This window comes from Peromyscus californicus, unplaced genomic scaffold (genome assembly GCF_007827085.1).
Source record: "Peromyscus californicus insignis strain IS unplaced genomic scaffold, ASM782708v3 Scaffold_8__1_contigs__length_139910024, whole genome shotgun sequence".
Classification (NCBI taxonomy): domain Eukaryota; kingdom Metazoa; phylum Chordata; class Mammalia; order Rodentia; family Cricetidae; genus Peromyscus; species Peromyscus californicus.
Genome location: NW_026294606.1, coordinates 27266835 through 27411013, shown reverse-complemented (window position 1 = coordinate 27411013; position 144179 = coordinate 27266835). Strand labels below are relative to the sequence as shown.

Genomic DNA, 144179 nt, shown 5'->3' with positions numbered 1-144179 from the left:
ACAGTGTGCAAGCTTCCAGGCCTGGTGGTAAAAGGAGAACATAGAAGAACGAGACACAAGGCCTTCTAGACTCCCTCCTAGATGATATAAATGAAATTAGTAAATGCACTTGCACTGGGAGAATAGTTTCTGGCTCTGTAGGAATGAATTACTAATGGTGATTAAAGAAAGCTCGGGGCAGCCGGGCGGTGGTGGCGCACGCCTTTAATCCCAGCACTCGGGAGGCAGAGGCAGGCGGATCTCTGTGAGTTCGAGGCCAGCCTGGACTACCAAGTGAGTTCCAGGAAAGGCGCAAAGCTACACAGCGAAACCCTGCCTCGAAAAAACCAAAAAAAAAAAAAAAAAAAAAAAAAGAAAGCTCGGGAAGCAATACGAATTTAAGACTAACTCAATAATAAACTCCAGGAAAAACAAAAAGTTACACAGTAAAGCAAACATAATCACAGAACACTGTTTGGCTTTGCTATGAAAACTGTTTCTATGGTTATAATGATATAAATGTTGAATATTAAGAAAAATTGTGAGAAATTGTATTACATTGGTGGAGCAGTTAAGAGAATTGACATAAGAAAGATTGGTGGGTTTGCGGTCTAACTCTTCATTTTCCACAATAGAAACTGAATACATAAGCTCAAATCCTAATGAAGAAGGAATTAAGAAATGAGAAATAGGGGCTGGAGAGATGGCTCAATGGTTAAGAGCACTGATTGCTCTTGCAGAGGACCCAGATTCAATTCCCAGCACCGACATGGCAGCTCACAACTGTCTGTTACTCCAAGATCGGACACCTTTACACAGACATACATGCAGGCAAAACACCAATGCATATAAAATAAAAATAAATTATTTTAAAAAGAGAGATGGGAAATAGCAATGTGAGTAGTTACTTGTATGATTGAAGAAGAAAGAAACAGCTGAATAATTGAAATAGAAAGAATCTGGAAATAGAGCAGAGAATACTATAATTTGGAATTATAAGCCACAGGGAGTTGCACAACTTGTCTTGATGATGTATACATTCTTATCCATCATCTTACATATAAAATTCAACATTGTCAATCACATATACAAATTTTATGTTGTTACACATAAAACTCAATAAGAAACTTTACCATCACAAGTAGGGAAAGAGCTCACCCACAGCCCTCTTTCTCATAGAACATTCATCATGTGCACAAACTTATGGTAATGATGAAATGACAGTGTCTTTGCTGTCAGAATAAAGCAATGGATGACAGTACTGAGCGGCATGATTTATTCATGGAGAAAAAGTTGATTGAGCAACAATTAATTACTATTTTATTTCTCCAGCATTTTTTTTGAGACAGGTTCTTGCTATATAGTCCTATCTGGCCTCAAACTCATGATCCTCCTGCCTTCATCTCCAGAATCCTGGGATTACAGTTATGTATGACCACATCTAGAATTAGGCATCATTCTCTACCACAAATTCATATAAGTGCAGTTATTGAGGGGGCTGGGCAATTCAGAGCACAGACACTTTCTGAAAGGCTGTCTGAGCATATTGCTTGGGAACATCAACCTTGCTGAGACTGTTGGATAACCTTGAAATCCCCATCAAACGACTAGAGCAAAGCTAGCTCTGGACACAGATACCACCAGCTAAACATCCACCCTCTTAGAGTTCAGCAAGGCTATGGGACTTGCCCAAAACAACAGACTATGAATGGAAGTGATGAATGTCCCTTCTGAGCCAAGCACTTAGGAGCTGTGCCCTTTCCTCCCAACTACGAGGATAGCTGAAAAGAGAGTGTTTCATGGCAGCAGTATCTTGGGTTGCTGAGTTATCACTGGCAGAACATTCATTACTCTACCATATCATTCAGTAGACATGGAGGGGTTGCCTTAGACCTTTGAGATATTGGCATGTGTGTGTTACTGAAGCACAATGGATCCTATCTTGGCACAGCATTCTTTTGTCTTTTTTGCTCATTATATTTTAATATGTGCTATTAATGGAAGTCATTTTACTAATCTACCACCATAAATTCATAGCCAGGTGTATCTAAACTGATAATGGGTTTATGCTGAGTTCCACACATTCTATTGCACAGGCCATTAAGACATCTTCCTTTCAGAAGGCTGATATGAGAGTACTCAGCTACTTTCAGCTCAATAACAAAGTACCACAAACTGAGTTCCTACCGTATTTGAATCTGAAATGTCCCTACAGTGTCATGTGTTTAATTCTGTTGTCCCCAAGAAGTGGTTCGGTTTGGGAGACTGTGAAACCTTTGGGACATGGGAGCGAGCTGCAAAGGAGCATTGTGTGGGGGCTTGATGGTTCTGCCTGCCACTGCCTCCTGGTCTGAACCATGTGAAGAAGTGTGGAGGACCAGCCCTCACATTTATTTGCCCCAGGTACTCTTGAGGACTGAGGGATAAGAGACTTAGTTAGAAATAGAGAGGAAGAGAAAACACAGGATAGACTCAGGTGGGCCTGGATCCTTATCCACTGGTCCAGAACTTTATTCCAGAGGTCTATTTATAACAATGCCAAGGGGTGGAGCAAAAGACCTCCCCCTTGCTAGTTACAGTCACCTGGTACCCAGGCCCGTGGTCCAATCAACCTCTTATGCAGTCCTGCTGGGTACAGCCACTAGGAAACCTAGTAGGCTAAAACAAAGAAGACCACGCCTCACAGACTGAGCCAACAACACTGCTGTGCCTTCTCACTGGGATGCTGTGCTCACCAGTCACAAACCACACTAAAGCCTTCTTCCCTTAAGTTGCTTCTGTCAGGTCTTTTGGTACAGCAAAGCCAAAAGTAACCAATAGAGTGCCTTAAACAGCAGAAATGTGCATGTGGAAGCATGGCTGGGCTCCAATGAGGATACTTTTCTGGGATGCAGACTACTCTGCTGGGTCTGTTCAGTAAGAACCCTAGCAATATCCACAGAGGACTCCATTCTCTGTATCATTTCCTAAAGGGCCTTCCTTTAGGAAGGGAAACTCTTTAGGGAGAGTGAAGATTCTAGCACATAAATTTACAAAGATACATTTAATCCACAATGGAAGAGATGAAGTCAGTGGCCACATGAGGAATCTTTTCTCTATGTGAAGTTAATTGACCTTTTAGAGAACTGAACCCACAAACAAACACCACTGAGATAACTCACAAAGAAGAGGAATGAAATGTGGGTGGAGAGGGCTAGATAAGTGGTTCTCAACCTGCAGGTCACGACCCACTTGGGGGTCAATCCACCCTTTCACAGGGGTCACCTAAATTACCAGAAAGCACAGGTATTTACATTATGTTTCATAGCAGTAGCAAAATTATACTTATGAAGTAGCACCAAAAATAATTTTATGGTTTTCAGGTCACCACAACATGAGGAACTGTATTAAAGGGTTACAGCATTCGGATGGTTGAGAACCACTGGGCGAGACAGTAGAAAGAGTCAAATATTGCAAGCATTCATCCACAACATTCATTTGAAGACTGAATGTCCAGTGTGTTGAGCCAAGTACAACATGAGACTGAAAGTAAAGGGAAAATGCTTCTAATTTCCCCAACATGGCAAAGGACAGCCATTGGGGAAGCAAAGTCAACAGACCTGCACAATCATGTATCAACAAATGCATATTCTCCAAATGCTGCACAGCTGTGAAGCCAAGCTGAAAAAGAACCTGGAGATGTCTCTCACTGGGAGAATTCTCTGACCTGGTCTTTCCAGATTGGCTGGACTGAAGAGAATACTGAATAAAGAATGTGCCCGGTGAAGAGCCTGGCATATGGAAAAGAGCAAGCAACACATAGACAGAATGGGGTGACAAGCAAAGACAGTGTGAGGAAATGAGCTTGGCATATGCAAGACCTGGATTCAATCTCCAGCCCCAAATAAAAAGAATAAAATAAAAACAAATAAACAAACTTGAGAGCAAAATGAATTAGTCAAATAAACAGAGAAAGCTGGAGTTGGGAGAAATTAGTGAAGGGTTTTAAAGATCAGTGTTGAAAATCATTTAAGGAAAATTGCTTCAGGCATTTTATAGAAAATAAATCTTTTAAAAAGAAAGAGATCATAGGGACAGGGAAAGAAGACTAACAAGGATTTAATGCAATAGTGGATATATGAAATTTGGATTGGAGTAATGGTTTGGGGTTTGGGACATAAGAAAGTCCAAAGACAAATTCAAAAGTATTTGTAGATAGGGTAGATGTGAGATGAAAGACATCAAGGCAGATATGACTGGCACAAAGCTTTCAAAGTTGGCAAAAATCAATGGACCTGTTAGGAGCATCCAGATCCAACAGTAGTTTGCTCTAGAATTCTGGAAGGGATAACAAATTAGACTGAAAGGTGTGGTAGACAAGGCAGAGAGGTAGAGCCTCCATCTAGCTTTCTGAGCCCAATAGTGGTGTTTACTTACTTAGTAACCCCTGGGCTCTAACACAAGAACTAGTAGCCATCAAAGAAGACTCATGGTGTGAGATAATAGGTTAATTTACACTATTTGTCTTTCCTGTATACCAGAGATGCCCACATGCTGGAAAACCTTTCACTACACAATGCAAGGGTTGGAGTCCATATTCCAGAATCACTAAAATATCTGAGGGAAACTAAAGACTATCATGAGAAAGAAGACACATTAACCAAAACTGAGGCCATGGTAAATTCCTTAGCTATTAAATAGGAGTGATGACTAGAGATAGATAGTCCAAGTGTTCTTCAAGCAGTTCATGGGACAGTCCATCTGGATGTAAGACATAAGTAACTAATTGCCACCATAATCAAAAGAAGTGGAGAGTATGATACACATGCCACTCTGATGGCTCAAGGATGAGACTGGTCATATACAGGTAGAAGCCACTGTCCCCAGCAGAACAGGGTTGGTAACAATGTGCTGGCCACGTGGGAGCACAACATGAAAGTTACAGCCCGTCACAGCAGCTCAGAGACCCAGGAAATACGTTTATTCATGGGTTCATTACAGGTCTCCATCCCCATCGAAGGTCCTGAAGAGATCTAAGTATCGTTAAACCTTGGCTGCATCTGGCTCCAGGAGATACAAAAGAGCCTTTGTCCACAGTTCCTGCAACTGTGAAGGGCAGTGACTAGAGCTGGTGTAAACCACACATCCTCCAGGCAACATTCCAGACAAAAGTGGAAAGGTGTGGTGGTGGACATTCATAGCTTCTGATCAATTCATTGTATCCAGTATCTCTTTTTGCCATTAAAAAAAAGAAAAAGAATAAATCTGAAAAGAACTGATGAATAATTCTGGAAAGAATTCAGCCAATAATGGCTGGCAAGATGGTCCAGAAGGCAGTGCCTGGTGATAAGCTGATGACCAAGTTCAACTTCTGGGACCCACATGGTGGAAGGAAAGAACTGGCTCTTGTGCTTCTCTGACATACACATGTACACTGTGGTACACACACACACACACACACACACACACACACACACACACACACACACACACACTTGCAAACACACAAAAAATAAATTATATTAAAATTTAACAAACTAACAAAGAATTAACAACTGCACTCTGAAACCATAGCAGACTTCAGTCCCATCAAATTTCAGCCTCCCAATATGCTTTGCATGTCCCTGCTTGTCCCATGTCCCTCCAGTCTCCTTGTCTTTGGCAGTAGAGCCTCTGTTTTGCCCTTGATGACACTGGATGTCTGGTTAGTACAAGAAGGGTCACTATGCACATTTCTGGGAGAATGTCTCTGGACAGGACTTCTACACAAACTCCCTGAAGGGACAGACTCCAGAGCTGCATGCCTTTGTCCTCTGCTCCATTGCTTCCATTCTAAGCTGGAATGACTGGCAATAGCTAAAAGCTTTAGGACCAAAGCCATGAACTCAAAAGGGCTAAGCAAAAAGACAGGCTATTGGGACTCTGATGACATATCTTAAGATGTCAAGCTGCAACAGAAAAATAATAGCACATTCAGTTTAAGCCATCATGCTAGCTCCTGTCATATGCAGCCAACAAAATTCCTGGCTGCTCCCTTGCCTTTGAAAATAAGCTCAAAGTGTTACCCATCTGGACATCTCAATTTGATTCTTTCTTCTCAAACTCATCATTCTCTTCTTCCATGCCACAGAGTATGTCTCCCTCCATGGCTTTCTGGATGAGGATACAGGAGGACCCCTTGTGTCTACTGCAGTGTCTACTGGCTGCAACACATGAGGAGGTTTTCTACCTCCCATTTCTTTAGTTAGCCCTGCTTTTGTGGGTGATGCATCTTCTCAAGTATGTGTAAAATTCTGATGACAGGGACCATGGCTAACACATTTTGAAAAGCCTTGCACAGAATTCTTGCACTTGGTAGAACATGGTTCCTATTGACCGCTTCCCTTTCAGAACGTAGGGAAAAAGTTCATGAACTACTTCCAGCATACAGTACACTAATTATGATTCATGCAGCATAATGACACCAAACTCTAGCCCACACTCACATCACCAGACGCAGCCAGCTACTCCAAGAACTGTTAAGGAAACACCAATTCCAGGGCTTCCTTTACTGAGTCTCTCCTAACGCTTCCTGGGGAAAGTCTGAGTGACTCAGAATCCCTTTTAACACCACCACCCCTCTGCCCTTCACCAGGCCCATCTGGTTTCCTAGGGCCAAAATAGCATCCTAGGATGGTTGACATTGAATGTACCAAAAAATTATTGAGAATGCTGATGGCTTTCCAGAACAGAAAAATACTCTTCTGTTAGAATCCTTTCTTTGACCTTTGGACTAAATCAGGCTCCACTCCATCCATCTGCTGGCTGTTAGGTCTTTCCCAATGCAAGATTGCCAGCAACTGTGAACTCCACCTTGTCTCCATTGTTCAAGAACGTCATTGTGTTCATCAGGGGCCTCTCTCCAAAGTCAAATGGATGGCTGAGTGCAGCTGACGGGAGGGTTCCTGACATCTGTGCTGCGGCACACTCCATGGACTCTTATGTGCCATTTTGTTCCTTCACAGTAGAAGTTACGTTGGGATGTCAGGGTCTCTCTGTGCCCAATCAATTGATGTCACAGCTCACACAAAACTCGGGTGCTAAAGACACTCTCAGTCAATGAAACCCTACCCATCACTAACCTTGTTTGCCCCAACATTTCCCATCTAAATCTGGACTGAAGCACAGTCTGTGTCAAAGGGGTTTCTAAGTTATTCCTTACCTGATTCTCCTTAAACTCGAGCCTTTTTTCCCTCATTTTTATTACTTCATAGAGAATTTCATGCAATCTAATTTGATCATATTCACTCTCATCCCCCAACTCCTTCTTGATCCCCCCTTTCCCTACCCACCCAACTTTGTATTCTTTTTTTAAAAAAAAAAAAAAAACCCTATCAAGTACAATTTGTACTGCCCATATACTTTTGGGTCTGTGGCCTCTACTGGACCCTGGTTGACCTACCTATACCCTTAAAGAATACTGACCTCCCTTGTGGGGATCTCAGAGCATCCTGATTGTCACTAGGAGGCTCCCTACTAACACTGCCATCGCTGATGTTTTCTAGCATATTCTACAGTTTACTAGAGTGCCTGCTTTGTCCTTTGACGAAAATTTAGAGATTAAATGACAATGTAGGCACGTGAGGTGGAATTTTTTTCTTTCCATTACCTTAGGAAAGAACAGAAGATAATATTGGCCAGCAGGAGTATGCAGCCTGGCAACCTCGTAGCCCTCCTGGGAAAGCCATCCCAAGAAAGCTGCTAAAAAGACTCTTGGGTGTGACAAATGGAAGAGGCAGGGCATGCTGTCCTTGCAGAAACGGGAGTCTTGTCGATGCCCCCAAACATAGCATTTCTCGGGAGTAGATGCTTTGTTTTCAGAATGAAAATGCTGCTGAGAGAATTGTAGATTCAGATGCACAGATAAGCAATGATTAATAGAGGTTAGTGTTACTAACCAGTAATTACTTTATCAATAATTACTTACTAACCAGGAATTTTTAAGAATAATTATATAAGAAATATATAATATTTATATATTTATACATATTTATTATATATGTATTTCTATTTATTATATATTTATTTTATTATATACTTATATGTAAGATATATAACAAAAGTAAGAATAGTTAAATTTTAATTTTAATAATATTTCACCTAATTCCCCCAAGGCTAGATTTTTCAAAACTAGAGTATAATGTGATAGCCAGTATACAGTCTCTTTATCTTATTTAGGTTTCTTCAGTTTTTAGTTACTGTTCTCTGGGTGTGAGTATGATATGTAGGGGGTGGCATTTCTGTATATTTTATCAACCCATATATGCCTGTCTCCACCTCGCAGTTAAAATACTGAATATCCCACACACAATATAGGCTCTCTCCTGTTTCCCTTGCTAAGTACACCCTTCTCTTCTCATCCCCCCGACAACCCAAGCCAAGAGTGGCAGCCACCCTACTCCACTCCTGAAATTTTACCACTACATCAATGAATGTGCAAATGTTCTACAAATGTTATAGAAGCATCATACAAATGTTCTGTTACTTCTCATGATTGGTTCTGCTATTGTTTGCATTGAGAATATTTCTTTAGCGAGTCATACAACTTCCTACAAGGCTCTGCAAGCATCAGTAGTGCACACTCTAGGGTTTCCTACTGGTGTTTCAGTTTCTGTGTACCACCTCAGAATGTTTCACTATCAGCCTGCTGAAGTACATCTGGGATGATTTTAGGACTATTAGTCTGCCATGAACATTTGAGTCGCTAATACTTTTAGAGCCAATGGCTGGGACATTCTGCCTACGCTGCCTTGCTAGCTCTAGGTTCCACACGGTAGACTTGTTCTTCAGGTCCTGTACCCAGTTTCTAATAATTTTTGAATACTGGGTTTTGAGAATTCTATATAGCATTTAGATACTAACTCATCTTTAGATATGTGGCCTGCAAGTGTTTCTCTGGGCATGTAGCTGATGTTCTTATCTTCTCCACCTAGACTCTCACAAGCTAAAGTCTTGATTTTGATGATGGGCAGTGTGCCAATTTTTCTTTGATGAATTGTGCTTCTGATAACAAATCTAACAATTGCTTGTCTAACCCTAGACTCCAATAATTACATAAAACTTTTGATAGAAGTTTAACATTTTTAATAATTTTAGGTTAAATTTTACTGTTTTGTTGATTGGTGTCCAGATTTCCTAATACTATGATAAAGTTTCCTTTTATTGAATTGTTTGTTGAAAGACTCAGATTTGTGTGACTCTGTTTCATTCAGTTCCATTCATCTGCAGGTGTGCCCGTCTACCAATATCTCCTGGGTTTGATTACCTCCTACATGGTAAGATTGGCCACCAGACAAGAGAGCCTCTTTATTCTCATTTGTCAAAGTTGTTTTACCTATCTTAGGGACTGCTCTATTTAAATTTTATAATAATCTATTTCTGTTAAAACATTGCCTTGCTGATTTTGACCAAGATGCCATTAAAACTGTAGGCCCCATTGGGTAGGATGAGCATGTCTGGTAGCTTTTGAGAGTTTTCTCTTTGTCTTTAGTTTTCAAAGTTTCTAGAGAGGGTAATAGAGGGAGTGAATCGATCAAAATACATTATGTACATGTATGAAAGTGTCATAATGAAGCCCATTATAGTATATTATCAAGATATGCTAATAAATATTAAAGTTCCAAACAGTGTGGTGTAGGTTTCTCTTACTGTTTGAGGCTTTCTCCTTATCTGGGATCCATGATTTAGTATATTTGGGGAGTTTTTTGGCCATTATTTCCTCAAATCTTCTTTTTGACCACACTATTTCTCTTCTTGTACTCAGTGATGCCACTGTTGACTCTTTTCTTCTTGTTCAACAGATCCCGCCCCCTATACACACACACACACACAGAGTAACTCTTTCCCGTCCCTTCTTGTCTTCTCCCTGTGATCCAAACTGGGTGACACTTCATGGGAACCCATTCCATCCCCTGTTGACAAAGCGCTCCCCCTGGTGGCCTATTGTTGTTAGGACGCCTCTCCTCCTTGCTCACCTTTGTGATATATCTGATAAAGTCAGGGCATTTCTGGTTCAGCTTCAGAGAGAAACAGGCATCCCTCGGCTACTCCCCTTACCGTGCTGGGGTTTGGGAAATGCCAGGAAACCAGTTGGAAAGCAACCTGAAATTCCTTTGACCATGTTGCCCTGCCCCCAGTCCTTCTAAATCCCACTGCTCTCTTTCAGTGTGCCCGTTGCTGTTTCCAGAGTTTGTAGCTCTGTTTCAGTGGTGAAGAAGAAAGAAAAGGTGGTTCTAGATCATCTCATCTGGATAAAATGCCCTCCATGTTCTTTAGGAGCATATAAATCTTCAGCATGATGAAGGAGATGCCTCTAGGTGCTGGGAGTCACCCATCTGTCACATTCTTCCCCTCAGCCTACAAAAGTCCTGTGGGTCTGAAGAGTCACATATTTGTGACATGATCAGTTACAGCCATACTTTAATCAAAGATGACTGGACAGAGAAAACAATTAAAAGTGATCTAGTCTCCAAAAATCCATTGATCAATGGGTTACAGTAATAGATTTAGAAGAAAACAGTGGGTAAATTTTAGCAGAATAGGACAGGGAAAATGCTATGTTTATTGAATTATGAACTCTAACAACTCTATCTGTACTATTTGCCATTTCCAAAGGAAAGGAAGAAAAGGGAGTCACTGAGACCAGTCACAGCCTCTAAGATGCAGAGCTTGGCTTTGAAACCCATTCTTCACGACTCTAGAAGTCCACTTCTTCATTGAGATCTCCTCGGCTCTGGTGAACAGATCCATACTGCCTTTGAGATCCATTGGAGGTGGGCACACTTACTAAGAGCACAGCTAAGTTGGCCTGGGAACTCACTTCAGCATCTTCTCCTTTGCTCAACTTTGGGGAGCAGAGAAGAGGATGACCCAGGAGCAAAGTGGGGGATGGTCCTTTCCTGTTCTGGAAGGGAGGAGTGAGGACACGAGCTGTCTCCTCCCTGTCTGCCCACTGCACCCACAGCTCTGGAGTTGCACCAGCATCATGAGCTTCTCCTCCCTGGCCCTGCTGGCTCCCCACTCCCAGAGAGGACGCCCCCACCTTTGCTGTAAGCAGAGGAAAATGAGTGAGCTTGGGTTGAGGGTCTCAGGAGTTGATGAAGAGTCATAGGCAGGGTCGGGGAAACAGTGAAGGGAAGGCTAAGTGTGTTCCTTGTTGCTGAACACTAGGAAAAGCCTGACACACAGAGACAAATTCTCGTCTTCACTAAGCCCATATCGAGACATTTATTAAAATTGAATTTAATTTTTTTTTAAGTTTTCGCCTTGGAGGGAAAAAGTCACATACTGCTGGTATGCCTATGCTGATGGCGCTGACTAATACTGGAAGCTCCGAGCAGGTTGAATGCAGTAAAAGGCTCGACCGCCCTCATCTCTGCGGTCTCAGCTTTGCAATAAAGAATGCAGGTCTGAGAAGTGACGACGATACAGCTCAAGTCCAAGGCCACCTCCGGTCACTTCCTCTCTTGTGTCTTTGCCTGAAATGTTCCGTGGGTGTCAACTTTTGGAAGAAATGTGGCATTTTAAAACTCAGTTCTTCCAAGCTTGACTATAAATCTTTTATGGAAATTAACAATGAAAAATACATTTCTTTTTCATTGGTCTCATTTGTCTAATAAATGCCTTAGGGACTCACAGCTCAATCAGTGCTTCCAATCTCCTGAAATTAAATTATCCTTCTTCCATGAGCTGGATAAAAATGACTTAAGTAGGTGGAATAATTTGGCTCTTATCTTGGTGTTACTGAGTGAATAGCATTATCTTCAGTGTTTTTCCTGCCTTGATGTTTATCTCAAGCACACTGGGGTGTTTGTGCACAGGAAGACACCAGGACAGAAAGACAGAGATTAGTTCAGTAAATATGTTTCCAAAATAGTTGCTTCAGTAAATAGAATGTCTCCCATTTGCCCTTCAGAGAAGGCCACAGATCCACATCAAATGAATCAGAGATTCATGGGACACTTACAGTATTTTTACATGAGATAAGATGAACATACAAATTAGAATTACAAAAGAAATAGCATATAGATTTCTATATCCCTTGATAAGAATAGTTTATCTTAAGCTGGGTACAGTGGTTCATATATGTAATCTGAGCATGTGCGAACTGGAGGATCAGGAGGTCAGGGTAAGCTTTAGCTACATAGAAAATTCAAGGGCAGCCTGGGCTACATGAGATCATATGTCAAAAAAAAAAGTCATAGGAATGTCTTGTCTTTGGGCATTTCACTTATATGATTGTTGTATTCTTGTTTGCCTGACAACTAACATGTCGTGGACTCACATTCTGGCTCTGTGGTTACAAGTACAAATAACAAGGGAGCCCAGAATTCACACCGTTCATGAATGAAGAGATACACACATACATATATAGTGCTGACACAGCACAAGAATCTCTGGTTGAGTGAATAATGGTGATACAAGAAAGATGAGGGTCCACCAAGGTACACGGACTCGACAGCATCATTCTCCAGTGATGGAAATGGTCAGACTTGCACTGCACAGGGTGAAGGCCACATGGTCATAGAGCACTAGACATTGCCCATAGTATTTCCTTTGCATCTGCTTTAGTGGCAGGACTGCTGTACTTCGGGCTACACAGTTCTAAAGACCTTCTCGGGTCTGACTCACAGCTGGAGGACAAAGCCTAAGATTTGGCATCCTCATAAGGTCCAGGTGACACTGATGGTACTGGTCCACAGATCTCCCTTAGAGAAGCATTGCTCTTGGTCAGCGTGAGGCTGACATGAGCCTTTTGCCATGGAGAGACTTCCTATGCAGTCCCTTCAGATCCCCAAGCCAGAGCCCCTGCTAAGACCTGCATGTGATGTGACAACGCCAGGGAGACTTTAGGGAGTTGAACTGAGAATCAGTTCTCGTGCCTAAGTGGGGTGTGCTTTGGTTTGACATAGTTCTGACACAGGAGCTGGTCCCGAGCATGCTCATACCCACCCACTGTTGACCTTTTGACACTGACTAGAAAGTTTAGATCTAGGATTGTCTCACAGATCTCCACCTCACCAGACTTCAGCAGCATGTGTGCATAGGACTAAAGTGAGGCTTGAATTGGAGCTGTGGGAAGTATTTCCAGAGGACAGATGTTTATCACTATAAGTGGAAGGTAGCCCTTACAGGCACCTAGTCAAACTGGAAGTCTATCGGAAATAGACCTGACGATTCAGGGAACACAGTTATAAGCAAACCTTCATTTTGTTCCTTTCATATAAAGACAATGGAGTTTTGATTTTCATCATAAACCTTGAAAAATGTCAGTTTACCTGCAATTTGAAAAGAAAATTTGGATTTTATCAATAAAGCAAGTGAAAAATTAACAAGTCTCAATTTGAGTACAAAGTATCTATTGCAGCCACCATTAAATTGATTTTTTAAAAAAGTTAAGGGGAAAATAGAGTTGAAAATTAACACAATATAATCAGAAGCCGTTAAGTGTGCCGTTAAATAAGTAGAAAACATTTGGGTATTGAGAGGCAAGTTATAGCAAAAAAAAAAAAAAAATCTTTTAAAAGGTTTTTTTAACCCAAAGGTAGCTAAGCAGAACAAGACATTTGGAGGGAAGTGAAGACCAGGCTTTGGGGGTCACACAACACTTCAGTTAATGAAGGATGCATCCCATAAACAGAATGGGGGAAAGGATGACTGTGGAGGATCTGGCACCAAGCAGTGACAGCAGTGGTGATAACCTAGATAATGCCCGAGAAGCCACTTAATGAGGGTCTTGGTGACAGAGCAGCTACTCAGTGTCACCAACTCAAAGGCATTTCAGACGTTAACAAGCACATAAGAAAGTTTACAGATCCTTCCAGCCCTTATGAAAATAACAGACATAGGCTCAAGTTTCCCCAGAATCCAAAAACATAATAACCAATTGGGAAACGAAAAGATCCTTTTTATAAGCCAGCAATAATAATAATAATTCAATTCGGTCAATAATACTACCAGAAAGACTGAATTGTCTTCCTAATCCTCACCTGGTCTATGCTACCAGACTGATAACTGAAGAATAGGAAGCCAAAAGGAGACCCGGTTGAGACAAATATCAGCAAAACCAGATTGCTGACTGAATGAAATATGATTCTTATGGATTTTGTATTATGTATATTACTAGGACTTGCCAGTGCTTTAAATATAATTATTTTAAGGTTAATGATATATTTCTATCAGTTTAAATATTTATTGTATTCATACTTTCATATTTTATTTTACCCAAGGAAGCTCCTAAGTTGTAACATTCGAGGCTCCACAGAACATGGGCTTGCCTTGCCCATCCTCAAGTGATTATGGAGCCAATTGAAATAAAGCTTCTACAAACGAAATGAACTTAGGAGAGTCTTCATTCACTATGGCGCCTCAGTGCCCAACACACACAGGGGTTCAATAAAAACTCATTACAGCATAAATGGCCAGCCAAGCCCATATTCAAATAGTATCAAGCAATTATCTAAGCTGAGCTACAGGCATCAGGGGAGAGACGAGGGGTGGATCTGGGCGAGCACTCTCCTTCCATACCCCATTTTATCTCTCCTAATTAACCCAAATGTGTTGGTCCTGGGAGCATTCTGATGGTTCGGAAGTCTCAAGCCGAAAGTGACAGTCCCTCCATGAGTTCTAACCCAGGGACAGAGAAGGACTCTTATGACACAGAGCACAAGTTTTATTAAGCACTGAGCAAGGAGGCTGGAACCACAGAAGAGAGGGAGCACCATGCATGGTGCCCTTGGGGAGGGTTCGTGGAAACTGCAGCAGAGAAGAGAAAAAGAGGAAGAAGAACAGCCAGGAGGAGGCACAGAAGCTCACAAGCCCTGCTGTGAAAGGGGAAGAGAATGCTAACCACAGGCTGTGGCCAGGGTGATCTGGATGTGCACTACTTGGGGGCAATCAACTCTAAGCTGTGAGTGCCAGCACAAGGAGTATGAGCAGCCCCTTGAGTAGAGGAAAACATTCAACGGGAACGGGGAGACAGTGGGGCTCAGAGACAGTATGTAGTGGGGTGCAGAGCACCTTGTCCTTGTGGCTCAGAAGATGACTTTGGAGAGAGGCATTAGACCAGTGGTTCTCAACCTGTGGGTCGCAACCTCTTTGGAGTCAAATGACCCTTTCACAGGGGCTTCCTAAGACCATCAGAAACCACAGATGCCTACATTATAATTCATAACAGTAGCAAAATTACAGTTACGAAGTAGCAACGAAAATGATTTTATGGTTGGGGAATCACCACAATGTGAGGAACTGTATTAAAAGGTCAAGGCATTGAGAAGATTGAGAACCACTGAGCTAGGTAGAGAGAGACCATACTGAAAGCAATTTGCTAGCTCAGATGCAAGGTCACACAGCCCAGGACTGAAAAGAAGGCTTGGAGAACACAAAAGGGATGGAGCCAAAAGACGGGGTGGGGGGTGGGGGTAGGGGGTGTGTGATGATGATGGTGGTGATGGTGGTGGTGTGGTGTGTGTGTGTGTGTGTGTTCTAACATGGCTGAATTCTGATTCTGAGTCTGAAAGTACAGGCTTTCTCAAGGACTACTTCAGGTCCCTTTCAGACAACACTGGGAAAACAAAGGGGGTCATCTTCACAACATGCATACACACTAAGGCTTGGAGAAGGGAAGATGTCCCACCTCTGGGTACTAGGCTTTCTTCAGGAGTTTTCTACAAGCCTTATCTTCCCAGGCCCTTTCCCCCTCCACACAGCACACTGACTCCATGATCAGAGTCAAGGAAACAACAGCGAGAGGTCACCAGAGCTGCTGTGGAAGAATTCAAAACCAAACTGCTCTGCTCCTATAGCTCTCTTCCAACACTCAGCACAGCACTTCCCATGGCGGATGGGTGGGGCTCCCTCCAGGTGCCAATCAAGCAAGTCTCCAGTGAACACCAGGCTGTCTCTCCAAGGACAGTCCACAGGTGGAGGCCTGAGCCTCAAAGATCATCTCCTTCTCCCAATGCCCCCCCCAAAGGCCTCATTGTGTACTGTCCTTCTGACACACTGGCTCTAAATCAGAGAGCTCACAATCTCCTCCTTGAGCTCGATTACTGTGCAGCTCAAGGAACTCAGGGAGACATAGTTACCCATTTGTTCTGGAAGATGTTGTAAAGTCTACAGATGAGCAATCAGATACAGGAGATGCCTAGGCAATGGTATGGATCAGGAGCATGGGGTTGCCATGTCTGTCCCCTTTGTGTGCCACCCTCAGGAACTTCCACAAGATCAGCGATCCAGAGGATACCACCTTCAAACTTGGCCTTGGCCTTTGATGATACCGTTGGCCATTGGTGATCCGCCTTCCTTCAGTTCCTTTTCTTTCTCCAGAGTGAAAAGTTGGGAATAAAGGAACCCATCTTAGTTCGGTGTTGGTCTTGCTGGTAAAATGAAGCTAAACCATTCATCGGCCATCCTGAAAATACCCAGAGGCATTCAGCCTTCCATTATCTACTTTCATAGAAAGCACATTCACTGTCCTTGAGGTTCCTAGGGTTTTAAGAGTTCTGTGTAAGGAAACAGGGACAAGGACCGGCTATCCATTTTATGTCACAGGTAGAAAGATGAATGACCCCCTTTCAAGGGAATCTTTTGGAGGCAACAATTCCTCCTTCAACAGCTGGAGTCAGGTTCTTTCTCCTTCTTCTCCCAGGCTGACAAGTAATTTGAGGCCTGGGACTTTGAAAGAATCACTCCCCGGCTGTCTGTGACATTTTGAAATCTGTTCCCAGTTTGAACAAAGTGATGTCTTCAGCTCTTACATGTGAAGGCTATTCCGTAAAGGTTATAGGAAACTGTTTGTTTCAGCTTTTCATCCCTTGTTGTCACTGATTTTCTAGGCAAAAATACTCCATAGAAACAGGCTTTCACTGTCTCTGGGGAGGGCAAGTCCAGGAGAGATAATACAGAGCCATCAAAAAGGTGACAGGCTCATGTCTGAACTTTCACAAAGAATTGGCTTCTGCCTTTCTCGCCAAAAGACTGTCATGGCCACCTCCAGTGCTAAACTACTAATATACAAGTAATTCCTCTTGGATGTGTCGTCCACTTCCTCCAAATGTCTGGACCGTCATCTTTGGAGAAGGCTCGAACACTGGATAGGCACAGGACAGAGGCACTTTTATTCTAAGGGGTAAATACATTTTAATTTCCACATCTTGCATTTTAGCTTACATGTTAGCTTATTTCAATGTTTTCTGATGTGGTGGTTTTAGCTTCTTACATCTGTTAAAGACAACTTGCCACAGCTGGGAAGCATCAGCATCCCTGCTACAAAATCAAAGAAAACTGGCCACTGTATTTTCCTCTCTCCATGGAAAGTGTTAAAGACAAATCAGAAAGGATGATATTCAAACAGGAAGTTGACTTTTGAAGCTCCTGGGCATGTTATTTAAGGTTTGAGGAAGTAACATTTAAAATGAAAGTGGCAAGCTCTACTTGGCACCAAGTTGAGTTCTATTTTGGGGTTTTCTTTTCCAATCGCACAAACACTAACTGGATTACAGTGAAAGATGCAGATACTCAGTGCCCCATGGTGGTTACTCTGCACCGTGGGCTGGACTGGATGTGGAGTCATCAGGGAGATGTACCCCAGGGCATGTCAGGCAGGGTATTTCTAGAAATGCTTAACTGAGAAGGGGAGACCCCTCATGAGCACAGACGGCACTGTCCCACGGGCTGGTGTCCTAGGCTAAACAAAAGAAAAAAGTAAACTAAGCATCTCTGCTTCCTGCTTGAAGACAATACAACCAACCTGCCCATGCACCTGCTGTTAAGCCTTCCCCACCAGGATGCTCCGGGTCTCTTCAAACTGTGAAGCAAAAAGGAACCTTTCCTTCCTCAAACTGCTTTGTTAGGTCTTGGGTCACAGCAAAGAAAAAGTAACTATACACATGCTTTTTTCACTGCATGCCACAGAACGTCAGATTGCGAAGAACACAGACAGACAAACAGACAGATAAAAAGATGACAGATAGATAGATAGATAGATAGATAGATAGATAGATAGATAGATAGATAGATGATAGGTAGATAGATAATTGGTAGATAAATAGATGACAGATAGATAGATAGATAGATAGATAGATAGATAGATAGATGATTGATCGACAAAAGGTAGATAGATACATTGATACATAGTTGAATAGATAAATAGGCTTCAGCATAAAATATATGTATTATGCATATAGTCCATGGATAATGTAAAAAAATTCAACCATGCTGTCTGGTGTCACTTTTGGCTCTGTGGCCCCATGAACTGGCCCTAATGTCATCGCTCCAGTCAACACCTTCTGGAGATGATTAGCAGTGGGTCTGAAAATTCTGCCTATAGACATAAAGATGTGCAGGAAACACAATTATCAGACCCAAACAAGGAAGAAAAACAAAAAACAGTGCAAGTCCCAGGGTGAGTTTGCCAGCTGTGCTGAGTATCCTGAGCAGACATCTTTCTTCCCTTGGAACTTTTAAGCTCTCTTTTCTGCCATCTCAAGTGCAGTCACAGCCAAGGGGTGGTAGTGAATGCCTTTAATCTGAGCACTCACTTGGGAGGCAGAGGCAGGCAGGTCTCTGTGAGCTCAAGGCCAGTCTGGTCTACAGAGTGAGTTCCAGGACAGCCATGGCTACACAGAGAAATCCTATCTCGAAAAACAAAAATAAGAACAATTAGTCATAGCAGTTTGAGCTTTCTTTTCCAATGTCATTTTTTTGAAAACCAAATTTGACCTCCTTTTTTTCCCAACAATTTTAGGTATATAATTTGGTAACAATAATTAAGACCTATCCAGACATATTTTTCTTACCCCAAATAGAAGCTTAATATTAATGTGCCCATTAAACAATTCCCCATTCCTCCTCTTTTAAGCCTCTAGTAGCCATGGCTTTAATTTCTGTCTCCATAAATTTTCCTATTCTAGGTACTTGTGCTGGCTAGTTTTATGTCATCTTCACAAAGGTGGAGTCATTTTAGAAGAGAGACCCTCAGTAGAGAAAATGCCCCCGCCAGAGGATTGGCCCCCACCAGATTGGCCCCCACCAGATTGGCCCCCACCAGATTGGCCCCCACCAGATTGGCCCCCACCAGATTGGCTTGTAATGAATTTTCTTGATTGATGAGTGGTGTGGGAGGACTTAGCTCACTGTGGGCAGTGCCACCCCTGGGCTGGTGGTCCTGGGTGCTCTAATATGTACAGTTGAATAAAGAATCAACGCATAAGTGGAAATGCATTCTTTCAAGTTTCTTGTGGATGCATGCTATAATTCCTAAGGAAGCAGTACCCAGTAAAAATGTGAAGTTAACCATGAATGCAAGATAGTATATAGGACTTCACATTTTCTGGCAGGCATATTAAAAGCATAAAAGAAATAGCTGAAAATAATTTAAGCATAATAGTTTACTTAGCCCAGTATGTCCAAGACATTGTCATTTCAACATGCAATCCATGTGGGAAAAAACACTAGTGAAATGTTTTGTATTCTGTTTAGATGAATTCTTTAAAAGTTGTGGTGTGGTTAAGCCGTCAGTCACCCCATATCAGTTCCCTTTGGTCACATTTCAATTTCTAACGCAATTTATGGCTATCCCATTGGTCAGCACAACAACAGCTGAACATGTCAATCAGAAAGTATAGCTAAGAAGACAATAATGGGGTGTGGTGGTTAGTATTAATTGTCAACTTCACAACATCTGGAATCACCTGGAAGATGGGCCTCTGAGCTTGCCTTTGGAGATTATCCTGATTGTGTCCGTTGAAGTAGGGAGACTTACCCACTGGGACTGGCATTGTTCCCTGAAGGGGATTCTAGACATTCCAAATGGAGATAAGGAACTGAGCGCTGGCCTACATTCATCCACTGCTCTCTGTTCCTAATCATGGGTGCAATTTGACAAGCTGTTTCTGGCTCCTGCTGCCCTGACTTCCCTGACAGGATACAGGTAATAGTCCTGAACTGTGAGCTGAAAGGAACCCCATTTCCTCTCCAGTTGCTTTTATCCAGATATTTTATCACAGCAAGAAGAAAAGAAACTAGGACAGGGGTCAATCAAATGTAAACATAGAAGGCAGGAAAGAAAAAGAAGCAAAGAACAGACAGGAGAAGCAGAATGTATAGGTGTGGCCCACAATCTTTCATCATCTCCAGCTGAAACAGACATAGATAAAAGCTGGCACGAGGCCTGGGGTAGCCAGTTCTGGGAGGAAGAAACTCAATCTACTGTTTGTGCCCTGCCTTTACTGCTTTCCATGTAGTTCATCTATTTGTTTAGTCATTCGCTTGGAAAAAGAGAGATCTGTGGTAGAGGGCTGGCCTTGGAAGCGAAGTGGGAAGACTCACAACAGCACTTGGGAGGCTGAGTGGATGGACTGGTGCAAACTGAAACCAATCTAGGTGCTTGGTGAGTTCCAATTCAGCCTGTGCTACAGAGTGAGACCCTTTTTCAGGGGGAAAAAATGGCTTAGATATTATCCCTAGGTTTGAATCTTAGTTCTGCTGTTAGGAGACCTTGGTCAAATGACTTCATTCTCCAAGCTTCCATTTCCCAGTAGCAAAGGTATTACACAATACCCACTTCAAAGTCATGTGAAAATGACTATTCGTGGTGTGCTACTGTTGTTCGGTTAACTACCTCTAAGGACCATGAACTACAGTTCAGGCACCATCGAGAAGGAGCCCTTTGCCTCTGCTGAGAAGCCACATACATGATATCTAGTTGTCTAACTAAATGGCTATTTTCACGATCCTGCAAGAGCAAAGACTGTAGGGGCATCAGGGGAAAATAAAAATCTCAATACAGAAGCTTTTATATTGCAATGTGAAATCTTTCCTCCTTGGAAAAACAGAGCAAGAATCTTGAATAAAAACCACAAACATGGATCTGGCCCAGGCATTGTATCAAAAATTTGTATATTTTATTCTGCCAATGAATGGGGGATATATTATCTTCATCTAATTTGGGAAAAGTTTTCTACTGGTTTATCAAGAAGCCCAAATGTTTTGAACCTTGTCCAGCCCCAGCGAAGGGCAGAATTGTTGATATTTTTCTTCACTGCTTTTCTTTTTAATGTGTTTATTCACACATTACCCCTTCCCCTAATTTATTCTCGCTAATGACTGCATTTTTTATCCCAGCCACAGGAAACAAAACCAAGATAGGGCCTTGAGTTAGTTTTCTCAGTGCTGCGACCCACAGCTGACAGAAGCAGCTTAAACAGGTAAGGACTGGTTTTGGCTTTCAGTTTAAGAAGGAATACAGCCATCATAGGAGGCATACCAGGGTGGCAAGAATGAGGCAGCTAGTCACATTACGTCCGTGGTCAAGAAACAGCTGACCGGAAGTGGGAGGGGCTATAAAACCTCAAGGCCCGCCCCCAGTGACCCACTCCCACCAGTGAGGTTAACACCTTCTAAAGGTTCCACACCCTCCCAAAACAAAACCAGCAGGTAGAAAGCAATTGTTCAAACACATGAGCCTTACAGTGCTATTTCACTTTCAAACTGCAACAAAGGACTACCAGGGTTTTAGTGCCAACTAGCCAACAAATATTCCCCATACACACTTTACTCAAACCTAAAAGCTGTACAACAAAGTTTCACACTGCAGACGAGAATCCGCGCCTTACCCAGGTCACACCGCAGTCAGCGGTGGGACCCGAAGCCACACAGCTCTCACTCCAGCACTTTGGCAACCTCTTCCTTATAAGCATCCCTCTTCTTGAGGCTTTTTGGCGGTGGGGGGTCGGGGTGGGGGAGAGAAAAGCAATTGTTGAGCAATAGTGTTACAATTTGTTCAAGAATAACAAGTTGGTCACGTGGCTCTTAACAAACATCCAGAGGTTGCAGACAGACCAAGCGCCATATGCTTCGAAGTGTTTTCTCGTCATCGAAATTGTGCTCACTGACGAGAGCAGCAGCTGGCCCAAGTGTGGCTGAAGAAGTCAACTTTTCCCATACAACTTCTCAGTTAATCATGTTCAATTAGAGGGGGTGATCCAAGAAAACACAACACCTTATCTCCAGAATTCTTAAAATTTTTTTTATGTATTATAGGCACTGTGTGTTTTACTAAGAGTTGGCATTGTCCTCCAAGTAAATTTGAGTCTCCAGGAACTCTCAGCAGATTTTCTGTGTTCACACCAGACCATAGCAGTTTATGGAGGGATGAGGAGCACTGTGCAGGAAGGAGGGGGTGATGATGCTTATTGATGGGATTATCATGATAGGCTAAATTCCTAGTTTTCATTTCGTTCATTTGAATTTAACATAAGGGGAAAAAGTAGTCAATGGCTGTGTATAAGAATTTACAAAGGCAGAAATACAAATAAATGACCAGCATAACATGATGAAAAGATGTTCACTTGTATTATTGCTGAAGGAAATGTAAATAGACATAAGGAGACACTAATGTTTGTCTGCTAAAATGGCCAAAAAATCAATAATAATGTGCAGCTGCTGAGGGGACTGTTAAATTGCCCAGTGTTGTTGGGTAAAAATATGATTGCATGTGTCAAAAGCCTTAAAATATCTGGTAATTCTTTTCACCAAGAATTTCTCTTTGAGTGATTTACTCTAAAGAAGTAATCCTGGCTAAATTCAAACATAACAAAGAAATTCCCCTCAGCATTAGCGTCTGTTATTTTTGCTATTGATAGCTAGCTCAGTGTCCAAAGTATAAACTTAAGATTCAGTCCGCACAGCAGCAGAACACATAGTCATTGGGATTCTCCAATGGAAGGAGGCATGTAGTCAATGCAAGTTGTGTAGTACAATTATGTGTGTGCATATATTCAAATGAACTTCACCAAGTCTCAACAATGGAGATTGTTGGATGTTGAGCTTATTGGTGTTTCCTTTCCCTGCTTCTTCAGCCTCCCTGCCTGAAAAGTTCTTCAGTTAAAATGCATGAGAAACACGAAGAGAAAAAAGAAACTGACCTACTTTTAGAAAAAGATGATGCTGCACTTTGTTAATTTCTTGGGGGTATTACAGACTGTTTGAAGAGGAGAAGTCCCTTGTCTTGCCTTTTTTTTGTGATTGCCAGTGGAGTCTGGAAGTCCAGCAGACTTGGACAAAAGACAAGCTTGTTGAGCCACACTACCTTGGAATTTCATCCATTCTTTCTAAATGTTGTATACTTACTGTGTACTAAGCAGTGAGCATACAATAATGAGAAGGAGAAATGGGAAATAGCAGAAAGCATGAACAAGTAAAGATTCTGTGCTGGCTAGTTTTTTTTTGTCAATTTGACATGAACTAGGATCATCTGGGAAAAGGGAACCTGAATTGAGAAAATGTTGCCATCACATTGGCCTCTGTGTAGTTTCTATTGATTAATAATTGATGTGGGAAATCCCAGTCCACTGTGAGCAGTATTATGTCTAGGCAGGTGGCCATGGGAGATAAGAAAGGTAGCTGACCATGAGTCTGTAGAGCAAGCCAGTAAGCAGCATTCCTCCATGGCCTCTGCTTCAGTTCCTGCCTCTAAATTCCTGCCTTGGGCTCCTGCCCTGACTTCTCTTGGTGGCAGACTTCCCTCTTGTTCATCAGGTTTTAAGTCCAATTAGAGAGTTGTTGGTAACTACCGAGGTATTTGTGCCACTACTACAGCTTAGATTTATAGTACCATGTTATCCATTGTTGTGGTTCATTGCTGCTTCTCTCCTTTTGATGCTTTCATGGAACCTTCTGGTACCATAAAAACTAGTCAAGGAGGCATTCAGGTTAGTTTCAGCTCAGAAGTCTCTGGGCCCTGTGTCCAAAGTGTATGATGTTTTCAACAATAGAGACTTACCTTTTACTTTTATGGGGAAGCCAAGGGCAATACTAATAGCTTATAATGTTTGGGAAGACTCTTGGACAACCCTGACCAACAACTCAAAAGAGAGTGTTTCATGTCTGATGTTGGTTTAGAAAGTTATTTTATTCCAGCTACCATCTTCCAGCCCAGCATCATGTGCAGTGCAGAGAGTTGACTTAAATGTGGAAGCACACATCCTATACTGACATCTAGAAGTTCTGAAAGCACCCAGAGTTGGAGGCATATAAGGAAGCCAAAGCCCCATGTTCCAGATGCAATACCTGCCATGTAAGAACCATCTCCTCATTACCTGCCATGTATCAGCCATCTCCCCATTCTTTATGATGCTTTTAGTTTCCTCCAGGGTCCCTCCTTGAACTTACTGAAATTCTTCCATCTTGATGGATGAAACCTTGAAAGCATTCTCAATTTGTGGGGCAGAGTTTTAGCTACAAGTTGCTAATTTATCCCACGCAACAGAGTACAGTAATTATCAGTCTTTTCAAATGAGATCTCCACACCCTGAACCTCTGAGTAATTTCCCCTGCTTTAATCAGATGCTGCAATGTGTTGCCCTTTAAATCATTGGGAAATTGATCTAGCTGATGTATAGTGCTTACCTCTTCCCTTGAATAGCAAATGTATTCCTCAAACAAAATTCATTTCTGTTTAGAGTTTGTTATAGAAATTTATAGATTCATTTAGAAACAAAACACTTTACATATTATGTTCCTGGAGTAATTAGACATTAATAACGATAACAAATGTAGCAACAATAACAAAATGAGGAGACACTGACATTTCATAGAAGCCTGCTACGGTTAATCCATTAGAGAAAATGGTTAATGGAAAAAACTTAATGAGCTACTGGGCTGGCAAAATTTTATAGTTCATCATATCTGTGCAGCAGCATATATACATAAACTATTTCAGAAAGTTCAGTTTGCTGTATTCTTGGTGCTTAGAGCTGTACCTGCCATTGTGAAAGTGTGTAGCAAACATTTGATAAATAAATTATCAGGTGAATAGGAAGCAAGTTGACAAATTGGGGATTTTCTCCCCCGTTGTTTCTGAACTTTCTGTCAAATGTACACATCTGTGACATCAGGAGTCCAAGGGAGGCATTTTGTACCTTCTTTGGAGACAAACTAGGATGATATCAATTTTTCAAATAAGAGAAGGTGTGTGGATAAGTGTAAAACACCCACCATAACCAGCATGATGGGAAATAGTGGTACATAGGAAACAAGATGGCTCCTTGACCTTCATGTAAGAGCAGTTTACACTTTTCATTCAATCTAGAAACTTAAAAAGCCTGTCTCCTCCCATCAAAGTGTGACAGAAACCAAGACACAACACACAGGGAAAAGGTGTCAGGGTCAAAGAAAGAGAAACATTCTGCTTGATATCCAGTCATGGACACTTAACAACAGGGCATGCTCTGAGAAACATGTCATAGGGAACATTGGGCCACTATGTGAACATCACAGAGAATGCTCCACGGATCTGGATGGCACTGAGGATTCACTCCACCAAGTAAATGATCTACCATTTCCAAAACTCCTTCCAGAACACCTTGACGTCGGCCCTCCAGGCTCTGCTCACTGGTCAAAGATCTTCTGATCTTTGAAGCCACTCAGATGTGAGAGTAAATTCAGATCTGCACTTGAGTCCAGGCTTTTACAGCAACACTGAAAACAAACTTCTTGTTTTGACCATGACTATCATAACGATGGGATAAACACCTGTCTGGTCTTCCACCCCAATCCCTGGATGTTTCTCCATATCTAACATATTTCTGTGAATATCACTGCTTTGGTCAAACAGGTCTTTCTTTGGCCTCTGATTTTATTCTCTAAGCTCACACCCTTGACGCAATGGCACCTGATGAAGTGGCCAGCAATGGCTGCTGATTTTCTACCTTTGAAGTCCTTCATCACTTTGAATTTGCTTTCTAGGTCAGCTGCTTCATGTGGTCTCTTCCTGGCAACATTAACAGTGGATTCTGTCAGGGCCACAGTGAGCGAGGCAATTTAAGATTAAATTAGCACAGAAAAAATGATGCAACTAGCGATGTGATAAACGCAAGATGTGCAAGGCTGCTACCACTGGCCTCCTTTGTAAGTCTGGCCAATTGTTGACCAATACATGGTTGTGCAGTCCTGGACTGTAATAAACATCCTAGGCCAGCTAGCAGTGGATGGGCACCAATGAATACAAATAAGAATGAAAGCACTGTTGATGTTGAAACCAGCCTTAGTGTTCAGAGAAGCATGTAAGAGGGAGATAAAACTGATCCAAACCACCTTCCTTGTCCTAAGGAAATACAATACCCACATTGAAACTGAATCACTTTCCCAAGGGGCTGGATTCCCATGGCATTAACCTCTAATTTCTAAGTAAATTGATGCAAAAGTGAACCTCTTCCCTTTAAACACACACACACACACACACACACACACACACACACACACACACACACACACGGGGCGGGGGGCAAGGGGGTATGAATTTCTGGATATGTAAGTTGATCTGGAGGGGACTCCCACACTGCACAGCAAACAAATTAGAACATGTTGTGTTATTGTTTGGTTGTGGGGGGCAGTTATTGTTTTGAGAAAGGATCTCATGTTGTAGCTCAGGCTGGCCTCAAAGTCATAATCCTCCTGTTTCAGCCTCTGAAGGGCTTAGACTCTGTTCTTAGATATCTTTGGCTCATCCCGCCCATAGACAGGATGCTTCAGCCCACTCAGCAGCCACCCTTTCCAGCTCACCTTGCCTCCCTTTCTCCTTCCACCGTTTGCTGTTTGCTCTCCATCTTTAGGCAGTCTCATTTCCACCCTGCAGGAAAGGGGGGGCACCACACCCAATGTGACCACTCTGAAAGGAGCACAGTGGGAGACAGAGGGAAAGGACTGTCAAGGAGCAGAGGAGGAATACAGACAAGAACAGAGACACCGTCTTTTTAGCCACCACTTGCTAAAGGGGGAGATGATACCAGAGCCTGGCAGCAGGTTCCGTTACCATTTACATACACATAACCATATTTTAAATAGCTATCATAAGATGATTCGAATCTCATTCTATAGTAAGGAACAGGACATTCTCAAAGAATTTTTTGTTGTCTTTATAAAGTTTCTAGTTAAAAACTTGTCTTAGTCACTGTTCTATTGCTGTGAAGAGATACCATGACCAAGGCAACTCATAAAAGAAAGCATTTAACTGGGGGTTTGCTTATAGTTTCTGAGGTTTAATCCATTATCATCATGGCAGGGACAACAACGGTCAACAGGTGTGGTGCTGGAGAAGTAGCTGAGAACTACATCCTGATCCACAGGCAAAGAGAGAGAGAGACACTAGGCCTGGCATGAGCTTTTGAACCTCAAAGCCCACCCCCAGTGACACACTTCCTCCAACAAGGCCACACTTCCTAATCCTTCTAATCTTTTCAAACAGTTCCATTCCCCGGTGACTAAGCATTCAAATCTATGAGCCTATGTGGGCCATTCTTATTCAAACCACCACACTTGTGTTAGTCAGCTTTCCATCACTATGACAGCTTGCCTAAGACAAACGAAGGGAGGAAAAGTGTGTGTTGCTTCATGGCTTCAGGGGTTTCAAAGCGTGAGCACTTGGCTCCATTGTTTTGTGGAGCATGTTATGGTGGGGCTGCACATGGAGGAAACCTGATCATCTAGTGGCAACTTGGAAATAAAACAGAAAGAGGAAGAAGAAGGGTTGAAGTCCCAATATCCGCCTTGAGGGCTGACCCTTGACGGTCTAACTTAAAGGCTCTACTGCCTCTCAACAGGGCCACAGGCCGGAGACCAAGCACTTAGCATGTGGCACTCTCAGAGACAGTTAACATCCAAACCATAACAGAACTCAAGATGACATCATTAGGGATTGATTTCTGAAACACATGGGTCATAACCAGTGGTCAGAGTCAAGTCCTGGTCCTCAGTGGGCAAAACAAGCAAGCATAACTCCTTGAAAGTTTACTCCTTTTTCCTATAAGGAAAAGTGCCATCTGCCATGCAAGAATATAACATTTCATTGAGAAATCTTCTAAAAATATATTGTACATTCTCAACAGAATATAATTCATCTCTTCCTGCCATGGGAAACAGTGTTTCCTGGTGCTTCGGAGCACTGCTGGCCTTGGCCATGAATCTGGTAAACTATGTAGAGTGGGGGTGGGGCTGAGAGTAATAACAGGAGCCCACGGAAGAAAGGATCTTGGCTGTGAGACATGACATCGATGACCTTACCGGAGACCAACAGTAGAACTAGCTTTAAGGTAGGTCGTGGACCAATGAAATGACTCAGTGGGTAAAAGCACTTAGCTCATAAACCTGGTGAGTTGGGTTCCATCCCCAGAACCCACAGTGAAAGGAGAGAATTGAGTCCAGGAAGTTGTCTTCAGACGTCCACATGTGCGCACACACACATACGCACGAAGAGACAACACAGGCTCATCTTTCCTGAGTTTAGGGCTCCACTTGGGGAGGGGGACCCTAAGGGAGGCTGTTCTGAGGAGTCATGCTGCACATCTTCCTGTGAAAGCAGGAAGTCAGCTTTCAACCTAGCCCACACCTGCACACCACACACACACACACACACACACACACACACACACACACCCCTACTATTTTAAGTGAGTAAAGACCCCCCCTGGAACAGTATTCAAATGCCCCTCCCTACTCTCTGCCTTTGGCCTCTCACATTGGATTCCCCAGAGCCTAGCCTTTGAGAAGTGAAACTTCTCAACATGCCACCCCTTTCATGAGGAGGGAGGAAGAACCGCGGAGGCCTTTGCATTGGGCTTGTTTAGCATTGCTCACACACAACCCCTCATCATGAACAGTGTTGCTGCTGCCCTCCTTGTGTGGACTCTGACTTCTCCCAGCAGCAGTGGTCATGGCAGAGAGGAAGCTTGGCCCACTCACATGGCCTGCAGCGGTGGGGGCTTGGAAGTATTCTACCAGAGTTGCGGTAAGGTCTTATGAAACGTTCGTTTGGGTTTACAGGGAAATTAAAGCCTACAGGTGTGGACAGCGTGAGTACTAAGTTGGTGTGGGGGAGGAACAAGGTTATCGGCAGCCCGGTGCTTTCTCGTGGTGCAGTGAGTCTTTGAGGGCCGTGGGCAGCTCTTGGGAGCTGTGAGGAGGGACAGTGGGACAGCCTGCTGAAAATAACAAAGACAAAAAAAGAGAAATTCACAGTCTTGATATGGGGCCCAGTCTAAGGGCTCAGTTCCTCCAAGAACAAATGATCAGTGATCTTCCAATAAGGTTTTCTTCCCAAATCTGCACCTGGGATGGCTCTCCAGGGCACCCATTGCATCCAGCAATGCAAACTGGGTAAGCGTCAAGTCATTTTTATCAAAGGATCTCTGTTCTTCAGCCGCACCACCCATTGAAGCAGCAAGCACTCCGGAAGTAGCACCGGGTGCCAGGGTTTCCCTGGGAATCAAGACAGCAAACGGGGGTGCTGTGGTCTGACTGCGTCCTGGAGCATGTATTAGAAACGTAGTCCCCAGTGCCACCGTTTGGAGAGGGGGCACATATTGGGAAGAGTTCAGCTGAGAGGGCTCTGCTGCTGGCACCAGCAGCCAGAACTCAGGAGCGGGTTAGTTGTACAGTCCGAGTTTGGTGTCTCCCCTTATCCTCTTCCTTCTGTGATGTTACGACACCGTGGGGAGAAATGAGTCTTCGGATCCATTTTCAATGGCAAGTTAAAGAACCAGCTTGTGGAAAGGCAGGCTTTAATGAAGCCTGGGAATCTTCAGGAAGATGGGGCAAACGTGGCTTGAGATGGAGAATGGGGAGGGGAGAGACTGAGCTCCAGTATCGGTCCCCACCATCATAAGCTGGGAGTAATGAAAGCAACTTTTGAGCAAATAGCTGATCCTGACTTCTGCTACCCAAAGACCTGACCTGAGAGACACAGGTGGTCAGTTCGGTTTCTGGGGTAATACCTGTTTGTTCCTTTTAAAAGTAACATTGAAGTGCATTTTAAAAATTACAAATAAGAAAAAGAATGTTTGCTGTTCTCAGGGTAAACAGGAGCCTAGACTGCTGGTGACAAGTTCATTCAAGGTGTGGGGTGACAGCAAGAGCTGAGGTGGACTAGTTGGGATTTGATTCTCCAGATCATTCAGTCTCATGTCATTGGCTAGTCTGTGTCCCAGATGCCCCCTCAGACTGCAGCCAAGTCTCCTGAGCCCTTTCCCTCACCTGGAGAAGAGGCAAGGGAAAGGAACAGGACATAAGGGCTGCCTCACTGTCTGGGATGGTGCATCTATCTGGAGGTGGACCTTCTCCGAAGAGTGATAAAATATCAGGGATAAACCCTGGGCACTTGGAATAAAGGAACAGAGAAGATGGAGTTTTCTTCTAGGAACAGTTGGAGAATCAGCCAATGAAACCAAAGGATAGATGCTTTGTGGAATGGATGTCGCAGAGGAGGGTGTCAGGTACCAGGGGACATGTGATTGGAAGAGAGTTAGCTTTGGATCATCTAACATAAATTTAAACTTAAAGAATGATAAAGGCAGCTGGACAAAACCTCCTACTTGAAGGGTCTGCCTGTGTGTGTCAAAGACTATGATGCTTAGTGATTCATTAGCGTGATCCTTGCTTTATAAGTGTGTTAGCATGGGGTCGGAGACGCTAGCTGACTTTGTAAAGGCTTGCCAGCTAATACTGAATAAAGTATGATCCCAGGGGCACAGAGAAGACAAACATTGAGTAAATATTTGTGGAATTAAAGCACATCCATCACTGGCCTCTCTAAAACAGCCATGTTCTTAATAACCCTGGTGTGCAGTTTTGTTGTTGGAAGAATGGTATAGAGGAGCATGGAGGAGAGTTCACAGAGGGAATAGGGTGTAAAGGCGACAGAGGCCGTGGCATGACCAGACTGAGTTCAGGGAGCTGAGAAATGATGGGCGGGATAGAGACAGCGTACCTAATGAGGGAGAGTTGCCTGTCTTTGGCTGAGGAGCTTCCACTTTGGAAAGATCCTTTGGGTAGTTACTAGGGATGTGGGTATTTCAATGGAGCCTGTTTATGGTTAGAAAAAGGGTTTGTAGCTGGCAGTCATGACAGTTTAGGAAGGTTTTTCATGATCATCATGAAAACCATTCAAAGGTATTTAGACTGAGGGGATCAGTAGAAAGGAAAGTTGAACCCTAGAAGCTCCTGCAGGGGTGGCGGTGACTCTGTCTTCTGAAAGGCCACGAGCTTTTGGAGGTTGAACAGCTGTACACTCCTGGATACAGACTGTACACTACTACTAGGTTTGCAGGGCAGCAGTCTCAGTCAAAGGCTGCCTGGTGTGGCACTCTGGCCAGTGTGGTTCTGCGGCAGTGTTAGCACCTCAGGGGCTTCTAGGATCCAGCTGCGAGCCCAGAAACAGTTGCTGTGGTCTTCTAGGGTAGTGCTTCATTTATCTCTGTTTTTTCACTTGTGATTTTAGTTCCAAGAGAAGGAGACTTTAAGCTAGAAACTGTTTACTGAATCATTAAAAAAAGAAAAGAAAAGAAAACCCTTCAAGAGACAGAACAACCATCAGAAGCGATTTCTGATGTTAGATACAAACCAGGAAGCCAGGTGTAGTGGTTCATGCCTGGAATCCTAATACTTGGGAGGTGGAGGCTGGAGGATGTGGAAGTTCAAGGTCATCCTTGATTCACAGAGACTTTGAGGCCAGCATGGCCATACGAGACCTGGCCTCAAAAATATAATAATAATAAATAATAATAATTAGGAATAGTTACAAAATAAAAAGTCTAAACAGGAAGTGAGAAAAATTTTCTGAAAAGCAGAAGTCTGAACTTGTTCAAGAAAGAGAACTGCAAAAAAAGAAGCCAGTGTTGTCAGATCAAAATGCAAGAACATTCAGGGATCTTCCTACATTAATTCATAAAATAATATTTTTAAAAGCCTAGGGGTGTGGCCCCAGTGCCTACTAGCATATTACTTACATGCAGCCTCTAGTACTCAAAGAAACAGCGTAGATTATAAAAATACTTACGAAAAGGAGAGAAGTCAATGGCAGCGGAAGAAATAGGGTGAACAGGAGAGCAGGAGGCAGTGTTATGGACAGAATGTTTGTGCCTCCCACCAAAAAAATTCATCCACTAAGAGCAATGAGATGTCTGCAAGCCTGATAACCTGAGTTGATTCCTGGAATCCATGTTGTGGTGGAAGGAAGAAGCGATTCCACACAGTTGTCCTCTGAGCTCACACATCATATCAGGGGTATGTCCACACTCATGATCATACATCATTTACTCATACACACACTCACACAATAATAATAAAATTTTAGTTTATATCTTACATCCTACCTCTAAGATGATGGTATTAGGAGGTAGGGCTTTTGTAAGGCAATTAGATCATGAAAGCAGAACCCACAGGAATGGGATTTTTCTTTTACAAAAGAGACCCCCTGGAACCAGAAGCCCACACCAGAAACCCAGTCCTGCTGGGCACTCTGATCTCAAACTTGTGAAAACTTGAGAGCTCTGAGAATACCAGTTGATGCTCAAGTCACTCTGTCTATGGTAACTTGTCACATAACCCTGAGCCAAGGAAAACAGAAGCAAGTAAGGTCAAAACACATATGACAGATGAATCAGGTGAAAGATAAAGGCTTAGGATCTGGAGTCAGCAAATCTCATTCAAACTGTTAGGGAAGATGCTAGTCTCAGGCCCTTGTTGCTGAGGTATTTGTCCCCACGCATGTTCCAAGTTTCACTTTACTGACTAAAATAGAATGCACTGGGGCTGAACATAGCTTAACTAGTAAAGTGCTTGCTATATGACCATGAAGACCTGAGTTCACGCCCCGAACTCATGCAAACATGCTAGTGTGTGTGCTCATAATCCCAGCACAGGGGAGGAAGAAGTAGATGTGTCCCAGGAACTCACTGACATGCCAGCCTAGCCCAGTTGTGAGTGTCAGGCCAGATGGAAGACTCTGTCTCAAAAATTAAGGTGGTCAGCACCTGAAGAACAATGCATGAGGTTGACCTCTGACCTCTCTCTATATACACACACAGACAAGACACAAACACACAACACACATGTGCACACAAAAACAAGTAAAAAAATTATATACATATATACATATACATGTATATATATATATATATATATATATATATAATTTTTTTCAAGCACTCATTAATCATTTAGGGTTCTGAAGAACAGAAGTGTAAAGTAAGTTTCTCTGGGTCACGGTGCTGCCCAGGCCTCACTCCCTTAGAGGCTCTAAGGGAGAAAATAACTACACTTTCCAGTTTGCAGTCTGTCTCTTAGTTCGAGGCTCTTCCTCCGTCTTCAGAAGCAGACCTGTAGCCTCTTGTTCCAGCCATCACATTGCTTTCCTGAGCTACGGCAAAGCCCTCTACCTCCTTCTTGTGAGATATTTGTATGAGGGTGACCTCCCAAACATGAGATTCGTAGCTGTGATGGCCATCTCTCTGACCAGATACAGGAGCATTCACAGGTTCTGAAGATGAGGACTTGGCTGTTTTTAGTCACCATTTTCAGCCTACTACAAGAGGCATAGTCTTTTACCTCACAAGGCTGTGGAAGGATTCAGTGAAAAGAACCATAGGAAAAGGTCTCCAAATATACTACATACTTAATAAATTTTTGCTGTTGGTAACTTTATGTGGTATGATATAATCAATAGAATAGTGGTTCTCAGCCTTCCTAATGCTGCAACCATTTAATACAGTTCCTCGTGTTGTGGTGACCCCACACCCATAAAATTATTTCGTTGCTACTTCATAACTATGATTCTGCTACTGTTATGAATCATAATATAAATAATCTGACATGTGATATGGAGAGGGGTGGCCACCCCCAGGTTGAGAACCCCTGCAATAGAAGTGTATCTGACTATAGTCCTCATTGAAAGCAAATCAAACAAGGAAATGACATTTCCAAAACAAACCAATTTTCAAGCTGGTTTGAAACTTTGTCCAGTTCTGAGGGAGAAACAATGAGAGAAACTTTCCCCTGAATGGCTAGCTTCCTGGGTGACATGTCTAAGCAGTACCACTGTCCCCTTAGTGTAGATGAAGGCCTAGAATCAGGACATACAGCGAAGAGCCATCTACAACCTTCCTGGGGTGCAGCTCTCAGAGGGCCACTGGCTCATTCTGAAAGTTTGGTTGCCATAGGAATAAATGAGCCAGCCATTCCACCAGGAAATCCTCCCTAACCATTGTTGTGGCGGCTGTGGGGTTTGTTAGCAGGTTTTCCATGGGGGCTAGATTGCAGGGGTCTAGGTGATACTTCCTGACGAAGCTTGAGACTAGACGCCATTCTTACCACTTCACATGCTTTTCACGGACTTTGTCAACAAGGAGGCAGAGACCATAGGCTCCATGTCGTGTGCCCAAGTTGCTTCATGCTCCCTTTTGTTTTATCTGATACTCACAGACAACCTTGCCACAAAAAGTGTTCTTGGGAATAGTCTGCATCGGGGAACTGCCAACTGTAGCCCACAGGCCTCTCACACGTGGCCTGTGAGCTAAGAATTACATCTTCATTTTTAAATGATTAAAGAATTCAAAATAAAGAATGATACTTCTGTTACTATGAAAAATACCTGATATGACCAACTTTTAAAAGTTAGTTTATTTTGGCACATTGGGTTGAGGTTTCAGTCTGTGACTGTTTGTACCCATTGCTTTGGGCCTGTGGTGAGATACTCTTCATATCAGGAGTGAGGAAAACAGACCACCACACAAGCAGGAAGTGAAATGGTGGAAGAAGAGACCAGGTTTCTCCGTTCCCTTTGAGGGCATACCCAAAGCGGCCTATGGACTTCTATTGACACTCTTCCTGAGGAGATTTGAACAAACTAACCACGGAGAGGAAACTGATGACAGACTAAAGTGACAATGTTCCCAAAGTCCAACTTGGTGAAGCAATGAGTGGATTAGGATTACTTACAGGAGTGTGGGTGAAGGATGCAGGAGCAGGGATGTCTGAAAGGTAGTTACATCGCTAAAAGCCCATGCCAACACAATTGAGATTCACAAAAGCTGGAGCCCTGGAACTGCCCGCACTGTCTGTAGGCAATGTGATAGGTCAGAGGCTTGTCTCCTCAGGAATCCTTACTGCTTCCATAACCTTGGGGGACTTGGGGGCAGGGGTCTTGTACATCTGGTAAATCTCAGAACTTTCTGAGATTGTTTTTGAGTTGTCTTCTCCCTGAGTCTTAAGGAGCCTCCCTTTAAATCTTTCTGAGTCTTGATGAGTTTCCTTCCACAATTGAGCCAATTGCAGGAAATTTCAATGCAAATTCCTACCAGGCCCCACCTCTTCAATGAGCTACCATTTCCACATTAGTGAACAAACCTTTCACACATAGGCCACTGGGAGACATTTGAGATCCAAACTAAAGCACTGTGGTACATGAGGACTGCATGAAATTTAAATGTGTGTATCCATAAGTAAAGTTCTATTGGCACACAGCTTCATTCATTTATGTATTATTACTGATGGCTATTTGTGTGCCATAACAGCAACTGAATGGTGTGACCTTGACCATGAGCTGTGCGCAGTCTTAGATACTAACCATCTTTACAGACACAGTTGGTCAAAGGTAGGAAAGAATCTCTTAAGATTGTCACTAGATCAGATCATCAAGTTCCAGATCTTCTAGGTGGAGAGTGGCTGTTGAACACATGAACCCTAAAACTACCATTAGTAAGAAATCTGTAGGCCTCCTCTGAGAGAATCATCATTGTTATAATGATCTCCCTCTTAAGTATCTGGAGTTCCAGCTTTCATGGGTCTCACCCATGTTGGTGTGGGCTTTTGCTGATGCAGCTGCCTTAAGTATGTTATTTTACAGTTAGTGGTCCCTTACAATGTCTCATGTGACCCTCACAAGAAAATCCTAGAGGGAGGTTGGATGTGGATCTCTATTTCTAGATGTAGAAACTGGGCTACATATATAATAAGTAAACAAGATAATGTGACTGAGCCTAATACAAACCTAAGAATTCCAACTCCCCCTCTCCTGGCATTCTAATAGGCAAACATCTAGGAAGGGGAAGAGAAGAGGGAATACCTTCTGATTAAAGAACAGTTTTTCTGCCTCCCACCCCCACCGTCACCCTCTCCATCTCTTTACATATTCAGAATTGGCTCAATTTGGCTCTTTTCCAGCAGCCATCAGGGACCTCCAGTATCTGTAGAGGACCCCCACACTAACATTTGCAATGATGTGTCTCAAGTTGCAAGATTGAATGTAGAAATGGCATCCCCCAAATTTAAAAAAAAAAAAGCCAATTGGGAATGCTTTTGCCAGTATGAATGTTGTGTTCGCCAGTCAGGGCCTTCCTGTGTGGTTGGCATGCTTATTTCCTAAGGAAGCCCATTTCCCACACACAACAGGTTCCCCTTTGGAGTAGTTAGTGAAGAGAAGAAGGATGCTCTATCATGGGCAGAATGTTGTGGATGATGCCATAGGACCCAGCCAACTCCTAAGAGTTCCCAGGGTCTCAGGTGAGTGCTGCATCTGGTTCTCAAGCTTCAGTCTTTCAGCAAACATCTACCCAGGGCAGTGGTTCTCAACCTTCCTAAAGCTGTGACCCTTTAATACAGTTCCTCACGTTGTGGTGACCCCCCAACCATAAAATTATTTTGTTGATACTTCATAACTGCAATTTTGCTACTGTGATGAATCATAATGTAAATATCTGCTATGCAGAATATCTGATATGCAACCCCTGTGAACGGGTTGTTTGACTCTCAAAATGGTCGCATCCCACAGGGTGAGAACCACTGCTCTGAGGCGACCAGCCTCGTTCACATCTATCTAAATAGCATTTCTAAGTTGTTGAAGTTTGCTTCGGGGTGCACAATTTACCTGACCTCCAAAATGTCCCTTAATTATGAAAGTCTAAATCTGATCACGCACATGCACCTGCATAATCCGTCAAGGTAGTCAAACAGGACAATTAATCAGGCTTCAAGAATGCAAAACAGTGCCGGCAAAATCCCCCGGAGAATAGAGGGCAAACTACGAATGACCTACCCCCAGAACTCACTGAACAAAGCATAGGGATAAAGTGTTCATCAAAAGTTTTAAGGTGTCTTGAGAAGCAAGGAATAAGGAAAGGGGGGCTGCTTTCCCCAGAACCTGATAATTCTGAAGTAAAGGAGTAACAAAACCAATATCAAAGAAACAACATAATAACATCAAAAAGAATCACAGGCTATGTGACCATTTAGCAATGCTTTCAAGTCCTGCACAGAATGTAATCTCTCTCAGTTTGTGGTTGTTCAATAAAGGAAAAATATTGAGAGATAGAAAGAGAGAAAGAGAAGGGAGAGAGGGGGCAAGGAGAGAGAAAGAGGGAGGAGGGAGGGAGGGAGGGGGGGGAGAGAGAGAGAGAGAGAGAGAGAGAGAGAGAGAGAGAGAATGAATCCCAGGATGATAAGTTTGGGCATGCAGGATGCAGATTGAAGAGCAGACTACCTGGAACAGGGTGCTGCCTTTTGGGTCAAATTTTAAAACAGGAAGTTGACTTAGAAAATACAAGAGGTTTGGTAATGAGATGCAGATTTTTTTTTTTTTTTTGAAAGTTAGAATGGATGCTGGAAGGGAAGCGATCCCTATAGATAGGTTCCTGGGAGCCCACCACTGGGACCCTCGAGTGGTTTCATTTAATGGAAACCACTTAGAAGCCAAGCTTGCAGGGTGGTATGAATTCTCCTGAGCACATTAAGAAAGAGATGCTAAGTAACTCAGCGAGCAGAGGGAAGAAAGCCAAGTCTGCGGTTCTAAAGAGGCCTCTTTAGTGGGCAGGAAATAAGTGTGTTCTGAAAGCCTAGCCACTGCCCTTTCCAGCCATATGAAATCCCCATAGACACCTGGCTCTGTTTATGTTTGAAGAGGAGACTCTTGGGAGAGGCCGATATGGGGAAGACTGTGCTCCAGCTCAGCAGCTGGTTTTCAGTGAGCACACCCCCAACACCACAGGCAGCATGGGGTCCTGGACATGGTTTCCATTCAGGCCTTTGGGGGGACGGGGTGCAGGGCATGGGACACCAGAGTCTAGAAAACGGCCTTCAGTGAAACATCCTTTGCAAGCTCCATAATCACAGTGATGAAGGAACACACAGCTGTCAGAGGTTGTCTGATCCCTAGACAGCAGCATCTGGGAGACAGAGCAATAGGTGCCCCTCAAAGACCCAAGCAACAGGGCAGGGCTCTGTATGGGAAGAGAAGGATGGACTGCTCAGTGATTTCATGCACTCGAGATTGGTGTTTTGCGTTTCCTAGTTTCCTCCTAAGGTCAGATTCTGGATCTATACCCAGTAGCTTTGTGCTAGGGAACTGGAAATACCAGGCAGGTGCCTGAAGCGTGCTGCAGCTAACCAGGAAGCAAGTGTTCGCACATTTGTATGAGGCTGATGAGGGAGCAATGCACAAAGAACAATGCGCAGATTAGCGTGTAGCAGGAATCCCTTGGCCTCTTAACCATGAGGATAGAGCGCCCAGAGCCACCTTCTTATGATGGCCACAAGTAATGCCCCCTTTCCCAATAGCTGAGGCCTTTCTTATCCAAATGGTTTCTGTGCGTGTTAGTGACAATTTAGTCCTTTTTACTGTGTTTTAAAATGTCCCTTTAAACATGTGAGTGCTACTTACACAACTGCTATACTAACGTTTTGCTCATTTAACAAGTTTTCACAGAAGGGCACATTATCCACAAATTTATCAATAGAATCTCCTTAAGTGTTTGCTGGAATACAACATATTTTTTCCTGATCGCTTTAAAACATTTGACTAGCAGAAAAAGTGTGTAGAACGATCACAAAATAATTTCACGACTGTTTTTTCTTAAACTTGTTTCAAAGACCCAAAACTATGGGTCTGGTTTCTTCATCTTTGTATTGACACTTACTTTCTTCTCTTCCTTTTCTGTTTGATATGAAGTCTCACGAATGCTGCCCGGGGTAACCACGGTCTCTTGATCCTCCTGCCCACTCAGCTTCCTGAGTAACTGGTATCGGGGGTGTAGACCATAGCACCGACATGATTACTATTACCTACAAGGCTGACGCTTCCCTGCAGTTGTAGGGGTATGTGTGAGTATTTGTGTATGTAGCATGTTTCAGCTCAAAGAATATATGTTTTTGACTTACCAACCCGTTGATTCTGGCCTTGGTGGCCAGTCATCAGGCTGAGTTCTCTTGGCATTAATGCTTCCTGACACAACCTGAAGACCTCTGAAGATCCTTCTTCCCACAAAGCTCCCTCCATTCTCTCTTGGCCACTTTCTCTTTAGAAAGTATACCGAGGTTTGCTGGGTCACTGTTTTGTGATTCAGCACCCTACCATTATCCTATGCCTGGAGGCTTATGTCGACTGTGAACATCCCAACAGAAACCTCAGGGGGTCACTTAGAGGAGAGGACGGAGTTGCTCTGGGTGGTTAAGGCTCATCTTTACAAACAGAGCTGACTTGTGATGAGCATTAAGCTGTCTCTCTACTTGTAGGGTCTGTGATTGCAGGCGACAGTCCAACTCTCCATTGACTTTGGGGAAGTGTGCACTGGGGAAAGAACCCAGAGCCTGTGTGTGCTAGACAAGCACTCTGCCACGAGCTTTACCCTTAGCTCATCTACTGGGTTTTGAGATGGGACCACTTGCGCTGATCCATCCTTCTATTTTTCTCCAAGGCTGTCTGGCTCATTCACAACTCTTTGTCCTCACTCCTACTCATGTACAAAGATAGAGAAAACTTCAGCGTTCTCTCTGGTCTGTCCATATGGCTAAAGACATTCTGAATTCCAAAGAACTGAGAACGAGGCTTCATGCACATGAAGCACTTAGGATGTGACCCAGTTTCCTTCCCGTCTTCGTTGTCACTTAAACACTCCTGCTAAGTAATTCCTAGGGACAGAACCATGAGACATGAGATCTCAGAGACATCAAAACAGCAGTGTCATGTTTCATCCAGCACCAACAACTTCCTGCTATCCTGAACACCACTGGCCACAGTCAGCAAAGGAGGCACTGCACGGTTCTTCCTGACTGGTATTTTCTGTCTCTAACAGGTGTTGCAGGTCACACTAGACCGCCTGGAAAGCAGATATAGAGGACATTGGTCTTTTCCATCATAATCGCAGTGGATAGGAGGAGAGGGAGACATGCCCCCACAGGGAATGAGGGGCCTGAGCAGCTTTTGGGGATCAACTCAGTGTCTCCAGAGGCAAAGCTGTTGGTTTTGGCAGTCTGTCTGTGGCTGCTGGAGAAACACTGGAGTTTAGGAAAGTTGTCACTTGATGACTAATTTCCCCAAAGTCTGGCATTCTTCAGGGAGGCTTAGCCTCCTGCAAGGCCCTCTGATAGGCAAACCAGGGGTCTCTCATGGGCTGGAATAAGGTCAGGCCCTGTAGAGCCTTGGGGATTCAGTATAAATGCCCCCTTGTTGAAAAGAGGATCCTCTGAGCCTGAAAGACGGCATGTTCTAACTGTGGTCAGCAAGCCAATCAGTGGAAGGACCTAACAGGACCCTCCTGGTCAAGCTCAGCTTCCTTCCTCTTCAAACAGAAAACCCCCAAGAGAACTTGCCCAGTTTCAGATCTGAAATACCACATAAACCAAGACCAGAGCAAGGTCTCTGAAAAGCAAAATGTCTCTTTCCAGGCAGCTCATCTTGTAAAACAATTTGTCCAGGTCCCTTCCTGCCTAAGACCCTATAAAATATGAAGCTTTGCAGCTGCAAATGATTCATGAGACTCAGCTCTGGTTGAGAACACCATAATTGTGGACTTTTCATGGGAATGTCATGTATTGTTTCCCGCTTTGCCTGTGAAGGGCACATTCTAAGACCCTCAAGTCTAGAGTGATGACCTTACACATACTTAACTTTTTCTATACACACATACCCATGACAAAGTTTAACTTATAAATAGTCCCAGTAAAAGTGACAACAGGCAACTAATAATAAAATAATTTTAACAACATGTCCTAATAATATTGCCACCAGCTACACTTGTACGTTAGGGTCATTACAAAGTAGGATGACAGTCATTTGAACACAAAGCACTCTGATTCCATGACAACCAATCAGATAGCTGAGACAGCTACTAAATGACTGATGTGTGAGTCCCATATACAGGGTGGATATGCTGGATACAGGGGACCGAGTGGGGTGGCATGGGAGTTCATTGTGCTGCCCAGAAGAGTTTATCATTTACAGTTTAGAAATGGTTCGTTTCTGGAATTTTCCATTTTAATATGATTAGTTCATGATGGTAACAAATTGTGAAACATAAAACTGCAGATGCCGAACAGCTACTGAATTTTTCATAAAATATGAGAAGGAAAAATGCTTGTTTAGAATAAGGGCTGCACCTTCTATGACAGGAACCTCCTTGTGGAACCTAACAACTTACAGTAAACACATACAGTGTCGGGGGAGATCTGTGAAAGTTATTACAGTGACATGGGCCCCTTGAGCCTGAAAGTGTGACACCAGAGCCTGCATCTTCTGTTCTTTTCTCCATATATGGGAGAACTAGCTACAGACAACCAACCTCAGCCATCGGACAAATACACACGCTTCCGCCACCACCCCCTCTACTGGGATCATCTGCCTTGGGTCTGAATCACTGGGTGGAAGGCGTTCTAAGAGGGAGACTAAGTTCCAGCAGACCCACAGTGAGCCGTTTGGAATCCAAGCAGAATGGGCAGGAAGATCATTTTCCAGTGGCAACAATGGCTTTTCCACCTCACATGTGGATTGAATTTTAACTAAATTGAAGGGTATTCATGGATAAATAGAGTTGGTGTTTTCAGAACACACCTGAAGAGAAGACTGTCAGTCACTCTTGATTTATTTGATCCAGTGGTTGAATAGAGCACAGCTGGCAGGCAAGAATCTAAACTGTGCCTGAGGTTTGAGAACCAGTAAGCAGAGGGAGCAGGAGATGCCTGTGTGTTATCCGATGGCAAGCTTTCAGGGGATTTCCTTCTTGGGGCAGTAAGCCAGGAAGGGTGGCAGGAGCGTAAGGGAGAGGTAGGCAGTCATAGCTGCTCTCCCGCTACCCCATAGATCTATATTTCACCCCTGTCAGAGGAGGTGGAGCTGAAGGTCCGAAACACAAGGGTCATCAACTTGACAATGTTAGGAATGAAACCATGAATTCTGCTCTTTTTCTGATCTAGAGATAATGTGATGTGATACCCTTTTCCAAATGAAGGGACGTAGCAGTGAGCTTCAGTCGCCAGTCAGCCGGCAGGTACAGGGGTAATGATAGTCTACAGTACACTCTGTTGCTAAGCCATGTTGTTGATAGGTTGGGGGTATTACATGCCTTTTCAACTTCTGATGAGTTTATAAGGCTGTGGCCCCATCATAAGCAGGGGAGGGAGTGTTTCTGTAACTAAAGGAGAAAGCTAATTGTGATTTACAGTGTGAAATCTCAGGCACTCACCTCATCCCCAATGGGACTCTGATGTTCGGCTCCACCTAAGAGCTATATGTACCAGTGAGGTCTGTGATGTCCTAGTTCCTAATTTTTCAAAAGAAACCAAGACTTAACCCATAGATACAATGCCCTAATTTACATATATGGAAACCGGCCTGGTTTTGAGCACAATGAGAATCCACAAAATACATCCAAAAGCCACAAATAACACTAAGTGCCACCACTTTCAGCCTCTGCTAGAGAGGGAAGGGTTCAGTGGGGCCATGCCCTTCTACACCACTCCCTTCCTGCAACTCTCCCAACTCTGAGGTTTGCTCAACATCTCCAAGAGCACCTTGAGGTCAGTTTGAGCATCACATCATCCTTTGTATCAAGCAGGCCTCCACATAAATCCTCAAGGGGTCCAAACATAAAATAGTTATGCATCCCCTTGTTCAGATAGCAATAGTCTCAGCAGCCCATAGCCCAGTGTTCAAGTCTGCCTAGTTCATGCTGATTCCATCCCATCTGGATACCTGGAATTGCTAGTTAAATTTAGTACTAATTTTGGCCCGAATCTATTAAAATGTTTCTTGATATTTACAAATGTCATTAAATATTTTTTCTTTCCTATTATTTTTAAAAATTAATTTATTCTTTGGCAATTTCGTGCATGTACCTAATACACTCTGGTTACACTCAGCCACCCTCTCTTACCCCTGCCAATCCCCACAACTCTCTCTCTTCCCACTAAGTCTCCATCCCATTTTCACATCTTTTTGTTTTTGCTTCACAACCCACCCAGGTTCAACCACAGCCCCTCTTGTAGGCATAGCTGTGAAGCTATCCACTGTAGCATGAAAAATTCACCAGCAGCCATCATTACTAAAGACAATGACTTCCTTTTCCAGCAGTCTACAACTACTAATTGCTCCCCTGTGTGGGGGCTGCATTCCCCTGAGCTCATCCCTCAACTCTGACTGAATGTTTGAAGGCTTGGTATTGTACAGACCTTATGTAGGCAACTCCAGTTATGAATTCATAAATAGTCAGGACCTTGACATCCCCAGAAGACAGTATTTCCATTTAGCAAAACAAAAGTAGTACGTTTACCCTGGGTGCCTATGACCTCCCCAGCCATCGGCCTTTAAATAGGTCTCCAGTACCAGGCAGGAATTCTTTGCTGGGGAGGGGCCTCTGAATCAATCAGAAGTCAATTGGTTTACTCAATAATCATGCTACTTTTATACCAATGGGCACATCTTGCCTGGAAAGTTGAAATATATATATTTCTTAAAAAGAATGAAAAGTAAGAAAGCAACCATAAATTATGGTAGTGATGAACCACATCTGATTTATTTTAGAACAAAATGCACAGCCTGTACTCAATATAAACTAGAAGGATTGGCTTGAATATTGCTGACGTTAAAGGCTTCTCCGGAAATGGCTGCTAAAACAAGGCACGGGGTACAAACTTGTTTGAGAAATGGTCCCTAGGAAACCCCAGGATGAGAATGAAGAGGTGAGACATGCAAGAAAACAAGGCTAATCCAAGTGACCACTGTCATAAACAAGTCTCAATCCTGCTGAGGACCTCAGGAAGCCTCAAAATGTCTCTTCCAAACTGGGAGAGCTAGGGTATTGATCTGTCAGCTCGCAAGAGCTATTCCCAGAGACATTTCTTCTCAACACTTCCACTTAACTGTGTTAATGAGACAGGCTTACTCCTATACCAAGAGATGTAGAAGCAGCAAGTCATAAGAGTTTGCAGGAAGAAATCTTTGGTGGCATTAAATGCTATGTGCTTTAGTTCATTCAAGCTACTAAACAAAATACCTTAAATTGGGTAATTTATGGGCAATAGAATTTTAATGCTTGGTTATAATTTATTTATTAATTGGGCATGGATTCCTTTCTGTGGAGTGGGCATCAAATCTGATCAGAAATCAATTGGTTACTCCCATCACAGTCATGCCCCTGTTGTGCCAGTGGGTGAATGTTTTATTTTATTGAATTACATTAGTTAAATAGATATGCTGGCTAAGAATCCAAGGCAAAGGCAAATTTAACATCTGGTGAGAGTTTGATCTCAGCTTCATAGATGCTACCTTCTGATTTTGCCCTCATGGTGGAAGGTGGAAGGGGCACACAAGTTTCTCCAAGCATCCTCATAAAATACTAACTAACCCCACTCATGAAGGACTAACAACCTCCTAGAGTCCTTGCCTTCCAGTACCACTGCCTTGAAGGTTAGTACTCTGCTACAACGCCCTTGAACATTTGAATTGCATACTGAATTACTGAATACACACAAACATGTTGATGAACAGGACACTGGTAAAAGAGAGATTGGCATCATTCACCAAAAAGATGATCTACACAGAAAAGCTGTGTGGAATGGGCAATTTCTAAAAGCTATCATAGGCATCTGTCTTGCTGGATAATACTTGGATATGAGGGATGCCATGGAACACAAATCATTTTCAATACATAGCTGAGCTTGTATTGAAAGGACTAGGGGAGGGCTTCTCTAGAAGCAAAGTCTAATACAAAACCAAAACAAACTACAAAACAATTTTAAAAAAATAAAAAGCAGAACTATAAGAGGATACTGGAGCTTTGAGTGCCCTCAGAGAACTGGTCACCTTCCATGGACTAGAACTGAGGTGTTAATGACTGTGCTGTAGTTAGCAACAGTGGCCTGCACCATGTAAGACAGAAAGTTGACCCTTCACGAACATACAACCTTCTTAGTGCAGTAGCCATAAATTTATTTTCCAATGAGTAAAAACCAAGTACTACTGGACAAGGGAATCTGTTTAACTCTTCTGGGTCACTAGGGAAATTATGTGTCCATGAGCGTGAGCAGTTCCAGATATGATAACGCATAGGCTTGGGCCCAAATGTATATGTACTATCTTTTTGGTTCAGGAAATCCCAGGCCCAGAAGTTAAAGTGGTTTTTGATTGAGAACATCTGGAGTGTATTGGCAGAGAAACAAACACCCTCCGTTTATGTTTCACTGGCATGCTAAAGATTCCATAAGCTCGGGGTCCAAAATCTAAAAACAGAAGGGAATAAATTATAGTTGGCAGAAAACTCAAATGCAAGAGACATATCTTGAGAGGTATTAGAATTTGGAAATACAGACACATAATATAAATAATAATAAAATTGTTTAAAGTATTAGAAGTGGGAATTTCAGAGTATGAGAGACGAAAATTACAGTATCAATAAATATCAGGGAGATTTAACAAAATAAAGCCCCTTAGCATGGAATATTTAATTGCTGAAATAAGGAATGGTAGCTAAGTTAAAATGGGGCTTTAAAAATAGCTGGAAAGATGTTATCAGACTCGGCGAGAGGTGTGTTACTGGATATACATCACGGAGGAACAGAGAGACGGAAAATATGAGCTACTACAAAAGGAACTAAGGAAAGGGCAATTGCTAAGCAAAAACTTGGTTCCTTTTCTGGAACTCTGAAAGGTATGCATTTTCGGGTTCAGCACACAATCCCCACGCAGATTCACAAGAGGGACTCCATAGCCTGCCAAAGAGAAACAAATTACCTAACAATAAATTACAATTAAGCTGAGAACAGACTTATAAATAGCATTATCACCATCCCCAGAGAAGAAAGAAAAGAACCTTTGGCCCAGAATTTTATACATAGTTCAAATGCCTATCAGTAATGGGAGAGAATTAAAGATCTTCTGCACAAACAAAATCTAGAGCACATTCCCAGCAGTGATCCTAGAAGTCAGTTCTGAGGGGGGAAGATGGGCCATGATAAATAACTACTGACCAAATTAATCAGATTTTAAAAAGTACCCAAGAATACCAGATTGCCTTGTTAAAATGAGCTATCTGTCTTCTAAAGAAATCTATCCAAGCTACCACTCTGCAGTGGGCATTATATTTAATGGCAGAACACAAAAAACTTTTTGTTTAATATTTTTTTAAAGGCAAAAATATACACCATCATTTCTATCCAACATCCTATTGAAGGCCCCTATCAGAACAATGAGATGAAATATGTTTATGGATCTGAGAGGTAAACAGAGCATATAAAAATTTTGTAATGTGCATCCACATGGAAAAATCTAGTTAACGAATCACTGCAGTGAGAGAGAGTTGAATTGATAGTCCCTCTGGAGACTAACATATTGCACTCTTCCAAAGCACACCAAGCATGTGCCCAACCAGAGGTAATTCTTTCTCAGCTGTAGAATGTGTCATTACGTGTACAGACTACAACTGACCTGTTTTCTCTTGATTGTACATTTAGACTGCCCAAGCTGTTTTAGCTTGAGATGGAGTCGTATATGGTCCAGGTCTGCCTGGAGCTTTCCATGTAGCCCAGGCTTTCTTCAAGCGTATGCTCCTGTCCTGTCTCTGTCTCCCACACTCAGTGTAAAGGCACTATTTATGTCTGTTACATCAGAAAATGCTTCCTGACCCAGGAATTTGCTTTCTCTATTTCTTTGAAGCAGAAGCTAGGAAAGAGGTATTTAGCTATAATGACATAAGACTTGTCTAGTGATGTTCTACACATACTAATAGTTTCTAAGCTATGCCCTGCAAACATATGAGCAGATGGCAAAAGAAGGCTGAACGATATCCAAATGGTTACAGAAATGATGTTAAGGAAACAACAGAATGTTGTCCAGCTTCTTGCAATTTAGCTGGGAAGCCGAATTCATCTCCAGCCTCTATTGTGTGCTTAGCTCAGCAGGGTGTCCAAAAAGGTGGGCCTGGATTCTGCAGTCATTCAATGGGGTGCGGTTCTCCTTGGTTCATCTGAGACTCAGGTTCCCACCTTCTTTTCTATGGCATCTTTCTATCTTTCCATGTAATCCTTTGCATATATATTTAGCAGAACCATTTTTTATCCTGTAAAGAGGAAGAGAGTGATTAATGATAGGACTTGTTGATTGGGGAGAGAGAGAAATGAGTTTTCTACCTGGTTAAGAATGTGTTTTGCTGGCAGAGAAGTACAGCCTCCAGCCATTGGTCTTTTCCTCCTCCAGCACAGACTTGCAGGAGCTTGTAACCCGGTATAACTCCTGCCCCTGGGACCCTGTTCTCCATGCACTTTGCTACACCAGTGGTAAGATGCAATCAACAAGGATAGTTTCCCAGGGAAGCAGCTCCCTTCCCTGAAAGGAAGACAGCTCTCTGGCTGAGCCAGGCATCTGGTGGATTCAGTCTGACTTGTTTTCATTGAGGTAAGAGCTGCAGGAAGAATTCATTTCCCCTGATTTCAGTTCACGATATCCTGAGAGGTGTTCCCAGTGGACATCTTTAACTCCTCTGGAAAGCTGCACTATAGCTCTAGGAAGCCTGCGAGTCTAGACCTGGGAGATGTTGGACTTGTATCAGCTATGGATGTCTGCTGCTATGATTTTCCTTGAATCCAGTGTTTCTTGGTAGAGACACTCTTCTCTTAAATCAGAGGCAGCCATGTTCACAAGCAGCATCCTCACTGGCCCTCTGAGATATGCTAACACAGAAAAGGAGCCTCTCACTATGAATCATCTCCATCCACAGGACTGCTTCCTGGAAAAGGTGTAAATTGATCTGTTTCCTCCTATGGGCCAGCTGGGGGATTGGAAACAGCAGTGGACAATTCATTACCGGACATACAGAAAGAACCGGAAACACATCACGCTGGTCCCATGATTGGAAGCATTTTGGAAACACAATTAACACCCAGGCTTTAGACCTCCTCAGAGTGTGGCCAAAAGTGTGTCAGGGCCCTGAATAGAGCCTTGGGAAGATTGGAGGTGGCTAAGCATGGATGCCAGCTGCCATGGGCATCCTTGTTCTGTGCCCTGCAGTGTTAATAGCCCCACTCCTATGGCACCAGTGCTTTCCCAGAGGCAGTCTTGTGCTGGCTCTTCAAGAGCTGAGTGGGCATGGAAGTTTTCAAGCACACCTTATACTATATGGCTCCTGTAATTTCTCCCTTGGGAGCCCACTTCTTTAGCAAGAGTTTCCTTCAAGTGGACCCTGCCTTCAGGATCCCACTGGAAGAAGAGCTTCAAATGTGCTGTCACTGTGGAAAGTAGGTGGGCCGTTTCTAAGGAAATTGAGCATATACTTGTCAGATGACCCAGAAATCCCACCCGTGAGCATTTATCCCAGAGAAATGAAAACCACAATACGAAAACCAGTATGTGAGTTGATGATGGATTTATCAGTAGTAGACGAGAAGTGGCCAAATGTCTTGGCCTCCAGAACTCTTCTGGAGGCAATTCTGGGAACTTCGTGGTCCCTGTGTGTTGTAACTCCTTATCCTCTGAGCATAACTGCCATAACCTTCTTCATCAGAGCAGCTGTGACTAGGTGCAAGAAATCCTCAAGCTCAATCTTCTTGACATTCTTTCATAGTAGGAGATTGAGGAGGGTCAGTAGACCCTCACCTGAGCTCCAAGACATTACTTTCCTATACATCCCTCCTAATGGTATATAATCCTGCTTAAGCTGCCTGTGATTTCATGGTCTTGGGAGGTGATAGAGTACATAGTGTGGAAGGCTGACTGAAGGTGGGACTTCATCTGTGCTGCTATGATGAAGTCATCATCTATGGTGGAGTGAGACTTTTGGGTACTGTGGAGTGAGACTTTAGGGTCACCTACGCTCCTGTAAGTAGGCCTGTAAGTAAGGGCTACATGCTCTGTAAGGAAGCTCCATAAACTAATTAGTTCATCAAGGGGAACTTCGGTGAAGTCGCACTCATTAGTATGTCATTGGTGCCCTACCTTGCCTTAGTTTACACAACAGTGAACATCTGTGGTGGCTGTTATTGGTTGTCACCTTGACTACATCTGGAATGAACTACAATTCAAAAGTAGAAGGTATACCTGTGAGAGATGGTTTTTGCTTGGTTTGAAGTGGATGAATCCACTTCTTGTCCAGTCCTGTGAGGTAGGAAGATACACACCTTTGATCTGAATCTGGAGGCAGGAAGACACACCTTTAATCTGGGCCACACATTCTGCTGGAAGTCTGTATAAGGACACAGAAGGAAGCTTTTGCTCTTGGCCTGCTTGCCCTCACCTTGCTAGCACATTCCTTCCTTCACTGGCGTTGGAGCCTACCTCTTCGGGATTCCAGGACATACAGAAGACCAGCTGAGGCATCCAGCTGGACTGAGCAACTATGGGATTCTTGAACTTTCCGCTCACAGCCAGTCATTGTTGGATTTGCTCAATTGCAACCTGTAAATCATTCCAATAAATGATTTTATATAGAGAGAGAGAGAAGGAAAAATACATTCTATAAGTTCAGTTACTCTAGAGAACCCTGACTAATACAGTGTCCAAGCAAACACTACCTACAAGTTGTTGCTCTAAACTCAGAGGCCCTGGTGAGCTGGGAAAGTAGCCCAGGTCACTTCAAGATGACAGGCATCTCCAGTTTGGCTGTGCCAGCCCCCAAGCCTCCCACTCCCATTTATCTAAAATTCTACCGCTCCTCCAGCTTCTCTGCACTGGGAAGTTCTTACAGATGCACCCCATGCTTCATCCCCACCACCCTCCATTGAGTCTCATTCTTTCTCTTTTAAATTCTGCCCCCTTCCTCCCTAGACCTCTCTTGTTAGGCCTTTCCATGGCTGAGATAACACTGGTAGAGAGTGGATGCTCAGGGAACAGAAAGAAAAAAGTTCCTAAGACTGTTTACAAGAGTTCACGTAAGCAGAGCTGTGCCTTCGAAGAATTCTAGAGAGGCCACCTGGGTAATTGTGGGGTCCCCCATGGCTTGTGTCTAGCTTTAGCTCCTAGACACTGAGACTGGAGGAAACATTGTTTCTCTAGGGACAGAAATCAGTGGATGAACAGAGAGGGAGAGAGGGAGCCAGGCACAGTTAATCAGTGGTCTGGGTAGGAGGAATTCCCACATGAAGCTCCTCAAATCCTCATACATTCTACAAATCATGGAATATGTTTTGCAAAGAGACACATTAGGAATCTATTACAGGGTTAAACTTTGAATCTGCAGTGAAACGTATTATATCTTAAGACTTATCTACATGATTATACACCAAGGAGACTAGCAAAAAGACTCATATGGCTTAAAACAGTGGTTTACAAATGAAATAGGTAATTGGATCACCTGGGGACTGCTAAAAATCTCAGTGCTAAGGCAGCACCCAGACACATTAAGTCAGAATGGCTGACTGAGACTCAGACATCCACATATTCACAGTGATGCTCACTTGGTGGCCATCTTTGGTGGAAAAGAGCATTCTGAACCAGAATCATGCCCAATGCAGTCCTATTTAGTTTCCTCTTATTAGGGAATGTGTTCTAGAATCCTCCAATGGATGTGAAGCAATGGAGAATGCTGAATTCTGTGGACACATAGTTTACTCTTACATAAATCTTAGTCACCTCAGCATGTGATTTGTTTTCAGTACTAAGAATGCTCATCTTTTCACATAGATGTATTTTACAGCTTCTCTATGGCATGTGTGAATTTTTAGCATTATTGCTCTTGTGCTTTGAGGTCATTATTAAGTCAAATAAGGGTTACTTGAACAGACTACGATCCTGAGACAGTAGTTTTTTATAACTAAGATAGCTGCTGAGTGTCAGGTTGTGTATACAGCATGGATACACCAGATAAAGAGTCAATCCACCTCCCAAAGGGAATGCTTTGAGAGTTCATCACAGAACCCAGGATAGCACCAATTTGAAAAGTCCCTATTGTTTACTTTGGGGCATTTTCCATTCAATCATTTCGGACAGTAATTAATCATAAGTAATGCCAACCACTGAAAACAACACTTCAGAAAAGGAGAGACCACTGGATTATAAAACCATTCCCTCCCCTGCTGGGAGAAGCCAAAGTTCAGTTATTCTGAGGGAGTAGATTATAAGGCCCAAAGGGTTGTATATATTCCTTCCCTTTTCTGTCATAAAGGCTATTATTAATGAATTTCATTTATTTTACAGTTGAAAGGAAACTAGCAAAGGTTCCAGAATTTTCCTTTAGCATCCCAAACACACCTTGACACTCAAAAGCACACTGGCTATCATTACGAAACAACCTGCACAATGTTGGAATCCTTAAACCCTCGATTCACTTACAAGTACTCTCTGATGGTGCTGATGCTGTTTTTATTACATTTGATGCAAAGACTCTTATCTAAGCATCTCATATCTCAGTTGAAAACACAAGCAACTCCATTGGATGTACAACTTTGAATGAGTAAATTCTCTATGAGACACTGGGAGAAGAGACTTGAACGGGAACAGAACTACTATTATGTGAAGGTGAGCCACTGGGGCATTGCTGTGCTAGTCTCTAATAATGAGATTTGAAAAGTGGGAAAAAGGAGAGACCAGAAAAACACAGCTAGAAAACATCCACCCACACTATACTTACTTCTTGTCCTATAGTGAATTGAAGGGGGTGCGGTGCAGACAATAACTTTACAAACAGGAAAGATAAAAGTTGGCTTTGAGTGCTGTGGATGAATTCTAACAATGGCGTCTGACCCTTATGCCATCATCCTCACTGATAGCCCTACAATGACCCTCGAATGATATCTTATGAAATGATGCAAAAGGATTAAGACCCCTATCAATACCACCACACAAGAAAGGAAACTTTCAACACACACTGGATTTTAATCATAAACAGAAACACAAACTTGCAGAATTGGTAACCAGCCAGCCTGAAGAACAATGTCTAAATAAGGTCTGTTATTATCTGGGGAAAGAATGCTGAAAGATAGAAAAAGTTTGCTACATCTGACCTTGGACTACTGGCTGTTCAAGCACACCCAGAAACTCCATCTCAAGCACCAAAGTAAATATTCACATTGTTCTCAAGAAAAGTTAATTCACTCAAAGCTTTCTGACTAGCCTAATTGGCAAAAGAGATAGCTATCACGGGCCTCACAACCAGGCCTCTCTTGAAATCACTAGCACCTATCAAAGTCAAGACTGGGAATAAAACTCCATTGTCCAGCACCTTCTGCTCTTGTCAAATTACCTGACTTTCTTGTCTCTTCATCTACATATCCAATCAACTGATATTCTTGAGCATGCCCACTAACATAGACACTGGTTATCTGAATATGAATAAATAAAACACCACTGTTCCTATCCTGTCACAGCTTACACCCTGGGAGCAGATGTGTCCAACTTTTGGACGTTGTAACAAAATTCATGTTTGAGAATGGCACAGTTGAGTTACAAAAAAAATTCACCAAAAAAAATCCCATAATGCTTCAATAAATGTATGAGTATTTATTGAACCACTTCCATATCTATCCTGGGCCATAAGGAAGAGCAATATGGCCTTAACTTCTATACTGATGAAGGATGATAAAGATGTGAGGAAGACATATACAACAGGCTGTGGGAAGTCAGAGGAAGGGCAGAGTAGTGACCCCTAGGGCATCCTGGAGAGGTGTGGTTGAGCGAGGTATGAAGATGCAGACCACAGGAGAGAGATAATCCAAGTTTTATTATGTAGGATATAAACCTTCCACAAATTTATTTATTGGAAATTGGCCAAGCACATTAGCATCCTTGGCCTTCACATTAGCATTCTCCTGGGTCAGCCTGTTTTCTAATAACTGTGCATGCAGGAAGCAAAACCAGATCTTAAGGTAAGGTGAGAATGAACAGGAAGGTTAAATCCATTAGGGGGAAAGTTGGTGTTTCAGGCCTCAGAGTGCAGCCAGATATAAGCACTGGGGAGGGCATGTGGGGGAAAAAGAGAAAGAGGCAGAGAAAGGGAGAGCGAGGAGGGCAGGGAGCAGAGTAGGAAGAAGAAAGGAAGGGAGAAGAGAAAGAAAGGGGGGAGCAATTGCCTTCCCAGAGCAGGAAGTGCAGAAGCTTCAAGCTGGCTTTAGATACAAGCATGAGGAACGCTGATGGGTGAGGGAGGAGGGAGGAGGGAGGAGGGAGGAGGGAGGAGGGAGGAGTACACTGCTCCTTCTCATAGTGACTTTTTTTCCCAAGACAGTTTCTCTGTGACTTTTTAATGAGAATTCCTCCCTCATGGGAGAAAATTGGCCAATTTCCAACAGGTTTTTAAATCCAAGCTATAGGACTAGAGATACAGGCAAGTCACACCAATACACACACACACACACACACACACACACACACACACACACACACACACACACAAAACTTTGATGCACCTAGGGAAAAGTCTCTGTTGAGGAATAATCTAGATTAGGCTAGCCTGTGGACATGTCTGTGAGAGATTGCCTTGGTTGCTGTGCTGGCTAAATTTATGTCAGTTTGACACAAACTAGAGTCACTGGAGAGGAAGGGGGCCTTAATTGAGAAAATGCCTCAATAATATCAGTCTATAGGCAGGCATAGAGCATTTTCTTAATTACTGATTGATGGGAGAGGGCCCAGCCCATTGTGGGTGGAGCCATCCCTGGGCAAGTGGCCCTGGGTTCTATAAGAAAGCAGATTGAGTAAGCACCATGAAGAACAAGCCAGTAAGCAGCACCCCTCCATGGCCTCTGCATCCACTCCTGCCTCCAGGTTCCTGCTCTGTTTGAGTTCCTGTCCTGACTTCCATTGATAATGAACAGTGATATGGAAGTGTAAGCCAAATGAACCCTTTCCTCCCCAATTGCTTTGGTCATGGTGTTCCATGACAGCAATAGTAACCCTAACTGAGACAATTGTCAATTGACTCATCCCACGTGGGTGGCACAGTTTCAGGAGCCAAATCCTGAATTATCTAAGAGTTAAGAAAGCTAGTTTTGCAGGAAGTAAGCCAGTGAGGATCCATTTTGTTCTTCCTGCTCTTGGCTCCAGATGAGATGTAACAAGCTGCTGAGTTTCTGCACTGACCCCTCAGTGATGGACTAGAATCTGGAACTGTAAGCCAAATAAACCCCTTTTCTCTTCTACATTGCTTTTGGTCGGAATCTTTACCACAGTGACAGGATGCAACTAGAACACTGGAGAAATCTCACTGAGTTCTGTGGACTCAAGCTGCCCAGCAGGAAACACAGAGGCTTCAGGGACTCCACGAAGTTCAGGACTTGACGACATACACCCTTTGGATTTCCTGGGACAGAGCCAACCAGACGCCCAGAGGGGTGTCCTCACACCACCATCTTCAGTTAAAGAACTGCATTCCCAGTCATTTTTATTTCTTCCCACTGATTCCAGTTGAAACTCCCTCTCCCCAAAACACACATTGGCCAGAAAGTACCAAGGCAAGGATGTCAGCTTCTGGGCCACTACCCTAGTCAATCCAGCTCAGGAGATTCCAGGCAACTAACAGAGTACAAGGCACGGGAAAGGCTCTGGAGCTGGGATTCATTGAGACCTTGCTTTCTCTAAGCCCCACTGGTTCCTGCAACTCTGTTCCACAAATAAGTCAGAATGTCCAAGACATCTGGAAATGGTATCATTGACCTTCCTGAGCCAAACAGATGCTATGTGGACCATGGGAAACCTACCAAGGCAATGTCACTACAAAACGAAGCTCTCTGGGTTGAGAGCAGCCTAGGTCTATGGGTGTAAAATACTGAGAACTGGCTCTGCACCAAGGTCTATGATCTCCCCAGCCACAGGCTTTTGACAAGGGACACAGGACCAAGCAGGAAATTTCCCAGTGGAGCAGCCTTCAAACCCAATCAGAAAGTGGTTAGTTACGCTTTAAGAGTCATGTCCCTATTACACCAGTAAGCATATCTTATCTGGCAGGTCAGTATTGCAGTACAGATTCCGACACTGGGTAGGATACCAATGTCTTTTCTCTCCATCAGCCTCCCTAGGACTTCCCAGGACTGTGAAAGGCTAGCCAGCAGGAAGGATGCTTCCTGGCCAGTTTGGGACTGATTTCTCTCTGTCTTGCAGCCAGGGCGTGTGATGTCAGCAGCAGGAGTGTTCTGCCATGTAGTTATGAGGGAGAGCCAAGGGCAATGGCAATAGCCTGTGCGATCTGGGAGGCCTCTAGGGCTTCCCTATTCAATCATTCTAAGAAGGGTTTTCCATACTGTCGTACAAATTTTAATTGGTCTTTACAATAAAAACCCGGATTCAGATATCAACATGAAAGCTGAAAGATCAGAGAAGCAGAGCAGCCAGACACTAGAAAGACTTCTTACCTCTAGAAATTCTCAGACTGAAAGGGGCAGAGCTCCTGTCTCCACCCTGCCTTATCACTTCTTCTCTCAGCCCAGCCGAATCACTTCCTGCTTCCTCCTCCCAAGTACTGGGATTAAAGGTGTGAGCCTCCCAAGTACTGGGATCAAAAGCATGAGATCCCAAGTGCTGGGATTAGAGGTGTGTGCTACCACTGCTGGCCTCTAGTAGTTAGCTCTGAGCTCTGATCTCCAGGCAAGCTTTATTTGTTAGAGCACAAACAAAATATCACCACACCATACTTTGTATATACTGAGATATACACTTTTCTGGAGGAGCATTGTTCACCAAGGCAGGGTAGCTCTACTTGAACTTCCGTTGTTAAGAGCTGTATTTTGAAATTATCTTACTAACTAGTGGTTTCTATGGGGCTTCTTCATACATCCTTAGTTTTGTTTTTTTTGGGGGGGGGGTTGTTGTTGTTGCTGTTATTTTGTTTGGTTTGGTTAGGTTTGGTTTGGTTAGGTTTGGTTCGGTTAACCCACCTACTATCCCCCCTCTTTCTCACCACCCCCTTCTCCCTGGTTAATGCTTTAACCCTCAGTATTTCCCCTCTTCTTCCTTTTCACGTGTGCTCTACTCTCCCTCCACTTAATTTTTTTAGGTTGGGCTGTGAGACAGTAGATTTCCATATGACTTTTCACACCCCTTCCTTTGGGTTAGTCCTCCCTTTCACCCCCTGGTTTTCCCCATGCTCCCATGTCTTTCCCTGCTTACATCTTTCTGGCCCTAGGCCAGACTCCACCTCACATTTTTGGCTTCATCTATAATCTCCTATCCCTACTCCCTTAACTTGCCCTGCAAAAGTCTCTTTCTATAAGAAAGTAATTCTTTAAGTCAGTGCTACTTCACTGGGGTAAATTAGTACCTTGTAGGGCAGTGGGGGGTAGGGGCTCAGCAGTTTCTGTCACATTTTGGATTGTCGCAGGGATAGCTAGAAATTGGAGAGGCTGATGGCCATCCTGTGGTACACAAAGATTGTATGAGACTAAATGACAATAATCATGACGTTAAATTATTTTGCTTTAAGGTTCTCAATGAGATTATTCCAAATAACCTTCAATATTTTTTCCTTCCAACAGTTACTGAGGAGTTAGTATAGTATGACATGACACTCCTAGTTCTGGGCGCCCATGTCTAGTAGAGGAATGGCAGGGTGTGCGATATACACAATACAGAGCATGCTGCATGCCCAAATGGAAACATAAGAAAATACAGGGTGTTAACATGAGGGTGGAACTGAAGGAAATGACGTCACTTTTTCCTAGAGGTTTGCAGACTGCATACTTATATCCAAAGACATCATTCTTGCATATGAACTTGAGAAAATTGCCAGGGAAGCTCCGAAAATCCCTAAGTACTTTTAAAATAATCTTTCTGCTTGCATCTACATTCCCTTAGAGAGAAGAAACAAACAACCTACTGATCCTTGGTGACTTTGTTTCTTATTAAAATTATTTTTCTAATACCAGAAAAAGGCTTTATTTCTTTCTCCTCTTTTTAGTTTCTCCTATGTATAGCTTTAAAATATTGATAAGCACTCCCTGGAATTATGTAACTGCTAACTGAACAATGCGTATAACTTCCTTCATTTTGCCTTGACTGGCAATTTAAATTAACGCACAACTTTGAGGGTGCGCTTTCCTAAGCACCCGCTGTTTAGGTGGCCTTCGCTTTCTTCAATATTGAGTGCTAAGTGTAAAGCAGAAGCAACTGGCTCGTCCCTCCCCGCCACTGTTTTCCAATCTGAAAAAGTCCTGAGACAGCATGAAAATGTTTAGGAGGAAGTCAAGTGAGCATCAGAAAAGAGGGGCATTTTCCCTCAGAAAATTCGAGAGCAAACCAAAAGGAGTTTGATCAGATTTGCGAGGCAGGCATTGCACAGGGGCCACTTCCATCACAAGCATCAGAGACAATGATGCATCTCTCAGGTCAGTAGGTGGATGGTAATAACACTGTCTGCATCGTTGCCTAGAAACTCACAGTGGAAAGCAGGTATGGAACTGAATTACCCAATGCCATATACTTGCACAGAAAATATCCCAGGCAATCCTTAAAAATGAAATTAACATACGTCTCCTAGGATTTACTTATTGATTATAATGCACAATACTTACTGAGCAGCAATGTGGTTTTATTTGTGCTTCTGTTAACACTGGGTTTACATCTTGACTTGGGCACTTTCTTTGTTCAGATCTAGTTAAGTTAATACAACATTTCTGAGTCTACATGCTACAATCTGTGAAAAGAGGAAAGCCACACCTATTTCTCAGATTGTTCCTTATTCTACCAGTCTGGATCCTATAGAGGAAGTAATAACTAATCAATTAATTTTAATATAAGTAATTTAATATAGGGAATTTGCTAATTGAATTGAAAAATTAGACAAACCAAAAAGCAAATGGTGAAGAAGAGTTGCCTCCTTGAGGGCTGGGAGAGCAAAGAGCAAAAGGTTGTCTGGATGCTCAGAAGACAGACCTTGTAGTCTAAGGCAGTGGAAGGGGTAACCACTTCTGAGGCAACCATTTTGCAGAGGTCTGGGAACACACAGCGCTGAACCTGGCTGGTTCCAAGAAGGTTCAAGTGAAGCATATATTGGAACGAAGTACGGCTGAAAACTGATGAAAAGCAAGGCCAGCCCCTGGCTCTGGCCTCCATCTCACTCTGGTGCCCTGACTGCATACAACAAACAGAGGAATGATTGCAGAGAAGCAGCCTCACAAAGCAAAGTACAAAGGCTGGATTTGGAGCTGAGATGTGGATAGCATAATAGATGACCCCTACTCATATTCATTACGTGCATTTGTGGGGTGCCTATCTGTCGGATTAGCTGAGTAATGGAGAGTTTGGAAACATAGATTGAAAATTCTTAGAAAGTCAGCTCAAAGTGGATTTCCTCCCTTAGGCCCAGTAAGACGCAGAATGGAAAAGGAAATGAAAAATAAATGACCACAAATACAGTTCCTGCCTCAAAGGAGTCTAAGTTTACATTAGGTACTATACAGTTAAGGCACAGAGCAAAATACCAAGTAATACAGTTGGGTTTCTATAGCCACAGTTGCCACATCCTCAGATTCAACCAAAAACAGATCTAATGTATTTGAATAGGAGTACACTGAGCATGTGCAGAGTTCTTCCTGTGTTTCTTGAGCAAAGCAGTATAGCAATGATTCACACTGCATTTGCCTTGTCCCACACAATTGCATCACACTTACAACTACTGTAAGTCTCCTAGAGATGATTTAAATCATCTGGGGGGGGGAGGAACCACTTTTGATTTCCAGCACCCACATGGCAGCTCACAACTGTCTGTAAACTCCAGAGGATCCAACTCCTTTTGCTGTCCTCCACAGGTATCCATATGGTTCACATACATACATGTAGGCACTCACACATACACTTTAAAAAATAAATGAATATATACACCAGAGGATTGCATAGGTTCTATGAAAATATGATATTTTATATCAAGAACTTGAACATCTATGGATTTTGGTACCCATGGGTGGAGGGAGTCCTGAAATGTATATTGAAGGATGACTAGAAATATTTATACAGTTTGAAGAGTATGTCAGATACAACAGTGTTTATGAATTCAGAGAAGCAAAAGACTATTTTCAAGACTATAAGGAAGCCTTCACAATAGACAAGAATGAGCAAAAAAATTCTGAAATGAGAGAAAGTATACAAGTGAATCAGAGGGCTGGAGATTTGTAGTGTGTGTGTGTGTGTGTGTGTGTGTGTGTGTGTGTGTGTGTGTGTGTGTGTGTGTTGCCACTTGGCCTCAAGTCCACAAAGTAGACTCAGGATGTGAAGTATGGCTTGGGGTGGGGGACAGTAGGATCTTTTTGCTCTTTATTCTGGTTCATAAGCAGCTGTTTAAAATAGCAAACATTACATGTAAAATACATTATCTTTAGCCCCTGACTGTTTAGCATAGCCTTGCACAGAGCAGAATATTGCGGGGAGGGGTTCCATTGACCGGGATGGGATAGCATAAGATAAAACAGAATTGTAGAGATGCATCTTAACTGAGTGTCTACATACATCTCCTTCTGACAGCAAGACTAAGGTTAGGGACTAAAAGAACTCAAGCAATGATAAAGAAAATGTAAGTAATAAACATGTCATCAGAGTGAACATGACAATGATTATGGACAGGCTGGGGGGAGCTGCTGAAATGTTACAGGCATTTTTAGTGTGGGGCACTTTAGTGAATCCTGTAAAAGTCATTAGTGCAGATTTGCAGATGAGTTTGCCATGGACTCATGACTAATCTCTCGGTGTCCTCTTTGGCAGATCCCTTACAGGACTTTGGCCTTTCCATTGACCAGTGTTCCAAGCAGATCCAACCATACCTCAACATTAGATTTGGCATCATTCTAAGTAAGTAGATGTGATTCCCTTCACATAGAGCATAACAGAGCCTCCTCCTCTGCACACACAGTGACTCACATTGACTAGCACAGCAGACTGCACCACTACCCCAACTTCACCTCTCACATTCCCTCTCTAGTTAACCCCTTGTGGTCTCCAGATGCTCACTTCAATACTGCAGGCCCTGGTCACCATAAGCAGCAAAAAAGAAGCGATTGTCTTGTAGTTACACAAGAGGCTTGCATATTACTTCTACCACAAACAAACTCCATACTGCATGGTCTGTTACTCACATTATTTGGCTTCCCAAACAATAATGGAAGTTCTTACAATTAGGAAAAAAACAAGTGAGGGGTGGCAAGTCTTTCTTCCCACCCTAGGCTGTGAGAACACACACTTCCTGGTTGTTTCTTGGTTGGCCATGCCATTATAGTAAACCAATATGTTTGCCATAGCTGCTAAAAGCATCCTCCCTTCTAGAAGACCAGTTTTCTCAAAACAGAGAAGCATTCAGTAATTGAGCATCTAGAATCGTTCTCAAAGACCAAGAACTCTCACATGACTGGATCTTTCCACAACTCTGCACAATATCTGGTCTCCCAGCATCTGGAGAAATGGTGTGGGCAGGGAAACCAAGAGGGAAAAAAAAATAGGTGAAAGACAAAAAAAAAAAAAAAAAAAAAAAAAAAAAAAAAAAAAAAAAAAAAAAAAGAGTGTGAAAGGGGCCAGAAAGAAATGGAGGCTGCCATCAGAGCTCGCTGAAGTTCTCTAGGAAGCCATGTGCAGTATCTATCAGGCAACATTAGTGGGAATATGCAGACCCGGCCATGCCCTGCTACTACCATGGAGGATAAATAACTCTATGGAACTAGAGAACTCTAAAAATCAGACTTGTACACAGTCCAGTGATGGGTAGAGCACTGAGCATCAGGAGGGGAGTGTAGCCAATGAGCTGCCTTATCCAGAACAGATAAAACTTAAGCTAGAAATGCTGCTCTGTCAAGAAGAGACATGCCCCCACCCCCTACATGCATCAGGCTGAAGGCTGTGAGGATCATCTAGACAATGCGGTTGAGCTTGAGTGACCTTGCAGAGCAGACACACAGCACTGAAATTGTGCTTCTCTTTAGGAGAGGACATCAGAAAGCTGTTTCTGGACATAGCTCTTGTCTCAAAAGGTGCTTCCATTCTGAACTACTCCTATCCCATCTGTGAGGAGGACCTGCCCAAGTTCTCTTTCTGTGGAAGAAGAAAAGGAGGTAAGCCACCTGCCTTACTGAATGCTTGCACCTGACAGCAGGGTCCCGGTGGACAGAGAACCCTGGCTCTCCGTGCTCTCCTTTGGGCAAACTACACCCCACTCATCATCACCCACTGCATACAAATACCAGGCAATTCTGTGCTCAGGGCCTCCCTCAGACAGATGTTGTGAGCATTGAAATGAAAGGCGTGCATAGGAGATTGTACTAACGGAGGCTCTTTCCACACATATAACAGTATCTTACTCTAAAGATTGGCAGCAGAAAGAGCCAATAGTTTCCAAAAACCCACGAGGGGTCAGTGTATTTCCAGATTTCCTTTAATGATCTCTGCAGTGGCAAGGTCTCGCCCATACAACAAGAACTCAGAAAAAGAAAAGGCCGCTGACTCATGGGGGAATTGAATAGCTGCTGCATTCCAACTAGAGAAGCAGAAACCACATTGTCTGAGCTCCTCTCTTGCCAGTTCACTAAGCTTTGACCCTCTGCATGGCCCCCAGGAGAACAGGCAAATCCACCTACCCATCCCCACCTTTCCTTTCCCCTTGCTTGCCTCTTCCAGGCCCAAAGATGCTTCACTGTTTATGAGAACTCGGGTCTGTTCTGCACTGAGCTCCCCAGAAGTTGATCTCTGTCAGCTGCTCCCTCCTGCCTGTTCTCATTGGCCATAGGGGGTACAAGTCAACTCTATGTTCCAGGAACCCAACCACCTTGGCTGTGTTTCTGCTCTAACTAGATTTTTAAGCAACAATGATACTATCAAAATGACCCAATTATCTTTTTTAAACAAAAATGTAGAAAGCATTGGAGTCCTCTTCCCATACCATGGAAACAGAGGAAAGATGTCTGCCTGCAAGAATAGTGAATGAAATTAAAGGAGAATCACCAGATAGAAAGTCGTGGTTTTGCACAGTGAGCTGCTCTGCACTCGAAGCCTGCACCCCAGCCTCCTCTCCCCCCCCCACCCCCCAGGACATGCCTAGAGCGCTCTTGCTGCACTTACCACCATCCTCATCCCCACACATCAGATACACTAGACTATGGGGCTGGGGTAGTGTCACACTTCATGTTTTGTTCCCTACACAGTTGTGTCTTGGTGTCTGTTCTTAGAAATCCCTAGAAATACCAGACCACTCAGGTGTTCAAGCCTCTCATAGAAAGTGAAGAACATTTGTACAGAACCCACATATATGTTAAAGGCTATCTCAGTCATCTCCAGATCACTCACCACACCTAATGTCAACACTGTGTGAGTCATCGTAGAACTGTGTTGTTAGGGAACAATGACAGAGGAGGTCTGGATATTCCAGAAAGATACTTTCCCCTACACACACAAATCTCTCCACAGTTGGTTGAATTGGGGGCTCCAAAGCCTGCAGTTACAGAAGACCAAATATGTTTCAAATGTACACTAGGCTTAGGAAGCTTGGCTCACTCATTCATACACAGACATACTTACACATATAATACATACACACACACACACACACACACACACACACACACACTCATATACAGACACACACAAATTCACACAAACACACACACTGAACACAGACATACTCACATACACATTAACACACACACATATACTCACGCACTTACGCATTCACTCATACATACACTCACACACACTCACACATACACTCACACATACACACAAACATAAAAACACAGTGAACCCGCTAACACCACCAAGCATTGTACCAGCCACTGTTCTAAGAGCCTTATACCTAGAAACAATTTCCTTAACAGTCCAAAGTCACAAAGGGGTGCTATCCATACTCCCCAAATCTGTAAATGCAAAAACTGAGGCACAAAATTTCAGGAACCTATGTCAACTCCTAGGCTGGTAAGAGACCCATGGCTGGAATCCAGGAAGGCTAGCTCCCAAGTCTATAATAGAAAAAAAGTGAGTGAACCAAAAACAAACATGAGACATGTGGATGCGTGTGCACATCTTTGGGCCAGGAATTTATTTAAAATAATCACTTAAGAACTCTGCCTGGTGATATGACTATATTTTAAGATCTTTTCTTATTGTTTAATTTACTACAAAATGTCATCAGTTTTCCTCTTTCAACTTAGTGGAAAGGTGTGTGTGTGTGTGTGTGTGTGTGTGTGTGTGTGTGTGTGTGTGTGTGTGTGTGTGTGTGTGTGTGTACATGCTGGAGGTCAAAGGACACTCTCCAAAGATGATCCTCTCCTTCCTAGTTGAGACAGGCTCTCCTACCGTGTGCTCCTGGCTGGCTGAGGACTTCTGGGACTCTCCTGGCTTTGCTTTCTGTCTCAATCACAGGAGCGCTGGGATCTCAGACACTCGCTACTATGCCTGGCTTTACCTGGGTCCCAGGGACTTGAACTCGGCTCCTGACTTTACATACCAAGTGCTTTACCCACTTAGCCATCTCTAACCTCTAGAGATTTTTAAAACATACTTTAAATTGAAGTAGAATTACATCACTCCCCCTCCTTTCCCTCCCTCCAGCCCTTCCCAGCTACCCTCTCTCCAACACCTCTCATGTCCTCCTGACTCTCAAGTTGACAGTCTTTTTTCTTTGACTATTATTGTTACATACATGTATGTATGGGCATGTGTGTATACTTGAATAAATGACCCGTGGAGTCCATTTTCGTTGGTAGTGTGTATATGGTTTATTAAGGCTGACCACTCTTCAACGAGGGGGCTCATCCCTGGGAGAGGCTAATTCTCCTTCGCCCAGCAGTCATTAGTTGCCTATAGTTCTTTGTCTAGGGGTGGGACCCCATGAGATTTTCCCCCTTCTACGTTAGCATGTTTAATGATATTGCCATTTGTTCCAGCTTTGTTTGTACAGCGGTTTCTAGGACAGGCTCTTTCCTAGCAGACTTCCTGATAGTCTGGCTCTTACAGTCTTTCTGCCCCTCTTCCTTGATGTTCCCTGTACCATACATAGATGCAGATGCAGTGATGTAGATAAATCCACTGAGGCTGGGTTTCCGATGATCTGTTGATCACTGAATCATGCCCAGCTGTGGTTTTCTGTGACTGTCTCCCACTGCTGTACAAAGAAGTTTCTTTGGTGAGGGGTGGCAGCGAAACTTATCTGTGAGTATAAGGGTAAGATTTAGAATGTAGTAAGGAATTATGCTGGTCTAGCCAAGTGGCAGTAGTGGGTTCTCCTCTAAGAGCCATGACCTCACTAACTCTAAGAAACTGGCTAGGTTTCTAGTAGCAGGTACGATTTGTCTCCTGTTTGTTGGGCTGTAAGCCCAATTAGACAGCTCTTAGTTGCCACCAACATGTGAGCAACACTCATGGCACCTGTATGCCCTGGAGATTTTTGATGAGTTGAGCACATTCATGAGCTTCCTCAGCATGAAACACTTTGAGTCAATCTCTTTTCTTCTCTGTATTTTTTAATGTGGAAAAATGTATAAAACCAGGATGGCATAAGTAGTAGCATCAGCAGCCAGAAGAGGAACTACATCAGGAAGTGAATCTGAACAGCAATCCGTAGAGCATAATTAGGAATTTAAAAGTTCTCACAAATGGTCAGATGCTAATCCAACCAATCAGGAATTTGGAAGTTTTAAATACAACACAGAAAGCTTAGAGAATTATTACTCTGACATGGGCCTCTTTCTAGTCTCCTGGCATCTGCCTTCCCTCAAGCCCATGGAGATACACATACATAAAATATTAGAAGCTGAGAGACATATAAGAGAAAACATGTAGTGTTTGTCTTTCTGAGCCTGGGACACCCCCTTAATATCATATCTTCTAATTCTTTCCATTTTCCTGAAAAGTGCATAATCTCTTTTTTCTTTATGGATAAATAAAATTCCACTGTGCATATGTGCTCTGTTTTTATTATCCATTCATCTGTTGAAGGACATCTAAGCTTATTCCATTTCCTTGTTATTGTGAACAGAGCAGCCATAAGAATGAATGAGCAAGTGTCTCTTCAGTAGGACGTAGAGTCTTTTGAATAGATGCTCATGAGTGGTATGGCTAGGTCATATGGAAGCTCTATTTTTAGCTTATTAGAAAAATGTCCCCCACTGAGATCCACGATGGTCACACCTGATTGTATTCCTACCAGCAGGAAATAATGTTCTTCCTGACATCCTTACCAGTGTTAGTTGTTGTGTGTTGTCCTGGCGACAACCATTCTGACAGGGGTGGGGTGGAATTCCAGAACAGACTTAATGGGTACTTCCTTGATAAGGATGTTGAACATTTTTTTAAAAAAAACATTTATTGAACACTTTTATTTCTTATTTTGAGCACATTGTTTAGCTCCTCAGCCATATTTTAAATTGAGTTGATTGTTTCTTCATTCTTTAGTGTTTGGTTTCTTTGTCCATTTTAGATACTAATCCCCTATCATATGTATGAATAGAAAAGAACTCCCATTCTTTTTTCCTTTTTACTGAAAATAATTTTCCATACAGCATACTCTAATCATGACTTCTTCTCTCCAATCTCCTCCTAGATCCCCCCACCCATCCAATTCCATGCCTCCCTCTCCCTCCCTTTCTCTCTCTCTCTCTCTCTCTCCCTAGAAAATAAACAGGCAAGAAAAAATAGAATTAAAAAAAAGAAAAAACACAAGAAACACACAAAGAAAACCCAGAAAAACACAAAATCAGAAACCATAATGTACAAACAAGAGACCAGCAAGATAAAAATTACCCAAACAAAGCAATATAAGATGGAGAAAAACACCTCCAAAAACACCCTTGAGTTGATTTTGTGTTGGCCATCTGCTTACAGCGTGGGGCCTCCCTTAAGTGTGGTTAATATACCCAGTGAGACTCCACTGAAGAGAACTAACTTTTTGCAAGCAGATGTCAATTAGAGACAGCTGCTTGGTTAGGGATGTGAGCTCATGTCCACTTCCTTCTCTCAGCACGGGGACCTCCTCCGACTTGAACCTGTACGGGCCCCGTGACTGCTGCCACGGTCTCTATGAGGTCAGAGTTGTGTCTGGAAGACACTGTTCCCTTGGTGTCCTCCATCTTCTCTGGCTTTTACAACTTTTCCACTTTCTCTTCCACATGGTTCCCTGAGCCCTGAGAGGAGGGGTTTGATGAAGACATCCCTCTTAGGAGTGAGTGTTCCAAAGTCTCTCACTCTCTACACACTGTCCCCAATTGTGGGTCTCTATATTCATTCCCATGTATTACATGTGGAAACTTCTCTGATGATGTCTGAGCAAGAAACTGCTCTGTGGATATAGCAGAATATTGTTAGGAGTCATTTTTATTGTTCCGTTCCTTTAGCAGAACAACAGTATTTGTTTATCCCCCTAGACCTGTGGCCTGTTTAGTCTCAGGTTCTTGGCCACCTGAGCAGTGTCAAGGTTCCATCCAAATGGGTTCCATTGCATGGAGTGGGCTTTAAATCCAGTCAGATAGCACTTGGTTGCTCCTACATTTGTGCCACTATTGAGCCAACATATCATGCAGGAAGGTCAACATTGTAGACTGCAGGGTTTGTAGCCAGGTTGGTGTTTACCTTTCTCCTTTGGTTCAGTACCATGAACACTAGTCAGTAGGGATGAAGGCTCTAGTTAGGCACCAGCCTGACTTCTCCCTGTTCAATGTGATAGGTAAGTGTTGTCTTCGCCAATAGGACCCTGCTATCAGTTGGTGGAGAGCAACCAACAGCCTTGGCAATAGCCTGAGTTATTTGGGGGTTTCCATGGACCCTCTTTTGCCAAAAACTCAATTAGAGGTAACCCATTCCTGGCACTGGGAGTTTTACTTGGCTGTAAAAAATTTCCAGTTGGAGCTTTGTCTCCCTGTCACCATTATTTGGTGACTCCACTTAGATTTCTTTGATACATGTATATATTTTAAGAAGCTTCTACAGTAGTAGGTTTCCCTCAGTGGCCCTTAGTGTTGGTTGTTACTCCCTGTGTACCCTCTTTCTCCCTTTTTCCTCCTCCCCGTCACCATTTAATCCTCCTATTCCAGTCTTCCCCAGTCTCCCCATAATGATATATTCTATTTCTCCTTCCCAAGGAAGTCCGCCCCCCCATCCCATCTCTTACCCTATAACTAACCTCTGTGATTATACAAATTGTAGCCTGCTTATCAAAGACTTAACAGCTAACATCCACATAGAACAGAATACATACAAAATTTGTCCTTTGGGGGTCTGGGTTACCTCACTCAGGATGATTTTTTTCTGGTTCTATTTATCTATTAATTTCATGGTTTCATTTCTAAATAATATTCCATTGTGTAAATGTAGCACATTTCCATTCTCCATTTATTTGTTGATGGACACCTAGGCTGTTTCAAATTTCTGGCTATTATGAAATGAGAAGCAATGAACATAGATGAACAAGTGTCTCTGTAGTAGGATGTAGAGTCCTTTGGGTATATACCTAAGAGTGGTATAGCTGGATCTTGAAGTAGATGTATTCCCAGCTTCCTGGGGAACTGTCACACTGATTTCCATAGTGTCTATCCAAGTTTGCACTCCTGCCAGCAATGGATACGTTTTCCTCTTTCCCACATCCTCAACAGCATAAGCTGTCATTTATTTTCCTGACCATGGCCATTCTGACTGGCATAAGATGAAATCTCAAAGTAGTGTTGATTTGCAGTTCCCTGATGACTAAGGATATTGAACACTTCTTTAAGTGTTTCTCGGTCATTTGTGTTTCCTCTTTTGAGAATTCTCACTTAAATTCTGTGCCCCCACTTTTTAATTGGGCTATTTCCAGCATTGCTCTTTGCTCAGGATTGCCTTGGCTATCTAAGAATTTTATGTTTCTAAATGAATTTTTAAAAAAATTTTTCAGTATCTGGGAAAAAATGATGTTGGCATTTTGATGGCGACTTAATTGAGCCTTTAGACTGCCTCTAGTAGATGGTATTTTCACAATATTGATTCTTCCAACACACAAGCATGAGGGGGTTTTCCATCTTTCAGCGTCTTCTTCAATTCTCCCTCAAGAAGTGGGCCCCCTGTGGGTGTTCTGAAGTCTTCATTATAGAGGTCATCACTTCTTCATTGGGTTTATCCCCAGACATTTCACATTTATGTCTCCACTGTAAATGGGATTGGTTCCGTCATTTCCTCTTTAGCATGTTTGTCATTGGTAGATAGGATGGCAACAGATTTTTGTGTGATAACTTGATACCTTGCCACTTTCCTGTGTTAATCAGCTGTAAGAGCTTTCTGGTAGTCTTTGGGATCTCATATATAGAACCGTATCATCTGCAAGTAGAGATGGTTTGACTTCTGTCCTTCCTAGTTAAATCTCTTTTATTAGTGCCTCTTGTGTTACTGCTCCAGCAAAGACTCACAACACTATATTTACAAAGTGGAAAAGGTGGATACCTGTATTTTGTTCCTGATTTTAATAGAAATGCTTCAAGTTTTTCCCATTTAATATAATGTTAGCTGTAGGTTTGACATAGATAGCCTTTATTATGTTGAAATACACCCCTTCTGTTCCAAATTTCTCCAGGACTTTTATCATGAAAGGATGTTGGACTTTGTCAAAAGCCTTTTCTGCATCTATTGAGATACTCATGTGATTTCTGTCCTTGAGTCCACCATATGATGTGTTGAATTTTAGTTATCTTAACTGCCTTAAAGTTATCTGAATCCTGTTACAAGGTGCTCAGCTATAGTGATATACACGTGTTGAACCATCCTTGCATGTTTGAAATAAAGCTGATTTGATTATGATAAATGAACTTTCTTATGTTTTCTTAAATTTGATTTGCAAGTACTTTATTGAAAATTTTCACCTAATCATTTCTACCTGCCCTTGTCTAGACTAGCCCCAACCCTCTATTCCCTCAATCTTCTGTCCCTTTCTCCTCCCTTTCCTCTTCTCTTTTGTGGTCCACTCTGTGTTCTAGCTTCCATCCTTCTCTATCTCTCTTCCCCCTACCACAATGACTAAGTCTCTTACTTGGTGCCAAGTACTCTGGGGAACCTAAGATGAACCAAGGTTTTTTCTTGCCATCCAGGACATTATTGGCCTGCGATAAGAGATTTATAAAACCATGGTTCAAAGTTACCGCATGTGGTGTTAACATTGAACAGGAATAAACGAAATGGCAGGTCAGCCTATAAGGCAGCTCATTGCCCTGGTGTTCTACCTCTGAGAACATGAACAAACTGAGGAACTGAATAAAGAATTGCCTGCCTGGCTTAAAGTTGTCTGAATTCTGAAACAAGGTGTTCAACTATATGTATTATTCTTTGTGTATGGATCCTATTTTCTTTATCCATTCATCTGTTGCTGGGAACATAGGTTGATTCCAAAGTCTACATTCTGTAACAAGCAAGGTGCATCATAACCTTCACTGTCCTACTTCCTCAGTTACATCCTGTCCCATCCCCCACATGCACCTTCAGCATCTCAGCAACAGGTTACCACTTTCTGATCACAGCCTGTGTGTTAGCAGGTGCTTTATTTGGGTGGTCCCTTTAGCCTGTAATACCTGCTCCCATTTGTCCTCCATGCAGACTTAACCCAAGAATCCTTCCTCCGAAGCCAACCAGATGAATTGTTTCAGTCACTGCCAGAGCCAGGGAATTGTATGGGAGAGCAGATGGCAGAGATGCTGATTAACCATTACGGGGGTGCAGCTGGATAGGAAAAATTACTGAGTGCTTTGTCATTGGCAACAATTCATGGTTCCTACTTTTGCTGTAGCCACATCTCAGCTTCAGTTGTGTGTGTGTGTGTGTGTGTGTGTGTGTGTGTGTGTGTGTGTGTGTGTGTGAGAGAGAGAGAGAGAGAGAGAGAGAGAGAGAGAGAGAGAGAGAGAGAGAGAGAGATGAGACTGCACTCCTTGAAGGCATGAATATTTCCACTTCCTGTCTCTGTGGACATGGCAAATAGAGCTGTATCACAGAGTAAAGAGATAGTGAACACTTGTTTTGCTGAATTTGGTGTGCACAGATGATTGACTAGATAAAAGGACACCAGTTCACACCAGACGAGAGTGTGTAAAGGTGGTTCTGCATTACTAGACACAGAAGGCTATCAAATCTTCACATGGAGAAAAATTGTCTTGGTCCTCCAAGATCAAGAAAACCTTACTATTTATTCTGTGCATGGTTTTAATAGAATTAATAAAACAGGAGAAATATTGTTCCCTCAAACAGTTTAAGGAGTCTAAATCTGTTTAGCAGCTCAGAAAGCTTGCCTTGGACTTATCTAGATGCTGGGCAGGCAGCCCACAGTCAATTACTTTCCTTATTGCTATGGGGACAATGACTGCAGAGGCAGGCAGAGGGGCTCACATTTGGGGAATTGCCAGGAAACTTTATTCAGTATAAAACAACCAAATAAGGGATTCACAAGTGCTGAGCAAATTATTATGTAAATTAAATGAACCAGAAAAGTGAAATCTTCAAATTCAGAGGCGTCTTGGCTCATTGTGTTTTTTAACCTATTGCAGAAAGGGCACTTGCTGTGATTAACACTGTAATCGGAAGAGCCTGTGACACCAGGGAGAACCAGAGTCATCAAGCCCAAGCACAAGCTGCTGTTTCCTGTCAGGCATGAGACAGAATCCCTGGGGCCTTGTAGTTCTTCTTAGCAGAGAGGGAGGAAAACTTGTTGTCCACTGTGGGTGACACAGTCTGCCCCCATCTGCAAGTCAAGTGCTCAGTGACGCTTATTACACACTCTCCTGCAAACTGGCTGTTCTCCATGCCAGAAAAAGCTACCAAATAAGTCAGGTTCAGCAAAAATTAATGAAGAAAATGTAGTGTTCTTCTCCCCTGCTCTACCTCAGCTACGAAGACAAGAGGCACTTTGAAGTAAAAAGCCAAGTGGCAACCCTTGAATCCAAGGATTGCCCATTGTTTATGTGTTTGGGAGAGGGGTACAAACTCTCCTCCCCTACAGAAATCTAAGAGCAGTCAAAGAGAAACATAGCATAGTTGAGATTCAGTGGAGTGTGGAATTGAACACAGACACACGCCATTTTATCCTGCCCCATTTCATGGCACTTGGCAGAAACTGTGTTTAACCAGTTGAAGACTTGGCAGCCCTTGACCAGCGAGTCTCTTAGCACCATTTCTCCAACAGCACGTGCTCATTTTGTATCCGTATTTCACACTTTTTTGGCAATAGGTATTTTTAAGCTAAAGTATATTAATCTTTTTTGTTGACACAGGCTGTTACACATTGAACAAACTATAGTACAGTATAAACGTAACATCTATGTGTATCCAGATGCTACAGTCAAGCCAACTGTTTCCAGGAACATCTATAGGACGTTCTGAATCAGAGTTGAATAGACCATCAGGGGATCATCGAATGCCAGTTCTTCCCTCTATCCCTGAGATCTCTAAGACTCTTCATCCAGGCTCTGAGCTTAGCGAAACAGCAACAGGGCTCAAAGCATCTTCTATACCACTTCCTGTCTAGCTTGGGTAACATAGATGTGCTTGCTTTCAGTGCTTTGAGACAAGCTGCATATGATCAATATCAACATTTAAAACTAAAGTGGGGTTGACAACATGCTCTTAATGACCATACCTAATTACTAACCTTAAGGAGGCAAGCCAGGAAGTCCCCAACACACTCAGAGACTGTCACACAGGTAGAACGTCCTGCCGTTGGGTAATTTAGCTTTGCTCTGATCCATAGCCACTCATCACGGTTACCTTAGCAGATACTAATCTTGGTTATATTTTAGTTAGACTCCTGCTGTCCTGTGCAGAAATCATAAGCCATGTGTAGTTAGAGAGCCTCTGCAATTACACCAGTCTGAGCTGCAGTATGCCATAAGTCTGAAGTACAGGCCCAATTTTTAAAAACAATATGACAGAAAAGCATATTATGTCACCATCACTGATATACGTTTGTCTTCATTTTCTTTTGCTATAACATAATATCTGAGATCTGGTTGTTTTTGAAAAACTGAAGTCTATTTGTTTGTTTGTCTTTGCACTGCTGGAATGGAACCAAGAGCCTTGCGTGTGCTACGCAAGTGCTCTACAGCTTAGTGATGCCAGAACGCGGAGGTTTATTTGACTCATGATTCTAGAGGCTGAAAACCCAATTCCCACTGTTAGGCATCTGGCCAGAGTCTTCTTGCTACATCAGGACACAGCAGAAAGTATCACATGGGACAACGGAGCATACTGCTAGCCTGGGTTTCTCCTCCTTTTCTTCTAAAACTACTAATTGTATTGTGAAGGCTCCACTTCTGTGATGCCACCCAATCCGAATTACCTCCCAAAGACTCCCACATCCAAATGCCATTCATAAGCTACTTCAGAGGTTCAATTCTCAGCACATAAAACTTGAAGGACATATTCAAACCACAGCAATGTTGACATAATGTTTGAGACACTGTCAGCATGTTCATCATTTTCTATTACTGTATCACAATACTTGAGATGATCAACTTGAAAAGAGAAAGGGTTTACTGAGGCTCACCGTTTCCAAGGCTTTAGTCCATGGTGGTTGGTTCCATAGTTGGGGGGCCGAGAGTGTGTGATGGAGTAAAGCTGCTTACCTCATGGTGACCGGGAAACACAAAGACAAGAAAAGGCTATAGTCCTAGCATCCCCTTGAAAGACACACCCTAATAGCCTAAGTGCTTCCATAGGCTCCGCCTTCTAAAACTTCCATTGCCTCCCCTAGCATCACAGGCTGGGAACCTTCAATGCATGGGCCTTTGGGGACTATTTAAGACTCAAATCGTAAGATGGAGTTAAGTAAACTATATCAATGTATTATGCTTTATTGATAAGGACATGTTAGCCTATTGTGAAAACTACTTGTAGTTTTTCAAATATGACTTCTCAAAAACAAAATTAGGGGCTAGGGAGATGATTTGGTGGGTAAAGGTGCTTGCTGCCAAGCCTGATGACTTGAGTTAGTTCCTGGAACCCACACAGTAGAAGGTAAAAACTGACTCCTGAAAGTTGTCCCTCTGCCCTCCACAAGTGTGCTGTGACTTCTGCATATCCACATATGTGTAGAAACACATACAATCAATGTAAAAAATTTCAATAACAAAATTATACATTAATGATGTTCATTATAATACTGGACAGGGCTGCATGTTATTATATCACACATACTATAATATATATTATATAGCACTATCATATGTAGTAATATAGTGTCACATTGTTGAGTAGAACTATAATTAAAGTAATATAATATTACATATAGCATTAATATGATACATAATATATTCATAAAATGTGTGTTTATACTATACATAATGTATATAATGATGTTATATATTATAATGGATAACATTATCCTATGTATTAGCTAGTATAACATTTATATTATATTTATTATATTACATTACTTCCCTTTAAAATGGTAAGGATCCCAACATGTAGACTGTACCCCAAACCAATTAAATAAAATTCCCTGGAGTCAGGACCAAGCCAGGTTAGGCCAATCCCCAACATAGCTGAATAGCACTCTGTTCACTTCAGAAAGTTGTCACAGATAGCAATCAGCATTATCATAGCACTCAACTGCAGTAGGAACCTGTGCCAGAACGTCATGTGTATTAACCAATGTGCCGCTCTGTCGACCTCAGGAAGTGTGGAAGCCTTTTTATCGCTTTTGTGTCTTACAATACATATTCTCTGCCCTTGGTTCCCAGCAACTTCTAAAACCTTTGCAACTTCCTGAGCCACAGAGGGACCAGGAAAACCTCTAGTACTCATGTTAGTCATGGTCAGAGCTACTAAGCCCCTTGAACTTTCTTGGGTAATGAGTATCTTTGTTCTACTGATGTCAGTCTTGGTTGGCTCTGCAGGTGGTCATCAGAAATGCAAAGTCTTATTACAAGCCAGCAACTTCCCATCCCACCCACTTCTATCTTCTGATAAGGCATAGGGGATTGAGTTAATACCAAATCGTGTCCATGTTGGGGGCAGCTCCAACATGATCCCTAAAATGTGGGTGCAGGTTCCTGGCAAGCAGTATGCCTAGAATAGACATGGAAATGCACAGCTTTGCACATACCCTGCCTTATGTGTTCACGTGTATTCTCTGTAATACCTTTCAAAACAAACTCAGAAATGTTAGCTAGTATTTTCCTGAGTTCTGCAAGCTGTTTTTGCAAATTACCAAGCACAGCAAAGGGCTTGAGTAAATCCCTTGTTTGCAGCCACAATTTCAAAGCAAAAGTGTGAATATTCTGAGAGCCTACTGCTTGTGGTTGGCGTCTGAAATGAAGAGGGAAGGCAGTCTTGTGGGATTGAGCCTTAACCTGTGGGTTCAGCACTAACTGATTAGTGTCAGAACTGAACTGAATTGTAGGATGCCCAGCTGAAACTGAAGAAGTAGATGGTGTGGGAGTAAATCTCATACATATAGCAGCCAGAAGTATAGTGTTTTGAGAATGTAAGAGGAGAAAATGCTCCATTGCTTTTGATGTTGTTACTGTTGCTGTTTTTCCTAGCTTTAACAGATGAGGTAGGGTTTCATAGAGCACCAACAAGGTAACCCATTAGCCATCTATCTCACATAGGAAATCTCCCCCAAGTCTGGCTTTTTGATCCCAAACTCACACCACAGTATAGACCCCTACAGGCTGTGTGTGTGTGTGTGTGTGTGTGTGTGTGTGTGTGTGTGTGTGTGTTTGCATGTGCGCGTGCATGCGCGTCTCCATATCTCTTCTCAGTGAAGTTAATGCCATTCAATGGGTTTCCTAAAAAATCCCATCTCAGGATGGTGAGAGTGTCATGTTAAATAGAGCCAAAAATTAATTATGGGGTGTACTGACCATGTAACTAAATTAGCTTGAGAGTAGGAAGAGGCCTCCTCCACATTACACACCACCCAAATAAAACATTGGGAGAAACCACTCAAAGGAGTATGGTAACTCATGTTCTTTATGTAGGCCCAGGTGGCACTGAGTTTCTCTGCTGGAAATGAACATAGAATTTTTAGCAAAGGCTCAGACCAAGGTCATGAAGTAAACAATGAGTATGTGATTTCTCCACTCCTGATGATAATTTGCACCTCACTGTCAAACTTGATTCTGGCTTAACCTCTGCGAATTCTAGCCAGAGTGGTCAAGATTGGCATTGACCTCACAGCACCAAGTGAATAATTGACTTTAGAAAGAACTCACTGTTTAATGATTTGTGCATGTCTGTCATACCCAGCTGTAACAGTTTGCTTTAAATGTCACTGAAGGGCCCCAACTTTACAGGATCTGCCCTTTGGGTGGTGCTGTTGGCACATGATAGAGCCATTAGGATGTCGGGTCTAATGGGAGGACCTTAGGTGGTTGGAGGTGTGCAACCCCAGTTATCTTCTTCTTTCTCTGGTTTCCTAGCTATGAGTGAAATAGGTTTGCTCTGAACATGTTCCTGTTGTGTTCTCACAGGCCCATAGGACCATCTGATCATGGCCTTGAGCCTCTAAAACCCTGAGCCAAAATAAGTATTTTCTCTTTCTTAAGAGGACTAGCTCAGATATTCCTTACGATGAATGAAACACTAACGCACCAACCTATTCCCCAAACCAACTCCAATTAAAATGTAAAAACTGGGAGAGACGAGTATGAGAGTCATATGTGAAGGCACTGGGTACATCTGTATACATGTAAATGAGTCCTTTGAAACATCTCTAACAGACACAACACAACACAGTGGACACCGAAGACTTAATAATGTCACTCTCATGTTAGAGTCCTAGAGAGGTGCAGGAGACAGGGCTTGCCCACAAGAACTGCTGATTCATGGGGACTTTGTCCCTGTCCAAGACAGTTTTCATCAAAAATATAGAACTGAAAGCTATTCCAAAATACAACAGATGTGAACATATGTTACTCTGTGCACTATGTAAGCTACAGGACAAAATTGAGTTTGGATATTAAACTCATTCACTTTAAACTCTTAGGATTGGAATAAATACCACAGTGACACTTCTTGCAGGGTAAAGAATTCTTAGGCTTTTGGCTGTTTTCTAGGGTGTTTGTTTAACTGGTTATTTGTTTATATTTGAAGTGACTTATCAAGTATTACAAGATGGCCTCAAACTCACTACATAGCTGAGGATGACTCTGAACTTCTTATTCTCCTGCTTCTATCCCCTGAATGCTGGAATTACAAGCATGTGCCACCATGCCCAGTTTATGTAGGGCTAGGGATCAGACCCCAGTGTCTCATGCATGCTCCACAAGCACTCTACCAACAGAGCCAAATCCCAAGTCCCTGAAGAGTTCTTCAGTCTAGAAAATAATTGCTCTCTGGCTTGTCTTCTGCATAAATCAACTTTCTGATTTTAATTGTTTGTCCAATATGGTAAATATATCATAATTACAAGAATTTCAATATCCAGTAGGTCCACTGAGAGCTATATATAAGCATGATATTGCCCTTGGGGCAGATATTAGCGCTGACAGCAGCCAAGGGCCTGGACTATGGTGCTTACTGATTTTACATATGCAAATAAGTCCAAAGTGGAAGTGCACTAGGTGCTCTCTTCTGACCACTTGTCCTCCTTTCCTTTCAGTCCCGGGGGTGTTTCCTGCTGTCCTGGTTCTCTCTGAGCATCTGCACCTGATGATCATTAGGATGCCATTAACCTCCAAGATACCTCCACCTCACTGTCTAGACCTATTCAAAATTCATCTTAACTCTCCTACCTAAATCCACAGGTCAGAAGCCATTTGCTTCTCAAGTGCCTTCATTACTTCTATTTCAGTGTGCTGCTTTCCTGGGTCTGTGAAAGAGGGGTGAGCGATGAGGATGCAATCTCTCTATTGCCCAGATTTGGAAAAATTCCCATTAAGTACTTTCTGTAAAATACTTCCTACCTGCACTGCTATAGTAGAAGACAAGGCCAAAAGCTGCCTTCCGGGCAGCGCATTGAAGAACATTAATCTATGCTGACACCCTGACAGCCTCCATAAAGCGTGCTGGAGACACAGCGCGTCCACAAGCCTCATTATTCACTTGTTTAACAAATGCAAGCCCAGAGAATTTGGTCACTGATTTCTGCCATAACAGGAGATTCAGCAGCTCCATTTGAAGCCTCAATTATGAAATATGTCACCTTGTTCTATGTGTTCCCTCCTCCGGCTCCTGGGGCCATGTGAGACCACCTGCTTCTGCAAGCTGTATTGCTGCAGGCTTTATGCTCCAGTGGTCCCCGTGCTTTATCCTCAACCTCTCCTCATCCCAGCTTCGAGTCCCGACCCTCATCAAACCTCTCAATAGCCTAAGTGACAAGGTGTCTTCATTCCTCTTCCCGTGGATAAACCCACCTAGGAAAGTGCACAGTCTCTCCTGCCATGCTCATCCTCGCAGACAGCATGTCACCAAAGTGATATTATTCCCAGACAATGTCCTGCTCCCTGCCTCATCACCCTGTCTGGCTACTGGAGGACAGGATGGGGCTAAGCTCAGCCCAGCAGCTCTCTTAACTGAACAGGCATCAGCTTTGCTTCGAGGTTGTGTTTAATTGTAGATAGAGGGGCCATCCTGAAGTTTCAAGCTCATGAAGAGAATTTGGAGAATGTACATACCTTGTGAAACACTGTGTCTAGAGAGATGGGTACTCACCTCAGATAGGGAACCCATGACAGACCAAGGAGAGGATACCCCCAAAGTTCAACTTAGTGAACCAATAAGTTTTGGGGAGGTTACTTACAGAGCTATGGGTGAAAGGCTAACCTCAGGAGCAGGAATGACTCAAGAATGCCTTTGCAGACCTCTCCTGTGAAACTGATGATGCTGGTCTAGGGACCACACCCTGAGAACCACTATCCTGGTGGACACTTGTGGGTTCTGGAGCCAGAACTACCCATCTAACCACTTACCGATTGTGTAAACTTGGTCAAGCCACTTACTTTCTGAGCCTCAATTTCCTGACCTGTACAATAAAGAAAACGTCACTGAACCCACTGGATGATTAGAGGAAAATGTGGGCTAAAGTGTTTGAAACCTTGCTTCTACAGTAGGCATCCAAAATATCACCCACAGCAGCTATTGAAAGCACCTAATGACAAATTCTCAAGCCAGGGCTCAAAATCCCTTGGGCATCGTAAGTCTCAGAGTGGAAGCCTGCATCCTAACGAGGCACCTGGAGGGGCACTGGAGGCCTGGAGGCTTCTAAGCTGAAGCTCATTTTCCTCCCAGGTAGCAGGAAAAACGCCTTTGGTCCAAGTCTACATACTCCCCAGAGGTCAGCAAAGCAGAGTCTCCCAGGCCTTCCTGCAACCCCGGGGAGAGCCCCATTTGCATTTCTGTCGCCTTGCTTTCAACCCTTTCTTATCTTCATGTTTTATTCCTCGTCTGTAGACTGTCTGGAGCTCTAGGTTTCCTGGGCAGCCACTACTGCTGCAAATTCACGGAGAATCAACAAAAGCAATAGCCTCTTTATTGAATGAGTGGAGCGACTTTTGAACTGCAGAACACAGACCTAAGAATAATGGCCACCACGAAAGGATGGATATGAGCAACGACTAAGCAAAAGGAGACGCCTCTCTGTTAAACAAAATGGAAGGAGAGCCCCTGATTGTTAAGGAATGGTGTGGCTCTGGTGTTTTGTCTCCATCCTCAAATTCAAGTCCAGCTGTAAATGATCCAGTTGTGGGTTAAGTCTGCCCTTGAACATCAGCCAATTCGTTTAGTTTGAGCCCCATATAGTAAGGCTAACGATGGCCTAGGACCAGAAGCAATTTTAAATTTCTAAGACAATGCTTAGCTTCTTTCCAAGTTCTTAGCCGGTTATGAAATTCCATAAATCTAACTCAGTGATTCACACACTTTCACGCAATAATCACTTAGGAAGCTAATTTAAAAGGACAGCTAACTCTCCCTTCCTCCATTCTATCCCAGTCTGCCCCTAAGGTTGCTGGTGTTTGCTTTTTAACTAACTAACCATTGCCTGGGCTCTGCTCTGCAAGGCCCCAGAGTTTCTGAGGCCCAGACACACAGGCCTCCTCAATGCTTATATTGCATTCTCAGTCACAATGTTCTCACCAGACCTGCCCAGGATTCTGCAATCTAAGCCCCTTTCTTTCCTCTCCCGTGTTCTTCCCTCTTTACGTGGGAATCCAGTCCCTCTGCCAACTGATAAAACGTACTTGAGTGTGCAATTTCGATTCTACGGAAGTCCAAGAATAGGTTGGTAAGAGGAGAGAGAAATAATGAAGGAGTTGAACTGTCTTTTCTGTGCTTCCCAGAAGTTATGTATTTCTCACATGGAACTTGAACAGCGAAGGAAAATAGACCTGGCGGGAAGGAGGACGTTGCAAATCAGTCTCACTCCTCACAGGATCCTCTTCTTCACCCACGACTGTCCAGTGCAGTAGCCATCAGCCACCAGGTCTGAGAAGTCCTTGAACCACGACCAGTCCAAAGTGCTGTAAATGCAGAGCACATACTAGATTTTAAAAACTTGGTGCAAAAAATAATTAATGTAAATACGTCATTTTTATATTGGTTGCATGCTAAAAATGGTAATATTTTAAGTCACTTGGTTAAACACCATATTTCACTAATCTTACTTGTTTTCTTTTCCGTTTTTAGTGTGCCCACCAGAACAGCTTAAATGGCCTATGTTGTTTACATTGTATTTCTGCTAGTGTTGACCCACAGTTTCATTGTCCAGCAAAGTAACCACAAATCATACGTGGCTATTCAAAAATATTTCTGTTTAAGTAAATTAAATTCTATTTAAGTAAATTAAAAAGTCAATTCACCTGTTGAACTGGCCACAAGTGCAAGCTCTTATGGCCATAGGAGGCTGGTGGCAGCCATATTTGAGGGGATCTTTGCAGAATGTTCTTTTGAGTAGATCCAGTCTACTGCTTCATATGGCTCTGTATTGCATGGAATTATCTCTCCTGAACTCATTGATATAGTTTGCATTAGAAATCTCACTCCTTGGCCAGGTTCAAACCCTAAAATTTTCTCTTGTGCTCAAAGCCTAGAATGTTCCTGTCATGGCTCTAAAGTATCCTTTTGGAGAAAACACAAATGCAAAGAAGCTACCATCTCAGGCTGGCCACCTGGGTCCTCCTCTCTTAATCCAATGCCACTGTATTGGCTTCCTACTGCTGCTGTAACAAGTTGTCACAAAACATGCAATTCATAGCATTGATTTGTTCTCTTGAAGTCTGGATGCCACAAATCTGAATCCAAACTGTGGGTAAAGCCAGCTGTATGCCCTTGGAAACTTAGGGAAACATCTCTCTTACCCACTTCAGTCTCTGGAACTGTTGCATTCCTTGGCTCCCAGCCACACCTCTCCACTCTGCTTCCATCTCACGTGGCCTCTCCTCTTTCTTCTCTCGTCCTTCCACCCTCTCATCTTCTGGTTGCACTGAGTCCATCCAGGTAACCCAGGATCATCTATCTCTCCATCTCAGCGTTCTAGTTGAGTTAAATCTGCAAAGTCCCTTTGGCCATATGAAATGGCATATTCACAGTCTCTGGGGACCAGGATGTGGACATCTGTGAACTGCTGCCTATGCAAGCCTTACCAAGAAGAACAGCACTTTTTCTGACTTCTGCTTGCCATGTCAAGAGCCCAAGTAGCTATGTGTAATCCAAGGAAACCTCACACTCCATGTGTTTTTTATTAAAATGACTTCATGAAAACCAAACAACTAAGAACTCCCCAGACTACACACTTGCCCATATGCCCAGGGCAAGATATGAGTTTTTCTGTTAGGAAGTCAGAGCATTGCTTCATATCAAAACCTTACTTCACTGGAGTATTACTGTCACTCTTTCTCAACTCCATAACCACCCCTACATGCCATATCCCTTACCCAGAAGAGAAATAATTTGGCCTGAAGTCAATGACATAACTTATGTGTTGAAACCATCCCTAGTTCAAAACCAGCTTGCTATCTAAAAGGAAGATTGATGATGAGCTCGTCTCTGAATCACTTGAGAGGTGTGAATTGAAGGCCATGATTAATTCAACCCTGGAGAATTCTTAGTTGATAATTTTGTAATGATCCATTACAGGTTCACAGTGAATGTTTTTGAGTTGCCAATAACATTTGATTTCTCTAGGTAGTGCAATTCCATAAGGAAGTCAGAAGTCTGGCTGCATGTGTAGGGGAAGGTATCAAAGTAGAACTTACTAAGCCAAAACAAAAATAATTCATATAGAGGAAAAGTAACCACTGTTGCTGTATAGCTGTGGGCTCTAAAGTAAGACTGTGCTTTCACAAAGGAAGACAATAAATATCCCCAGAGCACCTGACCCTACACATAGGGGTCAGATAAAATACTGGGCATTAATGGGGAATGTAACTTAGCTGGTAGCATGTACCCTAGCATATAGCAGGCCCTAGGATAGATCCCCAGCATGACATCAGGTTGGAGGCACACACCCAAAATCCCAGCACATGGATCAGAGGTCCAAGGTCATTCTTAGCCACAAAGTGAGTTCAAGAACATCCTGGGATATGTGAGACCTTGTCTGTCTTAGTTAGGATTTTTTACTGCTGTGAAGAGACACCATGACCATGGCAACTCTTATAAATAAAAACATTTAATTAAGGTGGCTCGCTTACAGTTTCAGAGGTTCAGTCCATGATCATCAGGATGGGGAGCATGGCAGAGTGCAGGCAGATGGGATACTGGAGCTGAGAGTGCTACATCTTGACTCAGAGGCAACAGGAAGTTGACTGACTGTCACACTGAGTGAAGCTTGAGAAAAGAGACCTCAAAGCCCGCCCTCACGGTGACACACTTCCTCTTACAAGGCCACATCTCCTAATAGTGCCCCTCCCTTTGGGGGCCACTTTCTTTCAAACCACCATACCATCTCAAAAAGAAAATAAAAATTAAAAAAAAAAAAAACTAAGTGTCACCAAAAAGAATTTAGAAGTAAAGGTGAATATGTTCTCATTATTAAACAATCATTTATATTATTAAGAAAAACAATCCTCTCAGGAAAAGTTTCAAATACTGTCCATGGTATTCAAATCCAGTGTGTTAGACAGCTCATTATTTGTCGGATGTTGTGCTGCAGGCTGCTATTCAGTACTGAAAACTCCAAAAGAATAGAGAACACATAGAAGCTGGCTGTATCCCCATTCCTCCAAAGTTCCTTAAGCTTTCTGCTTACATGCCACCACCACCCAACTCATTCCCTCCGATGCACAGATGTCTTCTTCACCTCTGTGTCCCTTTCTCTCAGCCACCATCTCCTCCCAAAGTGCGAGGTTCAGAGAATTCACAGGCACAATTCAGGACATGGAAATTCTCCTTCCCGGTTTTGGCTTAAAAGCCAGTGAACCAACTCCAGGTCATTTCAACATAATCTGTAGACTGGATGGCCTGTCATCAGAGCCAGTTCCAAATGAATCAATGATTGAGTTTCTTGGGCCAACACTAGCTCAAATGTAGCCTTGATGTGGGGGCTGGCTAGTTTTTTTTTTTTTTAATCTACTTTACATAAGCTAGAGTCATCTGAAAGGAGGGAACCTCAACTGAGAAAATGCTTCCCTATGATCTGCCTGTAGGTAAGCCTGTGGGTATTTTCTCGACTAATGACTGATGTGGGCAGACCCAGTCCACTGTGGGCTGTACCACCCTTACACAGGTAGTCTTGAGTCATGCAAAAAAAGCAGGCTGGGAAAGCTACGGGGAGCAATCCAGTAAGCAGCACTATTTCATGGCCTCTCATCAGTTTCTGCTTCCAGGCTCCTGGCCTGGTTGAGTTCTTGTCGTGACTCCCTCAGTGGTGGACCATGACCTAGAAGTATAAGATGAAATAAAGCCATCCCTCCCCAGATTGCTTCTAGTCATGGTGTTCTATCATAGCAATTGAAACCCTAAGGCAGTGTACAAAAGGAAAAGAGGGCACTGCCATGGCCTGTTTTCTAGTTCTGTAGCAGAATCCTTAAGCCTGAGTACTTCATATAGGAAAGAAGTTTGTTTAGATTGATAGTTCTGGAGTCCAAGTAAAGAGGCCCACATCTGCTGAGGGCCTTATGCTGCTTCATAATGTGACTTAGGAGCAAGAAGAGATGAAAGGTATCACTCTGCTTTATAGTGTGGGTTCCTTAGATCACTCCAAATGACCAGAAGACACCCGATATGCAATCGCAGAAAGCAGCTTTATTCTCAAGAAAAGCCAACATGCTGAAGCCCACTCAAAATCTCTTAGACCCCAGGGGAGGGTAAGGCAGCCCCTTTTAAGCCTGTTTAGGAGAATTCCAACTGTGGTCAAGTGTACTTTGAAGTGATTGGGTATAGACCCTAACTGATACAGGAATCATTTTATGGTTGGCTCATGACATCTTGTCAGCAACTGTGGTTACGGTGTCAGAGATCTGTTTGCTGTGTCAGGGGTCTGTCTGTCTGACTGAAAATAGCAAGGACAGCTCCTGTTTGTAGCTGGGTAGGACCCTGATTGGCTACCAGTCTGGACTCACTTCCTAAGGGTCTGGTTGAAGCCAGACATGAGTCAACATAAGAAACTAGCCCCTAGCAAAAAACAACTGGCCCTGGTCCCTCCAACTGCAAACCTGCTCTTAGGATAACCAGTGCAGCTCCTGCAAAGCCAGAGCACCAGTCCCTCAATGAGGGTGTTATCCCTTAGGACCCAAATGCATCTCAAAGATCCTACTCCCTCACAATCCTGTGACATCACATGGGTTTAGATGGAGACCAACTGTATTCAAACCATAGCAGGTACCTTCTACCAGGGTGTATTCTGCATTCAGGATCCTCCCCGAGGAAATACAGAAATGAGGAACTCAGAAACCTAACACTAAGCAGGAGTGAGGGAGGGTTGGGGAGGATGGGACTCAAGGAAGAAAAGCTAGCTATCACTGTATCATGGGTCTGATCACCAGTTTGGGGGAATTGCAGTCAGTCTCCCAGGATTGTCCTTCTCAAGGTCAGGAAGCTCCTAGGTCAAGGACATCCTCTGAGGTTTAACATCACTGATTTCCTGGCTCCTCTCCATATCATCTCCAATGCAGAATCCTATGCCCAGGTGGCAATCCCATGACCTGGGATGACACCAGAGGGCCACTGCAGTCTCTGGATTTCTGCTTCTCTCATCCCTCACCACGTACTCTCTGAAAGCATGTGGTGAGGCCCCTGCAGGCCCATCTGAGACTTGAAGCAGGTGTGCAGCGGGAACTCCCGGGGTGCCCTTCAGAATAAAATGAAAATGGGCTGGAGTGATGGCTCAAGAGTGAAGCTGCTCTTCCAGGGGGCCTGGATTCAATTCCCTGCATCCATGTGGTGACTCAGAACCATCTGTAACTCTAGTTACAGGGGATCCAGTACCCCCTCCCCGGTCTGGCCTCAAGGCACTAGACTCAAGTGGTATACTGACCTGTACACAGGTGAGACACCCATAGATGTGCAATAAAACAATTAAAATTCTCAAAAGTGAAACAACAAACAAACAAACAAAAACCTCAGAAACTCTACAAGACAATGGTAAAATTGCTCAGAAACATGCAAGGCTCTGCTGGGGGATGTCTTTCTGTACGCCATGAATATATGTTGTTCCAATTGGTTAATAAATAAGCTGTTTTGGCCTATAGCAAGGCAGCTTAGAGGCAAGCGGGAAATCCAAGCAGAGAGAGGAGAAGAAAGGCAGAGGCAGAGGAGACACCAGCAGCAGAGGGAACAGCAAAATGCCAGCAAACCAGTAACGCTACCTACAATTACGTGGTAACTTATGGATTAATAGAAATGGGATAAGTTATAAGAGCTAGCTAGCATGAAGCCTGTCATAGGCCATGCAATTGGTAATTAATATTAAGCCTCTGAATGATTATTTTATAAGCAGCTGAGGGACCACGGGGCCAGGTGAGACCAAAGAAAACTTTTGACTACAAGGCTAGGTCTAATTCCTAGCATATACACATGTGTGAACACACACAAGTACACACACACACACACACACACACACACACACACACACACACACACCACACATATATATATAGAGAGAGACAGAGACAGAGACAGAGAAGGGAAGGGAAGGGAAGGGAATGGAGGGGAGAGGGAAAGAGGAAAGAAGGGAAGGAGAACAGATAGGAAAGGAGGGCAGGGCAGGGTAGGAGGAGGAGAAGAGAGAGAGAGGAGAGGGGAAGAGAGGAGAGGAGAGGAGAGGAGAAGAGAGGAGAGGGCCTGGTGTGCTGGCATGAAGAGCTATGCTGGAGGAGCCATGCTCAGCCTTTGTCTAGATTTGGCTCAGGAAATACCCAGAGGGAGGGAGGGGGAAAAGGTTTTATTCACAGCTCACTAGAGTGAAATAACACAGTCCTTGTCTCTCCCTCCAGAGACAGGCAATGTGTTCCACTGACCTTTGCCTCTCTTGGTTTTCCTATCTTAGTTTTTGTTGGCCTCCATCCCATTGTGCCCTTGCAGAGCAAAGGCTGTGTCTCTCAGATCCACAGGCCTCCCCTGCATGCAAAGAGTTCTGCTGGATCATGGTTCTGAAGGAATCTCCATTGTTTTCTCTATAGTTGTACTATACTCCCACCAAGAGTGTGCAAGAGTTCCCTTTCTTCAAAACAGTATTCAAGTAGATAAGACATCAACAGTGAATGAAGCCATTAGGATAGAGCTCACAGTAGAGTGCTCATCTACCTTAAAGAAGGAAATCCCATCCTTTTTTAACACCATGGATAAAACTAGAGGACAATGTGCTAAGTGAAATAAGCCAGAGAAAGGACAGATATGGCATGGTTCCCTTTATATATGGAAACTAAAAGTTTTTTTAAAAAAATTAAATTCATCAACTCACAAAGGAGAGAATAGTTACCAGCTAGGACCTAAGAAGTGAAGGAATGACATTGGCCCAAGGGGACTGTAATTGTTAAAGTTCATTTTTCTCACTGCTGTGATCAACAGTCTAACAAAGCAACTTAAAGGAGATACAGTTTATCATGGCAGGGAAGAAGAGGTGTCTGGCCACATTACATCCACAGCCAAAAAGCAGACCAAGGTCATGCTGGTGCTCTGCCAGCTTTCACCTTCTTTTTCAGTCTGAGATTCCAGACCATAGAATAATGCCACCCACATTTAGAGTGGCCACCTCAGTTAACTCAGTGTAGAATCTCCCTCACAGACGTGCCCAGAGGCCACTCTCCTAGCCAGTTCTAGACCCTGTCTAGTTGACAGCATTAACCATCACAGGCACAGACTTCCAGCTGTAAGATCAACCAGCTCTTGAGATCTGATGCACAGTATGGAAACTAGGCTTCACAGCCCTGTGTTATTTACTAGGAATTTGCCGACAGGGTGGATCTTAGGTGCTCTTATTGAGAGAACGACACTAGGAACGTGTGGTTACATTGGTTAGCCTGAAGTGTCCTTGATATACACTTCGTCAATGATTTTCTATAGCTTGGGAGAACCATTTTGCCCTACTGGCCCAGCAGGAAGGAAAGGGCTTCAAAATGTCAGCAGTTGTAGGGCAACAGAGCAGCAATGATACCCATAGCCTGAGTCATATGACCCCTACATGTATACCCACATCCTTAAGGACCTCCACTCAAGTAAAGCAAGGTCCTTGACTGAAGCACAGAAAATAATTTCAGAAAAGGCCAGAGTGAATAAAAGTTAGTAAGTTTATTAAGCAGAGGTAGTACACACTGTAGATTTAAGGACAGGTATTGAAAAAGAGGCACCAGGAAGGACAGAGATGACATGCATGTGGGCTTCTCAAAAGAAAAGAAAGAAAGTAATGTTTACATGTTATCTTAGGTTGCTTTCTATTACTGTCATAAGCACCAGGACCAAAAGCAACCTGGGGAGGAAAGGGTTATTTCATCTTACAGCTTACTGTCCATCATGGAGGGATACCAGGACAGGAACCCAGAGGCAGGAACTGAAGCAAAGGTCGTGGAGGAATACGGTCTGCTGACTTGCTCTCCAGGCTCATGTTCACCTACTTTTCTTATACACCCCAGGACCACCTATCCAGGTGTGGAACCACCAACAGTGGACTAGGCCCTCCCACATCAATCATTAATCAGGAAAATGACCCCACAAACTTTCCTACAGGCCAGTCTGATAGAGGCATTGTTTCAAATGTGGTTTCTTCTTCCCATATGACTCTAGCTTCTATAGAGTTGACGAAACACTGCCTGGCACAGGTATCTTCACAATGGATGTATGCAAATCCATTGACAGCTGTCTAAGACTCACTGATCCAGCATCAGAAGCCCACCAGTGGCAAACAGCTGCCCTGCCAAAGCAGGAGAAAGTGTAACCAGAGAGCCAAAGCAAAAAGGGAATACTACCAGGACTGAGTGAGCTGCCCAGTGCAGATTCAGACATGGAATCCATACAGGAACAACAGCTACACCTAAGAGTAGCTATTGCACATCTAATTCATCTTGAGGATTTCAATGGTCAACCATAAAGTAAATGCTCTGGCTCCAACACCTGAGAAAAAGGCTGAGTAAACAAATAAATGAGGCCTGAGAGTATAGCTCGGTGATTAAGCACGTGCTTAGCATGGGTAAAGCTCTAGGTTCAATCCCCAGTACAGCACATAAAAATAGTAATCTTTTTAAGTAAAGCCCTTGTTCTACATACACTAATAGACTTGCATCATAATTGTCAGTCTATGTATTTTTTCATTTTGCTAAAACACTATAACGATGCTTAAATATTGGGAAAGTGAAAGAAATTCCAATGAGGTCCCAGCAAGGCCTGGGGAAGGATGCGGATGCTGCCAGTAGAGTTCACGACTCTGGGAGCACCTGCTCCAGCCTCTGCCTGGTTTCTGAGAACAAAAAGGCAGAACAATTGGCCAAGCTCAGTGGAACCTGCTGACAAAGGGGCCCTCCTACACACCAGCAGAACAGAGTGATGATCTGAACCCACCAGTGCAGCCCAGGGCAGCCAGAACTAAAGAGCTCGAAACAGAGCACTGGCCCCAGTATACCGGGTTCTCCCTGAGGTCAGTGGGACTCATCCCACAAGGGCTTCCACCCACCCACGCTGTCATTACTGGGAAGAGAACTGCAGAGCCAGGACCAGGACTGGACACAGCATGCATGGAGAAGCTGGGATCAATGCAGGCCATGCTTTCCAGGGGTGGTGAAAGGAGAGAGGAACCTTCACCGCAAGCCTGTGTCATCCAGACCCTGTGGGTCCTTCGTGCCCATGCTGTAGAAGTCAGTTTCTGGGGTAGGAATGGGGCTCAGTGTTCCAGCACTTGCATAGTAAGCACGATGGCAATCTCTGGGCCAAGAAAAAGACAATCAAATTAAGTTCGATTGAAGTAAAGTCAATTTACTCTCTTTAATAAGGGAGGGAAAAAAGGGTCGATTTTTTAGAAACATTTTCAGAATCAAGGAAGTGAATTTCTTTAATCCTCTGCACATTAAAAACAAATAAGTATTTCAATGAGAGAAAAGAAGAAATGGGTGCAAGTATCCCGGGGATCTTTTTATAGTATGGAGTGTGAGAATGTTAATTAAAGGAATCTCAGAACGAAGAGGGCCTGAGAAGGGAAGGAACGGAGTTTAATTTTAGGTGTTGTTTTGTCAAGTTAACAACAAAAAGTCACTTCCCTGAGTTACTCGCAGCTATTCTCAGGAACTTCATGCCCCCCCCCCCCCCCAAAAAAAAGCCCCAGTTGAAAGTGCGAAGCATAGAAAACCAATTTAATGAAAACTTCTCCCAGAGAAGGACCTGTTAAGAGTGAAGAGCACAAATTAGCAAACCCTAGGGCACTGTGTGAGCATCGGAGACAAGCAGGTATCATCTAAACAGAGTTCTTCACACAGCTGTACACGTCCATCTTTGAAACTGAAAATGTGAAAAAAGAAAAAGAGATGCTCCTACCAAGACTTTCCGGAACTGAGTGCCACTGCACCTGTCAGAATCCATCAAATGATACTTCTCCAAGGTGACTAATAATCAACTAGTGACAACTGTCACTACCCTTCCTGGGGTCCACACTCTGCCCAGTGAGGCTACAGACAAGGTCTCTAGTCCTCCTTGGACCCTGCAGGAAGTTTTTCTATTTCTGTCTTGTGAGCCCAGACGCTAAGTGGCAAAATTGCCCGCTGTCACTTTGTTAGTGACCAAGAGAGCTGCGCTTTCCACCCATCTCTACTTCCTAGCTCAAGTCATTTGCCCTGGGCCACCCAAGAGCAGTAAAGTGGGCATGAAACATGCAACAGGAATCCAGCCACACAGAGAGAAAGCATAAGGGGGATTGTCTGAGGCTGGAAGGGGACCAGCAGAGGGACGGATGAGAAGGGAGGGAATTTGGGGGTAAGTAGAAGAAAGTACCATAATGTATGTTATAGGCATGCACCTAATTCCATGGGGCACCTGCTGAGATTTCAAGATCCTGTATCCAGGAACAAAGAATTAGACCAGGAATACTGATAGTTTTAGAAATGGAGACTGATGATCAACAAGAAAGTTAGACCTGGAGCGATGGCTTAGTGCTTAAGGGCATTTACTTCTATCAGAGGAGCAGAGTGTGGTTCCCAATACATAGAGCAGCTTACAAATGCCTATAACTCCAGCTCCAAGGATCTGATACCTACTTCTAGCCTCAGTGGTCACATTGGAAAACACACACACACACACACACACACACACACACACACACACACACGTGTATACAGAAAGACACACATAGAGGACAGAGACAGAGAGAGACAGACACCCTGGGCTTAGCCCCAGGCCCCTAGATTCTGTCTTAACAGAAATTCACATAGCATCTACCTTTCCTGGCTTTTGGAAGTATGTTCTCACACATGCTCTGTCCCTCACATGTTGCCCTGGTGAGGATGAGCTCCAGTCTTTCTGCTAATGGCTTGTCTGCTGTTATTGTTTCCCACAATAATCTTAATGCATATAGAGCCACCCTCTCCACCTTCTTCTCCTACCACAGCATGCAAGTGTGAGAACGGACATGTCATCTGGGGATGGTGCACCTGCAGTCACAATACTTGGAGGGCTGAGGCAGGAGGACCAGAAACACAAGATCATCCTCAGCCTCTTAGGAAACCCAAGCCCAGGCAGACTTATACGAGATCTTGTCTCAAAATAAACAGGAAAAAAAGTCACTGTGGAACCCATTGTTTTGTATGCTAACTAAAAACAAGCAGTTGGTCTGTTTTAAAATAGGTTAAAAAAAAATCTGGCTCTTCACGTGACAGGAAGCCTCTGAAGTGGGGCAGAAGAAAGATGGGTCTTTAGCACAGTGAAAATACTTACTGTTCTTGCTTCAATGATGCAGTGTGATGACCAGTAACACAACCACCTCTATACGAGGGACCAGAACTCTTTGCTGTTCTTGTCTTCAAACAAGGACAGCTGGTAATTCACCTCTCCTGAACGTGGCTAGACTTATTATTATTTTTTTTTTTTTTTTGGTTTTTCGAGACAGGGTTTCTCTGTGTAGCTTTGTGCCTGTCCTGGAACTCACTTGGTAGCCCAGGCTGGCCTCGAACTCACAGAGATCCGCCTGCCTCTGCCTCCCGAGTGCTGGGATTAAAGGCGTGCGCCACCACCGCCCGGCCAGACTTATTTCTAATAAACACCATAGAAATGACACCGTGTGACTCCTGCAACATTAAGTAGCAACAGATACAGTGTCTAGAGAAGAGAAAAAAACAGAAGTGACTACGACCCAAATCTTGCCTACAGCCGAGCTATTGAATGTTCCTCCTGGGACTGATGCACTGCCTTTGAGTTCCTGGCCACAAACCTCAAAACAGAGCCTTCAGCACATCCTAGGAATCCTGCTGCTTCTCAAGGAATTTCCTTCCCCGCTGTTCATAAGGAACACTGTAATAACTTCCTTTGCCTCTCACAACCCAAGGCCTTCGGCCTCCATGTTCTGAAGCCTGTGACCTTCAATGAGAAAGTCAAAACAGTCAGGCACGCTGCCTCGATCCTCTGGCCAATTTCAAATCAGCCTACGCTGAACTTCATCTGCTCTCCTCATATACAGTTACGTTTGTGCTTCTCTCCAGGGCAAATCCCTTCCCTCCCACCTTCTTAACCGCCTCACTCCCTTTATTCCTTCTCATCTGCAGGTTCGGTCATCCTCTTGACTGGCTTTCCTTCGCCCAACTTCGGAATGTGGGCAGGGCTCCGGGTGCTTCCGACCTCCACTCCTCTGTCTGCTAATTCTGTCTCCCTTGAGGCTTCCTCCAGTCTCATGACTTTATAGCTAGCTACATGTTAATGACTCAATTATTTGTAGCTTGTACCCCTAATTCTTCCCCCATATTCCAGAACTGTAGATCCAACTACTTTCAAAGATCCTGTATTGATCATTTGAGAAATCAAACCCTTTCGTGCCTCTGACACACATTTCCCTCCCTGTCCTCCCGACTCCCTGTCTTAATGAACAGCACCCCTATCTTCCCAGATGCTCAAGCCACCTCTGTCTCTGTCCTTACCCTTTCTCAAGTGTTTTTCCACATCAGTGCCATTCTCTTTATGCTGTTGCTTTAAAATTCTCTTTCTTGCTCCTCTGGACTTAGTGAAGTGTTACCACCATGGTGGTACCTCCTCTGACCAACCATCCTGTAAAACTCAGCATCTCCCTCTTCCTGGATGTAGTTTGCCACAGGCTGCTCTTCTGGCTTTACATTCAGCACCTCTTAAACCCCGCGGGCCTAGGAAGTGGGCATGCCCTTTAAATTATAACCCCCTTCTTGTGTAAAGAGCAAATGGCTGGCCAGGCTGTTAGAGCAGGTGGCTTCAGAGTTTCAGCCTGTGTCTCCCCTGAATCCCAGCTCCAGTTCTTGACCACTCAGTCAGTTAGAGTCTTTTCCATGACCTTCAGCCCTTTTCACTATTTAGGAAGCTCTCTGCTCACATCTTTCTGTCATGTCAGCCTCGGCACTGGAAAACAAGCAACATGTGGACAGAGACTATTGTTCACAAACAAATGAAGATCCGCTTGGAGTCAGGAAATTAAAGCTTTTATTTCAACGGCTGCTCTTGTTTTATTTCCCAGACTTGATCTACATCTCTATGACCACAAATGATATGAACACATTATTTTGGGATTTGTCTTAAATGACTAAATGATGTTATCTATGCTTTATGTATTTTTCAGAGCAGATATACTATGCCGGCCCTATCAATAATCTTGGAATTGATGTTCCACAGGTAAGGTTTTGGTTTTCTCTTTTTGTGTTGTTACGTAATTATTGTGTTGAAGAGTGGATTTTCAACTCTTGGAAGAGAAAAAAGAGGAGGAGGAGGAGAAGGAAGAGGAGGAAGATGAAGATGAGGAAGAGGAGGAAGAAAAGAAGAGGAGGAGAAATAGATTTTAAATAGTTGAAAGCGTTCGCACATGCCATAGTTAGGAGGCGTGCTTAAGATGCTGGCTTTGTCCTTTTGATGCTTCATATTGGTGTTTGGTTGAACCTTTGGGATGAACCAGAACAAACCCAACTGAGAGTTGAAATGCTGGCATCTTGTCCACAGGATTGGGGGTGTGTCTGTGGGGACTCCATATGGCTAGAATTGCTTGGGCTGTGTAGGAGGCAACTAGCTTCCGGCACAGGACAGTTTACAAAACCACGATGGTTTCAATGTCCCTCAGTTACCACCCTTTTACGGTGTCTTCTGGGATTTTAGTCTGCTTCTATTTGCTGTGTCACATATGAAGAACAAGGATAAGGGGAGAGCTCAGCTGGGGGAGCGCTCACCCTGCAAACATAAGGACCTGAGTTTGATCTCCTGAGCCCACGTTTAAAAAGCCAAACGAGGTGGCACATGCTTATAATCCAAATGCTGGAAAAGTAGAAAAGCAGACCCCTGAGACTCCCTGGCCAGCCAGCCTAGCAAGCTTCAGGTCAGTGAGAGATCCTGACTCAAAAACAAGGAGAAAGGTAGATGACACATGAATAGTGATACCAAGATTGTCCTTGGCCTCCACATGCATGTGCGCGTGTGCACACACACACACACACACACACACACACACACACACACACATATATCTATGTATATGTGTGTGTGTCTAACATACACATATGTCTGCACATACAAGCATAACCACACACATACATGTACACAAAGTAATAAAGGTGTACCTAGCCCACCACTCCAGAGTATCGTACATCCAGGGTAAAGGAGGAACATCTGGTGAGGGTCTCCTTGCTGCTGAGGACTTTGCAGCATCCTAAGTCAGCACAGGACATTAGGGGACAAAAGGCATCAAAGTTGTTTTTATAACATACCCACTCCTGAGAAAACCCTCCTGTCCCACACTGTGAGCTCCTAAGTCAGTCTGGAACAGGCCTTCTTGGATTTCTGTAGGAATCTTTCTCTCAACTGGAGTCTTCAGCCCTCCCTCTTGGGAATTTTCCAGTGATCTTCTCAGGCCTTTCTGTGAAATGCACAATGTCTGCCAGGAAGGGAAACAATCTCTCCTCGCTGCTAGCATGCACAGCCTGAACTCTCCCAGGGAGTTTAGCTTCAAATTGTTGCTACTTGAATTCTTTCTCTCTCCTCGTTTTTCTTCTGATACCCCACAAGAGACTGATGTAATAATTGCTATCAATTGGATTTCATTTTGCTTTGCTGGCTTTTTAAAATCAGTTACTCTTAGCAATTCCTATGAAACAAAGGGGGGCAGGGTCTTAAAGTCATAGAAGCCCTTTGAAAGGAAATTTGCCCTCAGAGATGTAAAGGGATTTATAGATGTTCCTCATCTTAACTCAGGATTACATCCATAAACTCATCATAAGTTGAAAATAGCGTAAGTTGAAAGTGCATTGACTCCACCCAGCCTACAGAAAAAAACATCATTGCTTCGCAACATGGTTCACAGAAGAGTGCTGGTCATTTGATCGTGTCTTCTCATGGCTGGGCACTGTGACTCACTGGCACTGCTCAGCATGGAAGGGGGTTTGAACTGTATGACACAGGCCTGGAAAACAAAAATTCAAAATGCAAAGTAGAGATCCTACTGAGTCGATTTTTATCTCCCCCATTATAACTAAAGCCGTTGTAAGCGGACGCCATATTGTAGTCATCTACAGTACTTGCAGGACACTCCCTGACTTCTTCAACCAGTCAACAGCTCTCCAAGAGATCCAATCCAATGTAAGCCACGCATAGCCGGGTGTCCAGAACCTGGTTCTCTTCTTCTTCTGGGGCCTGTACCTGGGAAGTTGACACCTGGCAAGCTCCTTCCCACACCCAGCCTGGAGACCCAACAGAGGACGTAGCCTCCTGGGACACATTCCACACAGGCCTATGCAGCAGAACAGTTGGGACCTTGATCCCAAGAGAGGCTGTTCACACTGGCCACAGCCAGCCAGAGTGTGCTTAGGGCCTCCAGCTCACAACCAGCTGCCACACAGAGAGCCTCTGCTTTCCTAAGAGCAGTTAGTTGAGAACATTTTAATGAAGGGCCTATTCACATCCCCTCCATCACCTAGACCCTCAGAGATGGGCTCTGAACTAATGGAGATTCCTCTTTAGCCAAAATTCTTTCCACTCAGTATTTACTTTTCAGTATCTTGGTTACTTTTCCTCTTTTTTGAAATGTGTTTATTTATGTACCTATGTGTGTGTGTGTGTGTGTGTGTGTGTGTGTGTGTGTGTGTGTGTGTGTGTGTGTGGGTGGGTGTGGGTGTGTGTGTGGGGTGTGTGTGTGTGGTATGTACTTGTTAGTGTGCACATGTGCATACAAGTGAATGGGTAAAAGGATGTGGATGTGTGAGATCTCCTTTGGATGTTTTTTCTTGATCTCATTCCATCTTTGTTTTTCACATACATTTATTTATTTATTTGCTTGTTTGTTTATGTGTGTGTGTGTGTGTGTGTGTGTGTGTGTGTGTGTGTGTGTGTTATAGGCACATGTCACAGTGCATGTGTGGAGTTCAAAGGACAACTTTCAGGAGTCTGTTCTCTCCTTCCACCATGTGGGTTCTGAAAATCAAACTCAGATTGTCAGACTTGGAAACCAGCACATTTACCACTGAGCCATCTTGCCATCCCTGCACCTTTATTTTTTGAGACAAGGTCTAACATTGAGTCTTAAGCACATCAATTCAGCTGAACTGGCTGGTCAATGAGTTTCAGGGGTCCACTTATTGCAGTGGAACAATCTTTGTACACTGTAAATATGTATTACTCTCATTGGTTAATAAAAGAGCTGACTGGCCAATAGCTGGACAGGTAGAGGTTAGGCAGGACTTGTAGACAAAAATAGAGCATGAAGAAGGGAGGAGTCTCAGGAATGAAGGAGATGAATTTGCTGTGTTAAAAAAAGTACTGCCACATGGCAGAGTGTAGATAAGAAATATGGATTAATTAAAATATCAGAGCTAGTTAGTAACAAGCCTGAGCTATCAGTCAAGCATTTATAATTAATAATAAGTCTCTGTGTGGTTATTTGAGAATTGGCTGGCAGGACAAAAATGTCTGCCTATAACTTTTCTCCACCTTCCACTACTACCCCCATTGCTAGTGTTTTAAGGGTACACTGCCACCTGTGAATTTTTGCAGAGATTCTGGAGATACAAATTCTGGTCCTAATGCCTGCACATCTGACTTTATACCAACTAAGTCATCTCTCTAGTGTAAAACTTATCTTTTAATTGATGGATAATAATTGTAGGTGTTTATAGAGCTCAATGTGACATCTCTGGATACATGCAGAGCATATATTAACCAGATCAGGGCAATTGGTATAGCCGTTGTTATCATTTCCTTGTGCTGGGAAAGGATAGTCCCAGCTTATTTATAAAAAGCCCTCTCCACCAACTTATTTTCCTTTTAACACAACAATCCCTTGACCCAAATTAAAGTCCTGCATATAATCCTGTATTTTCTGTGTCTGCTCTTTTCTGAATTAAGAGTGAAAGATCCTTTTCAGTCTAACAAAATATATGAACATTTTCTTGGTACAACCTGAACCATAAATTGCCGAGGAAATGGATTCATACTTCTAGCCCTCCTCAGTGCCCTCCTTAGCCGCAGAAACAGACTGCTCTCTGTCCATTGCCCCTATCCTGGCTTCCTATCCCATAGTCCATGCCTCTGTCAGCCTCCAGAAAGGCTGGGTCCCCTGAAGAAGCTCACCCTTTATATAAAAGCATGTGTATCAGCTGGGCGGTGGTGGCATACGCCTTTCATCCCAGTACTCGGAAGGTAGAGCTAGGCAGATCTCTATGATTTAGAGGCAACCCTGGTCTACAGAGCAAGATCCAGGACAGGCACCAAAACTACACGAGAAACCTGTCTCAAAAAAAAAAATATGTATCTTGTCATTCATAATCTAGAGCCCCTTCCTTCAAATGCTGTAGTTCTTTTAGGCTAATGGCATGTACAGTCTCTTCTAAACACAGCAGCCAGAGAGCTCTTCCTAACATACCCGAGAAAACTGTCACACCCGAGTCCCTTTCAGGGTTGAAGCAAATACCCCATCATGTCTGCCAAACCCTGAGACTCTGGCCTCTTGTGGGCTTCCAATCTCCCTTTCTCTCCCTCCTCCCTGAAGTCCCATTGGCCTCTTGTCTGTTTCTCAAATAGGGAGACATCAGCCCCACAGTAGCCTGGCACCCTCTTGCATCCCTTTCAAGTGTTTTCCTAAAGGTCATTCTCTCTCCAAGGCCTCCCTTGGATCATCCTGCTTAGAGTTGCAAGCTAACATCAGTCCCACCAAAGTCAGCTATTCTTTCCACCCCCTTCCTGAACAAATTTCTCCATGGCAACTTTATCTGTGGCATTCCTTACCCTGGGAACTTTTCATCCCTCCCAGTGAAATGCAAACTATACAGGGTAGGGAGTTGGTTTGTGTTGTTCTAGTTTATCTGCAGAGTCAGGAACCATGCCTAGCACACATATGCTGCTCAATAAATACAACTGTTCCTCAGTACTCATGGGGGATGGGTTCCAGAACCCCCTCAAACACCAAAATCCACAGATGTTGCCAGAAAGATGGCTTAGCAAGTAAAGGTGCTTGGTGATCTGAGTTCTATCCTGGGGTCGGTCCCACATGGTGGAAGGAAAGAACCAATAAACACAAATTGTCCTTTGACATCCCCCAACATATACAACCATAAGCTGTGGCATGTACACGCCAATACCCATACACATATACACACACACACGTACTAAGATAGATAGATAGATAGATAGATAGATAGATAGATAGATAGATAGATAGATGGATGATAGATAGATAAATGTAATTGAAAAATATCTAATACAAAATGCTCAAATCCTTATTTAAAATAGCATAGTCTTTGCAATATAATCTATACTCATCCTTGGGTTCACTTTAACCATTTCTAGATGACTTATACTACTTGATATCATGTAAGCTCTATGTTGATCATTATACTGGACTATCCAGAGGATCTTAACAAGACAAAGAAGTCTAAACATATTCAGAACAGAAACAACTTTTTATGAATATTTTTATTCTGCAGTTGGTAGAGTACACAGAGGCACAGTCCTTGGATGGAGAAGGAACTGACTGTACTTATTAAGTGGTTGACTGGATTGTGGCTCATATGCCTAATGCTTTACCTGTGTCCCTTGCAGGGCGAATACCAGATTTTGCTGGAACTGTATAATGAAAACCGTGCCACTGTGGCTTGTGCCAACGCGACTGTCATCAGCTCTTGACCATGGCCTGCCAGAAAATGCACAGCAAGCTCGACCTTGGTGAACCCCAAGGTCCCCAGACTCAGCTGCCTGTAAGAAGAACCACTGATGACCAAGAGAGGCTCTACAAAGAAATTCCACATGGGCCCCCTGCCAATCTTAGCCCCAGGGACAGATGCTTCCAGACCCCACAAAAGTAATAAGGCCTCCAAAATGATGTTTCTAAGGACTCTAAGTAGTAGAGCCATTACCCATGTGTAATGGCTCTCCTTATGTAATTGCATCTCATCAAATGTACCTCCTTGTCTGCTCCTTAGGAACACTTCCTTGCGGTTGCCCAGGATTTAAAAAATAAAAACACCTGGCCTACACCTGTTCATTGTGGCTTGTTCAATGACTGTCAGGACAGTCTGTGGTTAACGAGGTACTTTCTTCAGATGCAAGTGTTGGCCACTAGTGCAGCACAAGCAGCTCTCGGAAAGCCAAGAGGATGGTGGCCGCCTAAACTCAGAGCTCCAAGACACTGTGTCGTGGCTGCTCCTGGGCCCTAAGACCATGACGGGGAGATGCTGATGAAACCTCACCAAGAGTGACGTTATCCCCCACCACTACTTGTCCACATACTCTTTACCTTCTTCCTCTGTGTCTGTCAACCCTCCATCTCTAGGGTCAGTCCTGGGGTCAGTCCCACATGGTGGAAGGAAAGAACCAATAACCACAAGCTGCCCTTTGACATATACAACCCCTGACATATACAACCATATGCTGTGACATGTACATGCCAATACACATATACACACACACTAAGATAGACAGACAGACAGACAGACAGACAGATAACAAATCCCTATGTTAACTAACTTAACAAAGGGAATATGGATACTTGGCTCACAGCTTTGGAAGTTTCTGCCGGTGACTGTGGTCCTTATGCTTTAGCCTGTAATGGAGTGTCACCTTACAGCAAGAGCATGTGACACAGTAAAGGAGGACAGGATCCCACAATCCCCTTCAAGACAAAGACTCCAACTGAAGACTAGGCCTTTTTCTGCAAGATTGCAAACTTCTAAATAGCACCTCCCTAGGGACCAAACTTTTAACTCACTGGCTTTCCTGGACAGTCAAGATTCAAACTTAGCATTCCCAAAGCCAGACTTTGCCTGCCCTCAGCACACAGTAGTACTTATTCATTCTTGAATTCATTTATTCATCCATTCATTCATTTATTCATTCATTCATTCATTCAGGAAATTACTCCTGAACACTTTACATATCAGGTACTATGTGGTTTTAGGATACACTTAAAAACAAAAAGACTCTGTCCCTATCTCCTCTGAATTATCAGTCCCCTGAGCTGCTTAGAAGCCATGTGTCCAGTTAGGGGCACATTCACTCATGTCACTCACATGACCCTCCTTCAGCACCTCAGTAAGGGAGCCAGTTGCCATCCTGCTTCTGGCTTCCCAGAAGCCACGCCCTCCCGTTTCTTGCCTGTGCAGCTGGCTCTCAGGCTCTGTAGCTGCTTCCTTCCCGTTTCCTCCCAGCCTCTCCCACTGCATCCCTGGGCCTCCTGCTACACGGCTATAGTAAAAGGAGGTGCGTTGACTCACCATCTGTCCGTTCCTAACCTCTATAAAAGTGTCTTGGTGTCAGATTAGAAGAGGAAAAAGGTTCCTAGTCCAAAGCATGTTGATTGCTTTGAATTCCTGTAGGCACAGAATTAAATCTCCGAGAATGGCCAGACAGACAGACCCGGTGAGTCAGCACTAAACCAACCAGGATGGCCAGCCATATACGCACAGTAAGGCAGCTTTAGAAGTAATATGGAAGTTTCCTGGGTTGAAAATAGACAAAAATGATAGCAGTGTCCCTGTGTGGGCCTATAATGCTCCCAAGAAAAACACAGCCATGCCAGGCCTAGGAGCAAGCTTCTAATTATACAACCATTCTGATCCTTCCATTCCCTCTAACTCCGGGCATGTGCCCCATTCCTTTCTCAGTACATTCCTGTGACTGATTTAAAAAGAAAAGAAAAAAACCTTCAGGAGACTGTGTGTCCTCACTCACATGTCCCACCAGGTCAGAACAGCTGTCACAGCCTCCCAGAGGCATGAGTAGATCCCAGCCATTCTTTCTCTTTTGCCCTTCTTGAACCTGACAGCCTCTGTGGGGCACATGTGTGCGTGCGTGCGTGTGTGTGCGTGCGTGCGTGCGTGTGTGTGTGTGTGTGTGTGTGTGTGTGTGTGTGTGTACGCACATGCAAGCATAATACCAGAGACAGAGACATTTATTCAGACTCTGTATGTTTCATTTAAATAGGGACTGTCATGTATAGAGCTGACCCCTGGCATGGCTGTGAGAATACACTCATACTCACAGTTCCACTAAGAACACGATTTGTGAGAAAATGTTCCTCTGTACCCACATATGTGTTTTCCTAACTCCTTAGTCTAAGCCTTAGCTTTCACCATGAGTTCCATTTTTGAAAGTTGAAAAAAAATTCCAGAATTTAGGAATCTCCTACAATTAGACCCGGTAGGAGAAATGACCAGACTCACTCTGGTGGAAAACAGTACCTAAGACGGTGTGTGGTGTGGCGGAAGACGGGAGGTGCTGAGAAGCAGTTCCCCGATAAGTGTAGCTCCAGCCCCTCATCAAAAAGGTTTCTTTCTGCAGCACACAGAGATGGGACAGAAAGCCACAGCTGCAGCAGTGCCCTGCCCCAGGAGACTGCAGGGCCCCACTCCAACTGATGATGTTAGGTCTCAAGCTTGGAGAAGCCGCTGAGGTGTCCATTAACATATCAAAGTAGACCTGGCCCCAGGTACTCAGCATCCCTCAGTCCCTGTCTGTTACAGGGTATGGCTGGCACACCCTGCCCCCTGCCCTAAACTTCTCCACCCCAGGGGCAGGGCTGCCCTTCCCCCAGATGCCCTTCCCTATATAATCCAGCCATTTTGGTTTCCTTCCCTCTTTTGTGGTCTATCCTTTACCTCCCTGGTCTCTTGGTCTGGTTCTCCCCTCTCTCCTCCCCTTCTCCTCACATGGCCTGGCTCAGTCTAGTCATGTTCGCTCCGGATGCTTCAAGGATGCCCCTGCCGTTGGCTATACTCACCTTTTTATCTACCATAAACTTTCTCCTCCACCATACCTGGGAGCAGTCATGTCCTTTCATTTTTTATTTCTTGTTTTCCATTCATCTGGTGCCGAAACCCAGAACCGGTCACGTCCTTTCCTATTTCTTTTTTTCATTCAGATGCATATACAATACAACCTTAGGCACCCGAGGCACAGGGAACAGTCCGAAACAACAGGGCAGAAAACTGTAAGATCCAGAGGACCAGGAAATCAGCTGCAAGACTGTTTTCTAGATGTGACAGAGAAGGCACACCCACGAAATGTTAACATCACAGCTGCTCAATCAAGACCCGAACAATGACACCACCAGTCGACATGCTAACAGTGATGGGGAATTCTCATGGGAGCCTAGATAAAGAGCGACAAGCAATTAAAGACTGCTGAGAGACAGAAAATTAACCTTCCCCGGGGATGATTCCCCCTAAATGGTTATCCAATCCCAAGCAGTCAGTCCTAAAAATATTCACAAACAAAACACTAAACAGACTCGGAAGGCGGCATTTATATATTTATTTGCATCTATATGTAACAATACAATAACAATTACAATAGTAATTGAAGAGAAAAAGACCATGAATTTGAGAAGAAAGGGCACAGGAGAAGTTGGAGGTTGGGGGGCGGGGGGAAATAGTGCAATTATATTTTAATTAAATAAAGAGTTTCTTTTTAAGTAGGTACCCGGAGTTAGAAATCTAGGTGATGTGGTAAGGAAAGGCAGAGGGCATGGAAGGGACCCAAATTTCCTGTCCAATGATTTAAGTTTACTTCTCTTCTGTAGCATGAATCTTAAATGGTCTTATTAATAAAAACAAACCCAGGGCCTGGTATTGGTGTGAATGCTGGAAGATCATAGAAGCAGAACAAGCCATAGCTTCCTTACCTTGGCAATTACTCAGCTGATCCTGTTTCCTCAGACTGGAAGCCTCTGTGTTCTTATCCAAATGGATTGTAGCTGGAGAATTTTTCTCCAGCTCCCACCGCCAAGTCCCGCCAGTCCTGGAGCCCACTTATAAAATAAACACACAGACTCTTAAATTATTTAAACTGCTTGGCCATTAGCTCAGGCCTATCACTGTCTAGCTCTCACTCTTATATTCAGCCCATTTCTATTAATCTTTACTTTGCCATGTGGCTCGTGGCTTACCGGTACTTTACATCTTCCTTGTCTTGGTGGTGGCTCCAGCTGGTCTCCCTTTCCTTCCTCCTTCCCCAATTCTCCTCTCTCCTTGTCCCACCTATACTTCCTGCCTGGTCACTGGCCAATCAGTGCTTTATTTATATAGAGTGATATCCACAGCACTTCCCCCTTTTTTTTTAAAAAAGGAAGGTTTTAACTTTAACATAGTAATATTACATATAACAAAATAATTATCGAGTAAGAATTATAGTTACAATATAAAAGAAGATATCTATCTTATATTTGTAAGTTTAAGGTTTTATATCTAACTTATCTTTTATCATAACTAAGGTCATATTCTGTAGGTCTTTGAAGTGTTTGAAGACTACCTATCTATCTGAAATATATCTATGTATACCTAGAAGACTTAACTAACATGGGTACAAATATGATTACCATAGATGACTATTAATCTATTTTTTAATTATCCATTACAATTTTAAATGAGTTACATAAACATAATACCTCACACAAGAATAGAAATATATATACAGTATAACAAAAATTAAGTTTAAATTTATACCAATAAACTAAAATCTATAGCAATGTAAAACATTTTAAACAAGTTGTTACTCTTTAAAAGTAGGTTCATTAATCTACCCTTTTATCCTATCATATCTAAACTATCCCCTTTTTTTCTTTAGAAAGAGATTGTATTTATAATCAACCTGATTTAAATAAAAATATTGGTTTTTCTCTGTCCCATACCAGAGGGCTCTTCTGATTTGGGACACAAGAATCTCTTAACCATTTTTTTTTAAGCAATATGTCTGGGTTTAGAGGGGGAGTGAGCCAATTCCATCTCTAAAGCCAGCTTGGTATATTTGGGAATTTGGGCATAGCTTTTCTTACTACTTCCTGCTGGAGGGGGGGCGCTGTATCTTATGGGGACACAAAGAAAATTTTAGGATTATGGAGTAGTCCATGAGGGTGTATCATCTGAGCCAGTTGCCTGAAACTGTTCCGGATGTTGGATCATCTGGGCCATGGTGTCATTGGAGACCTTTCAGGGGGTCTTGGCTGGTCAAACCTGATGTATCTTTTTTTTTTTTTTTTTTTTTTTTTTTTGGTTTTTCGAGACAGGGTTTCTCTGTGTAGCTTTGCGCCTTTCCTGGAACTCACTCGGTAGTCCAGGCTGGCCTCGAACTCACAGAGATCCGCCTGCCTCTGCCTCCCGAGTGCTGGGATTAAAGGCGTGCGCCACCACCGCCCGGCTAAACCTGATGTTTCTTAATCTGGAACAAATCCATAGCCTCTGGCTTTCTGTGGAAACAAAAGCAGAACCTCTTTTCCAAAGTAACATATCCTTATATCCAAATTTTGAAGTCAAGGTACCTTTAAAATTTACATTTTGGCATAACTGAACAGCTTTTACAATCAAATGTTTTTCTTCAGTTACGAATATCAAAGACAACATAATCCAGATTCTCTGTGTGATAGCCACCTTTACGTGGCTTATTACCTTTATTGTTTCTTTAAAGACTTTATTTTTAAAAACTATTTGTTTATGTAACTGTATATATTCTTTTTCATCTCTTTTTGAAGCCTACATACATTTTTACATACATTAGAAACTATTTCATCTGAATCAGTCTTAATGTGAACCTGTTGCTTTTAACTGCAGCCTTTTAAGCCTGAAACGGTCCTGTGGCTGCTGGCTCTGCCCACTTTAGCTTCCCAACATGGCGGTTCCGCCAGCTCTAGGAGCCATCAAGTCTCAGAAATAGTGGGTCTACGCTTTTATCAAAGCAGCGTGTAGCCCAGAAACCTCTCTCTCTCTCTCTTTTTTTAAATACTAGTAAAGACTAAATCTACCACACAGCGTAATGTGCCGCTGGCACATATCTCATTCCCGCCATACTGCAGGTCAAGTGCACACGCCAGGAACCCGCCAGTAGCTCAAACCCGCGTTTTGCATTTTGCGGCGTCTAGCTGTCCATATGAGACATGAAGTAGGAACCTGGTTTTGGCTCTGTTTAGAATTGGTTATTAAATATTGTTAGGTTTAAGGTGGAAACTCGAACCGTTGGGCGCCATTTGTAGCTGGAGAATTTTTCTCCAGCTCCCACTGCCAAGTCCTGCCAGTCCTGGAGCCCACTTATAAAATAAACACACAGACTCTTAAATTATTTAAACTGCTTGGCCATTAGCTCAGGCCTATCATTGTCTAGCTTTCACTCTTATATTCAGCCCATTTCTATTAATCTTTACTTTGCCATGTGGCTCGTGGCTTACCGGTACTTTACATCTTCTTTGTCTTGGTGGTGGCTCCAGCTGGTCTCCCTTTCCTTCCTCCTTCCCCAATTCTCCTCTCTCCTTGTCTCGCCTATACTTCCTGCCTGGTCACTGGCCAATCAGTGCTTTATTTATACAGAGTGATATGCACAGCAATGGATCTCAGCTGAACTGCTTCTCGAAAGCCTGAAAGCTTAACCAGGCTCTAGTTCCTGGTCCTCACACCTTATATACCTTTCTGCTTTCTGCCATCACTTCCTGGGATTAAAGGCTCACTTCCTGGGATTAAAGGCGTGAGTCACCACGCCTGGCTGTTTCCAGTGTGGCTTTAAACTCACAGAGATCGCCCTCCAAGTGATAGAATTAAAGACGTGTGTGCCACCATTTTCTGGCCTCTATATCTAGTGGCTGTTCTGTTCTCTGACCCCAGATAAGTTTATTAGGGTGCACAATACTTTGGGGAACACAATATCACCACACTCTTCTCCTAAAAGGACTTTGCTACTGTTTCAAAATCATGGAAAACTCCAGGAGTTTGTCCAACCTCTGAAGTGAAAAAGATTACACCATTTGCCAGAATCAAGGCCTCTTTGGGGATCTCCAGCCATCGCTGTAGTCCCTACCAGTCTTCTTTACGTTTTGAGAGAAATTTCAACCTCTCTGCATAGATTATTATTAAACTATGTTTTAAGGAGTTCAGTGTCCTGGGGAAGCGCTAAGGCACAGGTCTGGGTAAAATGTCCAACAGTCCCATGGGACAGTGTGATCTTCTTCCAGGAATAGTCGCTCACTGTGTCTAAAATGTAGAGGGACCTGGCTGTCCCCTGTGACTACTGACACCCGGGGATTTGGCTGTTAGTCGTGTTTGCTGTAGTCAACCCTTCACCTACTTCTCTTCAGGGCTTCCCTTCAAGCCTCCCTGAACATGAGTTTCTTTCTCAGGCAATGTCTCCTTTTAGCAACTGTGTACCTCACACCCCAAAACTGCCCAAGGTACAGAAGACAAGAGCTGATTTCCCTTTAAGACTGTTCTTTGCTCTGATTGGACTGGCTTGTATCACATGACCACCCAGGCCAATCAGTTTGACCCAGCACTGGTTGGCTTAGTTTAAGTCATATGCCCCAGCACTTGCTACTGAATCACAGCTAGTTCAAGTGGGAACCCCGAATATGTGTAAGACACGTCTCAGGGATTAGGAGTATGTGAAGGGAGAAGTAAAAAGATGTTAGACGCTGAGAACACGTGTGAGATTTCAGCAGTTTCTGAGATCATGGATGCTTCTGCTGCAGCTCATTGGACAGATGATCTATCTGTGTCTTCACACTAAGACTCTACCTGTATCTCCGGAGTGTAACCATGATAAATACGTGCCCTGTAAAGATGGGATGAGAGTTAAATGAATGGATGCATGCTGCGCTGGTCGCTTTCTGAGAACAAACTGCCTGAGAAAATGTACCTAATGAGGAAAAGGCTCATCTGCTTCACAGTTTGGGGTTTTCAGCCCACTGTCACTTGGTCCCCTTGCTCTGGTTCTGTGGTGACCCAGTGCACTGCAGGGGAGGTGCATGACCCAAGAGCTTGCTCACCTCACAGCAGCTGGGAAGCAGAAGAAAAGCAGGAAGGGACCAGATCTCTTTATCCTCAACAGAAAGCCCCAGTGGCTGCCTTTCCCCCACTAGGCTCCCCTTCTTAATGTGACACTGCCTTCCAACAGCACTGCTCTTGGACCCACGACTTAACACATGAACATTTAGGAGCTATTCAAGCTTTGAAGGATGGTGCGTGTTCTCCTTCGAACTGACTTGGGATGCCAGTCATCATCACCATTGTGTCAGGATGGGCACTCCCCGGTGGAGGTAATGCCTCATGTTCTACTACCACATTCCTGTCCTATCCCTCCTATCCTCCATGATGGCAACAAACAATGGTAGACTGTAGTCGGACTTACTTTGGACCTCAGGCTTCCAAATAATAAAACGAAGACTTCTTATTAAGTATGAAATTTTGACCTTAGTTTAGGCTTGCTCCCAACTAGCTCTTAAAACTTAAATTAACCCATTTATATTAATCTGTGTTCTGCCACATGACTTGTTACTTCTCTTTAGTACAGTGCATCAGCTTCCTCAGAATTCAGAGTCTCATTGATAAATTCCCCTGCTTCTCATCTCCTCCCCAACCCCCAACTCCCCACCCCCAGTTCTTCTCTCTCCCTGGAAGTCCCGCCTATCCTATCCTGCCTAGCTATTGGCCATTCAGCTCTTTATTAAACCAATCAGAAGGTTCCTTAGGCAGCCAAGGAAAGACAGAGACATATCTTCACAGTGTGATCAAATATCCCACAACAGTAGAAGGCTGCCCCTCTTATATTGTGTTAGCCATATTTCAGGAACTGTATCAGTCCTAGGTGCCTTCTGTTGCTGTGACAAAACACTGACCCAAAGCATTTTGGGAAAGAAGGGGTTTATTGGTTACACTTCCAGATCACAGTCCATCATTGAGGAAAGTCAGCAGAGGCAGAGGAAAGTCAGAAGAGCACTGCTTACTCAATTACTTTTTCATCCAACCAGGACCATCTGCCCAGGGGTGGCACTGGCCCACAGTGTGCTGGGCCCTCATTCATCAACTAGTAATCAAGAAATTGTCCCCACAGACTTGCTCACAGGCCAATCCCCTATGGTAGAAGCATTTTCTCAATGAGGTTCCCTCTTCCCAGATGACTCTAGCCTATGTCCAACTGACAAGAAACTGACCAGCACAACGGGCTCTTTCTCAGCTTGACACACAAATGTATCACTATTTTATCTAAGCATGGCTAGCTTTCTTAGACCAAGGGTCAGGTGACATGTTCCATGAGTTATAGGCTGGGTCAATTAGCACTCCAAAGTATTTAAGTAAAATGCCTTTCCCCAAAAGATAAATTGAAACTGCCCCCAAAATGGAAATACTGTAACCAGGCCAAAAGGATCTTTGAAAGTAAGTGTGTGTGTGTATTTTAGCTCAATTTGTTCCCTGCAAATAAAGACACACCTTGAAGACCTGAAGAACCAAATGTAGCAACTGCCAGTTTAACAATTACTTAACAGCCAGAAATAGCTGCTGAGAGGTGGGAAAGGTTCTTAGCCTCATTATGACACCGACTGCCTGTCATCTGGGTGGCTATGGCTCAGATGTAAACTAACTGGATGTTTCCCAGTCAGCAAGGCCAGGGCCTCAGGCTGCTCTCTCCGGCACTGCGGCAGTCAGGCAGGGCATCATGGGAGCTGAAAAGGAGTAATTTTTCCCTCTAGTGTACACATAGTTATAGTTGTTCAGTTTGGAACTGTATGAAGCCTTTCATCACTTTCAAATATAACTATGTGATTTTTTTCTCCTCGCTAATATAGCGTTCCTTTAATATGTGCTTTGGTTTGGTACATGTGTGTCCCCCCAAAACCCATGTGTTAAAGGCCTGGACCCCAGGTCCTTCTCTGTTGTTGATGCTGTTGAGAAGTATGGTGGCAACTTTTAAGAGGCAAAGCCTCCTAAAGGCAAGGGGCCTTTAGTCATCGGGCATGTCTTGGGGAACTGTGGACTCCAGGCCTCTTCTCCCTTTTGCTTCACAGCTGGAAATCAGTGTATCTACTTTATCATGTACTCCACCATAATGTACTGCTCACCAAAGCTCCAAAGCAACACAACCATCCATCATGGACTAGATCTCCAAAACTGAGCCCAAAATTACCATTTTTATCTTTATAATACGATTGGTTAGGTGATGAGTAAGTTCTTTACTTCAATATCTTGGTCTTTTTGCTCTTGAGGAAAAAGATTTATATACTAACCCAGGCTCGTGTGCTCGGACACACAGTCTCCAGCTGATAAAGCTGTTTGGGGGGGGGGGGGGAGGTTTCTGAAGTTTTTAAGAAGTGGAGCATACCTGGGGGAATGGGGTCACTGGTAGGTGGACCTTGAGGTTATATCCTGCCCCTACTTCTTGCCCTATTTTTGCTTCCCAATCTACCCAGATGTGAGCAAGCAGCCTCATACTTCTGCAGCCATTGGAGCCACTCCAACTACTGTATTTTCCCTACTGTAAGAGACTGCACATCAATCCTTGGGCCTTCCCAGTTGACTCAGAGTGGTGTTAAGACACATGTAGCAATATTTATTTATTTATTTATTTATTTATTTATTTATTTATTTATTTTTATTTTTATTTTATGTGCATTGGTGTGAGGGTGATGGATCCCCTGGAACTGGAGTTACAGGCAGCTGTGAGCTGCCATGTGGGTGCTGGGAATAGAACCTGGGTCCTCTGGAAGAGCAGCTGATGCTTTTAACCACTGAACCATCTTTCCAGTCCAAGAGTAGAATTTGTAGAGAACATTGTAAACAGTATTTATAATGAACATTTGTTAGCCAATTACTCAGAGTATCACCTATGCTGGAAGGAAGGGAGGGAGGGAGGGAGGAAGGGAGGGAGGGAAGGAGGGAGGGAGGAAGGAAAGAAGAAGAAACATTTTAAAGGGAGGAAGGAAAGGAAATAGATAGCCTTGGCCTTGTGTGCATGAGTCAAAAGCTATATGAAAGCTCAAGCCATAGACAGTCAATGATAAGACCTTGAGGTGGGAGAGCATTAAGAAAGTTACAGCCACAGCCATAGGCAGTTGTGGTGAGGCCTTGAGGCGGAGGAGCATTAAGAGAGTTGGGACACTACACTCCAGACAGAACAGTGGGGTCCTGAAGGGACAAAGGAGAGGTCTGGCTTTTATAGGTTTTCTGGGGGTGGCGTGGGAATGGGAAGACATGATGAGCAAGCTCCATACTATGTGACCTCTCTCCTGTGTGCTACAAGTCACAAGGCACCGAAAAGAATGAAGCCGTAATTCAAGGTTGCTTTGTGCTTGCTCACAGCTGCAAGGGGCACATCAAACATCAACACAAAGTTGTGCTCTGTCCACTCTCGGCCCCAGAGGGGACTGTGGGGGGAGAGGATATTACAGGTCTGTGTTCATGTGTGTGACTTCAACACCAAGCAACTAGCCACTGTGGTGGGAGACTGTAGCCGTAGGGTACCCGTGGACCTCAGTTCAAGTCCTTACTCTGCCACCAGTGAGATCCACGAGCTCTGTTTCCTCATCTGTTAAAGAGGGACAGTGACAGCCAGACATGGTGGCATATGCCTTTAATCCCAGCACTCAGAAGGCAAAAGCAGGTAGATGTCTGTGAGTTCAAGGCCAGCCTGATCTGCAAAGTGAGTTCCAGAGCTGCCGAGGCACACCAAGAAACTCTGTCTCCAACAACAACAAAACAAAATAGGAACAGCGACAGAACCTCTACTTTTGTGTCACTTAGGATAGAACCTAAGCAAAATAGTCACCAGAGAGCATGTACCACACAGAGGGCCAACACTCTGGTAACTTTATATTGCAACATCGATCTGGCTTCCTCAAGTAGCAGCCCTAGGGATGGTACCGGAGTTCAGCAGAAATGAGGCATGGATCTCTGCTTGCCCTCTGTGGAGCGCGAGGTACGAGGTGACCAATCCCAGCCACCTTCTCGTGGCTGAAGGAGGCCTTTGTGTCCTTCCTTTCCACCCTTCTGCCCCCAACTGCTCAGACAGCACATCGTGAGCGTGGGAGGGGTGTCCAGGGGAAGGGGCGTCCAGGGGAAGTGGCGTCCAGGGGAAGTGGCATCCAGGGGAAGTGGCGTCCAGGGGAAGGGGCGTCCAGGGGAAGGGGCGTCCAGGGAAAGGGGTGTCCAGGGGGAGGGGCAGCCTGGGTCCCCTCCCCTTTGCTATAGTGCTGTATTGACTCATCTCTCCACCCTTGTCCCTTCCTGATCTGTGCCCTATACTCACCGTGTCACAGAGAAAGGAAACAACAGGACTACTCCCGAATAACCAAAATCTCATACTCCTATCAGACAAAGAATATCTGAAGTCCAGTGACTGACAACTGAGCCCTTAAAATTCCCCCAAGAAAACAAAACTCAAACTTTCTTTGGAAGTATCTTTAAGTAACTAATAAAATAACTCCCAGTTTTAAGTTCACGGTAACCCAAGTCTTTCTTCCTTTGTTTTTCCCTTAAGACAGCCTACACCTGGGAATCGTGGGAAAAGGAGGACCTGGATATGCTGGCACTCACCTGTAATCCCAGCAATATGGAAGGGAAGGCCGGAAGCTTGCACATTCAAAGCCAGCCCAGGCAACTTGGTGAGGCACTGCCTTGATATTTAGAAGTTAATAATAAATAATAAATAATAAATAGGGCTGGAGATTCAGCTCAGTGAGAGAGTGCTTGTCTGTAACACACGGTACCTCATCCCTGAAAGCCTAGAAAGAGTGCTGGGGATGAACAGTGGTGACAGTCACTCGACACTGGGAATGTGTTCATACCAAAGAGTACTCATAAACAGTTAAAAGGAAAATGTCTTACACATTGTATCTTAATGTAGAAGATTATAGCTACAATGTTAATATCAATTTTTTTAAGTAAAAGCAAGTTTGATCTGTATTTATTTTCCTTAGTGGGCAAGAAAAGGAAATGGGTCCCTGACTGTTTCACCTGATGTGACTTTCCCAATCCTTGCCCATTTTTTTCTTACAAACCATCTGTCTGCTATCGTACTAGTCTCAAATTTCTTTGATCTTGAAATGTTGGTAGATGTTTACACTATATATTTTTTTAATTTGTTCAAATACATTCTCTAATTTTTCTCAAAATAATTTATTGTGTATAAAGAGTAACAGTCCCTTTAATTGAAGCTCAGCTGGGACTCAAGCCTCTCAAGTAGGTGGGTATTCTTTACAGGAGAAGCTGGGCTTTGAAATAGTGAGAAAGCCCTACCACCCCTCTGGGTCTCTGATACAATGTAAACAAATGAATTGGTTCAAATAAAATACTGCAGGATGAGTGAACTGGAAGTGATAACAGGAATACTTTCATGAGATTCCTACCTTTGAAGACCTCTGCCCTGAGAAGCTCTTTATTTCTTTTATTCCATCCTAAAATACTTATCACCGGCATGCTTTAAGGGCACTGGGCTAGGTACTTTCTCTTAAGTTGTAACCTAGAAGCTATAACTGCCCCGTGAAAAAACTACTGTTTCCATTTAAAAGCCTGTTCCAGAGGTAAGGTTGCAAGAGGTTAAGTAAATTACCTATTAACTAGGACTGAAGTTAGAATCTGGTGGCTGCGGAAGGGACGTTCCTGACAGAAAACATGTTTTTGATAAAGCGTAGAGACCAGGTGTGCCTGTGCTGAGAGAGGTGTCTGCACTCCAAAGCTGCTGTGCTAGCCCTGAGGGTAGACACTAACTCACTTCTTGTGTGTGTGTTTGGGAGGCAGTGTGTTCTGAATGGCCGGGCTGGTTTACCCATCAGCCCCTCTGCTGACACACAGTATAACCAAGCACTCTGATCTCAGCGCTGCTTTCATTAAGCTACTTTGGCAAGCTCTGTGTTATAAGCCAGGTACACAATGAGAAGAGGCCAAGAACACAGCGTGAGCAGTGTCTGCAAGGACCCTTCCAGTTGACATCAGGATATGAGCAAACTACAAACTGAACACATGACATTGCATGTCTCTATCTCTTTTCCATTGGTGGAACAGAAAGCCTGAGACCAGGGATAGTGAAGAAAAATTAAAAACAAAAGACATTTACCTGGCTGGTGCTTTTGAAAGTTCAAGACCATGGGGCTAGCCTTTGCTGGGCCTTTTGTGGAGACCTCATGTGGGAGGGTGGTGAGCACATGTAGAAGAGAGTAAACAGGGGCCAGGCTTTTATAATCACTAACACGTTCTGGCACTCATGAGGGTAGAGTGCTCATGACCCCAAATCCCTCCTGAAGACCCCACCACTTCTCCACACCATGATGTCAGAAACTAAGCTTCCATGTAAGCTTTGATGGGACCCAATAATACCTTTCCAAAATACGTTTATGTATGTATGTAGGGGCAGGGGATGAGTGCACATGGCCCACAGCCGGAAGTCAAAGAACAACTTATGGGAGTCACCATGAGGGTCCTGGAGACCAAACTCAGGTCATAAGCCTTGGCAGCAGGTACCATTATCTCCTGAGCCATCTCACCAGCCTAAAGCCGTATCTTAACCACAGCACCCATTATTTGTTAGTTATCTGCCACTTCTGTAAGAAACTACCACAAACAATGATTTGCTCAACACAAATTTAACGTCTTTTTATTCCAGAGACCAGAAGGTCAAGATAGGTTTTAACGGGTGAAAACCAAGTCTCAAGTACGATTGCCTTCCCTCTGGTAGCACTGGCCCTTGCCAGCTGCTTAAAGGCCACCTATACTTTTTTTGGTTCGTGACCCCTTCCTTCACCTTCAGAATGTTGCAGCTCTCTGTGCTTTCTTGCCTCTGTCAACTCCCTTGTATGTGTCCTATCTCCCACATCCACCTCTAAAGACCTTCATGATGATGGAAGTCCCATCTGGGTAACCCACAAGTCTCTGCTCATCCAAAGGTCACAACTTTAGTCGCACATCCAAAGTCTCTTTGCTATGTATGTAGCAGGCACCAGGAAAAGGGATGTGGACATTTGGGAAGACATTCTGTTTTTCACCAATCCATACTGGCAGATTCAGGCCAGAGGAAGGGCTGAGCTCTTTGAAGACTCTGCCTAGATTTCTTTAAAAGGAAAATCTTTTAATAATCCAGTTAAAATATTTAATATTGTTGCTGTCAAGAGCAACCCCAGGTAAGCTTGACTATGTCTAGTCCATTACAGAGAAGCAATGGGTTTGTCTGACATGGTAGAGTAAGTATAACAATCTTGGTGCAGTTCTGTTCCTGGGAATTTGTCCACCCCTCATTAAAATGAAACTGGGGACATGAACAGTCATTCGTCCACCCATGTTCATGGCAGCATTATAACCAACGGTAGAGGCAGTCACCAATGAAGAAAATGAATAGTGTGACATCTGCATTCAATGGGCAGTTGTTCAGTCTTAAAAAGGAAGGAAATTTTGGTGTATTCTCACCATATAAATCTTGAAGACAGTGTGTCCAGAGAAATAAGTCAAACAGAAAAGGACACATATGTTTGCTTCCTCTTTCCTGAGGTATCTAGAGTACGGCATTGGAGCCTAGCATTTAACTCAAAAACAATGTACCTAAAGTCACATTTTTAAAAATCTTAAGATTAACTTTATGTGTGTGAGTGTTTGCCTGTACACACACACACACACACACACACACACACACACACTGCCTACAGAGACAAGAAGAAGGCGTCAGATTCCTTAGAAGTAGAACTACATATAGTTGTGAGCAGCCACATGGATGATGGGAACTGAACCTGGGTCCTCTAGAAGAGCAACAAGTGCTTTTTACCACTGAGCCATCTCTCCAGCCCCAAGTCAGCATTTATTTAACCCAAGTACAGATCCAGCAGATTTCCCCCCACAGTGGAGCTTAATAAAAAAGAAGAATCAAAATTCGTGTTTCTGAAAACTGGACCAGAAGGAAAAGTCCTGTTTGGAAGTCCTGACTCCATGAGCACTTACCAGCATTCCAGCAGGGAGCTGGTTTCTCACATGGAGTCCTGAAAAGGCGGGTAGGGGATGGAACTCTGGATCCTTGTATAAAATGGGAATTGAGGGCAAAAGTGTAAGTCCTAACCTTGCCATGGACATGATACCCTAGCTGGTATGTTAAACTGACTAGGTCTCAGATTCTGGGACTAAATTACACCAGGGTAGTGGTAGTGCATGCCTTTAATCCCCGTACTCAGGAGGCAGAGGCAGGCAGAACTCTATGAGTTAGAGGCCAGCCTGGTCTACAGAGAGAGTTCCAGGACAGCCAGGGGTTACACAGAGAAACCTTGTCTGGAAAAACCAAAAAATAAATAATAAATAGATCACATCGACTATCTCTTTAAGCATTTCAACCATTAGCAATATTTTTCAAGCAACTAAATGAACTCAGCATTCTCGTTTTATGAGTAGGCCCTTCCTGAGTTTGGCAGGTCCCTTCCTAGAGTTCTAGTTATTCCATGGAAAAGTATGAAATTTTAATTTCTAGATGTATCATCCCAAAAGCAGAGTCTCACCATGGAAAGGAGCTAGAGGCTCAGGCTTTCGGTGTCCGAGTTATCAAATGCAGAAGCTCCAGACCTTTCTTACTTGATGAATAAAACTGGGGCTAAACTCCAACGTGCAAAGAACACTTGAGTGTTGGGGGTGGGGAGAGGGAGTTCATGAGTTATGTACTTGTATAAACAAAAGTTATGCCGTTCCATTTATGGTATGAGTGTCTCTAGACTGCAGATTTGTACTCTCAGCCTGATTGAGTCTATAGGGTCTGGATTTCCCTCTGAGTTCCCTCTACATAGTTCTAGTGGGAGGACAGTTCACGGAGCCAATTCAGTCGACTTTCCTACCTCAGCTAGATACAGCAGCTAGATACTGCAACAGCGCCTCTGGAATTCATTTAGAGAGACATTCTGCCTCAATTTCCATTGGCCCATGGCCACCCCTGACAAGATCTAGTATCTAGTACACATCTATTGTGGCTTCCTGCTGTAAAATGAGGGATGTGGCTTGGCTTGGTCTATCGGGGACTAAGATAGAGTTAACTTGGCCTTGCCTATCAGATCTGTCAGTTAAGGGATGAAGCTGAGGCTCACAAACCTGTGACCATTTCTTCACGGTGTTCTCCTATTGAGTTGGGGGGGAAGGGGTCAGGTTACAAATTACACACTTGTGTAAACACAAGTTTACCCAGCCTCTCTCCGTTCTTGCCAGCCTGTAGAGCCCTGAGTAGCTACCTATTCTTTGGTCCAGGTTTTGTAGTAGGACCCTTCATCTTACCATATACCTGGCTCCATGGCAGATTCTGCTTTGTTCAGTCAACATTTATGCCACATGAGAAGCAAGAGCAGCCTGAAAGTGTCAAGAAGACTCTTACACACTAAAAATAAGTAAAATTTAAAAATCAAAGAAAAAGACTCTTTCTCAGGGCTGGCAAGATGGCTGAGAAGGTTCAGCAACTTGTTTCCAAGCCTGCTACCCTGAGTTCAATCCTGGGACCCACACTGTTGAAAGAGAAAAATGACTCCTACAAGTTATCTTCACACACCCACTGTGACACACATGTACTGTGGCACCTACACACACACAAAAATAAATAAATAAATAAATAAATAAATAAATAAATAAATAAATAAATAAATAATGTACTTTATAAAAATGAAGGCTCACTCTCTACCCAACTGTGGCATGCCACCATGTTGGTTCACTCTACACTGGCATAAATCCTTGCACACCACAGTGCCCAGGGCTATAAGCAGTAAACAGGGGCAGCATGGTCCATGCCCTACATGGTCGTGTGTTCTTTTTTAGCGCACTCCATTGCTGGGCTGGTAATCTAACAACGGTCTCTCCTAAGATTCCGCAGTGCTCACTCCAGAACTACCATGTAATGATCAGCTCACCAAGCTCCTAGTGTTTCAACACGCAGATGCCAAGAACTGATGGAAGCTGGCAGTAGCCCTCCTCTCTCTGCCACCAGAAGCCAGCGGTGGTTCTACTCTCTACCAGAAGCCAGCGACAACCCTCCTCCCTGCCACCAGAGGCCGGTGGTAACCCTCCACTCTCTGCCACTTTCCATCTTGAACCACAGAGACAGAAAACTGTAACCACCTTCCTCCCAACAGGATTTCCCGCCTCCTTCTTCCCAGGGACCCACCCATCGTCTCCCTGTGGGAACCGGCTGCAATTCTCCTCTTCTGCCCAGAACAGCAAGTTGCACGGCCTAGATGAACATCTTCCTTGCGTTAAGGCACAAACTGCAAGATATGCACTCTGCAGAGATGGGTGACTGGGTTGACAGGGTTGGGATTTTTGTTTTGGGGTGTGTGTGTGTGTGTGTGTGTGTGTGTGTGTGTGTGTGTGTGTGTTCTTTTGAGTCAGGATCTTTCTTCTGTTTCTATGAAATCCATTCAGCATTTTTTTTCACTCCTAAAATGGCCAGTTGGCTCCTTTTTTCTTTATTAGTATCCGTGTTGTTCACTAAGACTATCTTCCCATTCATTTCAGGAAAGTTCGCCCTTACTGCTGACAGCCTTTTTCTAATCTCGACTCTAAAATCTTTGTTGGATAATTCCAACTCTGTGGTATCACTGCTTGAGCATTTCTTGCACATTTCCCCACAGGAAAGCTGTGTGTTAACAAATGTTGGATGGTGACTATTTTGGAGACTATGCCACAGGACTCTAGATATTATTTAAACCCTTTGGAACATGCTGATGCTTTCACTTAGGCAGGAGTCTTAGTTAGGGTGTCTATTGCTGTGAAGAGACACCATGACCACAACAACTCTATAAAAGAAAAACATTCAATTGGGATGGCTGGTTTACAGTTTCAGAGGTTCAGTCCATTATCATCATGATGGGATGTGGCAGCATGCAGGCAGACATGGTGCTAGAGAAGTAGCTGAGGGTCTTACATCTTGCAGGCAACAGGAAGTGGTCTAAAACACTGGGTGTGGCTTAAACATAAATGAGACATCAAAGCCCACCTCCACAGTGACACATTTACTCCAACAAGACCACACCTACCAACAGTGCCACTCCATTTGGGGACCATTTTCTTTCAAATCATCACAACAGGCAAACTGCTTTGTTCAGCAGACAGTGTTGGATCTAGGCTGCAAGTTCTGGCCAGTCTTCCACAGATGTGATCTCAGTGTCAATACCACTTACAAGCAATTTCAATGAGAGCTCAATAGCCAAGGTGTTTGCGTGTGCCCCAGTCACCCAGAAGTGGGTGTGGATCTCAGACTATGGTCTAGCCCAGAGTTTGCTTCTCAAAGTCTACAGGAGTCTGAGTAGAGTCAACTCCAGGCACGAGGAACCAAAGACTTCAAATCCAGTTTTATGAGACTGCTTCCCAGAGTTTCCCCGCCCCTCTTCCCAGCCACAGTGAGAGTCCCCTGGGGTTCAGTCTCCAGATGGAAATGCGGGATCATGATTACCTCATTTCAGCACATGTTTGCTGCATGCAAGCGCATACCTGAGGCCATATAACATCGGAATGTTTAAAAGCAATGAGGGTTCCTCCCGTGCACTGGGGACCACAGCTCCTCCTATCCCAGCAGATGTTTCTCCTTCCTCAGGACTTGGGGCTTCTATAAACCAGTGTTGTCATTGCTGTCCTGACTGCCACCTCAGCATTTCTTTGGGACAGGATCGCAACTCTTTTTTAATATCAGGAACATCTTTCCCACTCATCTTTCTTCTGGATCGGTCTCTCCCCAGATGCTCCTCCTGGATTGACACTCTAATTAAACCCAGAAAGAGTCCTAGAGGAGAAAGAAATGGAGACACACTGGAGGTGGTTCTCCAATATTTCAAATCATCTCTTCCCGGTCCATCTGTTACTATTCACTTTCCAGAGTCATCACATGGCTGATCGACATCAATTCTGCCCAGATTTTGTAACCATTTCAGGAACAGACACAGGACTGAGTTCACTAGAACCCTACAATCAAATCAGAGTGATCTTTCTAAACCACAAACATAGTCATGTCACTGCCCTGCTTAAGGTCTATAAAGTGCCTCCTCCCTATGCCCAGAAGCCCCCATGTTCGACTTATCGCCATTTCTCTCTAGTTTCTGGCCACTACTCTTGCCCTCAGCAGTATCGCTGAGCCATGTGCAGCTCCCAGCACACAATACTCTTGGGAATCCCAGCACCAGTGGCTCCCTTGCCCAGGAAGTGCTTTTCCTTTCTGTCCCTGGCTACTGTCCCAGAAGTCTCAGGAGAGACCTTACCTTCTCTAGGAAACTGTTCTTTTCCTCCATCAATGGATTTCTTTTCCCAGCCAAGAGTTCCTGCCACATTCTATTCTAGCCCATGGTCATTGTGTGCAACTCAATGTTTAGTTTCCTGCCTTTGACACTAACCAGTGAGCACCATGAAAACAGACACTATATGTTTTCTCCAGCTTCTAAGAGAGGAGCTAGCACATGCTAGGCTGGCACATGATACCTACAGAATTGAGTCTGAGTACCAGCAGTGCTTGGGGGAAGCAAATGTCCTTCCCCCAAACATAGGCCTCAGATAACAGTCAGCCATGACTCTTGGTTAACAATATGCCCACTGTGCATCTGAGATCCCACCTTGGATCCTGCACCCCTGTCCTAACCATCAGCTCTTCAGTCTGTCTTTAAACTCCTGGGATTAAGCAACACTCCCTGAAGTGACCATACAGTGACCTCAGGAAATACCTATGTGGTTGCATTGTATCAGTGCCCACAACACCCTTGGAAGCAGTCACTGCCTCCTTTGTCTGATTCCATGGTCACCACAAGATACTGGTAAAGTGGATTGTGATTTCCTGGCTCACCTTAATCTCCCTTTCCATGCCTCCCACCACCTCTAATCCATCAGCCTGGGCCAGTGTTTTTCCAACAACAATCTGGTAACACAAGGCATGGAAGTCGTAATTTTCTGGTAGCTACTTTTAAAAGCAGAAATGGGTAGAATTAGTGTTAATGATATATACTAGGAATAGCACCGTAGGTTAACTATGGATGAGAAGACAATGACTGTTACAAAGCAGCTAGCAGGGAGGATGTGGGATATTCTCAATATTCTCAATCCAATGAAGTGATAACTATCTGAGGTGATGGACATGGCATCACACTCTGAGCACATGGATCGACGTGCTCCATGAGTCGGAACAATTAGTATGTCAATCAAAAAATTTAAATACATGCCAAATGTCAAAACACGTTTTATTTAACCCAGTTACTCGGTGCATACTCATTTCAGTAGGCAACCAATATTTTTGTAAAGTATTGGCAAGCGATTTCACATTTTTGTTTTTGTACCAAGACTTCAAACTACAGCCTGAGATGTCTCTGCACTGTAAGAGCACTGGCGGCTGGCACAAAGGACCCAGGGTCAGTTCACAGTACCCGAGTAGCAGCTTACAGCTGTCTGGAACTTCAGTTCCAGGGAATTTGACGGTCTCTTCTGGCCTCTGCTGGCAACGCCCCCCCCCACACACACACCCACACCCACACACACAGAGTTTACATGTACACAAGCAGGCAAACAATCATACACACAAAATAAAAATAAATAAATAAAAGCTTTAAAAAAAAAAACCCAGAATCCAAGGTCTCTCTGTGTAACTCAGGCTGACCTGGAACTTGTTCCTTTAGAGCATGCTGGCCTCCAACTCAGAGCTTTGCCTGCTTCTGCCTCACAAGTGCTGGGATTAAAGGCTCACACCACCACAGCCAGCTTATACTTGGTATTTTTCACTTGTACTTTTGTTTTGTAGAAGGGTCTCATGTAGTTCAGGCTGACCTCCAACTCGCTTTGTAGGCAAGGATGGCCTTGAACTCCGGGCTCTCCTGGTTCTATTTCCCAAATTCTGAGATCTCAGGTGTCTACCACCTGTCCAGTGTTTTATATTTATAGCACGTGTCACTTTGGTCTAACCTCATTTTAGCCTCAGTGGCCACAGGAAGCTAGTAGTTGACAGCGCATGGCTGGAGGGTGAGCATTCCTATAAATAACAGCAGTCACAGTGAATCATTACTACATGCTTACAGAGTTGCTGTGCGATTACAGCCTGCCCCCTACTCTACTGGCATTCAAGGCCTTGTGTGCTCGTCAGACCTGATCTTCATAGCAGTCCCCCATCCCGGGGACTATTCTCATATCTATACTCTAGATAAGGAAACAGTCTCACAGACTAAGAACTCACCTAAGGTGACACAAGAAACTGAGCTACAGAAGAGATAAGACTAGATCCAGACTCCTGGCTCACACTGTTTCTCACCTCTCAACGTCATTAACCAATCAATAGACTTTGAGAGCTTGATCACTCCAGGGTGACACCCTGAACACACATATATTGGCTGAACGTATCACGAGCAACAATCAAGTGGGGTTTCATCTTGACTTCATTTTGCTTTTCCAGGGCTGTGGAGCACGCTGGGTACTCTGCCACTGATTTGCACCCCCAGCCCAACCCAAACGCTTTGATGGGTAAGTTCATGTTTTGAAAGTCATCACAAAGGATAAGCAGATCTTTTCAGAAAATCCCCCTCCCTGAACCACAGGCCTAGTAAACAGCACAGGACTGGGTGACTGACGAGCCACATAAAGGGCTGTGTTTATTATGTTCCCAAGCTCCGAGAACTGCCAGAAGGGTTAGTTTAGGAGAAGTTGGTTTTCTCCAGTCTTGACTGACAGTTAAAATCAAGTTGTTTCCCTTCTCCCCTTCATCCCTCTCTCTTAAACCTGCAGGGCCAATGCAAACACCAACTCCAAGTGACTGTTACTTTTGACGTAGAAGAGGAGCAGGTGTGATGGTGACTCTGGATTTGGAAGTGCATACGAAACACATCTGCAAGAGTATGGTTGAGGGTCTCCAGAGAGGTTTAACTGAAGAGGGGTGCACCGTCCTTAATGTGTGAAGCACCAACTCATAAACTGGAATCCTGTAATGAATAGTGAGTTCGAGGCCAGCCTGATATAAAAGTGAGTTCCAGGACAGCCAGGACTGTTACCCAGAGAAACCTTGTCTTGAAAAACAAACAAGAAAGGGGCCGGGGAGCCATCTGAGCATTCCCCTCTCTGCCTCCTGACTGTAGACACAGGCCACCAGGTACCTCCAGCTCCTGTTGCCTCCAGTGAAAGCTGATCTTGTAGAAGCATGCAAGATGAATGAAATAAAGCCCTCTCTGTCCCTAAATTGGTTTGTTGGGTGTTTTATCCTGAAAACAGCTAATGCAGAGGTGTGATAAGCCGCCCTGGTGAATTCTTCCCTCTAACGCTTCAGGTAAACCCGCTGTCATTTCAGTCTTCATCCTCACGTTTATCACTGAAGGACAGTGAAAGATGCCGGTAAATACCCTAACTGAAAAACGGTTCTTGCCACTGCCCTTTCACGCTCCGAAGAACTTGTGGAAAGCTGGGAGAGGGGAGCAAGCTTTCTCAGTTTACCCGCGATGCCCTGTAGTTCTCAAACTCTGCCAGGAGATGGCGGTAGGAACCAACGACAAAATCCTTTTGCTCGTCTCCTCAGCTTCTCATTGTCCTGTGGACATTTCCTGCATCTAATCTGATGCTTATGAAAACTATTTCCTCCTTTCAAAAGCACAAGCCCAAACAGAAACTAACCTCGCCCTGCAGATCAAGGATGTTTGTGCCTTTCCAGTTGTCGAACCCTCCCAGCTACGGCTTAACTGTCAAGTACTTTCCCAGCAGCTACATGTCCGTTCCAGGAAGCAAAGTGAGAAAAGACTGTGGACTTCCTCTAGGCTGGTGGGAAGGTGTGTCTAGGGGCACCACCCATCCAGCCACTACACAGATCCCAACTCCGGGAAGCGGAGCGGGTGGAAGGATGCTGCGGTGAATAATAACCAATTCTGTGAGAGTGACTTTCCCAAGACCTGAGCTGGTCAACCCACATACTTGCCCAGAGGCAGCACCCAGCTGTCTTGTGCACACAAACACAGGTCTCATAGCGTCCTTCTGGGAGATGGAGTTTAAATGGCTGTGACAAACTGAAACACTTCAGAACAGCTCCACAGCTGCGGGGCAACTCAGACAGGGAAGGTCTGGAGAAGTCACGGTGAGGCGTCCAGACCTGATCCAAGGTTAAGCTTACGAGATGGGGCGGGTGGAGAGGGGTGTCACATAATCAAATTAACCTCACTTGGAAGTGACCATGAAAGTATCCTTGAGTCTCAGCATTTGGTTGCTCCTTTGGAGCCTCCGATAGTATATCATGAAGAATGCCGAGGAAAGTCTAGACTGTACTCAGACGCCTTTCTCTACTGCAGGAAGGAAGCAGCTGGAGCACCAGAGGGCCTTGGCTTTGGGATTTGGAAAAGCAGTCGAAGCTCTGGAAACTCCATTTCCTCATTTCCTTGTGTGTTAATTAGAGATGGCAGTCCTGACTGGCAAACTGTGGGGAGGCAGAGTAAACTGGCCACCAAATGATGTTCAAGCCAGATAGTTAGAAGACAGATAATTGTACTTGTAATTTTGAAAATCAGACTTAGAAAAAAATTTGTCAGTAACAATACAAAGAATCCCTATATATCTTTTACAGGCTCTCCGAACATTAAGTTACAACAAAAGCATGCTGCAATGATCAAAATCAGACAATAACAATCTAGGACTCTTATATTACCTAACCCTCAGCCCTCATTCAAATTTTACTAAGTGTCCTTTTCTGGCTCAGGGTGAAACAATGAATCTATTGTCTGGATCTCTCCAGTCCTCTTGAACTTGAAGTTGCTGGGTCCTTTTTGCTCATGACCTTGACACTTCTGAAGACTGCTACCAGCCTTTTGTAAACTGTGTTGTAGTTCAGGTGTATCTGATGCTTCCTCTTGATCAAATGCAAGTCAGGCTACTTTGTGTGGAGTCCGACAGGGGTGAGGTTCCAGCACATAACATCCGAAGGCTCTTGCTATTGATTTATGCATTATAGGATGGTGCCCAGAAAGTCCTCAGCCATAATGTTACAGACTGTGTAAGTACCCTGATCCTCAGCATACCTCTGCCCTCTCATATTAGCACATTTATAGTCTCCACCTGAAATAGTTACTACCATGGTATTTACCAAATGCCATAGAGATTTGTACCTGAAAAATACATTCTATTGATTTTGGGATGCAGTTATCTGGAGAGGTGTGACTGTGTGTGTGTGTGTGTGTGTGTGTGTGTGTGTGTGTGTGTGTGTGTGTATACATAGGCTTTGCATAGGCTAGACAAGTGGGCTGTCACCAAGCTACATCCCCAGACTTTCTGATTTCTTTATAAAGTAAGTGGAGGATATTGGGCCTCCCAGACTCTCGCTTCCATTTTGTCCTTTTATTATTTTACAAAATGTTTTATTTCATGTCTTAATAGGTCTTGTAGGAAACTGAGAGATTATCCAAATTATAGTGCTGATTTGAAAACTCATTGGACACTCATTTAAGCCCTAAGTCTATTCCATCACCACTGATACTAGCACCTACACACACACACACACACACACACACACACACACACACACAGAGAGAGAGAGAGAGAGAGAGAGAGAGAGAGAGAGAGAGAGAGAGAGAGAGAGAGAACACACACATTTGCACATATGCACACACCACACAGACACATAAATGCACCCATGCACAGAAGCAGCATCTCTCCCCTAACCCAGAATCTGTCATACACACCTTTTCTAAAACTCGCCAAGTCTTACTAAGACTTCTTTGCTTCAGCCAAGAATTACTGAGAGAGACTCTTTTCTCTCTGCATGAAAATGCATCAGAGAACCCCTGGAGTTCAGCTTCTCAAATTCAGCTCCTGGGGGTGGCCAACTCCAGGCTCCCCCTGAGCAAGCCTTTCCTTTTAGTGTAATGAGAGAAAGGTCACCTGCTGGCTTGGATTAGCATCACGAAGGAGTGTTGGCTTCCATGGCACCAGGAGCCACAGGTTTAAGGGAAGGATGAAACAACATTTCAACTGGCGGGTAGGAAGGGGGCCCTGCCCAGGTCAGGAGGAAGGTGGGAACTCACAGAATGAAAAGCCGCTGGTGATAGACACCAATTTCACACCTGTTACCCCGGGGAATGACCTTAAACCAGTCCCGGGTGTCATTTGCAAGTGAACTAGGTGTGCCACTTAGCAAGCCCTGCAGACGGATGGCCTGGCTCTTACCCTGAAGTCTCATGGGAACTTGTACGATTTTCCAAAGCCAAGTCAGAGTGTGTCTGTCTTCACCCAGCCCTGTTCCTAATGCCTTCACAGGCTCCGTGAAGCCGGAGCAGACCAGCTGCACCCCCTGTGTGAAACCTCCAAAGTTCTAAAAGGCCCAGGCGTCCAGGTACAAACCAGATTCCTTTCGTAACACATGTGCAGGTCCGGCCTTATGCACCTTGCACTCTGAAGTAGGTGTGGAATGTGTGTTCTTAGAACAGTGAGGCTCAGGGTAGGTGTGTTCCCAGGACCCCTTCAAGAGCCAGGGGAAAGAGTCCCTGTGCTAGCAGGAAAGTTTTTTTTTGGTTGTTTTTTTTTTTTTTTTTTTTTTTGGTTTTTCGAGACAGGGTTTCTCTGTGTAGCTTTGCGCCTTTCCTGGAACTCACTTGGTAGCCCAGGCTGGCCTCGAACTCACAGAGATCCACCTGGTTCTGCCTCCTGAGTGCTGGGATTAAAGGCGTGCGCCACCACCGCCCAGCTAAGCAGGAAAGTTTTGTACATTTGGGGAAACTGAGCCTCATCCAGAGTGGCTAGACAACTGATGGAGAAGAGACAGAAGATACAAAGAAGCCCCATCTAATGCCGAGGATAACGGATGCTGTGTAAAGGGTCCTGGTGTGAATCCATGGTGCATAGTGCTGGCTTTCACGGGGACATCGCCATAAAAGTATGTCATGCACCTTGGCCATGTTCCCCATGTACTACGTTGTCTTCCTCTGCCTCTCCACTCCTCCCTCCCACTGATCCCCTTCCTGACCTAGTCAGCTTTGCTTCTACTTCATGTAATATATGCGTTCACGATTGTGTCTAGTGCTATAAAATCTGTCTTTCTGAGCATAATTTAGTTTGTACCACTTTTTGGTCTCCACTTACATCCATTTTCTTGAAAAATAATTAATTTTATTCTTCTTTATGGCTGAAGAATATTCCACAGGGTGGAGCCACCAGGCCAGAAAAAAACAAAAAACAAAAACAAAAACAAACAAGATTGATTGACACTTTTCTTTTCAAGGCATGCAGCAGAGGCAGCAAGACCCAGACCTTGAAGTTATAGAGACTTCAGAAAAAAAACAGAGAGAATTGATGGGAGGAAGGATGTGAGGCCCCAGGGGTGTGGAGGGTGACCCTGAAGTGCATGGCTTCAGCAATGAGAACCAAAAAGTCACAGAGACCAAGAGAGAGGTTACTTGAACAAGAAGCCCACAGGCACCAAATCCCAGGTCGGAAAGCACCTTTTAGGGAGGGCTCTGCTTTAGTGCCATTTTCCAGAAACTGGAGGGTCTCTGCATCCTTCTTTCTTGAACGTGGGTTTCCTCAAAGCCCAGACAATGCTACTAGCCAGGGACAAAAGTGACCAGGCAGTGGTCGTACTCAAAATAATGGTGCAAACCAAATGATTGGATCCTTTCTTAGGGAACATTTGTTGTTCCCTGGAATGTGACAGAAACTGAAGTTCCTGAGGCCAGCAGGCACTGATGTTTTCTTTAGCTCAGACTTAAGCTACATGGGAACCGAGGTTTGTAGGAAGAAAGTCCAGGTGGAAGTACCGTTATGATCTAACAGTGTTTTTCTAAAACCAAATTTGAGGCACATACATCCACCTGGAGCACCAATGATAAAATGAACACATTGTGTAAAGATCCTCATAGGACAAATAAAGAGAACTGAAGGAACACAGGTTTCCAATCACAAGTCACTCAACACGTGGGCGAATGGACCAGGCGCAGGAACAAAAGTGTTCTTCTGAAATTCATACAAAGCCATGAACCGTGGTGTAAGCCTCTCACCCCAGCACTCAGGAGGCTGGTGCAGGAGGATCATGAACCGAATTCCAGGCCAGCCTGGCTTGCAAAGCAAGAAAAAGCTACTCTGACGTCATTCTTTAAACTGCACATTTTACAATAGGGACATTTCAGTTCTTCTCTTCACCTTCCTGTTTATTTACTTGTTTATGTACTTATTTTGACTCTAGAATAACGGTAGCTTTACCGAAGAGACATCCAGAGACATACCCTGACAATTCCCTCTTACATGCAAGAGTGTTTCTTAGCTAGCTTGCAAAAAAAAACTGGCAGTTTTCCACAAGATTTCAAAAATAGCTTAATGGCAAGATGGCTCCCATATTTTTCCATGAATACATTAGAAACAGATTGATAACTATTGAAACATAAGGCATAAATCCTACCACATTCCATGGAATCTAAAACTCCATCTGTATAAGATGCTGCTATTTCCTGAAGGTGCAGGGAAGGAAAAGTGCTGATCACAAGCCAAGGGTGTCACACAGCTCCCTTAGTGCTTGGAATTCTCCTTTTCAACCTATTGGAGACCATGGCTCAGCAGATAAAGTTGCTTGTCCCCAGCTTGGTGATCTGGATCTGATTCCCAGCCACATGTAGTAGAAGGATAGGAGCAATTTCTGCGTTGTCCTCTGACCTCTGAACGTGCTCTGTGGTATGCCCCCCACACACCCATGCAAACACATGCACACACACAAAAATAATCATGTCAGACCTTGGTATGAAAAATTTTAATTATATACTACTTTCTGCATATTCAAAGGGGAAATACAAATGGAGCACGATGTACCTAAAACCCTTACATTCGAACTCTGTTGAGTCACTTCAAGATCATTTTTATTCATGTCTTCCCAGACACTATAGGGCTATCTATGAGCCATCAAGAGCTTCCTGGAGATTTTAAGGGTATGTGTCTTGGTTAAAATGATCCACAGTGATCCCAGAATTTTGGAGCCACAGACAAGAGTGCAAATTCAAAGATGGAGAGCTACAGAATGCTCTTCAGGATTTTCTTCCAAACCTATGGTAACAGTACCCAGAGCTTTAATGTTCCCAGAGGGCCAGCAGCAGCTACAGCTACGTCACATAGAATTCCAGGTTGAAAGCAGTGTGGATTCTTGAGACTGAAAGCATTCCCCCTCACCATCAGTAGACTGAGCACTCACGTTCAACAGTTTCTTCCCTCTTGCCTTCTACCTCTACTTCTCAGCTTCCCTCCAACCAAGTATATTACAGTTATCCAAAGATAAACTCTAGGAAGGGAAGAAAACCTGCCATCCATAATAGAAGTAGGGAAGAATCAGAGACAAACCCGTGATTTCAGAGTATCATGCCTAGGACTCTCCAGGGTATCTCGGGCTCACAGGTTGGGTGAGTCAGCCATGCAGGAAGCTAAACAGCAGTGTTGTAAGAAGCCAGGGAGGCTTCTCCATGGGGGTGGAAATAGCACCGGCTAGGGTGGGGCTGCCCAGTGACACCCAGCTCACCTCACCTTGCTAAACTCCTGCTTGCTCATCTGTAGAGGATGGATGATTCCAGTACGTGTCTCACGAGACTGTCAGAAGGGGTTAGTAATGCATTTAAACGCCATTAATACATGCCAAGGACACCGTGGTCCCTCCACTATTCCCACACTCAAAATGCAGAGCCAGGTATCACCCTGAGCACTGAAAGAAAAACAGAACCGAAGGGGAAGCAGAGGCCCCAGCCGAAGCTCACCTCTGTCTAGTTCCCTGAGCTTCACAGACGGGAGGGCACAAATCGTCTTGATGTTATATTCGCTTTTTCCCTAGTATGTACAGAAAACAGCAGCTTAACACTGGGGGCGATTTTAGTATTGTTGTTCTCATTATCTATCTCATTTGATTGAAAACAGTGGTGTTTTAAAGAATCATATTTAGACAAGACTGAGCCTTGCCCTGTGCTGTTGATGATGGAGGCGCAGGCTCTTTCTGTGGCAGAGGCAAGTCCAGTCATGGGAAGAGAGAAGGCAGGCGCTCGACCCACCACACCCCTGTGCAGCTTGCTCTCATAGCTCCTCTCCCCTCCCTTTCTCAGACGTGCCAACTGCAGCTTTCTCCTCTTGTCTTGTGAAATGACCCAGTCCACGGCAAGGCGTACAAATGCGAGCCTCTGCCTTCCAGGAACCGAGCAAACCATCTGCCCTGGAGTCAGATCCAGTAAAAGGTGGGGCCAGGCCACAGCCTCAGCCACAGACCCAGTCACAGCCTCGGCCACGGAGGGTGGGAAGCCCAGAGTGTAATCCCAAATTCAGCAAGATTTTCTCTTATGGCTTTGGCAGATCAACCAATCATTTAGCCTTGGTTTCCCATATCTGGAAGGGGAGCTACAGGTTTACCTCCTTTACAAGCCTGCTGCAGAACTAAGGATGTGGGAGGGCGGCTGTTTTGCATGCACTGATGGATGGAATGCAGAGGGAGTAGCAAGTACCACTAGGGCATAATTGTGGGCAAGCTCCCAGCCCCACCCTTTAGCAAACCATATTCCTGGGAGACTGGTTTCTACCATTGCTCCCGGCTGTTTTAAATATAGTGGGCCATTTTCTCCCCCCTGCCTTGCCTCATGCTATTTTTAGTCAAAGTTGGTTTATGTCTCCATTGTGGCAGCAGCATCCCTTCCCTTTGAGCATCTGCATCTTTTCCGGTACCCCCCCATGATATCTTGCTACATCTTTCTGCGATTTAGGGGGCCCAAAGATGTAGGCCTCATGCCTGCCTGGTCTGCCTGAGACAGGATTGACCCCAGAGCAGACAGATGTTCAACTCAGGAAGGCAGGACAGTGAGCATGAGTGAAAGAAGCAGACGACGCATCGATGCCTTGTGGCATTGGCCGCTGAGGAACGTCTGGGGACATCTAGGGGTTCAAAGCAACCTATCACATGCACCTCAGCATCACCAGCATTGTTGGCTGCTGTCCCCAGACCCTTTTGGCTCCCGGTTCCAGGATGAGCATGTGTCAGGTGGGGTCTCTTAGGCTTTCCTCGTGAGGTAAGAAGGGCGGCAGTAGGTTGGTAAACATGGCTCAGTGAGGTGCTCTCAGGCAAACCTGTGACTGAGATAAGACGTGAATCTGAGACAATACAAAGCAGACACCAGAGTTTGGATCTTCAATGTCTCCTAGAGTCCTGTATGTTAAAGGTTTCGTTTGCAACTTGAGTCCTTTTTGCAAGGTTGTAGAAACTTTTAAAACTTCTGAAAGGTAGGTAGAGTAGAAGTTAGGCTTGGGGAATGTGCCCTGGATGGATTACTGGGATCACTAGCTGACTCCTCCAGCTCCCTCATCCCCCGCTTCTCTCTCCCTTCTGTTCCCCCCTCTTTCCTTCTTGGCTGTCAGGAGTTGAATAGCCTCCTTATCGTGACCTTCCACAGGCTTAAAAACAATGAAGCCTGGGGACCACAGACTGCGAACTCTGAGCCAAAACAAACCATCTCCTTAAAGGTGCTTATCTCAGCCAAGGCAGACTTTTCAGACCTGCAATCCCAGCTGTTTAGGAAGCCTGAGATAGAAAGATCCAAACCTCAAGGCCCGCTAGGCTACAAAGTGAGTTCAAGGCCAGCTTGGACAACTAAATGAGACTTTGTCTCCAAAATTAAAGAGAAAGAAAGAAAGCAAGAAAGAAAGAAAGAAAGCAAGAAAGAAAGAAAGAAAGAAAGAAAGAAAGAAAGAAAGAAAGAAAGAAAGAAGGAAGGAAGGAAGGAAGGAAGGAAGGAAGGAAAGGAAGGAAGGAAGGAAGGAAGGAAGAAAGAAAGAAAGAAAGAAAGAAAGAAAGAAAGAAAGAAAGAAAGAAAGAAAGAAAGAAAGAAAGAAAGAAAGCTAGGGTTATGGTACATGGTATGGTGCATAAGGCCCAGAGTTCAACCTGTACTTCTGACGAAACAAACAAACAAAACAGAAAAGCCATTTATGAAGCATTTTGTCACAGTGATAGAAATCTGATCAACACAACACGCCATCAAACCTCAATCTAGAATACAAGCCCTGGACCACCTTTCTGGTAATTTCCTTTGGTTCCCATACGATTCCCAGTCAGTATTTGTTTTATGTGCAACCCAGAAGCATCCTGACAGTAGAGTGTCAACACTGCTCCCCAACCAGCAGCCCACGGGGTCAGAACATCATTAAAGGAAGCCCGGTTCCCCACTGGGAGGACAATTTTGCAAGCGGTAATTAAGGAGCCATTTTTAAACTTGTCTTTCGAAAGAAACCAAGAGTCTCAACTTCTGGCTGCTGTGGTTGGGCCTCAGTACACATGTTTAGAAACCCCAAACAAAATCTTATTTTACTACTTATATTTATCTACACTTTACAAAAATGGTGGGTCTATTTCTTACTCCATATTTACCAGTCACTTCAATGCTTCACATGAAGTGTGATCCACAGACACAATCTTTTGGGCAGGAAGGGGACAGAATCTCATTAGATAGCTCTGGGTGGCCTAGAACTCACAAAGTAAACCAGATTGGCCTTGAATTTATGTCAGTCTCCTGCATCAGTCTCCCAAGTGTTGGTCCTATAGGCCTGAGGTAATGGATGCCACCATCAAGTATCTTTAACCAATCCTACAGGTCACTGCATTTCTTGATTCTACCATCCACATTTCCCCTTTCTTCCACATGTCTAAAATCATAATTCATCTTGAAATGTGTGTGCCAGGTCTCGATACTGAGAGTTATAGGCTGACCTGTGGTAGTTTGAAGTAGTTGTCCCCTATAATCTCATAGGGAGTGACACTATTAGGAGGTCCAGCTTTGTTGGAGTGGGTATGGCCTTGTTGGAGGAAGTGTGTCACCGTGGGGGCGGGCTTTGAGGTTTCCTATGCTCAGGATACTGCCCAGTGTCTCAGTCAACTTCCTGTAACCTGCAAGATGTCAGACTCTCAGCTACTTCTCCAGCACCGTGTCTGCCTGCATGCCAGCATGCTCCCCATCATGATGATAATGAACTGAACCTCTGAAACTGCCACCTCAATTAAATGTTTTCTTTATAAGAGTTGCCATGGTCATGGTGTCTCTTCACAGCAATAGAAACCCTAAGATTCCTTCTTCCAGAACCTCAGACTGTAACTGTATTTGTGCCTTTGAAAGGGTAATTAGGGTAAAATGATGTTACAAAGGTGACCTATGAGTCAATCTGAGTGGTTATCTGCTAAGAAGAAGAAACTTGGACAGGGACACCAGAGATGCTCATTTACAAAGGACAGGCCATGTCAACACAGCAGTAACCTGAGCACCTGGGCACCAGTGAGAGACCATATGGGAAGTCACATTATCCATGAGCAGTCACAAATTCTGCTCCACAACTTAGCCCATAAATCAATACATAAACAATAGGTGTAAACCATGATCTGTGACCAACCACATCACGTACGCTTCCTTCAAAGTCTGGCAATGACCACTTAGTGTCCAGTTCATGCACAGAGAGCAAACAATAGAGTATACTCCCTTCTTGGCTCCAAATGGCAAATCCACGTGAGGCTTTTTTATTTTTGTTTTGTTTTTAAATGGGTAATCTAAAGAAGGAATTATGGCCAAAGAGAAAAGTGATCATACTTGTGGTGGTATTTTACTTGTACTGAAATGTGATTTTAATTGTATGTTAATAAATAAAGTTGTGTGGGGGTCAGAGCTATTAGAGCCATAGCAAGTGCGTGGCGGTGGTGGCGCACGCCTTTAAGGATCTGGAGGGCGGTACATTCAGGCAGTGACGAGGCAGTCACATGTTTGGGTTTACAACCAATGAGAAGGCAGAACAGGAAGACTTTAAAGACAGACACACAGGAAGTAGGCCCCTTTCGGAGAGCTCTCTTGGCTGGAGAGGATCCCTGAATCAGGAAGGGTGAGGCTCTTAGCTCTGACCTCTTGGCTTTCTTCTCTGAATTGGCTCTGTGTTTCTTATTTTATAAGACCATTGGATACATCTACACATACTGGAAGTGAACAATGAGTGAAATGTAAGTGGAATTCCAGGAGTTTCTGACCCCAGAGTGAAGAAGCCATTGCTATCTTCTGTGGGATTCTGAGGTGAATCAGAGGATATAGACTAAAGAGGCTGCCATGGCAGTTCACATTGAAGGAGGTTTGGGGCTGTTTCACAGCGCTGAAAAAATACAAAGGATAAAATGCTATGGGCTTACCCAAGTTTAGAAGAGTGTGACAATTCACCAAGCCACTGAAATGGTAGTTGGTCTGTACTATGAGTTCTATGGTGAGGGGAAGGTGCTGTTCAGTTTATTCTCAATAAAATTTTCACAAATAAGTAAAAGAGTAGCATAACACAGCTATATAAAAGAAGTAAATCCTGGTGCTCTGAGGCACAGTGTGAAGACTATAGCTCACAATAAAGCTGTTACACAGTTGAAGATCTAGAAAACAGATGCTCAGAGGCTCCAAACATAAACAGGGAAATGGGAATGGTCATCTGATCAGCACTGTGTTAAGTGCTGAAACATCACCCCATTAATATGTGCAATAAATGCATGTGAGTAAGCACTGGATAAAATTCTGCAATTAGAATTCTAAACTATTATCAGTAATAGATTAAGGGTGACTAGCTTGCTTATTGGGAAAACTTGGGGTGAAAAAAATCAAGAGTATAGATGTATCTGTTAATTTCTTCTTCTATTGTGTCTGCTAGGTCAGAAAAGGGATTTTTGCCAGATCTTGCTCCATTTTTGAGGATATTAGGGCCAGATTCCAGCTGTACATTCCAGATTCTAAATACACATTACATAATCTAGAGTCTAAATGTTCATTATACACTCTAGCTATAACATACTTACGTGTTTTTGACTCTAGATAAACACAAATTCTTCCTTAGCCATGCTTCACTCCTAGAATCCCAGTTTATGACCTGAGGCAGCAGGACTGTGAGTCTAGGGTCAGCCTGGGTGACACACTGAGACACTGTTGAAAAGAAAGGAAAGAGGGATGGAGAAACAGAAGGAAGGAAGGAAGGAAGGGAGGGAGGGAGGGAGGGAGGGAGGGAGGGAGGGAGGGAGGAAGGAAGGAAGGAAGGAAGGAAAACCCTGCATATTCTTGATTCTCTGGACACATTCTTCTCGAGAGGCCTTCAATCCAACTGCTCTTCTTCCCAATGAAGAGAATGTGGGAGAAGCAGCAGTTTGGGTATTTCTAGGCAACATTACTAAGCATTCTATCAGGAACATAACCTAAGAGACTTGTTAGGGGTCTTGATTATGCCATGAAGCTAAGTTCTATTAAATAATGATAATATGAAACCTAAAGTGATTCTGGGGTGGGGGGTCACTATTTTTTAATGTCTCTAATGCAGTGGTTCTCAACCTTCCTAATGCTGCAACCCTTTAATACAGTTCCTCATGTTGCAGTGACCCCCAACCATAAAACTATTTTTGTTGCTACTTTAAAACTATAATTTTGCTACTGTTATGGATTATAATGTAATCATTTGTGTTTTCCAATGTTCTTAGGTGACCCCATGAAAGGATTGTTAAACCCCCAAAGGGGGTCACAACCCACAGGTTGAGAACCACTGTTCTAATCCTATTAAAGATTAACTTACCTGCTTTCATTTCCATATATAAATACAACCATCAGCAAGAGAATTTTTATGGTTTTAACAGAAATTTTGAACAGTGTCATCTTTATTTTAATTTTCATGAGGTTGCTCATACTTTTCCTTGTTGCTTTGTAAAATTGTTCTCCACAATTTCAACTAACACGGCCCTTTCTACACTAGTAGGCTACTGTGCAAAGCCAAGACTGTTTGGGACACTATGATACAGATTCCCTACTCTCATGTTCATGATCATTTGACACACACACATGGCAGTGATATAAGGGATCCAAATTCCAAGGTGTAGGGCACATTATGTCGTTAAAACGTCATGGGTTGTCTGAGCCACTGAGAAGCTGTTTCCAGAAGCATGGTTGCTCCCCGTCTATTTGCTATGTCCAAACAGGCTCTCTGATAAAGCAGAAACCATCTTTTCTTTCCACACTTACAGGCCCCATGACAAAAAGGAACTATGCCAGTCATGGGAACCACTTGAGAAGATGGAACTGTGCTGGTCGTGGGACCATTTGATCCATTTTCATGACACCACTGCCTTTCCATCACTGTATAATATCTGAATCGCCTGTATCTTTTCTGTATCTTTCTTCTGCTTCATGTGAGCACATTTCTAGGGAGTGAACTATGGCAGAGGAAATGCCGTAGGACTTGGAAAACCTTCTGAGCATGGAAAATATAAACGGGCCATCAATATTATCTTCCAATTCCAACAATCACTGTTAGTGACGTTACTGCTAGTGATGTCTTGACTGGATCCCTGCACCCACAGCACTTGCACAGCTAAGGCAGAACAAAATCTAGAGGGTAGTGCCAGTGAGACTTTGTTTTTCCAAAACGAAGCAGAAGAGGAAGAAGGAGGAGGAGCTGGAGGGAAAGGAGGAGGGAAAGAGAAAGGGAGGAGGGAAGAGAGGAAGAGGGAAGAAGGAAGGAGGGAGGGAAGAAAGGGAGGAAGAGAGGGAGGGTGGAAGGAAAGGGGAAAAAAGGAAGGAAAATCTTAAATATGACAACCAGGTAGTGTCTTTATCAAACCTTGTATATCAACACATAGGCTTTAACTCATGGAATAGCCTGGAGCTTTGGGATTCTAGAAATTTCTATCCTCTTCATAACCCCACTACTGCAAATGCTGATGCAAGTGTGTTGCCCGTATAAGTTTATGTGTGTTGGTGTGAGTGTAAATGTATCTTAGTAAAGGGGTTTACTGCTTTGAAAAGAATGGACTTCCATTCTGCCCAGAAATGCCCCATACAATTCGAATTAGTTGGAGAGGGGGATCAGAAAAAAATATTCCCTTTATCTTCCTTTTACTGCTAAACCTAGAGGGCTTAAATGCCATGGCATGACACTTGTAGCCTTCACCTCCTCGACCAGATCCATGACCCCATAGGACTGGGACCCTTGGAAGGGCACACACCCTGTTCCTTCTCCCATAGATCTTTCACACCCACCCACTTCCCCATCCACTCTATTGTTACACATGCATAGCCAACGTCTTGCTGTCTTCACCATGGCTACCAAAGCCTCCGCCCTTTACTTTCCTAAATCAAAAACTGGCAAAGAACCCAAGGAAATGAATGTCTTCCCAATGGGCCCAAGTTTTGCAACATATTCTTTGGATAATAAATCCTAACAGAATACCCGGAAGTCATGGAATATACTCATTAAACATAACTGGCAGTTAAGCCCTGAAAATACCTTAGGATTCCCAACAAAGAGAGTTTTTTTGTTTGTTTGTTTTGTTTTTGGAGACAGGGCCAGGCAGGAGACCTAGCTTCTACTTGAGAGTAGCATTTCGTTTTCATTTGGAAACCACCAGCTCTGTACTGTGCTAAGACTGTTTCAAGGTCCCAAAGCCTTGGGGGAGGGGGAGTGGATGTGTGTGTGTGTGTGATGGTGTCATGGTACATTTGTACTTTGGCCCTAGAAAGTGCCCTGTGTTTCCCTTCTCAGGAAAATGCACACTCAGGGCTTGCCTTGTGCAGCCCACGTGGCTTCCTTTGTGGTAACAGCCCATATTTCACCATCTTACAAGGACACAAGTCAGAATGAAACAGGATCCACCCTGATGCCCTTATCTTCACTTGGATACAGCTGCAAAGACTGTTTCCAAGTGAAGATCCATTCACGGGTCCTGGGGACTAGGGCTTCAGTGGATCATCTTCTGGAGAACATAAATCAGCCTACAGTAGTCCTCATACAAAAGGTAAATGTTGGACATTTGCTCAGGTCGACAGGAAAGGAGAAGACTCAGTCAGTCCCCAAACTAGTGGTCAGTCTTAGTCAACACTGACATGGGAAGACCTTAAGTATCATTATGGCTCCTACTCCCACATTAGAGTGAATACCCAGAGCCAGGCACTAGATAGAATCATGGCTAATGTCCTGCTCATAATGCAACTATTAGATCCAGTAGCATGTGGTAGACAAACCCTGGGCCCTACGTACACAATTGTCATTAGCATACTCAGTAGGTGGTCAGCTTCAGCATCAATTCCATGGGCCATGGTGTAAAATCTACCATAGTGAAAGACACCAAATAGAAACCTTTGGGAATACCCCAATATGTCAAGATAGTACATAAACAGCTCAGTCAATAGAGCATTAGACTCTCAATAACAGGGTCATAGGTTCGAGCCCCACATTGGGTGCCAAAATGTAGGTTTTTGTTTTTGTTTTTTTATTCTTTGAGTCCTGCCACTCAGCTCTCAAATAAATACACACATGGAGACTTGTTCTTACTTAGGAATGCCTGGCCTTAGCTTGGCTTGTTTCTAACCAGCTTTTCTTAACTTAAATTATCCCATCTACCTTTTGCCTCTGGGCTTTTTACCTTTCTATATACCTTTCTTTTCTTCTTATTCTGTGGCTTGCTGTATAACTGGGTGGCTGGCCCCTGGAATCCTCCTCTCCTTCTCCTTTCACTCTCCTTCTATTTACTCTCTCTTGCCTATCTACATTGGCTGTTCAGCTCTTTATTAGACCAATCAGGTGTTTTAGGCAGGCAAAGTAACACAGCTTCACAGAGTTCAACAAATGCAACCTGAAAAATGCAACATATCTTTGCATCATCAAACAAATATTTCCCAGCATAAACCAATATAACACATCTTAAATTAATATTCCACAACATAGTACATTCTGGAAAAGATGGAGGGTATTTGTTTAACCATGAAAGACTTCACATTCCCTATCACAAGTTAGGAAGTCTAGTGCCTGGTGTACCTTACTTGTTTTTGGTGGCAGCATATATCCCACACTTTGGAACACTGACCCCCTTTATACACTAGATGACACTAAACGAGTGTTAACTTTAAGTGGAGCCTTAAAATGCAAAGCAAAGGCAAACATAAACGCCACTGGAGCCATGTGATTTGGTGAACTCCTTGGGTCTAGAGGTATTAATAGTGGAATCAGATGAATTATAGGATGGAAATGAGATTTTCAAGATCTAAGCCATGCCAGTTATGATCACACATGCCTATAATCCTAGCAGGAGTCTATAGAGCTTGAGTCAAGCCTGGGAACTTTAGTGATATGCTGTGTCAAAATAAAATTCAAAAGGGCTGTGCAGGAAGCACAATGGTTAGAGCACTTACCTAACATATGGGAAGCCCTAGGTTTGATCCCTAGTGCTATCCCTCAAATTTTTTTCATCCCAAGCATAAGAATACAGCATAACTAAGTTAAAGTGACAATTCAGAGCAATTCCATGGAGTCTGACAGTCAAAGGGGTTTATTTAACTTACAAAAAGCAAAAGGGAGTTGGTCACGGGATCCAGGAGAGGTGAGCTAGTAGCACACATAGAGGGTATCATTTAGCTACATAAACCAGCAGCCCAGTCTGCTCCACCTTCCCCCTTCTACTGCACCAGGATTCCTCCCCAAGACTGTTTCTGTGGTCACACTGGAATGCTAACATGCTAACTTTGGGTGACTCACATTAGACATATAAATTCAGGAACACACTTACCCAGACTCTTGCCTTCAGTAGGATTGGTGACCCTCTCTGTGTCAGCTTCAGTCTGGGGGACAATTATCATGCCCTCTGTAGGCTTTGTGCCATAAGTCAGGAAGTCTTCTGAGAGCTCATTAGCTTTCTCTCTAAGGTACCAAGGGGACCTGCCAATTCAGATGTGCTTGTTTGTTTGTTTGTTTGTTTGTTTGTTTGTTTGTTTAAAACAGGTTTTTTAAATGTAGCTCTGGCTGTCTTGGAACTCTTGACCAAAAACTCATAGAGATTCATCCGCCTCTGTCTCCTGAGTACTGAAAATCATAAGCCACCGTGCCCAGATGTGCTCTGAATTACGATGTGACATCATATGAGGCGACATTATCCTCTCCTAAAGTTTAAGGAGAAGGAATGGCATTTCTAGCTGAACGGGATCTTTCTGATTGATCCTCCCAGGGCCTCTTTGAGGATAGGATATGGAAGGCAGGCATGGGGTGAATGTGTAAAAACCTAGGAATAAGGTTGGATAATTGACTCTGGATTTCAAAGTCATTAGCAGGAAGGTTCCCATGAAAGAACTACATTAAAGACTATTGACCTTAAAGAACTGTCAATTCAACCATCAAATTGAAGCTTTCTGGACCAGGGTGGAAAGACATGGTGCTTGGCCGTGAGGACGAATCTTCACAGCAAAAGCACGTTAGACACATATACAGGTACATCTTGTCTACCTAGAACTCTAAATCATTAGATTTGAACATCTTGTTATATAGCAATTTTCTCTAAATTTAAATATTCCATCCTGGAGGGAAAATCCTTGCAGGAGACAGGAGGTAGAGGCACAAGTTTTGAGAAGTTCCTGAAATTAACAAGATACACAGGACCCTTCCCAATATTATGGGAGCAATAAATAACTGCTAGGGGAGGAGACTCTTCAACCAGAATTACCCGGAGATGTTCTGGCCTGTCAACCTGTCTGCACATCGTAGAAATAGCTGTAGGGATATAACTTTTATGAGTCTGCACATAGGCTGGAGTTGGCTTTTTGATGATGCAGCTTCTGAGCCGTCCCTACACCACCCACCTATGCTACTCCAAGTAACCCTAATAAATTAGTTGATTCACCAAGCTGAGCTTTGGTGTAATCGTTACTTTGGTCTGTTATTGGTTCTGTCTTGGGGTAAATAGATATTTGCTTGAGTCTCTCCAGCAAATGTGTTACCCAGCACTCGTCCACTCACAACTCTAAATCCATCAGTCATTGTGCCTTCCACACAGGTTGTCAATTTTTCCATACACTTTTAAAATAACATCCTTTTTATTAGATGGAAGATCCACAAAAATAGCTTCCCTGACTTAATCGATGGCATGAGTAAGAATTGTGCTAGACACCATAGACACAAAAAAGAATAAGCCACAAAGTACACCGAATGTAACTCGGTTTCTGAGCTCGCAGAGATGTCCACAGAGAAGGCGGCGAGAACACATTCGATGGTTCTGTGCTGCGTTTCCCAAGTGAGGTCATGGTAAAGGCAACTAGAAGAACCATAACTCTTTTGAGGTGCTTCTTTATTGAGATTTCTCAGCCAAGCTTCTTCTTCTCTTCATCTTCTCTTTGGTCGGTTCTTCATTAACAAGAGCTCCATAGGATGCCTGTGGAATGACATCAGAGACTCCTGGGTCTGCCTGTCCCAACAACCTACTCTGCACCCCCCCCCCCCGAATTATAATTGAATTATCAATCAGACAGTCTCTTTCCTTTCTGCTTGCTCTCATTCAATTAAAGGGTCTTTATCAAAGAATTCTCCAACCCACACCCTACAGATCATAGTGAGAACTACAAAAGAAGAGATCATGAAGCATCCAGGGAAGGATGGAGGCATGGGTCGTCCTGGCTTGTATTTGCAATCCTGATCAAAATAAGCAAGGAGTCTTCACTGGCATGGATTTCCTAGTTCATTTCTTTTTTTTTTTTTTTGGTTTTTCGAGACAGGGTTTCTCTGTGTAGCTTTGCGCCTCTCCTGGAACTCACTTGGTAGCCCAGGCTGGCCTCGAACTCACAGAGATCCGCCTGGCTCTGCCTCCCGAGTGCTGGGATTAAAGGCGTGCGCCACCACCGCTCGGCCCTAGTTCATTTCTTATTCTGTGTTGTATAAGCCCCGAAGATGCTCACCATCAGGCAGAATAGGGGGGCGGGGGAGGCTAAGCTGCAGGGCTGGTGAGTGGCACAGAGAGCCCATCTTCCCTTCAAGAAGTGCTGATCATTAAGCTGGGCGTGGTGGCGCACACCTTTGATCCCAGCACTTGGGAGGCTGAGGCAGGTGGATGTCTGTGAGTTCAAGGCCAGCGTGGTCTACAAGCTCCAGGCCCCCCCTCTCTCTCTCTCTCTCTCTCTCTCTCTCTCTCTCTCTCTCTCTCTCTCTCCCTCCCTCCCTCCCTCCCTCCCTCCACTCCCACGAGGTGTGCACCCCTCCACTCCTCTCTCTTTCTCTCTCTACTTCCCTATCTTCTCTTTATCTCTCTATTATAATAAACCATGTCCATGAGGATGTAACCTCTGGGTTGTGAATGTCCACCCGCCACCCTGCTGCCACACTCATATGGAGTGGGTCACCTGCCAGCCTGCTGCTGCCTCTGCCCAGCATGCCAGCATAGTTTCCTGCAAGAGTGGGATAGCATGGCCTGGCCAGCTGGGGGTTTCCCATGCATGCATAATTCATAACAGTGAGATTCAATCTCTCTCTCTCTCTTTGATTTTTTCGAGACAGGGTTTCTCTGTGTAGTTTGGTGCCTGTCCTGGATCTCACTCTGTAGACCAGGCTGGCCTCGAACTCAGAGATTCGCCTGGCTCTGCCTCCCAAGTGCTGGGACTAAAGGCGTGCACCACCACCACCTGGCCTGAAACTCAATCTCAGGAAAAAACAAAAAATGAAAAATGAAAAAACAAAACAAAACAAAAGGTTGCTAAGGTTGGTGGGTACAGGGTGGGAGCACCAGGTTTGGGCCCAATCTAGAAGTGGAATTGGTGTAGATGTCCTGTAGCTGATAGTCCTTCGTACACCAAAGTCTATGCAAAGAAACTCACTTGTAGAGCTCAGCAGCTTTCATACCCATGTGAAGTAGTCGTTTTTCCATCCTCTTTAGGCTTCTTTAGTCATTCACATTACTGTGGTTTAGATCTATGTCACCTGAAATGCTGGTGCATTGAAGGCTTGGGCCCTGACTCCTGGTAGTAGTTAAGAGGTAGAGCCTGGTGAAAGGAGGTTAAGTCATCTGGTGGGCCCAGGTGTCTTTGAAGGGGCCATCGGGTTCTTGTCCTCTTTCTGTCTCCTTTTGCTTCCTGGTCTCTTCCTGAGCAGCTTGGTCGGCTACATGTCCCTGCTCCATTGTACTGCTTTGCTGTAGGCTCAAGGACAGCAGGACCAAGTGATCATGAACTGAAATCACAAACCAAAACAAACATTTGCTCCTTAAAAATTGCTTTGTGATAAGTAATAGAAGGCTGATGGATACACCATGGTGATAAGTGGCATGTGCTTATAAAGAAGCTCTAAGGATACAGCCATGGATCTAAGCAGCAATGTGTGGTACCCAGTCTGAGGGTGAGCATTGTACAGGACAGCCTGTAAGATTAGAAAGGAAACATGCTAGACTGAGACCCACACAGAGACAAGATGCACTCAGGGAAAAGCAGTAGGAGGAGAGCTGGTAGCTTTGAGGGAGAAGCCAAGTTACTGAAAGATGTTCTGTGATTTAGTAAAGAAAAGACATAAGATCTAATCCAAAAATTTTTAAAATTGAAAAAAAAAGAAAAAGAGAAATCCATTGGTGAAAAAAAGACCAAAATGTACAGAGGGAGGATCGAGAGGGTCATCGTTCCAGAGGAATGGTCAAGGAGGGTAGAAATCCAGTCATGGGAAGATGTTTATTTTCTAAGAAAAGAGAGAGAAGGAGGCTGACTGGGAAATGTGGAGACTGTTGAGGGTGGGGGCAGGAAATGCAGGAGGCTCACAACAGATGGCCTCAATCTTCTAAGTGAGAAAGTTAGGCTGGGCGATGATGGGAGACAGGGCTGGAGAAGTCCCTAATGGCCACCGGGGTCTGGGCTGGGTCCTGGGCCAGCCACAGCTGTGCTTCTCAAGCCTCCCTGTGAACAGAGTGGCTAACAGTGTGGCAGTGCAGATTCCCAAACTCCTCCCGGGAGACATGCCTTCCGCAGAACTGGGGTGGACCGAAATCTGTGTCATCAGGATGGATTCAGAGTACACTTGTTGTCAGGCTCTTCAGAGAACTCAAGGGTGTGAGAACTATTGAGCTCAAGGAGACCCATAAACGGCTGGAAAACATGACCCTGAGGGAATCACTCTGAATTCTTTCCTCGGCCAAACTCCTCCACCAGGAAGCTGTTAGGAGAGAAAAACAGAAGTGGGGTATATCTGTGTGTCTGTGTGTCCATCCAGGATGGATGAGTGCAGCCAGGTCTGCCCAGGAAGGTGAAGTATATCCTGGAGGGAGGGGTCTAGCTAAGGCAGCAGAGCCTAGTAAAAACTGAGTCAAAAGGAAGAGAACTTCCTCTTCAGAAGGGCAAGGTCTGGAAAGGGATTGACCTAGATGGGAGGGAGGGGTTCTAGTGAGGGCGTGGGGTTCTAGTGAGGGCGTGAGTTCTAGCCAGGAAGATGGAACTGAACCAAAATGGTGGGTGGAATCGGAGCTCTACGAAAGAAAATAATCTCTCCAGAGTGGTATGGTTGGAGGTCTGGGATGTTGCATTCAACATGCTTGACCATGGACCACCTTTAGCAGCGACCAAAGTGAAGGCATGAGAGGTCTGCCAGGCTATGAGGAAAGTCGAAACAGAGAAGCCAAGGAAGATAAAAGAAACAAGGGAAAGGTGGAATCTCAGAGTTGGGAGTGGGATGTGCAGGTGGTCCCCATCTAGCTAGGAGGGGCATATTCCCAGGAACACACTGCTTAGATCAATTGCACCTTCTGGGGCAGGTTTAGGGAGGAAAATAAATTTATACGGCAATAAGCACATTCTACTGATTTTCAAGAAATGGACCAAAAAAAAAGCAAACAAACAAACAGACAGCCTTGCAAATATTTTCTGAGGCTGTTTCCCAAGATTCTTGTCCTTCTATGGTAAAGGCAACTTGAGAAAACCAGCTGAAGAAGCCTGTGGCGTTTAAGTGGCTACCTGGCTTGATTCAGCTCGCTTCCTTCCCAGCATCTCCACCTTGTGGCCTCAAGAGGGTGCTGCTCCATTTCCTAAACTCCCCAAAGGCAAAGGATGCGTTCCAAAGGCCTCACCCTCGGTATTCCAGCAAAAACCTTTAAAGGGGACCGAACACTCACAGGGAGAAACAAGAATACAACCGCTTAGCTCCTTAGTCCCTTACTCATGGTCCCCACAGGAGAAATGGCAAAACCAACCCAAAGCTTGCAGAATCCTCCCTCACCACTATTTCCAGAGGCTCCTGTTTGAAATTATGAGCATCCTGACAAGGCTCCCCTCACCCCCACCCCCACCTCCAGACCTCGGTATACAAATCCACGCTGGAGAAGCAAAGGCCTAGGCAAAGATGCTGTTTCTGTTTCCCCAGCAACTTGGGCACTGACTCTACAGAAGCCACCCTCAGGAACAGTCTCTTGGACCTACCACAGCTCAGGCTCAGCATTCCGTCTGTCCCTTCCAGGAGGAAGGCGTGCCCTTTTAAAATGTTAGGTTTTTCCCCCAAGGAGTATATTAGTGACGTTTGCTGTCATTTTAGTTACTTTGCTTGTGGCCGTGACAGAGTGTGGGACAGAGGTACCTTCCAGGAGGAGACGTTTATTTTGGTTCAACTTCAGAGGACAGTCCAGCTCCACAAAGAAGGCACAGCAACAGGAGCTCCAGCTGGCAGATGCTCACGCCTTGGATGGACACAGAGATGGACGGGCCTGAGACAGGACAGAGCTACAGCTATAAAGGCCCGCCCCTCCTGGCCCATCCACCAGCTGGGTCTTATTTTTCAAAGGTTCTACAGCTTCCACCAAACAGCTGGGGACCGAGCGTTCAAACATGTGAGCCTGTGGGGGACATTACAGACAGATCATAACAAACCCCTGAAACTGAGCGCTTCAACATGAGAAACATTTATCACCTTACGGCGTCTGTGAGTCAGGAATCTAGGTGTGGTTTAGCTGGAGAACTCTGACAGGGGCTATACTCTGCATAGGCTGGGGCTGTAGTCCTGACAGGGCTGGCCCAGAGGGCAGCTCATGTGAATTCCAGCTCACTCACCCAGGAGTCAGCAGGCTCCAGGACATCACTAACTCACTTCCCTACCACAGAGCTGTTCATAACTGTTAGCCATTGTCCCTTGGAGCTGGGGAAGGGGCCCCAAAGCCAAGCAAGAGGCACAAGACATAAAATCCTGCGAGTAACTTCCCATCAGTTCTGACATATGTTGCTGGTTAGATGTGAGTCATTAGGTGCTGCCCAGGCGTAAAGGGAGGAGATTACACAAAATCCTAAATACCAAGAATTGGGCCTCACAGGACCATCTTCAAGTCCTCTTACTTCAGGGAGTGATCTCACAGCTAGGGCCATGCCTCAACAGGGCAACTTCGTCAGCACACAAGAACATAGCCTCCACTGTCACAGGGTGGAGATGTCCTACAACCTGTAACAGGACATTGATTCTCCTTTAACAGTGGCTTTCCAAGTGACTCCATATTAGATTACCTAGGAAAGTAAAAACAACCAATGTCTAGGTCCCACCCAAGACCCTTGAATCTGAGTCTGCAGGTGTGGATCATTTTCTTGATTTTGCTGTTACTTTTTAAATTTCCTGCCTGATTCTTTTGCACAGTTGGGGTCGAGATGAAAATTTTAAATGCTAGTTAACTACTGGGGCTGTGGTAACAATCGGGGAGGCAGAAGATGTGGTGCTTGGCAGCTTAGACGTCTGTGAGTGAACAGTTATGAAAAGGAAAATCCGAGCCAGAGAGAAAGGTTGGCTTAAGGAGTCCTGGG

At 43.9% G+C, this 144179-nt stretch overlaps 1 protein-coding gene across 1 annotated transcript; it reads left to right on the top strand.

Annotated features, from left to right (window-relative positions):
- The first annotated feature begins 28575 nt into the window (after positions 1 to 28575).
- Ly86 (lymphocyte antigen 86) lies at positions 28576 to 97941 on the top strand. Its single transcript, XM_052728876.1, has 5 exons — positions 28576 to 28780; positions 59696 to 59782; positions 60904 to 61032; positions 92055 to 92107; positions 97508 to 97941. The coding sequence occupies exons 1-5, from the start codon at positions 28645 to 28647 to the stop codon at positions 97589 to 97591; spliced, it is 489 nt and encodes a 162-aa protein (XP_052584836.1). The 5' UTR covers positions 28576 to 28644; the 3' UTR covers positions 97592 to 97941.
- Positions 97942 to 144179: the final 46238 nt, after the last annotated feature.

Excerpts from the sequence above, each read along its gene's own strand:
- Ly86 (XM_052728876.1), top strand. The coding sequence starts at position 28,645 with ATGAACAGTGTTGCTGCTGCCCTCCTTGTGTGGACTCTGACTTCTCCC. Across the intron at positions 28,781-59,695 it reads AGTATTCTACCAGAGTTGCG|ATCCCTTACAGGACTTTGGC; the intron begins GTAAGGTCTTAT and ends CCTCTTTGGCAG. Across the intron at positions 61,033-92,054 it reads CTGTGGAAGAAGAAAAGGAG|AGCAGATATACTATGCCGGC; the intron begins GTAAGCCACCTG and ends TGTATTTTTCAG.